The 144,179-nt window shown below is 38.5% G+C and overlaps 4 protein-coding genes and 2 long non-coding RNA genes across 10 annotated transcripts; 4 read left to right on the top strand and 2 right to left on the bottom strand.

Annotated features, from left to right (window-relative positions):
• The first annotated feature begins 6,945 nt into the window (after positions 1-6,945).
• On the top strand, positions 6,946-45,001 carry mxd4 (MAX dimerization protein 4). Of its 5 annotated transcripts, none has more exons than XM_082165686.1 (7): positions 6,946-7,214; positions 7,662-7,761; positions 9,555-9,584; positions 37,127-37,241; positions 40,388-40,547; positions 41,447-42,378; positions 42,433-45,001. In XM_082165686.1, the coding sequence occupies exons 1-6, from the start codon at positions 7,151-7,153 to the stop codon at positions 41,605-41,607; spliced, it is 630 nt and encodes a 209-aa protein (XP_082021812.1). In that variant the 5' UTR covers positions 6,946-7,150; the 3' UTR covers positions 41,608-42,378; positions 42,433-45,001. The 5 variants fall into 5 exon arrangements, with proteins under 5 accessions (XP_082021812.1, XP_082021811.1, XP_082021810.1 ...); XM_082165685.1 differs by having other exon boundaries at positions 41,447-42,364; XM_082165684.1 differs by having other exon boundaries at positions 41,447-42,356.
• On the bottom strand, positions 21,792-24,690 carry LOC309495831. The gene is made up of 2 exons (XR_014204835.1): positions 24,510-24,690; positions 21,792-24,026 (listed from the first exon to the last, which is right to left on the bottom strand). It is a non-coding gene; the product is annotated as an uncharacterized lncRNA (long non-coding RNA).
• Positions 45,002-45,894: 893 nt separating the features above from the next.
• ndufb6 (NADH:ubiquinone oxidoreductase subunit B) lies at positions 45,895-48,342 on the top strand. Its single transcript, XM_082165699.1, has 4 exons — positions 45,895-46,170; positions 46,328-46,420; positions 47,893-47,937; positions 48,173-48,342. Exons 1-4 carry the CDS (start codon positions 45,991-45,993, stop codon positions 48,242-48,244), a joined length of 390 nt encoding a protein of 129 aa, XP_082021825.1. The 5' UTR covers positions 45,895-45,990; the 3' UTR covers positions 48,245-48,342.
• Positions 48,343-48,848: 506 nt separating this feature from the next.
• toporsa (topoisomerase I binding, arginine/serine-rich a) lies at positions 48,849-64,883 on the top strand. The gene is made up of 10 exons (XM_082165299.1): positions 48,849-49,046; positions 49,175-49,241; positions 49,891-52,635; positions 54,959-55,045; positions 55,268-55,326; positions 55,443-55,610; positions 60,012-60,114; positions 60,196-60,435; positions 62,588-62,710; positions 62,855-64,883. The coding sequence occupies exons 3-10, from the start codon at positions 49,894-49,896 to the stop codon at positions 62,891-62,893; spliced, it is 3,561 nt and encodes a 1,186-aa protein (XP_082021425.1). The 5' UTR covers positions 48,849-49,046; positions 49,175-49,241; positions 49,891-49,893; the 3' UTR covers positions 62,894-64,883.
• cdkn2a/b (cyclin-dependent kinase inhibitor 2A/B (p15, inhibits CDK4)) lies at positions 64,271-67,049 on the bottom strand. Its single transcript, XM_082165700.1, has 2 exons — positions 66,699-67,049; positions 64,271-65,144 (listed from the first exon to the last, which is right to left on the bottom strand). The coding sequence occupies exons 1-2, from the start codon at positions 66,831-66,833 to the stop codon at positions 64,893-64,895; spliced, it is 387 nt and encodes a 128-aa protein (XP_082021826.1). The 5' UTR covers positions 66,834-67,049; the 3' UTR covers positions 64,271-64,892.
• Positions 67,050-69,059: 2,010 nt separating this feature from the next.
• On the top strand, positions 69,060-71,463 carry LOC309495966. Its single transcript, XR_014204912.1, has 5 exons — positions 69,060-70,029; positions 70,220-70,284; positions 70,377-70,435; positions 70,519-70,622; positions 70,817-71,463. It is a non-coding gene; the product is annotated as an uncharacterized lncRNA (long non-coding RNA).
• The last annotated feature ends 72,716 nt before the right edge of the window (positions 71,464-144,179 follow it).

Consider the following 144,179-nt stretch of genomic DNA (forward strand, 5'->3'; position numbering starts at 1 on the left):
AGCAATGGCAAACTAGGCGGAGTTTGACGAGTTTGTTTCTTTGGTAAACACAATTCAATGTTTGGAGTTGTGCACATTTTGATACCAGTGTGTTGTAGCCATAGACTGTAAAAAGAAAAGAAAAGTGCATGGGAGCCTATACTAAATTACTTACTTAAATTGCTTCAAACTTAAAATTTTAGGCCATAGTGTCTATATGTACATAGGTTTATATGTACATTTTAGCCGTAGGCTACTATATATTGCAGGATTTTATATATGACGCTTTCTGGACATCAAACATACTAACTGTGATTGATATTTCTATTTTTATAGTTTTTCTTTGCACGCATCCACACATTCTGTCTGATGTGATAAGTAAGTCACCTCTCTCTCTCTCTCTCTCTCTCTCTCTCTCTCTCTCTCTCTCTCTCTCTCTCCTTTGTGAGTAGCGATCTATGTGTTTTTCAAGTAAATACTGTTGAATACAAGAATGCATTGAAAATGAAAACTAAAGATTTAAAGATGTATTATAATGTGTTTAGACTTCTGCCTTCTACTAAATACAAGAGCCTTTACATTTCCAGAACACCACTAGATGTCGCTGTCACCACAATAGTGATGTTTCCACTACAAATTTCCCACCTTATTCCAGATGGAAAATGAACATCATGATATACACTGGTGTATGAATTGCTCTTTAATTGTGTTTTTAAAATATTGTGTTAACTGTATTGTTTAAAATTTTGTATTTTGTAACTGTTTTGTATTGTTGTATTTTTTTTTCTTCACACTTTTATTTTTAATTCATCATCAAAATCAGTTTGACCTTAGATCTCATGTTTGTTTGGTTAATCCTTTTTTATTTAAATTGTTTACCACATGCACCATTATTATAAATTATTTATTATAAATTAAAATGTATTATTAGAATTATTTTACATGAATTAATTTAGGTTATGCGTTTAATAGTGTGTGGAATGCTAATAAAAAAAAAATCATGGTATCAGTGATATGTTGCATATCAGAAACAGTTTTCTATTCACTTGCACTATTGATATAAATACGTCTGACTATAATTCAGTAGTTCAGCAAATGAGATGTCTGTCTATTTAAATGACTTAGCAATTGGCCCAATTTGAAGCAGACCTCTTCATTATGTAATTAACCTATATATTTATTTATTTATTTGAAAATGAAGATTTCTGAAGCATGATAATGAAGCATTATCAAAAGTTTGTGTGTGATTTTCCACTGCATTCAAACTTCATAGAATTAAAAAAAATATGGTTGTCTATAAGTTTATGTTCAAATTTATGTGCTGTCTTCTTTTTATTTTTTTGAGTCCATTAAGTTGACTCCACCCCCTATTTGGTGATGTGCACAGCTGCACTTGTGGGCTGCGGAAACACATACCCAGGCACGCAAAGACTGTGGGGCTCTAGCTCTCTTTTCATTCTCACTTGCAACAAGTGCTTGGATTGCAAAGACTGTAGGGCTCTAGCTCTCTTTTCATTCTCACTTGCAACAACTATGCTTGGAATTTTTTTTATTTAATTTTTTTTTGCTCTAATTTGTCAGCATTGAGTAAATTAATATTTACAAGCAGTATAGGACCATATTAGACTATGCCATCAGTCCCTTAATTGGCCCAGACTGGTTACATTGTATGGTTATACAATATAATATAATATAATATAATATAATATAATATAATATAATATAATATATAATGTGTGTGTATATATATATATATATATATATATATATAATACAAGAGTGTTGAATGTAGTATTCATAGTAATAGTCAAAAACAAACAATCAAGAAATTAAACTTTTTCTTTTTCTTTTGAAGTTTCACTTTTAAATGGCTTCTCATTTTGCAAATCACAGTTTGAGACCTATTACTGGACACCTTGCTCTCATCTATGCCTACACAGAACAAAAATACCCCCCTAACATTTCTTCGCATGGTTACAATACAATAACATACAGCAACCCTTTCGATTGACCTGGTTTCTGCAGAAATTAGTCATAAAAATGTCACAGCGACAGACAAAACAGTCTGCTTACATACCATACCACCACACAAACAGTGTGTTTTCGTGTTTTTATTGAACCCACTGGGTGAACAGTGCACGATGGAAAAAATTATGTGACGTTAAAAAGGCTAATGACTTCTCCAAAAGCTAAATGGAATCAGGACTCATCGTTCAATCAATGAGATTAGCCTACATATTGAAGGTGTTGGGCAGAGCCTGCACTGTACAACACATATTTTTAGTTTGCTATTTGCGGGAAGCATAGCCTTATGTTAACCATGTGTCAAAAACAAAAGAGTTCTTAGAACACATTCAGGGTTACAGTATCTTTAAAAGCCTCAATATTCATCAGTCCACAGTAAAACTAATAGTCTATAAATACAGAAAGTTCAGGACTGTTGCTTCTCTCTTTATGAGTGGGCGTCCTGCAAAGACGACTGCAAGAGCACAGTGCAGAATTTATGTGAAGACTTGCTAATATCTATGTTGGTTTACAAAAACACTAAACTCAGATGTGCTCCTACAGTAGTCACATTCAAATCCAGACTCAAAACACTTCTGTTTAGCTGTGCATTTACTGAATGAGCACTGTGCCACTGTTCGTCCGACTGATTACACTGTATTTTATCTCTGCATTCTCCTTTTGATTCTAAACTACTGTATTCTTCCTTTTGATTCTAAACTGAGCTCAAATGGCACTGATGTTTTGTGAAGGGTATTGTAGTAGTGGGGGAAACCCTGATGGTCCTGATGACCAAATTTGTGAACAAGTGCTCACCTTTCTGTGGTGGAGTTTGAGAGGGATTGACTCATAACGGTCAAGGGAACACTGTGGTGACTAGTACAGATTACTGGTCTGGATTGGTACAGATTACTAATCTGGTGGGCTCAGATAATCCACGGTATGTGAAAATCCACAGAAGAATACTGACCGTCATGGGGAAATCTCAGAGTCAAAATAAGATACACCAGTGTTTTGCCAGATGAGAAGTTTATTTACTATTTAAATTCATTTTACTCTAATTAATTTTATAACTGTATCATTTATCTCTTTTAAATCCTTTTATAACTGTTTTAATTTCCCCTGCTTTTATTTTGTGTCTTTTTTCTATGCAAAGCTCTATGAATTGCTATAGTGTGATTATTATAATTCCTTTCTATGTAAAGCTTTTGAATAACTGTTTGAATTTTCCTTGCTTTTATTTTGTGATTATTTTTATTCCTCTCTATGTAAAGCACTTTGAATTGCCATAGTGTATGAAATGTGCTATATAAATAAACTTGCCTTGCCTTGCCTTGCTTAAACAAGAAGAGTGTTTAGTGCAGGACACTAACTAACTAACTAACTAATAAATAAATAAACCTCATCCCAACTGTAAAATATGGTTGGAAGGCCATATAACTGTAATTACTACTATTATTATTATTATTATTATATTATGGTTTGGGGAGAATAAGCCATTTTCTAGGAGGCCATCTTAACCACCAATTGAAGCTCAACAGAATTTAGGTGATGTGATAGGACAACAACTCAAAGAAAAAGAGTCAATCAACAACATAATGGCTTCATCAAAAAAAAGTATGCCTTCAGGAGTGGCCCAGTCATGACCTCAACCTGACTGAGATGCTATGACCTCAACTATCTGAAAATCTGAAATGTCTAGATCAACATTTGGTCAATTTTGAAGTGAGAAAAGTATTTCTTGTTTTGAAGGGATATTTCACCCATAAATGAAAATTCTATAATAATTTGTTGTTACAAACCTCTTTCTACTGTGGATTACAAAAGATATTTAAAAAAAATATATATTTTTAGTCAACACAATAAAATTTGATGGGGTTCAAAATAACAATTTTGGGTTAACTATCCCTTAAACTGACAGAGATCTGTGTTTTGCTTGACAGAATATTAAAATAAATTAAAATAATATAAAATAAATTAAATGACTAATTGGTCAGTAGATTTATATCAGTATGTGGTACATTCAAAATAATGTTAGGCCACTCAATGTTAAAAATTAAGTAAAGCTTTATTCCAAACAGAGAGCTACCAAAGTGAGCGCTAAAACACATTTTATGAGTATTTATTCAGTAAAATCATACATATACACACTTATCACTGAACAAACACTTGCGAAATTGATTGGATAAACAAATGAACAGATCACCGTAAGGCCTCCTACTTTCTTTATGTATACTTCCAGTTCATCTTCATCCACCTTGGTCTTTCTTATCATCCCATGTTGTGATACACGTAAATAATCTTTCATTTGGAAACGTTTTATGACTCGTCAGTCGTCACAAAGCATAAACACCTTGCTTGACCTTGAAGTATTTTTAGTTGTTTTTCACAGCATTTGGCTACAGAGTGCAGATTAGACTTGAAACATGCAAGAGGGACAGAAAGAAACATACAATAATTTTCTCAAATTATTCACATACACACACACACACACACACACACACACACACACACACACACACACACACACACACACACACACACACACACACACACACACACACACACACACACACACACACACACACACACACATGTATATATGTAAAAATAAACAATATAAAATCAAAAAAGCTAAAACTTAAACATAAAGAACATATACTGTAAATGACACACCCTTCCTCAGTTCACACATCCTTCCTTCAGGAACAACCTACTGACTGTTCTCAGAACCGAGTGCTCATTCAAAAACAAAAACAAATCTTTAAATTAAAAAGTAACCGCTGTACCTCATGCAAAATTAACAACATTAATCATGTATAAGAAGTGGTAGTGATTGAATACACATTAGAAAATAATAATTCCCTTACAGTAACTGGCTGATTTGATTGCATTTTATTTTGGCATTTCACTGAAATGAAGAACACTCGGATAACAGATGACAAATGCAGGGCCGGATTAACCATATGGGCATTTGGGCACCATACAGGGCTGTATAATGGTTTTCAAGCATGGACGCGCTGACTAGTGTGTCCAGGGGAATTGCAATACCTGGAGTGAGACAATAATTATCTTATTTTATATTTTCCTGTCACCTCCTATTCAGCTCCTCCACATATCAGTGCTTATGTTTTCAACTTCACCTCTATGTGTTGTCTTATTTTCACACTCTCTCCTTTGCTGAGTTCAGAATCTCAAGCAGAATGTAGGTCAGCAGTCGGTGCCGAGTTACCAATTAGAAACAGCTGTGTTTTTTTGTCCACAGAGTGAGCGGAGGTCAGCGATTTCTGCTTTCGGTCTCATTCTTCTTCTCGTTGCTCTCTGGCTTCTTTCCCCTCTCTCATTTAACAGTCTAAAAAAATAAGGTGTTTAACTGTCTCTTTTCACTGGTCTATGATGATGATGATAACACCTCAGCTCAATATTTATACTCTTTCTTCCCTAAAGGAATATATTGTTAAAAGGAATAGGCCAGTTCAGCCAAAACGAATAATCTGTCATTATATGTTCAACCTCACGTCATTTCAAAACTGTAAGATTTTTTCCCCTTCACACACACACACACACACACACACACACACACACACACACACACACACACACACACACACACACACACACACACACACACACACACACACACACACACACACACACACACACACACACACACACACACACACACACACACACACACACACACACACACACACACACACACACACACACACACACACACAATAATAATAATAATAAAAAATGAAAAAACGGAATGAGGCATCTCTTTATACACACATAATAATAATAGCCTAATAAAAAATGAAAAAATGGAATGAGGCATCTCTTTATACACACATAATAATAATAATAAAAAATGAAAAAATGGAATGAGGCATCTCTTTATTCACTAAAACCCTATAACTTACCTTGGCAGAAATTACTGACTTATTATTTTGAGTCATATATTTGTAATGAAGCAGTTGATATGGTTCACAAAACCATAACCATGATTCTTTCATAAACAACATGAGCGTGAGTAAATAATGACAACATTTTCAGTTTTGGGTGAACTGCTTATTTAAAACAAAATAAAATAATTAAGTTTACTCATATTCCTCCTGTTGACAAATTTTAAAAGCCTTGAGAAATTAATAAAATACATGTGTTTTATGACTTGCAAATAAACATATGGTTTTGAAAACTGTTTCTTTGCAAATTCTGCTAAATGTCAACAAGAACACCAAGTTGTGATATTGTGTTTTATAGCATTATTGACACACACACACACACACACACACACACACACACACACACACACACACACACACACACACACACACACACACACACACATATATATTCTTATATTATAGCCTGTTTTGAATCTTAGGAAAGTAGCCACTTTGAAAGAAATAGTACACGGATGACCATTTCAGAGTCGACCGCGCCCTTGGCGTCATATCAGTGAGTATCATCCAACTTTGATGGTTTCATTTAATAAAACATATAAACTAATTTAGGCTACATCTTATTTTTAAAAGTGAATCAGCGAGCTCTACTAATACTTTAATGTGATAGTGCCTCAGTTAACGATCAGAAACTTTATTTTCAAAAACATTTCCTTTCGCTGAGTTCCTTCCAGAGACAACTTTGTCACTGCCAGCATAGTTCAGTAAACGAGGTTATTAGAAAACACGCCCAGTGTTTCATTTGGCCAACCAGCTGCTAGTCTAGGGTGCGTCAGTCCAATGAGCGATTTAGGGGTTGAGTCACACGTACTGTTGCTAGGGCATGGCTTTAACCTTGTTACTATCACTGACTAACCAATCAAATGACATTTCTCAATGTGTCAACATCTTTCCCGTGAACTTCACTCTTTGAAGTATTTGATTGGATACAAATGTTTTTAAGTTCCGCCTTTCACACTTTTCTGTTATCTGATTGGGCGAAGAAGCCATCAATCGAGCTCCAGATTTTAGTTTACGTGCAGTCTGCATTAATTTTTGTCGAGAGTCTCTACGACTCGGAATTGAACTGTTCATATCGAGCGTCATCACTTTTTTTTTGTTTATTTGTTTTGTTTTTGTTTCTTGCATTTGTTTTAAATTTGTTGTTATACAGTGTTAATGCGTTTTTGTATTGTTTTTATTTCTGTAAACACACCAGGATGGAACTTAATTCTCTTCTACTTCTTCTTGAGGCAGCAGAGTATTTGGAAAGAAGAGACAGAGGTATATAATATGGATGTCTGTGGGGTCAACTAAAACAATCCTCGTATTTGCAATTTTTCGTTGTTGGGGTCTAATGCCACTTATAAACCCTGCCAGCTGATCAAGTGTAACGTTAGTTTAATTCAAGCCCAAAAGGACGATAGCATCTTGTTACTGTGAGCTACTAAAGTCAATAAATAGTCCGTTTTCGGGATAAGATGACTTACATGTGTCATTCATCCCAATCTATGTTAAAATGTTGATCCGTTTTCATTTTCCGTCAAATGTAACCCGGGGGATGGGGTGTTTGCTTTACAGTAACGTTAAGTTAAGAGAAACACAATTCGTCATTTTAAACGGCTTGACGTGAAAACATATAAAGTGTCTAACTTTCTAACCGTCTAAATTGTTGTTCACTGAATCACACAAATCTGTATTTAATGCTGGTTTTGTTTACTTTCTCACTAGAAGCTGAACACGGTTATGCGTCTGTTTTGCCGTACGACAGCGACTTGTCCAGAAAGAAAACGAAATCTTCTCCCATTTCAAGAAAAAACCACAACAATAGGTAAATACAATACAAGGGCATTGCTATATTAATCGATGGATACATTCAAACTATGTTTATTCTACGTGTAATCGCCATTTTTGTTGATGGGCTTGGCTGTGTATAAACATTGCCACGCGTACAGCGTCAACTTTCTGCTGCTGCTTTCCCTTTTCCACTGCTGTCATCTCCCTTCTACTCAATCATTTTCATTTAAAAGCATATATTTAATTAACAAAAACTTTTTGTTTAAAAACTACTGCCAACGTCAGTACATTTTTAAGGATTTGTTATATATATATATATATATATATATATATATATATATATATATATATATATATATATATATATATATATATATATAGTAGCTTAAAACACTAAAGTTTACATGTTTAAAATAATTTGTCAACCATTTTTTGACCATGCATTCTTGCACACTGAAAACAAACAGTGACTTCAGAAGTAATGTTTTTCTCAGAAGTTGCAATTTTATTGACTTTATTAGATATGAGCATTAATGTGTCATAGACAGTGGGCTTGTAGTAGTGTAGATAAGGTGTGGTTATGGGTGTGGTGCATAGACTCAAGTCAGCTGCTGGAGAGTTGACCCCTGGATCTGTTTTGCTGCATTAGTCCCCTTTCCTTGCAATGTCAAAGCAAAACAGCAGGAGCCTAGTGTGCTGCCCTTCCCCCACATATGCACAGAGAGCACTGAAAAGGGGAAATCTATGGGATATCCAGGAAATGTGTGAATATTTTTAATTTGTACTTTTTACCAAAATGTACTTGCTATACTTTTCTAATTGATTTACAGATTACAAAAACATCTGATGTGTGGACTTTCAGTAGTATATTGTTAAATATTTTTTTCTCCCAACACCATGCATTCTGCGCTAGCCTGTATTTTAGTCACGGTAATGTTTTTATAATGAACATAGCTTATAGCATATTTTGCTATGCAGCCTCATACCTGTCATTTGCATTAATTTCATTATGCATACTCAGGGATACTTCCACATTAAGGGAGAGGTAAAATCATTATTTTTGCAGTCCCACATGATGATGCTAGTCGTGCAGAAAGTGCACACTGCAGCTTCGACATACAATAAACAACTGATGCTATGACCCATATATTTTCTTTCTATCTTGCATTGAGTATAATATCTCTGTTTTGTTTGTTTGTTTGGAGAACATGTAATTGCCCTATCGTACACCCCAGCATTCATACCCTGGACTAAAATAGCAATGCGTTGTAGCGTGCTGAATTTCCTCTGCGTCATTGAGTGCATGCTGTTGTGTGATATTGGCCTAATAGACACAGCAAGGGAATGCAAAATGATTGTGTTTTGTCTATAATATAGAATTCAGAGCATAACAGCATGTGGAGTGGGAAGGGGCCAGGGTGCATCAAAAGCATATAATTAATTTATTCATAGATTAATTTAAACTCAAAATGCGTTGCATTACCTTCTTTGGGTGCAATGATAATTTATTGAATATTTATGCAAAAAGGGCATTTTTGTTAATTTTCTCAATAGACAACATCTTGACCAAGTGCACATGTGTGCTAACAGACAAATGTCTGAGGACTTTGATGCTCCTTTTGGACCACATCATTTCATAAAGAACATCACCACTATTTCACACTGCTTTATTTTGCCACAGTAGATTGTAACAGCATCACTGTCATTATAAAAACATCCTATGGCAGTTGTTCAGAGCTACAGAGTTCTCCACTTCTGCCCCTTTTTTATATGCTTTGTTAAAGAGGTTTACATGCTCATCTATGTTTCTATTTATTCCCTGTTCAGGTCATCACACAATGAGCTGGAAAAACACAGGTAAGATCATATCTGATATCCTACAATTCATATGAACTGTCGTTTAAGAAATGCCTTTAAGAGGGCTTTAAGAGTTTTTATATGTAGGAACCATCAAAAGAGTGTGGGTTATAATTGTGGATAACATAATGGTTTACATATATCTTAGAAGCCACAAGCCAGTGTCTTGTAGTGATGAGCAGGGTTTGAAATGAACATTCGCTAATTCGCGAACATTAAAATCCAATTTGGCAGGTTATGGTTCATAAATGATGTTTGTTTCACTACACAGGAGCCAAAGGTGCCCTTTACTGTTTAACCTGCTGCATTCAGTGTGCCATCAATACACTGACTCAAAGGGCATGGGAATATCATATATTGGTGCATGATTTTCACTATCATTATCGGACGCCTTGGGAATGAGAACGGGTTGGCTTTTTTGAATGTATGTTATTGGAATAGAGGCTTTAATACTTTTGTGATGAAACAACTGATCACTTTATGAACTGACAGCCTGTCTACTAATCTTCAGGGTGTTTGCCATTAAACATTCATTTTGGAGTGATCTGTACTTGAGTTTAAAACAAAATAAACACGATTTCCTGCATTTCCCTTCAAGGGCACAAAAACACTGTTTGAAATTTCATCCCACAGGTATAAGATTCAGATTTCGATTTTATAATAAATATATTTAAATCTAAGCTGTCACTTTGAAAGGCAATTTTCTTAGTTAATTCTAGTAATTCTAGTAAGTATTTTTGTTACCAAATTCTGAATGGTTGGATAAAGTTGCCAAATTGGCTTGTGAGTGAAAAAGTTGATTTCAAACCCTGAAGATGAGGTGATAGTAAGAGAGAGATAGTGTTTGCTAAATAAGAGTTAAAATAAACTAATTACAATGTGACAGACAATTTTGTGCTGTTCGTGTTTGTTCCAGAGATCGGGTGTGTTTGTGTGAGAATTGTGTCCCTTGTGCTGATATCTTGGAGTTTGCCAGTCACATGCTTAAGTTTGAGGAATTGATTACTGCTGCTCTGTGAGAAATATGTTCAGTCATGTCCTTCCTCAGAATAGAGCTTCTGAACCATTGACAGCAGCACTAGTACCGGGGGGAAAAAACAGGAAAACCATATGGACAGGTTTATGACATTTTTAAAGGGCCATATAGAAATACAAAAGAGAAAAACATTCCAATGTCATGCAACTTCCTGTTCTGTATCTCTGTGTAATCCAATTTTGAGTTAATGCTCTAAAACAAGGGGACCCCTGGTCTGCTGCGGTACTGCAGGGGGTCTGCCAATTAATGTTTGATCACAAAAATATTTTTTTGTTAAACAAATTAAAACATGGGTAAAAACATCACAAAGTCAAATTTAAATATACGCACTCTGAAACAAAAGCAACAGGACCCTCAGTTGATACTGTAACAATATAATATTATTGGCGAAACACTCATTTTGAGAACGTGAAATGTTCCTATTTACAGTGTGTTTTTGCAGCCAGGAGAAATGTAGCCAATCACACGTTCTCTCTTGAACACAATGTCCAATCAGTGGTGTTGAAGTTAAAATCCACTCACCGCTCAAAAAACGCCGGAGTTTTTGTTCAGTGATGAGTTCTGCTTGCTCTCGTGAATCATCTCATTAACAAACAAATATACAATGTAAGAGATTCATTATGCAGTGTAGACAACTTAATTGATTTTAGTGGAACGTTGTGAGATCGCAAACTGAGTGACAGTTTTTTAATGATTGTAAAGTGAGCACTATTTCACGCTTTCGAGGCTACATCTATAATCCATTGGAAAAAAGGTATTGTTTTTCATGCTGCAAAGAGGACCGGTGGCCAAATACACACTGTAAAGTTTTGGAAGTGAGTGACATCTACCTATAAATGCAGGATTCACTCTCGAAATTGCAATTGCCATAGTGATACTAGCGCGTGATAAAAATATGGCATGTCAAAATAGATATGTGCAAAATACAGTTATGTCATTTTTAAATTCCATTCCATTATTTGTAAAATTAATGACTTGTAAATAGTCTTAAATGTCTCACTGTACATTGCTATTCTTGTTATGGTGGAACCGTTGCTACACATTACATCTGCACTTTACTAGAGAATCCTCACTAATTTCAGATGCTCAGTGCTTTTGATTCTTAATTGTCCATCACACAGTCAAATTAAAATGTGATATTTTAGTCAACTTTAAGCTAAAGTTCAGGTAAATGCTTATTTGTTCATCTGATTAATAAAAAAAAAAGTGTGACTGCAAATAAAATGTGAGACGCGGCTGAACGCATTGCCAGTTTAAAATGGTTTTATGACTTCACACACCTAAAGTGCGTGCACTGAAACCAGCTGTCACAGCGCTAAACTGAATTATCTTTATCGCCTTATTGCGTTTAAAATGTCAAAAACACACAAAGTTCACATAAACCGTTTATCTTAATTAATGTAAACATCTGAAAAAAAAATCATGTATGCCCTAGTGAAAAAAATAAAAACTTTACCAAAATGTATTTTTTAAATATTTAGTTATTTCATACTAAGTATACTACAAAACTAACATGTTTACTGACATTACACTACACAATAATAATAATAATAATCCTATGACAGTAATAGCCATATATTGTAAAACAAATGCACTGAAAAATAAATGAAACTTTCATAATTAGTTTTGCCTTAATTTCTATACTTGAAAGAGATAAACATGTAATCTTTTATTTTGGCAGAAACTGCCGTCAAGCTTTTATTTTGGCGGAAAACAAGTTTACAAAACTTGTCTCATTACAAATCTAGTGAAATACTGTAATTGTCAACTATGCAAATGTGAAAATAATGCGTAAATGGTGCCCATCAAGTTCCCAAATGCACGCTAAACTCAGCACATGCACAGATAGAATTCACCGCATTCATTCACTAGGACTAGCTCACACTACAGGATTTTAAGCCCAATTTAAGCCCGATTTGCAAGTTAACGAGCTCGCCGACAGGTCGGGCTGTAATCGCGTGCAAATCTGCGGGTGATCCGTGCTTGCCAATCTTTATGTGTGAAATACTAAACGACGCATCAAAAAACGCTTGCCGACGCCAGACAAATATCTAGCATGCTAAATATCTGGAGCTGTCGGACAACTCGATAGCCTGTGGTGTCACGTGTCGCGACGAGCATCAGCCAATGAGAGAGCAAGGCATAGGTTGAGGTCACCGAAAGAAAAACAGCTGCAGCACCAGCAATGGCTTCAAGAAAAGTTTGGACCCAAGAAATGGAGCAAAATTTAATTGAACTGTGGCTGGAGCATGAATGCCTATATGATGTTTCCAACAAGATGTAGCCTACCACAACCGAGCTGGCAGCTGCTTTTTCCTTATAAACATGTTTTACTCACCTCCAACTCTCTCAGTAGCACAGACATGGGTGGCGCTATAGGAGGAGCTAAGCAGGTGTTTCAGCACCCCCAAGAAAGACCAAAGCAGCCCAATAGCACCCCCAAAAATAATTTCTGAAAGCAATTCTATTCAGGCTGTATTCTATATAAAAAAAAAAGCCATGAAACGCATGGTGAAGAAAAAAGAAAAAGAAAACTTATCTTGTTATTTTGAGATATAAAGTCGTTATTTCGACAATGTGTTATTTCGACATGTCTCGTTATTTCGACATAATATCTCGTTATTTCGACATAACTCGTTATTTCAACATAATAAGGGGACATTCTAATTTGCATTAAGCCACATTAAGCATTCTTATAATGGTTTTCTATGGGAGAAAAATGCTTAACGTGTAATTAAACGCACTGCGTTCATATTCTGGGCTCATATTCATTTTTTTTTTTACATACTATAGCCTACTTTATTATGATTTTAGTATCATAATGATTAATAAATGCACTCACAGTTATCGGTGAACTTGATAAATGTTGCAGATATGTTTTACTATGCACAAACATTTGTTAGTGCCTTTCACAATAAGCCTTTCAACTTATATGTGCAAAATTCTGAATTAAATGAATGTGCAGCAATTTGTACAAATAGAGAGTATGTAGGCTTACTATACGTGTTGTAGCCATTAAATAAGCACATGTAGTTTCATATTTGTTAAAATATTATAATGTTATTTTTTTCCATCTATGTTGCATGAGTAACAGCATGAGTAAGATAGGATGCGCAATATATCGGGAGACATGGAGTGGATCAGACATGATTTTGACCACTTCATTAAAGGACAAGTTCGGTATTTTACACTTAAAGCCCTGTTTACAGATCGTATCTGATGAAATAGAACGGTTAAGATTAAAATTTGGACACATGCTGCTGTCCCGAGAATTTTAGGTTTATTTCGCTTCCCCCCCACCACCCCCACAATGGTTGTCTATATGCACTGGAAGATTCCGTCCTAAAAACACATTAAACTTTCGTTTACAAAGACGTGAAACTCACCGAGTGGTCAGGGGGTGTTCACTGATATGTTCCATCAAAAATCGCTGAAAAAGATGCATTCCAACAGGTTTTATCTTAGTTTTTGTCCAACTCCATTGACTTAATAGGACGTGCTGTGAGACCGCAGCACCTTTACGATATTACTCCGCCGCTTCTTCTTCTGCTTCTTCTGTGTATTCAATGAAATGCCCGTGGTTTGCTTGCAATTGGCAAAGGTGCATTATCGCCACCAACTGGGCTGGAGTGTCTATTATTCAAGCTCTCAACGGAAGAATCACGGGTGTGACGCGTTTGGCAAAATAGGTCCACAAAAGCGAAATAAACCTAAAATTCTCGGGACAGGAGCATGTGTCCAAATTTTAATCTTAACCGTTCTATTTCATCAGATACGATCTCTAAACAGGGCTTTAAGTGTAAAATACCGAACTTGTCCTTTAAGTTTTGTTTTGTAGAAAGCCTTTCTTTAAAGTGAATTTCGTTTTGTATAAATTTTATCTTAATTTTAATACATTTTTCATCAACCAATTGCCTGGATTTAATAAATAAGCAAATATAGCAGACAATATGTGACCCTGCCTGTGAAAACCCAGCTAAAGTCATTTTTTTTGTGATTCAATGTTTTCTACATAAAATCATCCTACACAATGTAAAGAACATTCTGTGAAAATATAACCTTGATATCTTTAATATTGACTGAGTAAAATTCGGGCTCAGAAAATCATATTTTTGAGAAATTCCAATTTAAAAATAGGTTATTTGTTAAAACTGCAACACATTTGATCCAAAGTTATCCTGCATATGTGCCATACAACACACTAAAGCTGAGATTCTCCCCTTTTTAGTGATATATGACACATCAGTGGAAAAATTCTTAAAGTTTTGTAAAACAGGTCTATTTATAATGATGTGCATGTCCAAAAAGCTAAAAGCATAAAATCATTGCAATGAATGGGGGTACCACAAGAGCTTGATCATAGCAACAATTACCATGTCAATTCAGTGGAATGATGTGTATACATTTATTAGAAAATGTAATATCAGTGAAATGTCAATAATATATCAATTAAATAACATAACATTTCTCATTCTCTGAAATTATCATTCTCTTACTGGCCCACGGTGTAACATTGAGTAAATCTGGAGTAAAAAATAAGTGCAAGTGACTTGGTATTTGAGCTAAAACTACCATGTTGAGTACAGTATTGTCCATCTCCAAATGACTCATCCTGAGTGACAGCAACTCTTCCTCCTTGAAAAATAAAGAACACTTTTCCCCATTGAAATACTTGCAGTTCCAAGAGAAACTGATTTTCAGTTTCACATCTGGACTTCCAGCAGTCGAAGCAAATTCTTCTTGCCGGTGTTCCCTCTTCATGTTCGCCAGACAAATAGCTTGGGGTTCAATCACCAAAACTGGCTTGTCCTCCTCATCATGTTGGTCACTGCCTGAAAAAGCAAAGATCATTTTTTTTTCAATTCAAAGCAAGATACCTAAAAACATGATTGCGTAACATGCAAGAATGGGAAGTGGGTTTAATTCCACATTTAAAATGGATAATGAAGCATTTTATATGAAAATATCAGAGAATATTTTTTCAGTTTAGTCAGACTGGATCTGATTTATTGAGGGGAGGGCATAGGAACAAGAAACAGCCTATAGGTGGTAAGCAGACTTCAATTCAGAGTGTAATGAAACAAATAAACATCATGCCATAAACGTAATTAATTTAAACTGACTCAATCCCAATCAACAAATGTAATAAACATTTAAATCCACTATTTTTGCATCACAGATATGTGTTAGCATTACACTGGACACTGACAGTATACATTTACATATTTAGCATAAAAAAATAATAACAAAAACTTACCGTCAAATTCCTCGTCAGTTTCGTCAAAGAATGTGTCCTGTTCATCATCACAATCATCCTCCAGAAAATAATCCGCAATAAAACCGGTTAAATCATAATTTGGGGCAATTCCACCGAGATTAATATCAAGCAAGCTGTTTAAGCAAGCAGCTATTTTCCGTTCCTGCTCATACTTCGGTGTCGCCGGTGAAGCCATGGCCATGTCAGATGTCAAAACAACGCATTAACGTTACCATCCAGCAAATAACACGTAGCCGGCCAAAAATGTCCTTAAAATAAGTTTAATATTATTGGCAGAATACTGAGCTACAAAACAAATAAGCAGTTCTTAAAATATTGGCTATGACAAGAAAAAAAAAATCACCACAGACATCTAAACCCGGCTTAAATCTCTCTGTTTTTTTTTTTCATTATGTTGACCTGATTACCGCTCGCGGATTGATATTAAAGTCTGTTTTTACTCTTTCTAATAGAAAAGAAACAGAAAAGAAGTTCCTGAACCGAATGATATACGAATCAGAAGTGTTGTTGCGCGAAATAAACCCAGAGACGATTGAAATCAATGTTTAGGAAGCCCACGTCCGTTGTTTTTTTTTTTTCGCAAAAGTATAACGTAATGTGTCAATAAAATCATTAATTTCAGTATTTATCATGTTATAAATGAAAATGTAAGTATTGCATCTCAAAACCATTGGTATAATCTATCATTTACAGCAATAAACACACATGGACTATTTTTGTCATTTTTATGGCTATGACTACTTTGACGCTCGTTAACTCATAATTCGATTCTGCGACTTTAGCCGGGGTTTCACAGGCAGGGTCACATATAATCATGACATGGAGGCGCCGGCGCGGTCATTTGCATTACACGTGAACTGGAGCGCATCTCATCCTAAATTAACCGAAACTCAGCGTATGCCTCTCAGACATGAGACATATACAGTGGGGAGAACAAGTATTTGATACACTGCCAATTTTGCAGGTTTTCCCACTTACAAAGCATGTAGAAGTCTGTAATTTTTCAGACAAAAATCCAGAAAATCACATTGTATGATTTTTAAAGGGATAGTTCACTTTGAAATAAAATGTTGGTATGTTTTAGCTTACCTCAAGGGCATCCAAGATGTAGGTGTCTTTTTTTCCGCAGTAGTTTCAATTTTGATATTTTTAGGTCAAACCTAATATATTATATATTATAGACTTTTACAAAACAGAGAAATATCTGACACTGAGCAGAAATATTTAACACACATAGTATAGCCTCATATAAATTGATATACTTCATACTTGATATGCAAGATTTGCAGTTGGCATTAAAATACTAGACTTACCCGAAGAGGAACACTGCAGCTGAATTTGAACTTTAGTCAAGAGTGTCAGAGGTTTTTTTTTTTTTTTTTTACCGATTATGCTCATCAGTGGTTGTAAATCAAGCAGGGACACTTTGTGTGTGCATTATATGTTGTGATTTCACCAGAACGAATAGATATGAGGCGCCGTCTAGGGCCTAAATCGAACTTCATTCACGCACACATAAAACGCTTGCATACACATATACTAAGTAGTCACACATACATGTATACTGCTCAATGCTCCAACTATATGAAATGCACAACGTCACATCTAAAGTCGCTCACGCACACACACACACACACACACACACACACACGCAAACTCTACACACACGAGATGCGCGGAACTCTCCGCGCACATACTCATCTGAGACGCGAGCAAACACACACACACAAACTCTCCGCGCACATACTCATCTGAGACGCGAGCACACACACACACACAAACTCGCGCACATACTCATCTGAGACGCGAGCACACACACACACACACACACAAACTCGCGCACATACTCATATAGACGGCGCCTCATAAAAAGATCGATCTCTGCAACGTATTGAAGCGTGCGTCCGAGTGAAGAAAGTGCGGTGTGCGCGAGCCACAAGAGAAAACACTGTATCCGCGCCACTGATCGCAGCGGCAACGAGCACTTTGATCACTTGATTTAAAAAACACAGTTCAGCGCTAGATCGTCTCTTATTTAACAAACGAACTAAATGAATGCTCTGCTGGTTAACTGGAGATGTTTTGTTATTGGATCATTCGTGCCGCGAGATGTTTTATAGGGGGCGGTGAAAAAAGTCAGGCACCGAAAGTTTCGTTCTTATTCGGTCTCGATACTACCGTTTACGTCGGAACCGGTTCCCTATTGGAACCGGGTTTCGGTACCCAACCCTATTCTTGACCAGGTTTGCACATACTGCAGCAGGGATTTTGGCCCACTCCTCCATACAGACCTTCTCCAGATCCTTCAGGTTTCGGGGCTGTCGCTGGGCAATACGGACTTTCAGCTCCCTCCAAAGATGTTCTATTGGGTTCAGGTCTGGAGACTGGCTAAGTCACTCCAGGACCTTGAGATGCTTCTTACGGAGCCACTCCTTAGTTGCCCTGGCTGTGTGTTTCGGGTTGTTGTCATGCTGGAAGACCCAGCCATGACCCATCTTCAATGCTCCTTACTGAGGGAAGGAGGTTGTTGGCCAAGATCTCGCGATACATGGCCCCATCCATCCTCCCCTCAATACGGTGCAGTCGTCCTGTCCCCTTTGCAGAAAAGCATCCCCAAAGAATGATGTTTCCACCTCCATGCTTCACGGTTGGGATAGTGTTATTGGGGTTGTACTCATCCTTCTTCCTCCAAACACGGCGAGTGGAGTTTAAACCAAAAAGCTCTATTTTTAGATTTAGATTCTGTCTCTCACAGTTGAAGTGTACCTATGATAAAAATTACAGACCTCTACATGCTTTGTAAGTAGGAAAACCTGCAAAATCGGCAGTGTATCAAATACTTGTTCTCCCCACTGTACCTATAGAAAGCTTTAAATGTCTTTAAACGAAACAATTCAAAACGAAAAGAAATAGGCTACTCTCTGATTATGTAATCCATTATGTGCATTTCTCTCTATAGGCACGTTCACTACGGAGATGGCGATCGTCAACTTCATCTTTGCAGCCGACACTGACTCAGAAAACACTAGTTTATTTATAAAAATCACATCTTATTTGTTGCACGCACACATATTATGTCGAAATAACAAGATATTATGTTGAAATAACATTATTAATAATAATAAATCTTTAAGAATATTTGATTGAATGCTGAATGTTGTGCTTGTTCAATTTAATACAATTAAAACTTTAATTGTGATAATTAAAATAATTGAATATTAAATATTGAGTGGCCAAGTTTGCTCATTTATTAATAGTATTAATATATATTATATAATTGCACAGCTCCCCCTGTCAGTGACCTAGCACCCCCTCAGCACCTTTTAAAAAAATTCTCTAGCGTCAATTCCTGCTGCCCGCATGTGCTTATCCATTCTTTCACCCATATTCTTTTTTGTTTTCGGGGTTCTGAACAGATCATTGTGCAAACAACTTGCACCGGCAATTTTGTCCCGGCGTACATTTTCAAATAGACAACTCCTGTTTTCGCATCATTTCCCATTCCACTTCTCGCGTGTGTTTTCGTGACAAAACGTGGTTTGGGGACTGGATAGAGTCGTTGGGTGACAGAGTTGTTGTCTGCTTGTGTAGTGTGGAATCCTCGGTTGCAGATCATTTACGTAGTGTCACGTAGTGTGAACACCATAACGACTTCAAGACTCCAGAGCAAGTCATGTAGTCTAAACAGCACAGCGATCTGCCGAAGTTTAAAGTTGTGTAGTGTGAACTAGGCATTTTGCAGCGCAGAAACTTTTCAATGTGTAATTAGCAGCATGAAAAATATATCATACAGAAAGCGAGCAAAGATCGCTGCCATTAGAATCACTGAAGCTGTCAATGAATCTCTTATTGATAACTTGTTTTTACTTTGGTTATAAAGGATTCTCGAGCGTGCAGAACTCGTGCTGAATAAAAAATCTGCCATTCTGAGCAGTGTTGAGTGGATTCTGACTAATTTAAACACACCTGATTGGCCATTGCGTTCACATGATCAAAAGACCTTAGACACTTCACAGAGTGCTTACACAAACACTCAAAATAGCGTTATAAAGGGGTCATATGATGCTATTTTAAAAGTTCATTATTATGTTGGCTTTGTCGGATCTACTATTTAAGCTTATTATTATTATTATTATTATTATTAGCAAAAATTAAAACAGTATATCCTTCTAGGGCTTTCAAGGTAGAACCACCAAACTCGTGTCAGACCTCAGACCTGTTCTGACTCGGGTTGTTATATCTTTTCTAGCTGATCCGACTGATGATTTTCGTTCATCAGACTTTCAATGAGGGGGTCAAAACTTTTGTACAATAAGACTTAAAGAATATTTAAGCTGTCTATCACTAGCAAAGCTTAAAGGGATAGTTCACCCAAAAATTTAAATCACCATTTACTCACCCTTGAGCCGTGAGATATCCGTCTACCTTATTAGCATTTTAGAGTGAAAAACTATTTAATGTTTTCTAGCCTCTGGAACAAGCTGTAGTGTGCACACACTATGGTGATTCATGCAAAACTCTTACAAAACTATAATCAGGCTTTGACCAGGATTCAGTGCTGCACTGATAATTAGTTGATGCTTCCCATTTCAGATGGGAAATGCATTTAGTGCTTGTTATTAAAGCTAGAGATGCACCGGTCAACCGGCCCTAAACCGGAACCAGCCGGTTTTACTCCAAACACACGATCGGTTTTTCATTTTATTTTGGCCAATCTCTATTCCGAGAAAATGCTGTATTGCTTTCATAAGAGCCACCTACTATCGGAGAGTGAATTTGCATTTTCATTCACCTACCACCCATTGATGAAAGGGGTAATGTGATCATGGTAATTTCATAGGTGAATAACCCCAAATATATACGTATAGTATTAACCCTCTGGGGTCGTCTGTCGCGCGGCACGACAAGCTCGCTTTTTTTCGTATTAGTGCAAAAGAGACTCATCATTCAATCAAGTGTTTTTTTTTTTTTTATACTCACAATAAAAACAAAGTTTTGTGCTTTTCGCCAAATAAAGAAAAATAAACATTCATTCAAACAGACATTACGTCGTCTTGCTACACTGAGAGGAATAATATTATCGTAATAATAATCCTGGGAAATTTACCTCAGAAGTGCTGGTTTAGTTTCACTTCGAGGAGCAACGGATCCAGCTGAGGATTGTGAATAGTAAGTTCTTTAATCTTAAGTGCTTTGTTCTAATTGCGGTGTGGACTAGTGTCTGTAAACCCCAAAAAGACTGTTTAAATATGAATCGTGTGTGTGTGTGTGTGTGTGTGTGAATGAATGAACTGCACAGATGCACGCTGTTGTTTACTACATATACATGTATACATATACATATATATGTATATATATGTGTATATATATATATATATATATATATATATATATATATATATATATATATATATATATATATATATATTTATTAGAGGTGGGCATAGATTAATTTTTTTAATCTAGATTAAAATGGCTCATTTGAATTCTGCCGAAGGCATTCAGAATATGTGTGCTACCCAAATAATGACTATAAAAGTAAGTCTTTGAGAACGGGTTTCTCAAGCCAGGTGGCGCATTAGACCAGGGGCTCATCTCCTGTTTCCAAAATGCATCACAAACTGCTTGAGAAAGCTGTTCTACTCATAGACTGTAAAAGGTTACTACTGTACTGTTACCGTCCGTAGGCAACATTAGGTAGGCCTATGTTATTATCAACTACTATAGGCTATCAATTAGGGATGGGCGATATGGCCTAAAATCTATATTGTGATATACAGTACATTGCAGCCTCTTGCGATAACGATATACAGTATTTTATAATAAAACCATTTCAGAACAGATTACACAGACCCATGCTAAACAACTGCTAAATGTTTGTTTTTTTAAAGGGTGTATGTAGTTTTGAGAACATATATTGTGCAAAACTGTAAGTATACAACATCATTTTGCAGATAAATAAAATTTAAGTACACTAGCTGCAGAGACTTAAGTAGGTCTAATGTTTATTATGGCTTGGAGCTTATGAAACCCCAAATTTAAAATTAGAATATTGTCTAACTGATGTCTTTTCAGTTAAAAAGAAACACAACAACGATTCTTAAAATCGAGATTATGTGCTACACCACTAAGATATATTGGAACGGGAATAATACGCGCGCGCTGGTATTCAGTGATATCATGTTTCGTTTTGAATTTGAGGTGGTAGAACGGATTAGTCGTGTGTTAACTTACCGAACTGTTACCCCACACACTCTGTATATAGTTTGCTGCTGCTCGTCTGACGGCTTAAACCCGAACCAAGTCCAAATAATGGATGTTGCACCGATCTTTTTCACCAGCTTTCACTTTCAGCCGTGTTTACTTAAGATGACGACGAATATGCGTTGCAGCCGGGTTTACCTCGAGGCCGCGGGTAGATTGCGTCATCATAGCTTGTGTAGTATAGAGCCATCTCCCAACCCAACTTGGAGAATAGATTAACGGCGATATTTTTTTTATCGCGCGATAAGAGTCTCGCGTTAACGCAGCACGTTAACGCCGATAACGGCCCACCACTAATATATATATATATATATACTGTACACATGTATACATATACATATATATGTATATGTATACATGAAACATGTACACATGAAACAAGACACATTCTTCCCCTGTCTGTTACAGAGAGCAGAGACAGAAGACACCCTCCACAATCTTACTTCATGTTTGCTCTTTCCTGTTTTTCTGCCTCCTCCAGTTGCTTCACTCTTCTGACTCATCAGGAGCTTGAGGTATACGAGGAGGTACAAAGGCTTGCTCTAAAATGTTCAGCATTTGAACAAGTCATTAGTTTAACAACAATTTGTCAGTGGAAGTTAGTATTGTCAGAAATGGTCTGCAATATAAAAATCTGCAATATTGATACACCGATACCAGTTGTGCGTTCTCTCTCTCTCTACTCTCTGACAGCGAATTGACAGTTTGACACACCCCCAACTCCTCTCACTCGTCTCATTTGTTCCGGTTGAAGTATTGGTGTTTAGGGCTGTCACTTTTGTGAAAAAATCCTGTGCGATTTTTGAGACATAAGTGTTCATTGAATCGATTGTAAAATCGATTTTCCATGTCTAAAGACGTTTCCATTTTAAACGTCAAATATTGGCAAATCTACGGACAACTAACAGGCATTAGGACGAACGTAAAGAGGCGTGGACAAGTCAGCAATATTTCTGATGATTTATTGGTGTGAAGTTTCGTGCACAATGACAAACAGAAGTGCAACATTCTCGAAAAACAATAAGCAGAGTGGACTGCCATAACATCAATGAAAAACATTTCTGCAGGCATCAACATGGCTGTGTTTACGATTAGAAATGTCAAACAAATTTGTAGACCATAGCCCGAATCTGTATCTGTATGCATGAGACTGTCTGAATACCGGCAGAATTAATTTTTGTAGTAAAAAGAGACACATTATGCAAAAGTATAATTTGCTGTCATGTGTGTTTGTCAGAGCCTGCAGTTGCTGTGTGACGCGCGTTCGCTGCGGGGGTATCGTGACGAGCTGGACGCGCTCTGAGAGAAGGCCGTTAAAATCGATTCCCTATTTTCGAAACCTGTGTTGGTTGTAGGGGTGGTTAATCTGTCTGATTTCCCGATTCGATTCGATTACGATTATTGAAGTCCCGATTCGATTACAGTCGATTTTCGATTATTAACGATTCTCGATTAGCGATTATTGATTTTCCATTTCACAACAGTAAACGAAAATACACTACAAAGTGATTGCAGTATTAAAAAAAGTCAGCTGCTGAATTACTTAACTCTTTTATTGAGTAACAACAACTCAAAGCACTTTCTGTGTCGTGTAGTTATAACTTCAGAATTATTTGTATGTAGCTTATGTTCTGTAGAACACAGAAATGAATACATCACATTGTTTTGTGACTCATCAAGTTGAACTAAACAATAACAAATAAATGAAAGGCTTATTTCCTTTAGGAAGTAGATCAGAACCAACATACTGTAGAAATTGGACAATTTTCTTCTAGAAAGACAAGGTGTTCAGGTGGAAGAAGACTGCAGGTTGCAGTCGAAACATGTCAAGGTAAATAAAAAGTTTTTTTCTCCACCTGAACACCTTGTCTTTCTAGAAGAAAATTGTCCAATTTAATCATTAAGAAGACAAAATGAACATTTTTGAACAACTTACTGTAGCTTCAATTAACATACAAAGCCACTCTTATACACAACTAAATAATAAAGAGTTATGACTTGAAATGTTTGCTGTATACTACAATCAAAAACAGCTTATACAAAAAAAGTGAATGAACATCTGCAGAGAGCACAGTCAAAATGTAACTTTTTGTGACTGAAATTGCACATATTGCAGTATACGTATAACAGATCGGTTTACACAGTGTACTGATGTGAAAACTAAACAATACAGAAAGCAGCTCTCATACAAAAATACTAAATAGGTAACAATGAAATTGCCAATTTTGCATACGTTAGCTTTTAACGAAGAAGGTGCCGTTCGAATTTGGCGCTCAGCCATCATGAGTCTTATGTATGTGCGCGTCGCGACTCTGTTATGTGCGCGTCTCTGTTGTGCACGCCAGACTGTCCGCGCACTGCACGTCCGCTTATAGTTCCGCCTTTTGCGTTCCGTCAACATTACGTTATTAGAAAAAATATATATATATATTTTTTTTTAGAAAATCGATTTTTTGACATTTGTGAATCGATTCAGAATCGTCCACGTCCGCATCGCGATGCATCGAAGAATCGATTTTTTCCCCCACCCCTAGTTGGTTGGTCCGATCGATTGTGCAATCGATTTTCGAACGTGAAGTGACAGCCCTATTGGTGTTAAAGGTCCTGAATTTTGGCTCAGGGTTGTGGTTATTGTGCATAATTTTACTCATTCCGGCATGTTTCATGCTCACAACAAAAGCATGCACAACACTAATCTAAAGAAGTGGTGTGCCCCCACATAAAGCCGCCTCTCAATCAGCTCGCAAGTAACAAATTTAGTTCGTTTTCCTGGCTTATTGTGCTTAAATGGTCAAATGCACACAAAATTATGTCAAAATGCTTGGTTTGGTGAATATTCAGATAAACAGTCTGGAATGGAACAGTTTTGGAATGTAAATAGTTGAGAAAGAAAACATGTTGTATAACAGTATATTGGATCTGTGCATAAGCTCTTAAAGTGACAGCAGCCTAATAAACCTGCTGAGACAGATTTGCATAAAAGACAAAGAGAAGGTCACTCTTTGCTCTTTACTGAATAACTTTTGTAACTTTAATTGTAAGCATTAATCAGTATTTCATTTTTACAACGAAGACTATCCAGTGTTATCTTATTTTATTTTATTTCTTTAGTATTTCTTACCCGAATACTACTGTTAAACCCACCTGAAAAACATAAAACCATATTTATTTCATGTTTTTTTATTCTATTGCATTTTATTTGTGATATTGTTTGAAATTAGCTTTTTTTGTTCATTACTAACTGTCTACTTGTCTTTTTTGTAAAGTTTCAAATAAAGCTTCCCTGTGCTGTGTGTAAGCTATTGCAACAAAATTATCCAAATTATCAAAAAAATTATGAGATAATAATAAAACTGTCTATAGCAGTATGGCAATTTTCCCCATGGTATGGGATATAGATATTTTAAGGTATCGTATCGAAGTTAGAAATTCCAGTAATCGTGACAACACTAGTGGAAGTCTCTTTTAATTAGCCTATACAGTGAAATGATACCCTACCAAAAGAGGAATTAAAATTGAAGTTTAGGTGTGCAATATCACAACATTAGATCATGAACTAAGTGTAAAATTACACCTAGGTGTAAAAAAATTACACCGTGGCATTAGGGGTGTAACGATACATCGATATGGATCGATGCATCGATATAACGTCTAACGATACGATGCATCGATTCCACACGTAAAATATCGATATACACCTTTATCTTGACACTCTCCACAGTCTCACGTAACATCCTTCCGCCAAAGCGCACATTTTCGTTTACTCACCAACCATACTGTCTGCCGGTGTGTCTTTATAACGTTAATCTCCTCATCTGAAATAGATGCCTGACAACAAGACTGACTGAACCCTAAACAAGTTTTTTCACAAAAGCCGGTATTGTCCACTGTCAAGGCATCGCGAGTTCATGTTTTACAGCGGAAAGAAACAGACAAGCAGTCGTCCCACCCATGTTGGTGAACACAACACGATAAGTCCGTTTTAGTGACTCAGCGCGCAGTATTCAGGTCAGATTTCACTTTGAAAAGACGCGCTGGCTAAGAGGAGTTTTGTCAAAGCTGACTAAAAGTGATCGAGGATGGATAATTTCAATGAACTTGATGAACCCGTGATATCTTCTTCGGGGCGTAAAAGGAAAATAAAAGCTGAAACATTTTCACGGAACCTTACTAAAGCAGCTCGTTTAGTGGTGAGGGAAAAGCTCACTGTATTGCGTGTACGTTATCACAACAACAACGTTTGTCAGGCGTCTATGTCCGCTGATTAACGTTACAAAGATTAACCGAGTGTTGTATTATTTATCATAGCAATTACTTGGTTTTGTTTGACTCAGAAAGATGAAATGTGAATGTATCTGCTCTGCTAAAAAAAAAACACACAAAAAAAACACAACTTTTTACATATTAAAGCATACTTTCAATTAACTTTAAATTAGTAATTTACCTGTATTTTTAAATAATTATTATTATTATTAATCAAAACAACCCAGCTGCAGTTTGATTGATATTACTTGGAGTGCACAATAATAATAAAAAACATGATTTATGAAAATGAACAAGAATGGAGTACTTGCAAATGATCTCTTCTGTTGTAAATGTCCCAATTGGGAGAGGGTGTGCAATTTTCAAAGAGTTTAATTAAATGTTCATGTTATATATTTTGGTTGCATAAAAACGTAACTGGTTGTGTGAACATAATATCTAAATATCGATTAATCGACCGATATAGCCCTGAATCGAATCGAATCGTAATCGTATCGCAGAATTTTTTGAGGTATCGGCAAATATCGTATCGCTGGCTGAGAGAATCGATATCGTATCGTATCGTGATGAACTGTCTGATTTACACCGCTCTACAGTAATTTGAAAGTGATTGCAGTACCAGTTTTGGCCACAATCTTACATACGGCTCCTTTAACTATGACTAATAGCCTACAATGTGTCACCAATGCAGCCTCAGATGCGTGCTAGTCAGAATGTGTAACTCCTGTTGTGGACGCGCACTTCCTGGAGCAACATGCTGAAACACGGAAACTGAACCCAATGAATTCACAACAATTTATTAAAACAGTGTTCTCATAATAATGTTATGTAATATGACAATCCCAATCATAGTTATTATTAGACGTACATTGCTGTTTGAGCTGCACACTGAATGAACACTGATAAACTGAAGAGCTTTGCTAGCGGGTTATTTAACTCAACGAAACGCATTATTTTATACAAAATAAATATAATATTACAAATTATATCTGCACAAAATTATACAAAAAGTATTCCCGTTGAACCACAATTAAGGTTGAACCACTGTAGTCACATGGACTATATTAACTATGTCTTTCCTACCTTTTTGGGCCTTCAAAGTGTTAATTAAATAGCCGTCAATGGAGTCCCCCTGAGCCATAGGATTTTATCAAAAATATCTTCATTTGTGTTTCGAAGATGAACAAAGGTCTTACGGGTTTGGAACAAATTGAGGGTGAGTAATTAAGGACAGAATAAAAAATTTTTGGGTGAACTATCCCTTTAATCAAATGCATCCTATATGAGATAAATCAGGGGTGCCCAATCCTGCTCCTGCCGATCGGCTGTCCTGCACAGTTCATCTCCAACCCTAATTAAACACACCTGCCTTTAATTTTCAAGTGATCCTGACTACCTTAATTGGTTGCTTCAGGTGTGTTTTGATTAGGGTTGGAGATGAACTGTGCAGGACAGTCAATCGGCAGGAGTAGGATTGGGCACCCCTGAGATAAATCATATATAGGCCTACACAAAATAAACACAATATTACAACTTAGGTTTGCACAAAACAAAAGGCTGCGAATGCTCATGCAAACTTATAGTCATGAAGGTCTAACTCTAGCCTTTTAACGTAAAATGGTCCCAATTCCAAACATAACTCTGGCGCGCTCGCTTGAGCAGCAGCAAGTTTTATTGATGAAATTATTATCGACAATTAATTGGTTGTCAAATAATCATCAGCATCTCTAATTAAAATGTCTTTACGATCTGCCTCCTTGAGAGATCATAGAATCTCAGTCGGAGTTTTGATGCCCCCGTCCCAACATACTGTACAGTGTGACGTAGATTAACATCACGTAGTGGTAGGGTTGGGCATACCGCTTGACATGGTTACAATCACGTGACTTTTGTAGTTCTTCGTCGTCACAAAAGTATTAAAGCTTTGCCCGTTTAAACTTTAAAAAGATTTTACTTGCACAATTTTTGGACATGTGCTTTTCTGGGGACACACACCGGGAATTCTATTTCACGTCGTTTTGCGCTTAAACTGTCAAATAAACAAAAGGTTTACATAAACAGTCGGATATGTCTTAAGTGAATGTAAACAGCTGAGATAAAATCAGATGTCTGTCAGTATATTGGATCCGTTCATGAGGTGACAGAAGCTAGTCTCGCATAGCTGACGGCAGACGGTCTGGACTCCATCGCAGCTTTAAAGGGGCATTTCACCCGTGGGAACTAAGGATGGGCATTTTTCAAAAATATTGTATTCGAATATTCGGGCTCATAAATGATGTTCAACAAATTTACTTTCTCAGTCAGGATCTTAGTGATCACTGCCTCATTGCCTGTGTCCGTAACAGGTCTGCAGTTAAAAGGCCTCCCCTCATCACTATTAAACGCTTTCTAAAGCACTTCAGTGAACAGGCCTTCCTAATAGATCTTGCCCAGGTACCCTGGAAGGACATTGACCTGATACCACATGTGGAGGATGCCTGGTTCTTCTTTAAAGATGCTTTCATTGCCATCCTGAACAAGCATGCTCCTTTAAAAAAGTTCAGAACAAAAAACAGATACAGCCCTTGGCTCTCTCCGGAACTGACCACCCTCAGCAAGTACAAAAACACTCTGTGGCGGACTGCATTAGCTTCAAATAATCCTCACGATCTGCAGCTTTATAAGAAAACCGGTATACACAGGCAGTTAGGGAAGCTAAGGCTAATTTTTATAAACATAAATTTGCTTTTTGCAGTGCTAATTCTAAAAAGTTCTGGGACACAGTTAAATCAATGGAGAACAAGAACACCACTGCCCAACTGCCTACTGCTTTAAAGCTAGGAGACACTGTTACCACCAACAAGTCCGCTATAATAGAGGGCTTCAATAAGCACTTTGCTATGGCAGACCATGTAGTCCATCCGGCTACCCCCACCCGGAATAACAACATAGCATCTACCTTTGTATCTGGTCCTAGCCCTCCACAATTCTCATTTGCCGAAATCCAAACCGAAGATGTCTTGAGAGAACTACAAAACCTCGACCCATACAAATCAGCTGGACTTGATAATCTGGACCCTCTCTTTCTGAAAATGTCTGCTAAAATTATTGCCTCTCCCATTACTAGTCTTTTTAACCTCTCCCTTGTTTCATCAGATATACAGAGATACCTAAAGACTGGAAAGTTGCTGCAGTTATCTCCCTCTTCAAAGGGGGTGACACTTCTGACCCAAACTGTTACAGACCCATCTCCATCTTGCCCTGCCTCTCAAAAGTCTTTGAAAGTCAAATTAATCAACAGATATTAGGCCATCTTGAGTTCAACCATAGCCTTTCTGATATGCAATCTGGGTTCCGAGCTGGTCATGTTTGTACCTCAGCGACCCTTAAGGTCCTAAACGACATCATAACAGCTATCGACCAAAGACAACATTGTGCTGCGGTCTTCATTGATTTGGCAAAGCTTTCGACTCGGTCAATCTCAGCATCCTTATTGGCAGACTCAAGGGCCTGGGTCTCTCAAATGAGTGCCTTGCCTGGTTTTCTAACTATTTCTCTGATAGATTTCAGTGTGTTAAGTCTGAGGGACTGCTGTCCCGGCCTCTGGCTGTCTCTATGAGGGTGCCTCAGGGTTCGATCATGGGCCGACGTTATTTCTGTTTACATTAATGACGTTGCTTTTGCTGCAGGCAACTCTCTTATCCATCTCTATGCAGACGACACCATTCTATACACATCAGGCCCTACATTGGAGAATGTGTTAGAAACCCTCCAAAAGAGCTTTGAAGACCTACAATTTGCCTTTCGTGACCTCCAATTGTCTTTAAACTCTGGTAAAACAAAGTGCATGATCTTCAACCGGTCACGCTATGCACCTTCCTGCCCAATAAACATCACTACCTTGGATGGGTCCAAGCTGGAATATGTGGAGAAATACAAATAGCCTACTTAGGGGTCTGGCTTAGACCCCTCGCTCTCCTTCCAGACACACATAAATCATCTCCAGTCCAAGATCAAGTCTAGGATTGTTTTTTTATTCCGTAACAAGGCGTCATTTACTTTTCCTGCAAGACATGCCCTGGTGAAAATGACCATTATTCCAATGCTTGACTTCAGTCATGTTGTCTATAGAACTGCTTCAAATTCCCTTCTCAAGAAATTAGATGTTGTTTATCATAGTGCCATTCGTTTTGTGTCTAATGCCCCATACAACACTCACCACTGTGTCCTCTACTCACTAGTTGGATGGCCTTCGTTACACACCCGACGCCTAAATCATTGGTATCATTTAATCTACAAGTGCTTATTAGGCAAAACACCATCTTACTTAAGCTCTTTAATATCTATAGCAGTACCTACACTCAACCTACGCTCAAGTAGATACATCTCCCTAGTCGCTACAAAAGCTTGTACGTAATTTGGCCGCCTCTCTTTCCAATTTTCTGCTGCAAATGATTGGAATAATTTACAAACATCTCTTAAACTCAAATCCATCGTTCCTATCACTACTTTTAAAGCATCTCTTTCAAAATTACTGACGGACCTCTGCACATGTTGACATTCTATGCCCTTTAATTGCCCTAGTACTTTAAACAAAGCTTTGACGCATCTTGCACATATCCAACTGAATAGCTGTCTTTGAAACAATTTGCACATTACCATGTTAGTTATGTTGCTTCATGTTATCTATCTATCCATATGCTATTCTGCTTGTATTGACATTTTATATATTTTAAAAATGTATCTTTCTAATTTTTTATTTTTGCACTTAACGTCCGGTGCCTTTCTAATTGAATCTGAATATTTTATATGTGTGACTGTATACTTGAATATTTGTACACTATGTGTAATTTTATGTTGCCTTGCACCTTTCGCCTTATCTTGGCCAGGTCGTGGTTGTAAATGAGACTTTGTTCTCAATCAATTTACCTGGTTAAATAAAGGTGAAATAAAAACTAAAATAAATAAAAATGTTTAACGAAAAATACGTTTTTTTAAAGTTTTTGTCACCATTTCTGAACAAGCTTACAATTAGGCAATATACACAACAAGCTTACAATATATGTTAAAGTTTTATTTTAGTTGAAAACATTAAACAATGTGTAAACAAAAATATATATATTGATCTAAGCGCGTGATCTACTGACAGTGCGCAAATTAAAGAACGCACGCAGCCGGATCATTTTGATAATGACCAACGCAATCTATCAAGAGCAGCGCAAATTAGCATCTGGTTTAAGACATGCTTTTTTTGGACATTAAATGGCGCAAATACCAGTAAATTGACTAGTGCAAACCTTACTAAACCACCTTACATGATAAGAATAATCATTAAATTCTCTCTTATAAATTTCGCAGAAGGGAAACTTCTACAAATGCATATATTACTGATTGTCTTTAGTAAATCATGACAAAAGAGGGTTTGCACTGGTGCAAGCTGTTAGTAAATCTGATCCTTAGTGTCATAAAAAAAATTAAAAAGCATAAGATAATACGCCATGTAATACTCCCTGCATTTATATAAAAAATGCAACATGTTACAACAATGCTGCTTTAATGTTTTTTTTTTGTTTTTTTTTATGATTATGTACATTTAAATTAACTAAATAACTTGCCCTTGGCCCTCTGGTTGAGAACCACAGCATTGTCACAAACAATGTCAATGTCAAAGTCAAAACAAAAATTACAAATAAATCTAAAACTAATCAATCTTTTAAAATAAATAGTTGGATGGTGGAACATCCTGGCCCTTCACTAGTCAGTAGCCTATATTTAAAGAGTGTAATCTCTGTTGGAATGGTCAGCGAAGATCTGTGTTGACACAGTAATCCAGTTCACTGAAGATATGCCTGAACCTGCAACTTTACTGTAGGCATTTGAAATGGAATTCATGCTGTGCCTGTACTTCATGTGTCACCCAGCATTCCTGTGTCATTTTCACATCTGCAGGTGGAACTTTTCTGAGCAGTTCGCTTTGTACAGTTGTACAGTACTTGGAATTGCATTAAATTGGTCTAATTTCAGTCATGTAAAAGTGCATTCATTTGTTATTGTTTTGAAGAAATTTAACGACATTCAACAATGACCTGAATGACCACAAATCTTCACGCACATGTAATCATGCGCATGGCTGGGAGGCAGTTAGAAAAACAAGGCTGATCTGTGAACACTGAAATACAGGTCATGAACACTGAAATACAGCTCACATACGCTACAGTTTACAGTGTCAAAGACAGGAAAGGTGGAGGGTTGTTTGTGGTGAATGCTGAGGGAACATTGTAAAAGCCACAATTGTAAGTTCTAAAGACTGATACACCAAAAGCAAAGCATTTATAACCAGTTTTAGCAATACTAATAAAAATAGTTAAACATAAATGGAGTCTATTTTACAAATTTATTGTTGGATTGCACACAATGACATTTAAGTTGTGACAAAATATTCAAAAATTGTAAATATTACAAAAATAATGACTTTTTTTTACTTTATTGTAATACAAATTATTACAAATATATAATAATATTTATTCCTTATCCTACCTAACATCACATTTTTCATTGCTACAGTCAAATTACACTTTCTTCACTGGGGGTTTAAACCTCCATCTTCTGTAAAGCTGCTTTGGAACATTATGCATTGTGAAAGGTGCTATACGAATAAAACTGATTTAACTTGTGCTGTTTGACCCAGAAATCAGATCACTGCACTGCACTCAGTGAGATAAGGTTTTCAGGAGTTGAAACCTTTTTGGGAATTTCAGTTAGGTACATTTATTTGCATGCAGGGTCTCACCATTATTCAGTGAAATTATACATGTGCACTATTGCTGTGCAAAACGAACAGTGCAGGAATAGAAAGAGAAGCTCAAGATACAGTGTCCTGTTAGTTTAGCTCATGGTAATCATTCACAGAGTCATTATAATGTGACTCCTGGCCTATTTCAAATAGCCTCTGTGTTAGCAGGCACACTATAGGCTATTTTTTTTGTTTACTCCAGTCCCCAGGCTTTCTTTAAGTGCTGTTGAGAGATTGTTCTAATCAATACACCAGTATGATTGCAAAAGAGTCTGGACTCATTTTTTTAGCAGCTGCTTGAGTGATACCAGTTGCTTGAATAAAACTGATTGAGAACAACAATAAGTCTAAATGCAAATCAACTTGGGCCAGAGGCAAACAGAATGTTCATCAATTTAGCATATCATTTCAAAGCTCTTTTCATAATTTTTTCTATCACAGTAGCTATAGTATTCTAAAACATGTGACCATTAGAAGACGGGCAAATAGTATTGCTTTAATGATAAATAAATATTATTTTTGTAACATTTTACGTTTTAGCTATCATATACACTCACTTATTAAAGTGATACTCCATCGTTTTTTCACATTAAACTATGTTATTCCCTTAACTAAGACGAGTTGATGCATACCTCTCTCGTCTCAGTGCGTGCACTCAATCGCTCTGGCGTGCGGCGACACTTTGATAGCACTTTGCTTAGCCTAGTTCATTCATTAGGAACCAAACAGAGATGAAGTTAGAAGCGACCAAACACCTCCACGTTTTCCCTATTTAAATACAGTTACACGAGTAGTTACACGACCAAGTATGGTGACAAAAAATAAAACGTGGCGCTTTTCTAAGCGGGTAAAAAGGATAACTATAATGTATGGCGGAATAGCACTTGGGACTCGGGAGCACTTCGACTCTGCGCAGCTCGTCTTAGTTAAGGGAATAACATAGTTTAATATGAAAAAACGGTGGCGTATCCCTTTAAGGACTTGATTGCTTTTTATTCCACAAACATTGCAAGGCATCAGCTCTTTGTTATAAGCCCACTTTAATGATAATGGAGGAGTGGCGAGGTTAGGTGTGCATTTGTCAAGTACACTGTACAGTCATTAATCAAGTTTCTCAGGTTGGGTTAGGTAAAGTCACAGAAATACATTATCCACTTCCTTTTCACATCACTCACATTTGTAAGCTAATGCTTTTTCACAGATGAAGGCCTACTTTTTGTGCATTTAAGCATTGGCTGTAACATTGTGTGTGGACAACACCACTCACTGTTTGTCCACTTATCTTGATATGGCATGAATTTACTTATTATATTTTATATTACTTATTACTTATTATATATATATATATATATATATATATATATATTTACATTTACATTTAGTCATTTAGCAGACGCCTTTGTCCAAAGCGACTTACAAATTAGGACTAAATTCAGCGAGTTATCATAAAGAGGCAAAAGCAACAACAACGCAAGAAGTGCTCAAAATACGAAGTTCAGGTATTATTCAGAGTAGCATAAGCCTGATAAGTGATGTTTCAAAGGGAAAGAAAACTTTTTTTTTCTTTTTTTTTTTTCTATAAGGTTAAGTGCTCACGGAAGAGATTGGTCTTCAGCTGTCTTTTGAATGTTGTCAGGGATTCTGCATTCCGGATGAGGGTGGGGAGAGCGTTCCACCAGCATGGAACTGTGAATGAGAATGTTCTGGAAAGTGATTTTGTGGCTTTCTGTGATGGAACCACGAGATATATATATGTGTGTGTGTGTGTATATATATATATATATATATATATATATATATATATATATATATATATATATACATATACATATACATATATACATATATATACATATACATATACATACAGGCCAAAAGTTTGGACACATTACTATTTTTAATGTTTTTGAAAGAAGTTTCTTCTACTCATCAAGCCTGCATTTATTTGACCAAAAATACAGAACATTTTTTAATATTGTGATGTATTATTACAATTTAAAATAATTGGTTTTTAATTTATTATACTTTAAATTATCATTTATTTCTGTGATGCAAAGCTGAATTTTCAGGATCATTACTCCAGTCTATCACATGATCCTTTAGAAATCATTCTAATATTCTGATTTATTATGAGTGTTGGACACAGTTCTGCTGCCTAAAATATATTTGATGAATAAAAGGTTAAAAAGAACTGCATTTATTCAAAATAAAAATATATTTTCTAATAATATAAATCTTCTTTACTATCACTTTTTTTTTTTAATCAATTTAACACATCCTTGCTGAATAAAAGTATTGATCATTTCAAAAAAAGAAGAAAAAAAATTACTGACCCCAAATTACTGACCAGTAGTGTATATTGTTGTTACAAAAGATTTCTATTTTTAAAACATTTGCTGCTTCTTCTTTTTTTATTTTTTTTATCAAAGTATCCTAAAAAAGTATCACAGGTTATGAAAAAATATTAAGCAGCAGAACTGTTTCCAACTTTGATAATGAATCATCATATTAGAATGATTTCTAAAGGATCATGTGATAGACTGGAGTAATGATCCTGAAAATTCAGCTTTGCATCACAGAAATAAATGATAATTTAAAGTATAATCAATTGAAAACCAATTATTTTAAATTGTAATAATATATCACAATATACATTTTTTTTCTGTATTTTTGATCAAATAAATGCAGGTTTGATGAGCAGAAGAAACTTCTTTCAAAAACATAAAAAAATAGTAATGTGTTCAAACTTTTGGCCTGTACTCGGCAGAGAGGAGCAGCGCTTTAATTCAGTTAAACACAGATATTATGTTGCTTCTCTAATTTTACATGCAAGTATAGCCGAAATCACAGCACATCATATTGTCTTTATCTTATGTGTATTTGATTTCATCAGACGACGGCTCGATTATCAGGATTTTTGTGCAGATTAACATCTTGGAAGGGAGAGCTGGTTATGTCTTAATGGGTCGCGTTTCAGTCACTATTTCATATTCATTCCGTTGTCTGAGTGACAACAGAAACAGTAAAATATACCAATGGAAACAGTTTTATTGAGAATTTAGCTTCATCAAAATGGACACAGAGAGAGACAAACTAATGTAATAATAAATAATAAATGTACATTTAGCATTTTCAGAAGAGCTGCCCTGTCATGCAATAATCTAAACATGTTTGTGTTAGTAAATTGCTCAGTGCAAAGAAAGAGAAGTAATGGGAACCTGGTATTTCTTTGTTCTTTCTACATGTGTTTAATAGACATGAACAAGTTCTTTGAAAAACATCTATGACCTTTGAAACATGTCTCGTCTTCATGCTCTGTTGACTATGGTTTCAATAATAAACACACATTTGCATAAAGCATCCATATTTATCCATGCCCATGTTGATTAGAGTATTACAAACTTGAAAAGTATTAATTTAAGGTACATTTAGAACAAATAAAAAATGTGCGATTAATCGCGAGTTAACTCATGACAATCATGCGATTAATCGCGATTAAATTTTTTAATCGATTGACAGCCCTAATATATATATATATATATATATAAAATATTAGTTTCACTTTTCTGGTTTGATGTTTGGTGGGAATAGACCTTTATACTGAATATTTTGTCCCCCTTAATTCTGACAGGTTTTCGGTCAACATAAATCCACACATAGGTTAAACAATGCATCGCAGTTGTATTACATGACATGTCTTAGTATCTGTGGAGCCCTGTGGAGTCTTTTTGTAGAGTCTTGGTTAATTTATATTTAAATTAATTATAGAAACCGCCCACTTGCATAAAGCTGCAATTTCAGTCTAGTTCCTCTGTCATCCCTGCATTCAAACCCGCAACCTTTGTGTTAGCAGCCCAAAGCAGCATCCTGAATCAGTCTAAATTTATCTCAGGCTAATAATCCTATAACCTGTTCTTTATTTGTTGCAGACGTGCCAAACTGCGATTGTACCTGGAGCAGTTGAAACAGCTTGTGCCTTTGGGTCCTGATAGCACCCGTCACACCACACTGAGCCTGCTCAAACGCGCCAAAATGCACATCAAGGTACAAACATATAAGCATCTTTCTGACTATATGTTTGTTTACACAGCAGTAAAGAGGTTAGAGCAGCTTAAAGCAGTTACAGTCAGAGGGGAAGTTAATCAGGAACTGGCTACAGGAAGTTTATGTCACTCTCAATGTTGTAACTCAGATAATCCACAGTTCCTAACGTGGTAGAGATGGTAATATACCTCAGCTTAACAATCTTATAATCATAGGATTTTTTTTTTTAGCATTTAAATATTTATGCATGTGATGCATCTGACAGTTCTCATGTGAATCACTGCATCATTATGTGAGGTAATTTCTGAATTAAGATTCATATTGATATTTTTGGGTGGTATAAAGTAAAAAATGTCAGGGTGATACAACTGTTCTGATATCATCAAGAAAGAAAAAAGCCTCATTAAAAGAATGACATTCTGTGTTGCCAAATCCCCCAATCAGAACATTTCTCTTGAATGGATATTTTTCATACCTGGTGTTTTACCTGGTGGCAATCCGCCCAACCTGGCAACACTGTCTGCAGCAGCAGCAGCCTCCCTCGGGTCCTAGTGCCCGCCCAGTAGGAAGTTTGATTTATTTAGGGGGGATTTGTAGATCTACTTGTTAGGTTAATAAAATGGAACATAAAATACACAAATACGATTTAGTCACTTCTGTTTCTCAATAAAGCAAGAAGGAATTGATGTCATACAATCACGAGTCTGATTTGATTTAATGGTCAGAAGCTATAGCCTACATGATAAATAATTGACACTTGTAAATTTATTAATCTGTAATATATTTTTTTCAAACAGATGATGAAAATAACTTGAATCCAAGGAGCTCTAAAAGAATTGTAGAATTTTTATCTGAGGCTAAAGGCAGCATCCTTCAACTGAAGTCACGCCACCCGCACTTCATGCGTTGATGACTCCATTGCTGTAGACCATCTACAAATGTTAAATCCACAAATGAAATATTTAGGTTACAACTGTATCTGTCTGAAAAAGATTTGTTTTATTGTTTTGTTATTTTCAAAGCTTTCAATGTACTCCTATTATAAAAAAGAAATTTATTAATATTTATTTAGCACTATCAAGTAACCTTTTGATAAGGAGACCTCAGAACTCTAAAACCTGAATAAAAAAAGATTACATTTTTTTTTTAATACTAAGGCTATTTTCAGACTGCAGGCAAAAGTGGCCCAACTCCATTTTTTTTGGTCACAAGTCATTAGCTGAAATATGTTTTTTTTTTTTTTTTATAACAGTGTAAACAGCTCAAACATGGAATTTTATCTTTTCGATTCTGATTTGGGCCACTTCCATATAGCCTATGATTCTAAATCAGACACAGGTCTGATGTTTTGCAATGCGACCTCAGTTCAAACAGTCATATCGGAATTCATGCAACTTTTAAGTCCCTCTAGAGTCTAGATCAACATTTATCACAATTCAGCGCTGATGGGAGTCAATCCAAAGATTTTACATACCCTTAATTCTTTGGTCACTCCGTGAATATGGTATACTGCAGTGAAGTTAGTCAGTGGAGGGATGGTGAGCTGTTATACTAATGTATTACAGTGACAGCTCTATACAAGCAAAACTTTAGGAAAAACTGTATGAGAAAAACATCTCATCCCCGTCTGTGTCCTCTTTATCGGCTGTGCACAGACTCGCTAGCTTCCACAGCTCATCACTGTACAAATTAACTTGTAAATGTCTATTTCAGCAACCTCTGTTTTCTTCTGTATAATTCTGTGCTGCGTGCCATCTTTGTTATTGTTCTTTTGCGCATGTGTGTGAGTTTGGGATTGTGAGCTGTTCAGACTCGAATCTGATATTGGCCACTTTTAAAAATAACGTGAACAGCCAAACAAAAGAAATAATAATTGGATTTGAGCAATAAATCAGAATTGAGCACTAAGGCTTGCTTTGTGAACGTAGCCTAACTAAAATTGAAAATAATTAATTTATAATTCCTAAACAGGAGAGAGGTGTTATGTCCATACAAAGAAAAAATATATATTTTTGTTCGTATTGGCTATCGCTAAAAATTGGTTAAAAAATATCGGCATATCGGATATTAGCAAAAATCCAATATCGTGCATCCCTATCAGTGTGACAATACAAATTGTTTTTTGTTGTTTTAATAGAAAAAACTTTGACATCATTTGAATTGAAATGAATTGTTTTAGCTTGAGAGAATTTTTTTTAACTTTTTCCAGTTTTCATAATGTAGAGAGTGTGTTAATTTATATAAAAACATTTTAAATCAGCAATCTAGGTGAGTAATTGAGTAAAATAAACAATGCGTGTGAGTTGACATTGTCTTGATTTGTGCTTGAAATCATGATCAGGAAACAAGATTGTAATTTTGAGCAAAATAATTGTAATTATCATTTAACCATGACTAAAATATGACAAGTGTTCAATTACTAAAAGTAGACTAAAATTCCCAGACTTTTAGTTAACCAAAACTTGACCCAACAAAAAACAGAATAGGATGACAATAAAAAATGGACAAAACAAAACAAAAAACACAAGGCTAAGACTGATGTATACATGTAGGGAAAAAAATATATTTGTGAATGAATAACTATTTTTAAACTTGAAATAATTATTAGGTTGTGTACAAGCACATGTTTTCTATGTGTACTAAAGCAGACGCAATTATTACTTATTGCTTGATGGTTAAACCACATGACCAACATATTAGAGTCATTCAATTGAACATTTCTTGAAAATCTAACTTTTCGAAGAACTCGATTTTTGTCTTTTATTTATTATGGACACACCTTTATGTCACTAACTCATTTAAATTTGTCTAATGAAAAAGGGCATTTAGCGTCAGTGGAATGAAATGTGTTTATCAAACTGTCACTGTGAAACAGAGACTAGACTAAGGCAACACGGTACTATGTCTCTGTTGGCCCTTTTGTTTCTTTCCTGTTTGTCACACAGTATTTCAGCTCACCCTGTCTGGTTTCCTGTCATGCACCATAGTCATGCACCAATCTGTTCATGTGATTGTTTCCCTTTTTAGCTCACACAAATTGTGGATTTCTTGCACTGTGCATGTTCAAGCTGACTAGTAGATACATGTCATGCAGTGTGGTGTTTCTGTGCTCTGTGGTTTGATCAGTGGAAACATATGCTCTGCAGAAGCTGGAGGAACAGGACAGGAAGGCTCTAAACATGAAGGAGCAACTGCAAAGAGAACATCGCTACCTCAAACGGCGTCTGGAGCAGCTCTCTGTACAGGGCTTAGAGCGCATTCGCACTGACAGCATGGGCTCCACCATCTCCACTGACTCTGAGCAAGGTACAGCACAGCTGAAATATCCCAATGTATGCTGAAATATATCCAATAAAACCTTTAAAAACAAAATTAAGTTCTACACTTACAGCAATTACACATACTGTTACATATGCTATTGTGTATATCGTATGTACTATACAGGCTGTATGGCATAGTTGATTCCAGATCATGTGACCTACATTAATATCTGTATTTTTTTATAATTTATAATATAACTTTTATAATTTTCTGTAAAAATTATACGATTAGCATTACAATTTAAGTGCAAGTTTAATTGATAAATGAACAAATTTCAGAATGCCTTTGAATGTTTTAATGTTCTTGCACTTCTATATATACACACACGTCATACATACATATATATGAGTTTAAATGTGATAGAAGTCGACTTACATTTTGTGTAAAATATGTAAATACATTTTGTAGTTAACACATTTAATTAAGCAAATAAGCAGAAATCAGATTTGGACTGCATTCAGCTGTAGTTTGTGTGCTTGTAAGTGCTGTTGATTACCACATAGTAATTTCAACTCTTCACACTTTAATATGTATAAACAAACATGAAGAGGGTTTACAGTAAATACATGTATTGTGGAACACCAGTAGGTAAGCGGGCAGCACTGCAAATAATAATAACAATAATGTTAAGCACACTATTTCACAAGTATTTGCTTCACAAGCAAATAATAATAACAATAATGTTAAGCACACTATTTCACAAGTATAACCATAACCCTTTTACACAAGTCAGCATTATTGTCTGTGGCAAGCTTCAGAATTTTATATTTGCCAACCAAAGACATTAGGTTTAATATAACACAGAATATTCCTTTATTCTTGGGATCTTTTGATTCATGTGTAAAAATCACTGTTGATGAGATTTAATTTCTATGTTTTCACAGATGTGGACATTGACATAGAGGGAATGGAGTTTACGCCAGGTGAGAATGATAGTGTGGACAGTGTTAGCGATGGTGAGGAGGACCACTACAGCCTGCAGAGCAGCTCCAGCGATGGAGGCCACCATTCACATTCCCACAGATTACAGGCTCACATCTGCTAGGCCGTATCAGACCGCTACAGTGTGTCACCTCCAACATACCCATCAGCCAGTCCCAGCTGGCAGGAAACACCTGGCTGACTTCCACTCATCACAAAACTCTCTTCCCTCTCAACCCTTTATATCAGACCCCCCCACCCCCCCACACGTGCCATGAATACACACAAACAAGCAATATGTGGTTTTAGTAAGAACATGCGGTGTGGTAATGCAGTTTTAACTTGTCTGTTCTGCTGCGGTGTGAAACTGGCTCTGTTCCAAAACGTAGTAACTGCCTTGCTGTCTATCATCTACGTAGGCAGTTCTGTCATGTAAGGCAGTATAGACTCCTTAGATTAATGGAAAGGGAGCAAAAGGCTAAAACTCCAGGGCACTTCTAGGAATCAATGGATTCTCTTTCAGATTCAAAATTTGAAGTTAAATTGACCTTGAAGTTTATTAATTGATTACTTTTTTGTGAAAGAAGATAGAATATTAATTTCTAATGGTTGACTACTAATGGAGCAAAGAAATGGTGCTCTCCAAATGAATCACTACAATGGTCTGTTGTTGATAGTTTTAGTAGTAAATTAACAGTAGTAAAATTAATAGTAAATTACGTGGCATTAAACTTGGAAAGCTATAGCTTTCTAATTCAGTAAAATTATTCTGGACCAAGCCTGAAAGAATTGAGAAGATGAGTGTTTTTTTTTTTTTTTTTTTTTTGTTGTGTGTGTGTGTGTGTGTGTGTGTGTGTGTGTGTGTGTGTGTGTGTGTGTGTGTGTGTGTGTGTGTGTGTGTGTGTGTGTGTGTGTGTGTGTGTGTGTGTGTGTGTGTGTGTGTGGCCAGCAATCAAACTGACAAGTCAAAACTGCATGACTGTACATGTGAAGGTGTAGAGATGGGGAAAAACAGTTGTCGAGGTGTTGGTACTATCAGAATATAATTATATTGATGCTTTTAGTCCCATATTTTTCCCTGTAACTTAATTGCAATAATTTTTGAAGCCTTTATTCTTCAGCAATTTATATGCAGTGCAGTGTGCAATATTCAGTATATAAAAGAAAGTTCTTTGTACTAGGAATTCCAACTCTTCAGACAGTCCCAGTCTTTAAAGCAGGTTAGACCAAAATAAATGAAAAAAAAAGAAAGAAATTACTTTTGAAAAAAGAAGCCAAAAACATACTGGTGATTTGAAGTGTAGTTTATATTTTCTGTAGTAGATTTTGTATTATATTTTCCTAAATAGTCCTTGATTAAAAACAAATAGAGGTATATATATATATATATATATATGACAAACATGAGGCCAGGATAATGTTTGGGAGAACTCTGGCATTTGTTCCTTATCTCCAACCGTCATACTGTGCCTTGACTGGTCGTATCCCTTTTCCTCCCGTCATCTCCTTGACACATCCCTCCAGCCCTGCTCGGATCCACTACCTACCAGCCACCCCGCAGCTTCCATCCTCAGAATAGACTCTTCTTTGGCCTTTGGCACAAGGTGACAAGAAACATTGGTTAGTCACCTCTGACCTCCATCTTTTAATTCCCCAAAAATGTGCTTTCCATTCTGCCATGCAACATCATCCACATCATCCACTGGTCATCTCCTCTTTTGGCAGCTCGTCTCACCCCATTGAAAAGCGTTATCTAATCAACTCTGCCCTTGAGGCTCTTTTCATTTCATTGTTTTATTTTTTTTAATTTTGTTAATAGCTGTCTTTTATTGTCCTTATGCCTAAGATGTGTTTTGTATTTCAAACAATGAAGTGGAAAACCTTGGGAGAAGAGCATTGGAATCAATCATTAATGGCAGCTCAAGTCCTCCCCACCCTCTCCCAATGGTAGTTCCTGTTTTAGTGTTAAAGTGTGCTTAAGGTGATGGTAGTATTTGATCCTTTGCCCATAAAAGCAAAGATACAGCAATATGATAATTTTGTTTGTAAAGGGGTGGAGACTGGGTGTATTTGGTAAGCAGCACTGTTTCAATACTATGGTGCATATTGTGACCAACTCATTGAGTTTATTTTTGTTTTTTTAATTGTTATTATTTTATCTCTCCATTCTCTGCAAACACTTAAAGGAGGGAGCATGTTTTTATTTTATTTCATTTTACTCTTTTATTTTATATCTTTTTGTAAAGCATTTTTTTTTTTTCATTGAAGAGTTTACATTTATGTCATGGATATATGCCTGACTGTTGTAGCAAAACTATGCTTTTTCAATGTGTTCCAGTATGTTGATCAAGTGAATTGTAAAAAAGAAAAAGCAAACTCTTGCACAGAATCTCCAACAACATGATTTGATCGAGAGTTCAAAGAATTGTGCATGAGATTTTTTTTTCAAATCTTTAAGAGATTGTAGCTTTCATTGGCATTATCTAAGAATCACGTCACATGGCAAATTATGTGAAATCAAGCTAAAGTCAGCTTCCAGGGTGGTGAAAGAAATACTTGTGACAGAGACAGGGCTATTCAGCGGCTGCAGGGTTTTTGAAAGCTTTAAAACACTAAAAAAAAAAAAGAGTGTATGTCAGCAGACAGGTACACATACAATTATGTGAAAAGAGCCAGGTGTCCAAGGATCTTAGATGTGTGTTCTATAACTCCCCAAAAAAAAAGAAAGAAAAAAAAGATGGCATGTTCTGATGATACTTTGCATTTGTTGGGCCTTGCAGATTGAGCTTTCTGCTGAGCATGTTTGATGATTGAGCTTACTTAAAGTCTGTGCGGCAGGAAAGCTAGATGGCATAGAGACAGGAGACTGGGAGTCAAGGCTACTTAAAGAACAGACCAGAATGACCAAGAAGAAAATATATAGCTATATATAATTCCTTTTACCTTTGTTATACACAAAAGCACTAGAAGAAAGAAAGAACTTCCATGAAAAAGATTCCTGCCATATATATTATATTAGATATAGACTTATTTTTCTAACCCCTCCCAATTTTGGGAGGCATCAGGTGTAATATCAGATTTATATCTTTATATGACTGTAGGTTTGTGACCCATATTTTCCCACTTTTTCTCTCTGCTTTTATTTGTTCATGAAGCAGTTTGTTGACCGGTCAGCATGAGTGGCGTAGCCCGCGGAACGCTTGCGTTTTAGCATGAGGAAAACTTGCGGAAAGACTGCGAAGGGAGGGTTCTGTGCTAGAGACCTGTGAACAAATTTCCTTTTAGAAAACAAGTAATATGCATTCAGATGTTGTATAATATTGTAAAGGTGGTTTTTTTCTCTCTCTTTGTGTGTGTGTGTGTGTGTGTGTGTGTGTGTGTGTGTGTGTGTGTGTGTGTGTGTGTGTCTGTGAGTACGTACACATATTTACCTGGTGCTGGCTATGTTTGAGCCCACACTCTTAAGGTATTATGTATTCTTGTATTGTAATATAAATAATTAAAATGTTTTATACATAGTGGGTCTACGGTCATTATTTGCAAATTGCAACAGCCATTGTGAAAATATAGGTTTGGAGTGTAGATCATACATTTTAGCCCTCATGTTCTGTGGACAAATCAAGTATCAATAAAACAAAATATATCCTTATGCACATGCAGTGTAGTTTCTGAAAGACAGCAGATAGGGGAAAAATATAGACAAATTGGACACTGGTCAAATGTTTCTAAAATTTTAACTAAATATTTGTAATTTATATGTCAGCAAAGATGCTTTTTGCACCCAGATAATGTAGTTCTACCAGTAGAGAGCTTAACACGGCCATGCTACTCAACAAAACATTGATTGACCTCTTGTCCTGTTTTTTATTTTGTTGTTTTTTATTTTAACAAAAAACAGCAACATACAAAACTCTCATAGGGGAAAGAATATACATGCGTATATACACATGACATGTTGCCAATACAAAAAAAAATTATTAACTAAGCAGAAAACAACAAAAAACAAACCAAAGAGGGGGAGCTAACGTTACTTGAAAATACCATAGACTGTAAAAAATACACAAGTCAAAGGCAAAAAGGCTAGAGAAAATAGTTTGAGCGGCACTACAAGCGACAGGGGGAGATTAATCAAAACAGTAGTTTCCTAGATATGTCACTACACATTTTTTCTTGCAATTTTAGTAGATTTGATCTTTTTCAGTGAGGTAAAAAACTATTTAAAATAATTTATAAACCAAACAAAGGAAGGCTTAGAGAACATCTGACATCTTGTCCTGTCGCAGGCAGTGAACAGGCAGTTATTTGGGTAACACACGACCTCGTGTGGTTATTGCTTTATTTTGCTTATCATCGTCACAGTGGTTATTTGACTCCAGATCAATAGGTGTCGCAGTGTAAAAGCCCGATGTTTATGCCGAGTGTTCTTGAGTTCGCTTTGCACTCTGGGAGGTTTGTCCTCTTTAGATGTCATTGTACATTCTACTTTGTAAAGTAATAGAAAATCAGTATGACTGGATCCACAGCGGATGAAAAGCTCCGCTTTGAGCAGTTAACAAAGCTTCGGCGGCAATGGCTTAAAGATCAGGAACTCAGTCCTCGAGAGCCTGTCACTGCACCCAAAACACCCGGCCGCATCGAGCGATTCTGGGGTGGATTTCTGGAGCCTAAGACACTCTGGAGACTTTACGTGAGTTTATGCCTTATATCATATGATCTATTTATCCAGAGAGTGAAAATGTATGTTGTGTATAAGTAACATGCATTGAAGTTTAACTGAGCATTTTAACGGCAGGATATTATTATAACATGCAATTTTGTCTTTTCTTTTTATACGGACGAACCAGACATTTAAAGCCTATAATGCCAGTGTTTTTGCTATCACGCGGATTCTGATCCCGGCCTGGGTCGTGCATTACTATATGAAGTACCATGTCGCTGTAAGTGCATGTTTATTATGGTCACACTGATTTCTTTGAACATAATTAATTAATTATTGTGTGTGTGTGTGTGTGTGTGTGTGTGTGTGTGTGTGTGTGTGTGTGTGTGGGTAAGGATGTACATTATTCGAGAAGTAGGAGTAAAAAAGGAGTAGCTGCTAACTTACATCACTTATTTTGGCTCGATACACTCACAAAATCAAAATAGATTTGAAGTACTTGTTTTTATTTATTTATTTATAATTTTTAACACTTTACAATAAGGTCTAATTTGTTAACAGTATATTTACTTCTAAGACATGATATGATAAACAGTTAACAAAAAGTATGGTTTATTAAATTGTTAAATTTGGTATTTCATCAGGCATGGGCTTGAATAGGCTTCAACTTATCCATGTACAGGGCAACGATGACACCAGAATAGTAATATTCATGACTCATGATAAAAATACAAAATTATGCTAGACACACACTCTGTCCCTGACTTCAAACATTTAAAGTCTTAAATTATTTATCTTATAAAATAATATATTGTATATGTAATTTTTTATCATAAATAATAAACATGGAAGCTCAAATGTGCAGGGGGTTTCCAGAGTTTGATCATTAATTACTCACCCTCAAGTTCTTCCAAACCTGTATGAATTTCTCTCTTTTGCTGAACACAAAATAATATATTTTGAAGAATTTTAGTAACCAAACAGTTGATGGACCCCATTGATATCTATTTCACAGTATGGGAAAAAAAATTATATGGAAGTCAATGGGGTCCCATCAACTCTTTGGTTTCCAATATTTTTCAAAATATCTTCTTTTGTGTTGAGCAGAAGAAAGAAAATCATGCAGGTTGATGTATGAGTTTAACTGCTGTTTTGTTTTGATTGTATTTATTCAACTCGGTTTTTGCCATGAAGTTGCTGACGTGGCATTAAAAAGCTATACTACTTCTACACAAATACCAGATAATATACTGGAAGCTCCATCCATAATCAAACACACCTGAAAATTCTAACCAAAGTTTTCAGTTACTTAAAAATTACAGGCAGGTGTCAGTTTGATTAAGGATGAAGCTAAACTCTGCAGGACATAATTGCCCATCCCTAAACTTAATACTTCAACAAATCAAACAGGTATAAAACATAACATACTGAAAGAAGTATCTTGAACATTCACTTAAAAAAAGAACATGCTAGCTAACGTTATCGATCAAATCAATGATTTCAGATGTATCTATTTACTGTAACCTACCTCATCAGTGATGTATCAGAAAATTTGTTTGACAATCTGGGTTTATCATATTTGATACTAAATTACCTGAAATAAATTGACTGAAATATTACCATAGATAAAATGACAGATAAAATAACACTAAATATCTTTGTGTTTTGGTTGATCATTATCATGTTAAAATTTATATGTTTAAATTTAAAAAAAATTAAACTCAAATAGAATGATATTTCTTGTTTCCACAGAAAAAGCCATATGGAATTGTTGAGCTAAAACCCAGACTGTTTCCTGTAAGTATATTTGGTCCAAGCAGTATTATCACACATTTTTACATTACATAAATTACATTTATTCAGTTAGCAGCCTCTTTTATCCAAAGCGACTTATAATTTAAAGCATATACAAAGGAAGGAATAGTAAAGTAATCAGTAAGATGTTTTGTAAATTAACATTCAAGTAATCATTCATATTGATGTTTCTAAATGTCCTCATACACATCTTTCTTTGTGCATGTATGTTTTTCAGGGAGACACCATTTTGGAAACAGGAGAAGTTGTCCCAGATCTTCCTGAAGCAGAGAGTCATGGTCATCATTAAAGATGCCCGTTTATATTCAGTATAAACATCCTGTTTGCACTGGTTGTAAAATTAACATGTTTGAGTGTATACTATGTCAATAAAATTGATTATACAGATTCTGTGTGCTTTTCCTGTGCTTTCAAGTGACAGTAACACACCCCTTTGGGTAGATTACTCCTGAATATAAATATTCTGGTTTTGAGTAAAAATTTATTTTGATCATTAAAATTTAGGCTATTTAATCTGATTCTATTATCTGTATTATAACAGTCAAGAGAACATTCTTTAACAACACAAGGAGTCTTAGACATTTGTTATTGCATGATATTTTTTAGGGAGAAAATGTCAAATAAAACAGATTTTCCTAAATAGTAGTGAAAAACTTAAGTTTTTTTAATCAATTAGAATATAAAACACTCTGTCGTTGCTATTTAGTTAACAATTATCTAGTGTTTTTGTGAGTGTTTTAGTATTTTGAAATTATGAAATTAAAAACATTAACGCGTCAAATTTAGCTTACTTTGGACGTCTTTCTTGCGCTTGGGTGATATGCTTTTATTTTGAAGTGAGAAACAGGAAGTTCTGAAAGTGACTGCATTTCACTTCCGAGATGTTCTTGTTTTTTACGTCATTATCAACATTGCTTATGAAGATCTAGACCGACTGAGAGAAGTTGGGTCATTTTTGGTTCTTAGTAAGCGATTTTTATATTTACAGTAAAGGTGTAGCAATAAAATCCGTCAGATGATGTATTTCAGACTTTTTGAATATCGTGTAACGTTAGTGATCTTTGAACTGGCACTGCTTTGTTAGGCATTAAGTAAGTTAACGTAACGTTACATTATTTTCAGTTTAACGTTACATGTTTTTGTGGATTCTGTAATGCATTACAATTATTAAACACTACAAGTCATAATGCTCCTTTTTTGTTTCGGATACTTAAGCAAGATGCTTCCAGTGGAATCCAGATGATCTAAGTAACTTACTCCGAAAGTTTCAACAAATACAAGGAAGAGTAAGTAAAACATATTTTTTAAAATACATAATTTTTAAGGGGATATATTAGTTCTACATTATTCGGTTCTAGTACTTAGATTTATTATAGAAATGTATTTACTGCGATTAACACAAAAGCTAGTATGACACTGCATAGTTTTGTTTATATGCTGCAAGGTAACTTAGGCTATTTTGTAATGCAGCAAAGTTCAAATATTTTGTTGTATCTATCAACAAGTAGGTTACTATTACTAAGAAGAAAAAATTGTAATGTGAGTCATGATCACAGAAATACTAATATATTAGTTGGCTATTTATTGGTATGTAGCCTAGTCATATTTACTCATAGAATATTTCGTAATAATGTGACATACAAAAGTTTTCTAATATTAAGCAGTGAAGCTGTTTTGTTTTAAAAAAAATCTGAGGAATAATAGAACAGTATGCTATACTACCTAAAAAGGTTTTCTTTTAGGGAATTTCAGGACAGTATCACTTTGACATTTTTGGCCTTGTACTCCTTAAAATATCTAAATAAGTTCCAATTCATTCTTTTTCTTTTAATTTATAATGTTATTTAAACTTTCTAAACATTCACATTTAGACAAATGTAGCGAATGCTGAGAACAGTACAAGTAGCCTAATAATTCAAATGTTTCTTCCATCAGATAATGGCATCACCACAAATGAAGGAGCGCCCATCAGGTTTTGTGTTAAACACAATATCAAAAGCAGCATCTCCAGAATCAAAGTGCCCAATCTGCCTGGATCACTTTAAAAACATATCATATCTTGATGTGTGCCTACATAAGTTTTGCTTCTGCTGCATTCATGAGTGGTCAAAGAACAAAGCAGAATGCCCTTTATGCAAGCAGCCATTTAATTCAATCTATCACACCATTAAATCTGAAGATAACTACAAGAGATTTGACCTGCGACCAACTGAGAATGGCTCATTTGGCAACATGGCAGGGCAAAGATTCAGGTATCGCACCACACTTACCGGTGACCGCAGACCAGCAACGAGGAGAACGTCTCCTCCACCTGACCATGGTGTCATATTTGAGGGCCTGAGAGGATCTCTTCCACAGCGGCACAACAGAGATCTCCATAGCATGATAAGGAGGCTGGCAGTAAGGCAAAGAAGAGAGAGTGAAGGCAGGTCTGTACAAAGTCTTCATGAACAAGAAGTGATTAAATTCAGACGAGCCTTGTACAGAAGAGGTGTGCGAGTCCAAAGCGTGCAGGATGGTGGCCGTACCAGGGAGACCTCCGCAGAGTTCTTTAAAAGAAATCCTGCTTGTCTCCACAGGCTTGTACCTTGGTTGAGACGAGAGCTGACTGTTCTGTACGGTACCCATGGTTCCCTTGTCAATATAGTGCAGCACATCATCATGACTCTGATCACTCGACAAAACTTGGACGACCAGACTGTTCTACATGAGCTTCGGCCCTTCTTGCTGTCCCACACTGAGCACTTCCTGCATGAGTTTCTCAGCTTTGCTCAATCCCCGTTCAACATGGAGGCATATGACCAGCGTGCTGTTTATGACTTGCCTCGGCCCTCCGGACAGAGTAGCAGTTCAGAAACATCTGTGATTGCCATCTCTGAAGATGAAAGTGATTCTTTAGTGTCAGGAGCCCAGGATTATGCCACTCCTAGGGTGACTTTAAGCCAAACAGCATGGGATGATGAGACCCCGGGGCCATCCTACACTTCAGAGCTATCTCAGGTATTACCTTTCCATGTGAGGGACTCAGATTCTGATAGTAGTGTTGGGGAAGCAGTAGTGTCTGTTGCTGCAGTGCCACATCAGGACCGTCCAGGAAATACTGCCACTATTGCAGTGGAAGAAGAGGACTCCTCTGCCAGTGATGAAGACTGTGTTATTATCAGCTATGTTAAGCCAGTGGCAGAAAGGACACCAGAACTGGTCCAGCTTTCTTCTGACTCTGAACATTCTGAGCAGAATGAAGAGCCGCAAAACCCTCAAGCACCCCAACACATTCGTTTTACTTCAGAGTCGGATTTGTCACCCATTGTAACTCAGAGACCCTCAAGGAGGCCAACAAGGTCCTCTCGCTCACCTGATGACACCTCTACACATCTTAGAAAAGAAGATAAATATGGTAAAAGGAATCATGAAAGGGAGTTGTCAGGATCTAGAGAAGGATCCTCACACAGCAACAGGACACACTCTTCCTCTTGTAGCAGGAAGCACCCATTGTCTAAAGAGAGCAAGCATAACCGGAACCAAGGAAAGGACACAAGTCGCCACACCTCTAGTTATTGGCATTCATATAGCCATTATAGTCAGCAAGGCAGTGAGAGGAGTTGTTATACAGAGACATGCTCATCCTACACCAGCTACTACAGAAGTGTTTATAATCGCCCTCATTCTCTATCACACAGCAGAAGGCGAAGCATGGATCGTGAGGACAGAAGTAGCTCAAGGAGCACTTCTAGAATCAAGTCCGGCTCCTCCAGCGGTCAGGAAAGAAGACACTCAAGGAGTAATTCCAAAATCAACTCTTCGAATCGTCGGCACAGAAGTCATTATGAGAGCCATTCTAGAATCAACTCCTCCAACCGTAAGGACAGAAGTCGCTCAAGGAGCAGTTCTAGAATCAAGTCCAGTTCCTCCAACTGTCAGGACAGAAATCACTCTAGAAGCAGTTCTAGATACAACTTCTCCAATCGTGAGGTCAAAAGTCGCTCAAGGAGCAATTCTCGAATCAACTCCTCCAACCGTCAGGAAAGAAGTCGCTCAAGGAGCAATTCTCGAATCAACTCCTCCAACCGTCAGGAAAGAAGTCGCTCAAGGAGCAATTCTCGAATCAACTCCTCCAACCGTCAGGAAAGAAGTCGCTCAAGGAGCAATTCTAGAATCAACTCCAACTCCTCACATCAGACATCACTACATGGTGAATATGGCAGGAAAAGGAAGTACAAAACAAAGCATTATGAGGAACCCTCAAGGAAGAGTCCTAGTAAATTTTTCACAGATTCTGCTGAAGATGGTGCAAAAAAGAGAAACAAGAAGCATCACAAAAGGTGCAAGAGGAAAAGTAAGAGTCCAAGCGTAGATGACAAATCTGAGGGTAACAGTAGGAAACATCACAAGAAGAAGAAAAAGAAACATAAGAAGAAGAGCAAGAGACATAATAGTGAGAGGAGGGTGGTAAAGCACAGCCCTGTTCTCATTACAATTAATAGTGACAGTGACAATGCTGACTCCAGTGAACCCTCAACCAGTAATATCTGTGCAGCTAGCTCCACTTTTACAACAGCAAACAGTTCTACAAAAACTGAAACTCAGCCGCTCAAGTCCAGTTTCCTAGACATGGAGCAACAGTCAACTGCTGGAACTGAATATAGTTCAGTGGGTGATGCAGGGAATCACCTTAAGACTGATTAACGCAAATGCCTTCGTGATTTTATATGTTCAATTTAACTGTAATTGAACTCCTCAATTTGTGACGAATAAAGATTTGCAAATGACTTCTTGAAATGCCCACATGTATTTTCAGTGTTGCAAAATCCATTTTTGTTTGCTGAGGCATTTCATTTTGTATTGTGTACACATCACATTATTTTTTTTTATTACATTACATTATTTAATTTACGAGTTATGATGGCATTTTATTGGAATAAATCATGCACCATATTCTCTAAGACATTGTATGGATTATAGTGTAACAAAAAACAAAACAAAAATAAGTTTCAGTGCTTAAATTACATCCCATAACACAAAGTCTAATAGTAGCGTTGTCTTCATCGTTAAAATGTAGTTGTTTTATGGTTATTTTCTCTTGGATCCACTCTTGTGGGGTTCGAGATTATTTCATTACTTGGGTTTAGTTGAAGCACAGTAGGCGGCGCTACTGCGCTTGTTTTGCTTGCGCAGCGCCATAAAACAAGCAAGAACAAGTAGGAAGCTGATGTTATAGTTTATTGTTGCACGTGGAAGCATAGAAGAAAATGGCATCGGACAGTCACATAAAGGTAAATTGAATATTATCATGAAATATGACACGTGAGTTATGTATGAAAATAGTTTAGGGGAGTGGTACTGCAGTGTTTTCACGTCAACACTCGAAAGAACCAAATGTTGCATTACTTGGCTTCTGAAATGAACATTAACTTTATAATAATATCTCTGTGTTGTTTTAATCGTTAGAATAGAGCACTTCTCTTTCCTTCCAATGTCAGCAGCCCGTTTCGCTCTTTAGAGCATTATGAAAACCTAATATGACAACATGCTTTACGGTTAAACAGTTTTGTTTCCTGGTTCATGATAGAGAGACCAACGAGAGTGTTCCCTTTTTTTCTTTTTTTTTTTTTTTTTTTGGCATTGACATAAATTTTTTATTTCGCAAAGTTTGCTACTTCAGTACTTGTATATTTTCCCCCCACGTTTCCATGGTATACTGTAAAACAAATGTAAGCAGTTAATAAGTTTCAAATGGGCAAAACCATTTAATATATGCAAAGAGTCAATATTTACAGTGTTGACCCTTTTTCTTCATAACCTCTGCCATTTTCTCAGAAAGGCCCGGTTCTTGCCAGCTATAAAAGGGTGGGCTGGCAGATATGCTGGGTGGGCAAATGTGGGGAAATTTGTTTGGAAAATGTATTTATTCATTAGATATTACTTGGGTGCACATGTTATTGTTTGTGGGTCAGTAAATCAAGCCAGTGACTAAACTGTCAGTTTCACATTGTTTCTCTTAATAGTGTGAAAATAATCTGTTGTTTAAATTATTTTCAGAAAGCAATCAAAGAACGCTCCCTTTATAATCACTAGAGCTTTCATTCATACAGCACAGGTTTATCAGTGTTCTGGACTCTCACCAAAACTCCCATTATAATCAGTGATGCTGTCTACACTGCACAATGAATCTCTTATTTACATAGTGTTTGCACTGTTAGTTATGATGAAAGCATTCGTGAGTGCAGAAATCGAGTTGTGTTGACGAGATCACTGCATTTAATGCGCTCAACAGACATGTCTGTCATCGGCTACATTGCTCATAGTCATCGCTAAAACCTTTCATGCAACGGGAGTAGATCTAAATATTATGCTATCAACACTTTTCACAATTTGTTTATCTCGACAGCTGTAATAGTAAAAACGTAGTAAAGTTTTTGAGAGATTTCCACATGTAATACTTATTTCATATTCAAAGATGTTAGTCAATCATAGCAGTGGGCATTTACATTAAAGTCTCACAGTGGACACGCCCCTTCCAATAGGGCATTCAAATCAGAAGGCAAAAATCATGGTAGATCGGGCCCGTTTATTTCTAAATTATGATATTTTTTGACAATGTAAAAATCATACTAACGTTTTAAGTTCACAAACATAAAAAAAATGCATTCCATGACCCCTTTAATTAGAAATAGAAAAAGCCACCGCTCATCCGTCAATAAAGTCTTGTAGTGAGGTGCTGCTAAACTAAATCATCATGGAAAGTTGTAAAAATACAGCAGCCGCACACTCAAACACTGTGCAAGATCAATTTATTTGCAAGCTTTCGGTCTTACGACCTTCTTCAGGCAGGAAGAAGGTCGTAAGACCGAAAGCTTCCAAATAAATTGATCTTGCACAGTGTTTGAGTGTGCGGCTGCTGTATTTTTTAAATTTTCCATGACCCCTTTAATTGAAACAAACAACTGCAGACACCATCCCACCTTTAGATATGTCTATAATACAGCATCTCATGTTCTTATAGATAGGAATAATTGGTGGATCTGGTCTTGATGATCCAGATATCCTGGAAGGAAGAACAGAACGATATGTTGTCACACCATTTGGAAAGGTGAGTGTCTCTGCATCGTGTCTGCTGTGTTTTCTAACATGCGTGTTTATAAGAGAGCATATTTGGAATGAATATATCCATTTGCTTGAAATGAGCTGAGAAGTTGATAAAATCACAAATTATTTGGATTTTGCTTCTAAATCATGTGGTAACCATAGTATATCACAGATAGGCCGAGCCAGGTTTATTTATTGACACTCATTTCCTCCTCTCGTTTGACAGCCATCTGATGCGCTAATTTTGGGCAAAATAAAGAATGTTGAATGTGTCCTTCTTGCAAGGTGATTACACTGGCATGTATATACAATACATTTGCTTTGACTTTTACTTAATGCCTGCTGGTTTTATATTTACGAAGGACAAAAGTCTAATCTAGAACTCTCCCCCCCCCCACAAGGCATGGGAGACAACACACCATCATGCCCACCCATGTAAATTACCAGGCCAATATTTGGGCATTGAAGGAAGAGGGCTGCACTCACCTGCTAGTCACCACAGCATGCGGTTCTCTCAGAGAGGACATCCAGCCTGGGGACATTGTTTTGATTGACCAGTTTATTGATAGGTAAGTATTCATTTGTCTAAAATAATTTGACATTACACTTTTAATTTCACCCTCACTTAAAATAATATTTTAAAGACAATAGAGGTGGAGGAAATACAAAGCTACTAAACAATACTGAATGAAGCAAACACTGAGACATCCTTTGACCTTTGTTGAAGGTACTAGAGTCGACTCCCATACTAGAGCTGTTCAAAGTCAAGGAATCGACTCCTCATCCAGACACAATATTAAAACTGATATCGCTAAACAAATTTAAGATAAATTATTATGCTTTTTTTTACACTAATGCCATGGATAGTTCCTATAGTGCTGGTTTAGACCCTACTCTGAAGTAGGAACTAAATTAGTTCCTCCAAAAGGAGTTCCTAGAACTAAAATCGCTCCTAGTTCCTGTGGTGCGAACATGCCAAAATGCGGGTACTTCCGCCAATCATTCTAGGAACTATGAAAGGGTTCCTCCGGTGCGAAAGCACCTTTAGTCATATGGATAATCACGTTATTTCGACAGGTTCTGTACAGGTTAACAGTACAGATAACTTTAGCAACATCTGAATATTGTATTCTTCTGTATAATTCTGTATTCTATTGTATTGTATTGTTCTTTACTCTATAAGTCATTATCTTTGACGCACTCTGTCCCATATACATAAGAAAGTTTGGTAAGGGTCACTGGTGTGTCATAGGAGTCAAAGACACTTCTCATCTGGAACATTTTGAACTTTTCTGGAGACTCTTCCTTTGGCATGGTCACATGTGTCTCATAATAATAATAATAAACAAACCCTGCAAACACAATTGGTTAAAACACAGGCTAGCTATATCTTTTCCCTTCAAGGCTGAGTTTTGTCAGAACATGAACACTACGGTCCACACATGTGCACAGAGCACTGATATAAACTTTTGTACATGTTTCACTCTCATAGTTAAAATATAGTGGCCAATGGTGCAATAAATCCTAAAAAGAATTACACGCCAAGTATGCATAGCCTATGTGTTAATGGATTCATGTCGTGTGTTATTGACATTCATGACCTTAGAAACAGTTGTCTAGATGAGAACTAGATGAGAAGAGCAGAATAAAATGAATTGGTTCAAACTGACAATTCTTGATTTTGTTGTATGAGCAAATTAATTACATATCTATTCTCTGCCAAGCCAGGTTAAATAAGTAAAGACAATTAATGCATTCCTGACATGTGTCAGACCCTCAGTCACCTATCAGAAACCAAATACAGATGTTGCCTGTAACACAAATACCAGAATAGATATACTGGTAACTGTGATCGTACCGCTAGCTCTGTTTGGCAATCTTTCTCTTTTTTTTTTTTTTTTTTTTTCCCTATTACATATTTTATTAATTATCATTAATTAGGTATCATTCGAAAGCCTACACCTTTTCATCCTGTGGCCAGTGTCAGGTTTCATATTACAAAATTTACTGCGCTATTTTACAATCAAAACGAACATAACCTTAACAAAGTCTTAAACTAATCTTAACAAAACACATCATCTGAAACTCAAGGTTTAATATTTGGTGATTGCATTGTGAAAGAACAAAGAAGTGATATTTTGACACAGATGTATTCATTTGTGACAGGAGAACACATCAAACAAAATCTCTCCTAAAAATCTCTTGGGAACTTACATTTTTTATATCAACTTCACATTTGGAACAACTTGGTTTGACATATGGCTTTGATTTTAAAGCCTTTTTAGAAAAAAATTTATTTGGTAAATATATATTTAATATAAAATAAAATAAATGTTGTAGTACAGTACATTTGCTTTACAATAAATAATTTTTATAGAGACCAACCTTAGGTCTGTATTCCAAAGCATTCATGAATTACAACCAAGTTTGGATAGTGCATTTTCACATCTTTACTTAAAGGGGGTTGACAGTATTGTGATTGTGTGCCACGAGTGTGTACACAACCACCCAATGATAAAAATCCACCCACTCTTCTTTTTTTAATCCCCATAAATCATAAGCAGTGTCTCAGAACAAGCCATTTGTGGATTGTAGCTTTTGTGTCACAAATGCTTAGGCCCCGCCCACGACTGCTGACAGACTCTGCTCTATTAGCATAGACCCCGCCCTGAGTGAGCTGTACACAGTCTGCCATGTTTATCTCCTCACCAGAGTATTTAGCATTCAAGTAAGACATTTGTGTATTAAAGCTACTAAAGTATTCAATCAAGAGCAGTGAGTGATTTTCTGTTTTTCTTTTGTTGTTTGATTCATATTAACAGCATATATAGCAGTAGGTACTGTATATTATGCTGCTTTCACTTTAATATACAAATCTAATATACACATGCAATTTATTTACTTGCTGTTTACGTTAACAGACATAACCGACTGTGTTTATGTGAACTTTTTGTACTTTTGACATAACCTTCTGTTTATTTGGCAGTTTAAGCACAGTACCATAGACATAATAAATACATAGACTCCCTATTGGCCGCTGGATCGTACGTCAATGGCGCCGCCATATTGCGAAGGGCAACTTTCCCATAACTCATTACGGGAATTGCGAAAAATGCCTGCTTCGTGTGCTGCTTGGGGCTGTACAAATTGGCGCACAACTGAAAACAGGTCGGGGAATTACCTTTCACAAGTAAGACTGAACAATTGTTTCTGGTTTTATTTGGTCATTACATAATTAGTAATAGTAATAGTAACGTTAGTTGGCCACCGGAGTCAGTCAGACTAAAATAGCTTCCGATAAATAAATGATTGTGTGACAGTGACAGGATGTCCATTTTAGACATGCGCCCACTGCGTAGTAAGCCATACTCAGGGTATTTTTATTTTTTTAACAAATAATTAATTATAACGTAGGACAATAGTATTTAATAGTGCATTGAATTTTGCCACAGGCTTGTATAAAATTATACAATGATCCAGTGGGAAAATTAAACCATTCATTTTTACATCTTATGTTTTCAATTCATTTTTAGTTAAAGTTTAGATTTTTTTGTTTTTTGTCATTTTAATTCTTTTTGTCTATATTTTTGTTTTACATAGCACTAATATGTGTGTGTTTTTTTTAAATTTATATATATATATATATATATATACACACACACACATATTAGTGCTGTCAAATCGATTAATAGCGAATTATTATTATTATTATTATTATATTATACCACTTGCGATTATCAATCTATTATAGTTATGCTGTTAAATGATTGTACTATTCACTAGTCACTATTTAACTTACTATTTTTTATTGTCTATATTCTGTAATTGATATTTCATATTGTATTGCTATTATTAGTATTATACATAAACTATATGCTATTATCAATATATTATTATTATTATTATTATATTATTGTACTTATGATATTATATAATTATACTATTCATTTTATTTACTATTTTATTTGCTGTATACTGTTTGTTTATTTGATGGACTTTACACTAAACTATTTACTATTACTTCTCATTTTATCTTATATTTACTATTTGCATTGCCCTGTAGTTGTACCATATCATATATATTACTATAAAGGATCCATCAGTTATCTTTGTTATTGTATATTAGGAGTATCTATCTGTAAATATCTATCATTTTAGTGCTATAAAAATACAGAAAGCAGCCTGCCGGTGTGATTTGTTGACCTATTTGCCGATTTGTGTCATTTTCTCAATTCTAAGCACAAGAAAAGCTAAAAGCTAAATCGGGTTGAAGACAGAAAATGCTTTTTCCACAAAAAGAAAACTTTATTTCATTTATTGTGAAAATTAAATTATATCTCAGTATGGGGGTCTTCACAGTTCTTATACAAGAATAAAAAGCCGAGTACATAACAAGCCTGAGCTTTGACAATTCCTTATTAAAAAAAATATTTTATAAGTCTAACTATCGAGATTTTAAATAACTAGAGATGAACCACTGAAATGGGTTGATAAATGTAAACGTTATTTGTTTTTATCCAGAAAAACCACAGCTCATTTGTTTACAGCGGAGTCTTGCCCTCAGCAATGTGGCGGACGCGTTGACGTATCGCAGCAACGTTCCAAAGCAGCCAATGGGGCGTCTATGTATTTATTATGTGCATGAGCAATACCACGTGAGAGAGAACTTAGTTTAATACTCATGGGACCCGTCGACTGACGTCCAGCTTTCTGTGCGCATGCTTTAGATGTGGGTGCTCAGAAAACCTTTAAAACGCATACAGATAATAAACTTTCATAATGATGAAGAACATGTCACACGAGCGTGAGCGTGACCGCAATAGAGATGATAATCAAAACCAAACAGATGTTGTTTTTTGCAACTGTCTTTATTGTTCCTCACAACACACCTTGTCAGTTTGATGCATATTCTTTTTCATGTCCTTTTCTTAATTCCATGCCAAAATGTCCCACACCACCTTGAAATCAAGGACAACAAAACGTGTTCAGACATTCTATGACGGGCAGCCCACCAGCCCCCCAGGTGTGTGTCACATCCCTATGGCTGAACCTTTCTGCAGCAAGACTAGAGAGGTTAGTGACATTTCCCAGCTCTCTGTCCTTATTGTTCATCTTATCTTATTCTCTTTAACTTTTGCTTACCTCCTATTGTAGGTTCTCCTGGAGGTTGCCCAGGCACTTGGTGTGAAGTGTCATACTCGAGGGACAATGGTGACCATAGAGGGTCCTCGTTTCTCTTCTCGGGCAGAGAGCCTAATGTTCAGACAGTGGGGTGCTGATGTCATTAACATGTCCACAGTACCGGAGGTGGTTCTTGCCAAGGAGGCCGGGCTGTGCTACGCTAGTATTGCAATGGCAACTGATTATGACTGCTGGAAAGAGCACGAAGAGGCGGTGAGCAGATAGAAGCCTCTGTCTGTGTCTGTGTGTATTTGTGTGTGTGTAGTAGTAGTAGTAGTAGTAGTAGTAGTAGTATTGCAATGGCAACTGATTATGACTGCTGGAAAGAGCACGAAGAGGCGGTGAGCAGATAGAAGCCTCTGTCTGTGTCTGTGTGTATTTGTGTGAGTAGTAGTAGTAGTAGTAGTAGTAGTAGTGCAATGGCAACTGATTATGACTGCTGGAAAGAGCACGAAGAGGCGGTGAGCAGATAGAAGCCTCTGTCTGTGTCTGTGTGTATTTGTGTGAGTAGTAGTAGTAGTAGTAGTAGTAGTACAATGGCAACTGATTATGACTGCTGGAAAGAGCACGAAGAGGCGGTGAGCAGATAGAAGCATCTGTCTGTGTGTAGTAGTAGTAGTAGTAGTAGTAGTAGTAGTAGTAGTAGTAGTCTTTATTGTCACTTAGTCACAAGTACCAGCGAAATTAGCCATCAACCTGATGTGTGTGGTGGTGTGTGTGTGTGTACCTGCTTAACCATATTCATATTTTTCGGGACATCCAGGAGCTCAATTCTATTGGTGGTGTTGGACTGTTTATTTTATATTGTTTGTAAAACAATATATAAATAAAGTAAATTATTTTTTAATTGTAAAAATGTTGTAAGTTTTCTGTCAGCAGACCCCAGTTTGAAAACCCCTGGGTATAGCATTTATAATAATTAGCTGTAAATTCAAAACCATAAAAGTCTTTAGAATGACCCCATTTAGATAAGTAAACTTCATTTGAATCAGTTGAGTTCAAGCCATTATTCCCTATGAGCTGTGCACACGCACAGCTGCACGTTTCTGATTTTCTTCCCACACAGACCAAACAGATTCTGTGCAGGAGGCAGACTTATAAATGTGTGTGGGGGGAAAAAGTGTAAAATTTCTTCTATGTGAATGGACAGTCCATTTTGATTTCAGTCTGGAAGACACAAACCCTGGTATTTCATTGGTTCCTATGTTTGTGGCAAATACTCACTCTAGAAACGTTTATTTTTTTTTTTTTTTATTAATCCGTTTTTTCAATACTGGTCTGCTGCTTCTCTACAATTTAATTAGAGTGCCATAAATAGAAGCATTTGTCTCTTGCTTACACATGCCACATAAAAGCCCTTCATATTAAAAAAAGTTGTTATGGTTAATTTTCATTGTAACTAGACCATGTGAGTTTTAACAGCGACAGTGTGTATATAATCTTTTGATGCCATGTCAGAGAAAGGCCATAATAAAGGGCAAATGTGCTGCTATTGTGTTCATTCAAAGTTGTTTGTATCCTATTGGTTTAGAAGGATTGTTAAAGGATATTCCTTTTTAAGTCAATAAACTCTCCACAGATTATAGTTTCCGATAGCCGGACAACCGGTTAGGCTTGTAGTTTGAAGCAATGTTTACTTCCCCTTGCAGTTCAGAGTCCTCCTTCCGAGTTCCTGCTGCTGACCTCCAGTTTTCACGCCCCACTTCTCCACATCCTTCCGTCCCTGTCCTGTATTCTCATTCTCTCTCTGACTCATGCACAGACAATCATTTTGCTGCCAGATCAACACATTTTGCTGCCAGCCAATTAGTCAGTTCCTCTAAAGGAAAACATTGGTGATGAAAAACAGTCTACAGTTCAGTTTTCTTTCTTGATCACATGAATTTTTCTTGTTGCTGTCTTAATTCAGTAGTTTAACTATAGATCCTGTCGTAGTCCCCTGTTTGAATGCACAATGTAGCTGTAGACAACTATGACTTACAAAGTCAGGCATTAGAGACAATAGACCATTTGTTGCTTGAGCATAAAACTTGTAAAAGGTTATACATGACTCATGGCAACCTTATCTGCATTATCTGAGTGGCCACGGGCAAACGTGAGACTCATAGAGACTTAACAGTGCGATATATGTTATGTGGATTTAAAAATATATATATATTTGTTTGTTTGTAGAGGTAACATACAGTTTTGAGAATAAATGTCTGGATGCATTGCACCTTCATATCTTATCAGTTAATGATTCTCTGTTGCTTGCTGGTCCATTAATAGCCTTTTTTTTTTGTACCATTATTTTTGTTTTTCCTATATATTTTTATAAACCTGCATGTACCAAACTTAGCTCCCTTTTTTAATTTTTTTATTCTAGGTGTGTGTGGACAATGTTCTAAAAACCATGAAGGAGAACGCAAACAAAGCTAGCAGCATCCTGCTCACAGCAATCCCACAGATCAGCCAGATGGACTGGGAGAGCACAATAAATGCACAAAAAGTGAGTTTAAAGCTCTTGAAATTAAGTAAAGTACTGTTTTATTTTATCTTATTTTAATATATGTAATTATATAATAGATATTTTTTTCTGACATGTATGAAACTTTCCATGTCATAATTTGTCTTCCTTTCTGTTGTTGTCCAGTTGATGTCACAGTCTTCAGTAATGTTGCCCAAACATTAAAGTACTCTGCCATCAAGGAGCCATGAAGATGTGGTGTCCACAAATGCAAACATGTATCTGTTAACCAGTGTGACATTCTTACCGCTATATTAACCTAAATAAAAAAATACATAAAAGGGGTTTGTTTGTCAGCCACACTGACATGAATGTGCATTTACCACTCTTTAAAATACAGTATTATGTTGTTGTTGTTTTTGTTTTGTTATTTGTTTTTTAAACAATTAAGACATAATGCATGGAAGCATTGGTAGAGGGAATGGACAGAATCTTTTGATTTTTGATTCGTTTTTTCAGTGCCTTTTAAATGTAGTAAATATAGTAGTAGTGTATTTGGTTGTTTATAAATACATTTCTCTCATAACCACAAATAAGTGTATGCATTTTTCCCCCTATTATATTATTATTCATTTTGCTACATTTCAATGAGCAGTGCTGAAACTTCTCCATTTTTAGTCAGCAGTGCATTTATTTTTTCCAGACTTTTGTAAAGAACAGATGTCTATTTGTAAAAAAAAAAGTTAAACTGGTTGCTTGTCAGAAAAAAAAAAAAACTTGTTCTGCAGTGTTTTTCCCTCAAGCAATCTTAACAGAAATATGTTCATTGTTTTTAAAATAATATTTCTGCTTTCAAAATGGAGGCCTTCCTAATCTGACTTTGACTACAGTTTCTGAACATATTCTGTTTTTCTGTTCTTTCCATGAGATTAGATCAGCTTGCCAATACCTTGCAGAAATAATTGTACAAATAGAGATAGAGATAAGCTCCCAAGTTAATAGGTAATTCTACAAATAACCAGACATTTTTGGTACTTTAAAAGTTAATTCTCTTTTATGTTATTTATTTATTATTTAGTTTTCTACATTTAGTTCTCTAACCTGTACAAAGTGCCAGTATCTGTATTCCACACAGGTTATTTGCAGCCAGGAGATAAAATGTAGGCAAATCAATAATGTCTGCAATCAAAATGATATCAATAATAACAAACATTCCTTTCAGCACAAGCTAAATGTTTCTTTGGACTCTACAAACCCCAGTAAAACAGTGTATGCTTTATAAAGAACAAAACAAAGAATTTAAGCTTCATAGAACACAAGATGCAAAGAGTGCTACTAGGGTATAAAGTCAGTAGACTATCTCAGTGCTCTTTGGATGTGGTAGGCTATAGTTCAACTTGCAAAAAAAAAAAAAAAAAAAACCCTTGGTCCAAGCCACCCGAGATTGTAGAAAAAACATAAAAACCTTTTATTCATGGCTATAACCTTTCATTCATGGCTATAACATTTTAAAAACATTCACATAGTCTATGTAAAGGCTAAAAGGCTTTTAATATTTTTGTTCTACATTCTCAAGTGCATTGGTCTCGTTTTTTTAAAAAAATAATTGAAGCTTGCATGTTGAGTAGCCCTATTTATAGTTTAAGTTTGTTCATAAAATATAATAAATCAAACGAAAAAATCTTTACAACAAAAGAGAACTGACGAAACGGCTCACCAAAATGTAAATCTCGCGCTATTATTGCATTGTGAGCATAGGCTGCTCAAAACGGACGACTTGATTTCATTATATTTCATCGATTTTATTCCATAGCCACATCATTCATCACCATGCCTAAGTTAAAAACAAATATTTTGTATAGTCTAGTAAATAATTTGTATCATTACGCCGTGTCTACAGTTTTTAGTAGGCTAACATTATCGTTAATGCTTCAGACTGAAGGTTGGGTTTCTTTCATTAGTTTATACCAAACATAATGCGGAGATGCTACTGTATGCCTATTCAAACATGGAGAACAAAAAATTATCAAAGAAAACATCAAATATAACCTATAGGCCTATTTAAAATGTTTAGCCTAAACTGCAGCCCATCCACAGACAGTAGCCTAATAAATCACAATTTGAGTGCATTAACTAACTGCGCTCATTCCTTTACTTTTTTAAATACAGGCCTGTCATTTGTTAAAAATAGGCTATGTAAAAAAATTTAAATAAACTTTAGCGTTTAAAAACGACTAAGAAATTCAACCACGTCCACATGGTCAGCCTGCCGTGCCACATCCACAGGTCGTAAATTGCAGTGATCTGTTGCATTGGGATCAGCGTTAAAAAGGATTAAAAGCCGCACAGTGTCTATGAATCCGGCTCTGGCAGCATCGTGCAGAGGAGTGCTTCCTGTCCCGGGATCAGGCAGATTAGGATCCGCTCCATGTTTCAGCAACAGGTGAGCCAAAGATGTGTTACCCATCATCATCACCTGCGAAAAACGTGAAATGTTTTCGCTTTCAGAAAAAAACAAACTACTGTTTGGCATAAATAACTGTTCCATTTAAAAGAAACACGTCGGCTGCAATTTCTACTCTTGCATTATTTTAATCATTAAGGAACAGATTTTTTCGTGCAGTAAGAACATTGTAGGCTAATTGTAGGTTATTCAAATTTTTTGCAGCAATAATCAAATCATTCACGGGCAGTAGGCTATATTTAATGCAACGACTCATAACATTCTCATGTTTTTATTAGTCTTTAGTAGGCTATTGTTTATCAGTTAAGTGCGTATGAGTATGCACACTTGTGATATTAAACATCTTTCGTTAAAAGATTAAAAGCTTTATAGGCTACCAATAAGCCTGGCACTTCAAGTAATACGATGGTTTTACAATTTCTGCATTTTTGCTGACTGTTCATTTTAAGTTTAAGAAACTATAAGCCGACATTGTTTTACTTTGTAGGCACTTTATTTGACCCCTCCAGCTTTTTTTATTTTTATCCTGTACAGAATGAATTGCAACATGGAATGAGCTGTAACACCAATCAGTTGAACCGACTAGAAATTAGCAACGAAATTATAGCTTGTACGTGACCAAATTGTTTAGAAAAAATGCTTTTAACGTCTGGTTTAAAATGTTTGCAGTTTGTGAGGGGTGGTGAATTGTGATGGGGGCTATTTATTTTGAAGATGCTAATAAAACTGGACATTAAATCCATGGCAGAATGTAAACGTCCAGGTTTTCTATTAGATTTACAACCCATCCTGGTGGTAGTCGTAGGCTAAGAACAGCATTTTTTTTAACATAATTTACACAGTTTAGGAATAGGATTTTTTTTTTTTTTTTTTTTTTTTTACTCAAGTAGGATAAGTAGATTTAAGAATACTAAAATGTGACATCGAGACACTTTTTTGTTCTTTGAAGCACATGATTTTATATCGTCGTTTTATCCAGTTGCTAAAAATCTACCTTAACTATCTTACATTCAAGACAAATAAAACAGCAAAGGGTTTTTTTTTTTTTTTTTTATCTTCAAAAAAAAAAAAAAAAAAAAAAAGGCCATTTACTGGTGCAATGTTAAAATATAAAGTGAAATAGGCTGTTAGTGCTACCTACCTCTACAATACACTATTAAGATAGTATTAATATATTCTTTAGACTATACAAAAAAAAATTCATCAATGACATTATTAAAAGTCATTAGAATGACAATAGGCCATAGGCTATTATAAATAGGCTAAGGCAAAAAATGTTCCAGTTAGTCTATGTAATGATAAATAGGCTTTTTTAATAGGCTACATAAATAAATAATAAGATTAATTTAATTAATTAATTAAAATTAAATCCTGTAGCCTATTAAACCACCTGCGAGAAATAATTAAGTGAAACCCTAAAGTGATATTCATTTTGTGAAATAGTTTGACCTTTCGTACATTTAAATGCCTTTCTGTTGTATGTAGCCTAATAACTAATATTGTGTATAAGCAGTCCGTCTGATGTAGGCTTTATTATTATTAGGACATAATAAAGACGTTGCCTACCTGTATAGGCGTTCTTCCGAATTTATTAACGTTGTTGACATTCACTCTGTTAGAAAGTAAAAACTGAACACGGCAAGTGTTTCCAGTGGCGGCTGCTTTGGTTAGTTCATCCTCGGCATGCATCCTCTTCATCATCAGTCCAATGAAGAATTTCACTCTGACAGGTAAAAGCAATGAGGACGATATACGAAAATAATCACTGCATTTCAATCTTCCCTGTCACAGACATAAAATGTTCCCCTGCGCTGCGTAAATGAGTTGAATCAGCTCCTTCATAAGCTGTTGTGCCTAATAATTATTACACGTAGGGAGAATTTGTTCGGACTTGCCTCTTATCAACGTCACGGCAAACCGAAAGCGTGCTGCAGTCTGTATGTACTGCGCAGGCGCACTCAAACAGCTGATCCAGGAAGACTTGGAGCTACAATGACACGATAAAGCAGTAAGAGAGTCTGTTAATGTTTTAAAAAACTGGTATTAAATAAATTAAAACAGAACAATCGCGAGAACGAGTTTTCTTTTTCGATGTCCACAATCGTAATTATAAAAACACATTCACGTAGGCCAATAGTCGAATTTTGGAAGTCAAAGCGGGAGGTTATAGCCTACCCAAGAAAAAACTAAATAATTCAAAGTAGCCTTGTTGCTATAAAGATACGCAATGTTATAACTAATAGGCTAATTATGACTCCCTCAGCATCCCACATTACTTTAGATTTAACAATGTTTTGGTCACCGTATTATTTACACTGCTATTTACATAGGCTATAGCCTGTTTAATTATAGTCATTATTTTGTCAGTACACTATGGAACGCCTATACACACAACATTAATAAATCATAGGCTACATTTATGTTACACTTTTCTCTTTTTTTTTTCTCAAGTATTTGATTAGCTGCACACATACAGTGTCTAGAAAGGAAGGGGAATTCCAGGGATGTAGGCTGCTGCAATTATTCTTCTGACACTGACAGTATTTAGTTCTAGGCTACTTTCCGTTTTATAGTGATATTTGTTCAGAATCTTTAAAAATGTAGACTGTAGCAATATGTTTGGATGTGTGTCAGTGAGAGTAGTACAATTAGTAGCAAATTAATTACATAAACTGTCCTTTCTTTCCAACGGTCTTGATCATGTAGTTCACAACTAAAATAAAAGCTTTACATTCAGAACTGCAACAGTTTTAACTTGTATGGAAGATGGAAGAAGAGGCCCCTTTAAGAACAATGTGTATTTCCTTTTAAACTGTAACATTTAGTATGCAGGATGATGGAAATAAATAGAAACATTTGCATATTTAGTTGTCAGCATAAAAAGTTATTCAAAGAGAGGACAAGAAGCCATAGCTAAAATTTTACAGGATGTGAAAATGACTTGATATTATTCTTATTTTAACATCATTCTTATGCTTCTGTGCCAATTTTTTACTCTGCAGATCTAAAATCCCCCATTAACAAAAAGACACAAAAAAACTTTGATATTCAAAATGATACAATGTCACATATTAGTATTTCCCAAAGACACAAAATTAGATCAGTTAACCTCTAAACAGTTTTTACGGACTAGGCCTAATCTTATAAATGTTCATAATTAGATGAACATTTGTAATTAAGAAGAGCATCGCCATTCATTGTATTGAGATAAAATTTCGTGCCATCTGTGGTCAAGAGAAAAAAATCTTGCCCCGTCAGGCATCATACCAAATTGCAGTTTTGCATTATGGGGAGCGTGCTTTAAAAAAAAAAAAAATTTTTTTTATATAAAACCAACCAAAAAAGATTTAATATTCAGAATGTTTTGTTCATGATTAAAGTGTTTCTGACATTTTAGTTAAGGTGAGACAAGTATTTTTCATAATTCATAAAACAAATTATGAAAGTTTCGTGTCAATATAATGATATTTCCCGCATTTGGTGGTATGTGCAGAGTCTGTTACAATCAGACACACAATTATTCATTATATTTAATGAATGATCCAGCAAACCCCCTCGCCCAACAAACTATGTGTTAGAATTCTGTGAACTACCCCCAAACTGCAACTAACACCCAGGCAGAACAATAGCTAACACTCTGGTCACAATAGCAAAAAAATTTTTTTAACAAAATTGGAATTGTGTATTTGTAAATTTTCCTATTGAAACACACATTGCCCATAAAAAAAAAAGACTCTTTCATTAATTCATAGGCAAACATTCTATTAATGACCATGCATATTTCCAGGACATTATGTGTATGATTATTACTGTCTTTGTATAGTGTCTTTTGTATTGTATAGGCCTACTGTTTTATGCATGCTTTATGATTGAACCATTAGTTAATGTAACCTCTTTTATACCATACACTGTTAGACTTTTCTGTAATTTCTACAGTTATTTACTTTAAATCCCCCAGTATTATACTGCTATTTCTCTTTACAGTAAATAACTGTGATTCCAATTGCATCATGGGAATTTTCTGTGACGTCTAACACCACATACAGAGACTTACTGTATTTTTTAAATGTGCTGTATACTACTGTATTTGACGTAACTGCCTCTCTGGCTGGCACCATTCCACCGTGCTTTTTATTTCCTAATTTTTGCCTTACACCACGTGTCTACAACGCTATAATAGCCAGAGGCTGTCTATATTGGACACATTGAAGCGACCGGACCTTTAAATGCAAACCTGTTTATCCCTTGTAAGAACTAGTGCGAGCGCTTGGACTCGTATCGGACTACGTCTGAAATATAACGGCCGCGGCGCATCACTACACTGTCTGGGATTTGTCGTGTCGCGTCAGACAGACATCCAGTGTAGGTAATGGGGTCTGTCTTTTGTTGGATCGCGACGTTCGTGTCTGGCCCGGGGAAGAGACGGAATTCACTTCACCGAGAGAGAGATCAGCAAGCAAGGTAAAAAAAAAAAAAAAAAAAAAACATTTTGTGTATGTTGACAGGATTGTGCCCAGTTTAACGTATGTTATAACGTTAACGTTAGCCAAACGTTACTCGTCGTCAACATGGCGGTAACGAACTTTACCATGGTAAACTGAGCTAACGTTTCATTTTACACACTTTGTTAGATTATTGAATTGTCGAGTTAAAATATGCCAACGAGCAACGCGTTTACATTAACAATAAATGTGAATAAACTAATGTGAAATTCTGTTTATATCTTAATGTTGGCCTACTGATGAGAACCTTTATAGTTTTAGCATTAGTTTGCAAACTATACCATATTATAGTTTTTTTTTTTTTTATGGAATTTAATATTTACTTCCATTTTTGTGTTTAAAGGCAACTGCAACAAAGCGCCAATTCGCGCCAGTGACTTAGCAAGATTCCAGAGGTAGGCCAGCCCATTTGTGATATATTTTGAGATAAGTTTGCTGAAATGATTAGCATACACTATGTGAAAATTGCTTTTGAGCCACTGGTGCAGACTAGGTAGCTAACAATATCTTATAAAATCTCTATAAAATTGGCTAACTTTATATCAAATAAGTGACCTTTGCATTATGTCTAACTTTATTACACAGCAAATGAACCAATCAGAAGATGGACCATTGTCTTTGTTCAGTCTCACCAGATTAAATGTATCCAGGTAAGCACTGCAGTAAAACTCTCACTAAGACCAAATCTAGCATTCTAAACAACTTAAGTTTATATTTTTGCATTATTTTTATATTTTATTAGCCAGCGACTCTACCATTGCAGTTCCACCTGACTAGGAAGGTCCTAATATCAGCGCACAGGTGGGTTAACTACTGTAGGAAGGAGAACGATCATCACACAGTGATTTCTTGCATGTATCTTACTGTGTATTTGTCTCAAACAGGTACTCCTTCACTGCAGACAAGCTGAAATGGGCTAAAATCATCTATTTCAGTCGTTCAACTTCTTTCTATGCATCTCAGCATTTTTGGACAGAATTTAGGATTTGTAAGTATTAAAATTTAATCTGGCATAATTTAATTTAGTTCTTTTGTATGCTATTTATTGACAAAAGCTGTTTACAAATATATATTCTTAAGTTTTTGTGAAAATAATAATAAAAATTAACAAAAAAGGAGGTTAAAAATAATGTGACACTAATATTCTCTCTCTCTCTCTCTCTCTCTCTCTCTCTCATATAGTTTTGGAACCGGGATCTCCTCTGAAGGACTGAGTACATTTGTGTTTGTGGACACATGCAGACCAGGGAACACTCTGATGTTGTCAATCAAGTTCTGAACAGGAACCAATCTTTGGAGAAGTTCATTTATTCACAAAGGTGGACAAAAACATTGTGTTGGCTTTTTAAAGATTATTTTGATGACTTTTACTCCTATGCTGAAGAAAAGATGGAGTAGACAGTCAGACATTGATAATAATAATAAATGTTTCTTGAGCATCAAAGAGACTTCTTTCAAAAACATTACGCCACTTAAATACTTCTTTTGGCCACCAGTGTACATGAATCCAACACATTTTGGGAAATAAGTGAAATTATTTTTAAGGTGGGGTTATGTATCTTGTATTGTGAAAAGAACTGTGTTTTGTCCTGTTTTGGACATTTCCTTTTTGAATGCTTAATGTATTTATATTCTGCAGTTTTATGAATGTAATGGTTGATATTTCATTATAATACTTGTATAAGCTAAACAACCAATGACTCTACATTCATTTAGTCAAATGCTAATGTTTTGTTAATGATTTTATGTATGTTTTCAAAAATGTTTGCAGTGAAGGACAGCACATAATGTGTTAATTTAACACGTTTACACATCTTTGTGCTAACCTCTCTGACATATTTACTTTGTTAAAATCATTAACACAATGAATGAGTTAAAATTAACACAAAAAATGTTGTCTCTAAACTTACCCATTAATGTGTAAAAATTTCACACATCATTTCCAGCATTGGCATGTTTATTTTGTGATATATATGAAATGTTTTAAATAAAAATTTTTTATTTTGTGATAACTTTGTCTAATTGGTTTGTATGAAAGTAGTACTTATGTAGGATAAAAATAAAATTAATCATATATCAAAATTATCAAATCTAATTTATATTTAGTACAAATAAAAATAATTACAGTAGTGTACTGATTAGCTTAGTTTTTACAGTAATGCACTGTACTGATTAGCTTCGTTTTTACAGTAATGCACTGTATTACACAAAACTGAAATACGGTTTGGTACTGTAACTCTTAATTACAGTAACTTACTGGCAACAGTGTTGCCAGTAAGTTACTGTAAAAAACCCTTGAAAAGTCTAACAGTGTACTTCCTATCAAAATAATCCTCATTTAATGCCCTACACATTGGTGTACATCACCTCCTCATATCATGCATTGCATTCTTGTTATATTAATTCAGAGTTTGAAGGGACACAAACTGCCAGCCCACTCTAATATGCAAAATACCATGCTCAAAGACAAAGTCATAAACAGTCCCTTGAAAGTTTGAGTTACCACTGGCTCACTGACCCCATGGAAGAGTGACCTCCACAGAAGTTAAAGGCCACTTTTCCAGTGACCTCCCTCTTCTTATCCTCTCTTCTGGTTGCTGTTCGTGTGGGACCTCACCAGGCCTCAAACCATCAAGCCAAGACTCTCCCAACAGTAACAGAGTCAGACTAACATCAACGAAGTCTCGACACCCTTCACTCAACCCGGAAGAATTGAACTGCTGAACCATCAAGACTTTCTCCTGAAAGTGCATATCCGGACGCTCGTTCAGGCATTGCAAGTATCGTACAATTAACTAACTAAGCAGAGGTTTAGTATAAGTGGTAGACGCCTTGTTAACAAGGTGCTTTAAACTAAGAAACTGATAGTTCTGTTCAGATGGTTAAATAATTATTTTCCATAGCTTCATTCTGGTTCCAGTTTCATTTCTCGTTCACTGTCCATTTTACCCATCCCATGTATGCGTGATTATGTGTTGTGTTTTTTGTAGATTGTTTATGTGTTCGTGATTTAGTTCAATTCACTTTTGTGCACATCCCCTCCAGTTTTGATTCTGTTTCCTGGTTGTAAATCAACATCACTTTAACAATGCGATCACAGCTACATGCTAACAAAGAGTTATTTTTCAATGACCATGCAAAAATCCTTTCTGAGAGTTGATAGACGATCAATATTGTTTGCTGGACGAACAGATTAATTGATTGTAATTCAGTTACATCAAATTAATTCTATTAACCTATCCAAATATTTATAATTTATCATAACAAGTTATAATTAATTGTTAATGTTTCCCTTTTGAGCTAATTTGCATATTAGCACATGTCTGAAAATTACTTTTATCCTTAAAGTTCTCATACACTAAAATTAAATGGGATAGAAATATCACTCTTCTGAACTGCTGTGTGATTTTCTTCTTGGTAAACATATAGTATAAATGTTTTATAAATTAGTAAAGGTTCACTCAGTAATTTTGTCCTCTTTAATCTCACACAGAAATGTATTGTTCATTACAACATTTTAGGTTATTGAACACTTGTGGCTTGTGGAATAGATGGTACCTGTAAAGGAGAATCTTATTTTTGTTGTTGTTATTTATTTTATTTATTTATTTGGTTACACTTTATTTTAAGGCATCCCTGCTACAGTGTAATTATACATTTAGGCACTGAGTAATATTAATTAACAACATGTACTGTTAGGGTTACAAGGTTTGGTTTAAGGTTAGTTTTAAGTAGTTATGCATAATTTACTATTACTAAGGTAAGTACATGTAACAAGGACACAGCAAAATAAAGTGTTACCCTTTTTTTTCTTTTGTGTAATTGTGAATCTGCACTGCTTGGTGTCAGTGTCCAAGTTCAAGAACACTGGCCCATTGAACAGGAGGTCCAAGAGATTTGCTGGTATGTCTCCAATAATACTTGCTGATGGATGTAATAACAACTCTACTAACTAACAAAATCTAGCAGCCAAAAGCATATTTCTACATTCAAAAATATTGGTATTCTGACAAATAACTGTATGCAAGCAACATTTAAACATTTACATTTCATTATATTAAAGTAGGTGGTTTATAGTGCCTGATTCTTAATTTGTACACTGTTAGACTTTTCAAGGGTTTTTTACAGTAACTTACTGGCAACACTGTTGCCAGTAAGTTACTGTAATTAAGAGTTACAGTACCAAACCGTATTTCAGTTTTGTGTAATACAGTGCATTACTGTAAAAACGAAGCTAATCAGTACAGTGCATTACTGTAAAAACTAAGCTAATCAGTACACTACTGTAATTATTTTTATTTGTACTAAATATAAATTAGATTTGATAATTTTGATATATGATTAATTTTATTTTTATCCTACATAAGTACTACTTTCATACAAACCAATTAGACAAAGTTATCACAAAATAAAATTTTTTTATTTAAAACATTTCATATATATCACAAAATAAACATGCCAATGCTGGAAATGATGTGTGAAATTTTTACACATTAATGGGTAAGTTTAGAGACAACATTTTTTGTGTTAATTTTAACTCATTCATTGTGTTAATGATTTTAACAAAGTAAATATGTCAGAGAGGTTAGCACAAAGATGTGTAAACGTGTTAAATTAACACATTATGTGCTGTCCTTCACTGCAAACATTTTTGAAAACATACATAAAATCATTAACAAAACATTAGCATTTGACTAAATGAATGTAGAGTCATTGGTTGTTTAGCTTATACAAGTATTATAATGAAATATCAACCATTACATTCATAAAACTGCAGAATATAAATACATTAAGCATTCAAAAAGGAAATGTCCAAAACAGGACAAAACACAGTTCTTTTCACAATACAAGATACATAACCCCACCTTAAAAATAATTTCACTTATTTCCCAAAATGTGTTGGATTCATGTACACTGGTGGCCAAAAGAAGTATTTAAGTGGCGTAATGTTTTTGAAAGAAGTCTCTTTGATGCTCAAGAAACATTTATTAGGGGTTCAAGCATGAAATGCTGAAACCCTATTGTAATTGTGCTGATTTTTATTATTATTATTATTCTTCTGCCGTAAAACGCATCGTGCAGCCCAAACCGTAAGTGCTAGAGACTTGAAACTTTGCCAGAAGGTAGTACAAAAATCGAGGAGAGGTTCAGAGAGTATGATCCCGATTGGCCCATAGGTGGCGCTATAGTGCAAAAAACAAAAAAAAATCACGTTTTTGCTTAAATCTCCTTAACCCTTTGTCACAGACTCAAGTGTCTTATATCACTGTAATCCTTGTCTCAAGACGGACAAAATGTATATCTTCAATTTCATTTCCGGTATGCAAATTTTTCCGCCATTTTGAATTTTGTCCAAAACCTACTTTTGTGAACTAGTAGAGGGTTTTTTTGGCCAATCGGAACCAAACCAGTGCAGAAATGTTCTCTGGAGTCTGATTATCAATAATTATCGAAAAAAAGTTGAAATTTCGATCCACGGTTGCTAAGGGGCGTCAAAACGTTCGCAGGAGGCGGAGCCAGTTTACTAAAATGGTTATAATTCATGAACGAAATTAGATATTTTCACCAAACTCGGAACACATGTGTATGAGTTCAATCTGGGGTCACAGTAAAAAAATTGCGACGATTGAACACTAGGTGGCGTTATAACATGAAAAATACATGAAAAGGGCTATAACCACCTGACCGTTAGTCCAATTGACTTGAAAATTGGCATGCAGTCTCTTGGTCCAGGGTGCCATGTATATCTATGAGGACATTGGCGTATCTAAAAAAACATGGCCGCCATCGGCCAATGAAGTTGAGCACCTATTAGACAAGGTTAACGGAGGCCGATCGGAACAAAACTCGATGGGCATGTTCAACTCATGGCCCTAGAGGTCTGTAAGAATTTTGAAAGAAATCGGCCACTAGTTGGCGCTAACGAGTTTTATGGCTCTGTAATCACGTGGTGTTAAACTTATTGTCACATTATGCCTATCATTTGATAGATCTGCTCATGCTGAACAACTTTGCCTCAAGAACCACTACTGTCAATCAAACCGTTCATTAAATATTCGCAAACATGTTAAAAACCTACTTTTGCGAACTAGTCCCTGGTTTTTCGCCCAATCAGAACCAGACCAGTCTAGGACAATTCCCTGGACTCTCTAGATCAATAATTATCGAAAAAAAGTTGAAATTTTGCATTTGGATGGCTGTAATGGGGTCATTTAGAAAATGGGCGTGGCAGAATACACTAAAAAGCCTATAAATCCTAAATGAAAACTCAGAACTTCACAAAAATTGATGAGCATATGTGACATAACAAGCTAAAGAAGCATGGAAATTTATATGGAGATCGGACCATAGGTGGCGCTATAACTGTCAAAAAGCTTTAAAACCATATATTTCCTATAACCTATATATATATCATATAATGTTTATAAAATAATGTTAAAAACCAGTGCAGTACAAATCTCTGGACTCTATAGATCAATAATTATCAGAAAAAGTATAAAAAATAACAGTTAAAAAAGAAAATGAATAACATTGGCATATTAAGCCAATAAGTGGTATTTTACTGCCCCCTGCTGCCATTTCATCATACTACTTCCTAATATTGTTATATCATTCATATTTAGACTTTATAAAATCATTATTTTAACATTTACAATCACATTTTGTCAAAACTCATCTATTGGAGTATTATTATTGACAATTGTGTCACACTGTCTGTCTGAGATATGGAAATTGAAAACGAAAGTAAAACGGCATTTAGGCCACGCCCCCCCAGTACAAATTCATTCATAACTCGAAAACGGAAAGTCGTTGCGCGCTCAAATTTTGATGGTAAGGTCCTCTCCGGGCTCTTGATCGAAACGTGTCATCGCGGGCCTCGGGAGCGCGCCCCCCACGAATCGCAAATTCGTGGGACCCCCGATTTTGAACGGCCGAAACTCCCGACCCAGACCACCCCGAACCTTGTGTGAGAGCTCGTTGGAAAGGGCCAGTTCTTGGCTAGCTTCGATTCAAATGTGGTGTAATTTGCCCTGGGCATTCCAGAGATAAAAGCCCCAATAGATATGCCTTTGAACGGTCATATTTCCGGGCTCCAATCGCCCAAAAACACCGCGATGGTCTCATTCAACAGGGCTCCTCAAGAACTATCTATGCTCTGAATTTCAGAATTTTTCGCCTTCTGGTTCCCGAGATATAAGTGAAAAACCAAATTCCCATTCATTCATTCAAACACTTCAACTGTAAGATGGAGGCTGTAATTCCACTGTTGTCAACTAGAGGGAGCAGCAGTATTAGACATAGTATTAATCTTTTTATCAGCTTTCAGCTTTGGTCAACAAACAAATGGTTAAAGCTATTTTTTTTTTGACTGATAATATAGATCACAATGAAATATATGAAATGGTTAGACCATTAAAATATTTTTTTCACAATAACACATCCTAAAGACATTGAAAACATATTTGTATATGTGTGTGTGTGTGTGTGTGTAAGCATGCATTATTGAGTTAACATGGAACACACTTATATTACAATAACTATTATAACACAATCATATTTTGTCAGTGTTTATCACTTCATTTGCACTGACACTTCACATAATTGCTAGTATTTATACCCCCCAAATTTGCATTTTCCAGTCCATGTTCTAGGCCAGGCAGTGTTAATGTAGACCTGCACAGCCGAATCAGCAGAAGATCTGCAGGTATTGTGAAGAAGCAAGCAAGGACAATAGTGAAAATGGCAGATCATGGATATAAATGTTATGTCTGAGGCTGTGCTGCGGATTTGAGAACTTTTCATTCCTTTCCCACAAAAGAGAACTGTCAACAGGCATGGTTGATGTTTACAACAGGATACCTCACCATTTTAATTCAAAGCTGTTAGTTTGCTCTTAACGGAGGCCGATCAGAACGAAACTCGGTGGGCATGTTCGACTCGTGGCCCTAGAGGTCTGTAAGAATTTTGAAAAATCAGCCACTAGTTGACGCTAACAGGTTTTACGGCTATGTAATCACGTGATGCATATCATTTGATAGATCTCCTCATACAGAACAACTTTGCCTCAAGAACTACTGCTGTCAATCAATTTGTTCATTAAATACTTGCGATTATGTTAAAAACCTACTTTTGCGAACTAGTCCTAGGTTTTTCGCCCGATCGGAAATATACCAGTGCAGTACAATTCTCTGGAAGCTCTAGATTATTAATTATATAAAAAACTTTAACTTTACCCATTGGGTAGCCATAACAGGATCATTTAGAAAATGGGTATGGCAAAAAACACTCAAAAGCCTGTAAATCCTAAACAAAAACTCAGACAACTCACTAAACTGCCTTATGTGCTTAAAGACCCTAAATGCTTGAACCCCGCTAAATGCTGCTTGCAGCTTTAATTATTATTATCAATGTCTGACTGTCTACTCCATCTTTTCTTCAGCATAGGAGTAAAAGTCATCAAAATAATCTTTAAAAAGCCAACACAATGTTTTTGTCCACCTTTGTGAATAAATGAACTTCTCCAAAGATTGGTTCCTGTTCAGAACTTGATTGACAACATCAGAGTGTTCCCTGGTCTGCATGCGTGCCCACAAACACAAATGTACTCAGTCCTTCAGAGGAGATCCCGGTTCCAAAACTATATGAGAGAGAGAGAGAGAGAGAGAGAGAGAGAGAGAGAGAGAGAGAGAATATTAGTGTCACATTATTTTTAACCTCCTTTTTTGTTAATTTTTATTATTATTTTCACAAAAACTTAAGAATATATATTTGTAAACAGCTTTTGTCAATAAATAGCATACAAAAGAACTAAATTAAATTATGCCAGATTAAATTTTAATACTTACAAATCCTAAATTCTGTCCAAAAATGCTGAGATGCATAGAAAGAAGTTGAACGACTGAAATAGATGATTTTAGCCCATTTCAGCTTGTCTGCAGTGAAGGAGTACCTGTTTGAGACAAATACACAGTAAGATACATGCAAGAAATCACTGTGTGATGATCGTTCTCCTTCCTACAGTAGTTAACCCACCTGTGCGCTGATATTAGGACCTTCCTAGTCAGGTGGAACTGCAATGGTAGAGTCGCTGGCTAATAAAATATAAAAATAATGCAAAAATATAAACTTAAGTTGTTTAGAATGCTAGATTTGGTCTTAGTGAGAGTTTTACTGCAGTGCTTACCTGGATACATTTAATCTGGTGAGACTGAACAAAGACAATGGTCCATCTTCTGATTGGTTCATTTGCTGTGTAATAAAGTTAGACATAATGCAAAGGTCACTTATTTGATATAAAGTTAGCCAATTTTATAGAGATTTTATAAGATATTGTTAGCTACCTAGTCTGCACCAGTGGCTCAAAAGCAATTCTCACATAGTGTATGCTAATCATTTCAGCAAACTTATCTCAAAATATATCACAAATGGGCTGGCCTACCTCTGGAATCTTGCTAAGTCACTGGCGCGAATTGGCGCTTTGTTGCAGTTGCCTTTAAACACAAAAATGGAAGTAAATATTAAATTCCATAAAAAAAAAAAAACTATAATATGGTATAGTTTGCAAACTAATGCTAAAACTATAAAGGTTCTCATCAGTAGGCCAACATTAAGATATAAACAGAATTTCACATTAGTTTATTCACATTTATTGTTAATGTAAACGCGTTGCTCGTTGGCATATTTTAACTCGACAATTCAATAATCTAACAAAGTGTGTAAAATGAAACGTTAGCTCAGTTTACCATGGTAAAGTTCGTTACCGCCATGTTGACGACGAGTAACGTTTGGCAAACGTTAACGTTATAACATACGTTAAACTGGGCACAATCCTGTCAACATACACAAAATGTTTTTTTTTTTTTTTTTTTTTTACCTTGCTTGCTGATCTCTCTCTCGGTGAAGTGAATTCCGTCTCTTCCCCGGGCCAGACACGAACGTCGCGATCCAACAAAAGACAGACCCCATTACCTACACTGGATGTCTGTCTGACGCGACACGACAAATCCCAGACAGTGTAGTGATGCGCCGCGGCCGTTATATTTCAGACGTAGTCCGATACGAGTCCAAGCGCTCGCACTAGTTCTTACAAGGGATAAACAGGTTTGCATTTAAAGGTCCGGTCGCTTCAATGTGTCCAATATAGACAGCCTCTGGCTATTATAGCGTTGTAGACACGTGGTGTAAGGCAAAAATTAGGAAATAAAAAGCACGGTGGAATGGTGCCAGCCAGAGAGGCAGTTACGTCAAATACAGTAGTATACAGCACATTTAAAAAATACAGTAAGTCTCTGTATGTGGTGTTAGACGTCACAGAAAATTCCCATGATGCAATTGGAATCACAGTTATTTACTGTAAAGAGAAATAGCAGTATAATACTGGGGGATTTAAAGTAAATAACTGTAGAAATTACAGAAAAGTCTAACAGTGTAGGACTCTTAAATGTTTTAAATATTGCCCCTTTCTGCTGATTTTCACGTCACAGCTCAGCTTTCTGAATGGCTTGAGGGTGTGCACATTCTTGGTTGTGACATAGAGCTTTTTTGGCTGGTGTTTGTGCCAATGATCAGGCACAGTCAGGCCTCTTTCGACACTGACCATTCTTTGAAATGGCCATGCACTGCCTTATTCTAACACATGCAGATACATACAAACCCACAAATAAACATGATGTTGCTTTAGAACAATGGCGTATTTGTGAGCATTTGAGAAGCAGCACTAGGCCATATCCAGTGAGAGTTACCGAGAATTTTGAGAAAGATGGAAAGTGATTCAGTCACATGCACACTGCCTAACGGTCTGTGAACAAAGCGTTCAGACACAGCCCTCACAGCCATCTACTGTAGAATACAATACAGGGAATAGTCATGAAGCTAAAACATTTCTGACATACATCAGCATCATGACAGAATTAGTTTGTATTGATATATGATTTGATCATATATCATATATAACATTTGAACATATGATTTTGTACATACATTTTTATTTTAGATTTTTTATTTTATTTAATTTTTTACCTATGGCATCAATTTTCTCTAAGCATGTGCGTGACTGCATTTAAGTTTTAATTTTGTGAGACCGCACAAGCCCCTTCCCCGCTTTGACATCCCTTGTCTACAAACTCAAGCAAATTCAGTGCAAATTCAATCCACATCATACAATTGTAATCGCAGTCTAAATGCATTAGTTACACTTTTGAGCTGCATTAAACAATGAATCAAACAATTTAAAATGCAACTCTTTTATTAAATTAAGTATAAGAAATCTTTTTATTTTATTTTAAAAACATATTAATGTGACAAAACAAGCACATCCACTGTAGTCACTTGGACTATTTTAACGATGTCTTTAATAACTTTTCTGGGCCGGCAAGTTTCGATCCCATAGAAGCCTATGGAGGAGTAAGCCAGCTCTCAGATTTCATCAAAAATATCTTAATTTGTGTTCCAAAGATGAACGAAAGCCTTACGGGTTTGGAACAACATGAGGTGAGTACTGACAGAATTTTCATTTTTAGGTGAACTATCCTTTTAACAAATGAAATGATTAGTGTGTCACAGTGGCTGCAAAACAACTGTTTGACCTTGAATTGTTTAAAAACTGTCTCAATGTGTTTTTCAATTAGAAGGAAGGAAATGAATGGTTTTATAATTAAGATCAATCAAAAGACAATAGAGACAGTTATTGATTTTAAATATTTAGGGGTTATTTAAGATTCTCAATTGAAATTCGATGTGCATGTAAAGAGGCTGTGTAGAACAATCAGAACAAACCTTAATTGTTTTTATTTGATTAGGCCCTATATATCTCTCCCTAAAAGCAGCCAAGTTATGCATGCAATGGTCTTCTCACATTTATCTTATTGTGTAACTGTCTGCAGTCAGGTTTCTCAAATGACTGTGAAACCAGTTAGATGTTTATATAAACAAACACTAAACATTTTGGACAAGAAACCAATTAGATGGCATCATTGTAATATTTTACAAAAATATAGTTTGCTTAGTTTTAAAAAAATTATAAATCTGTCTCTGTCACAGTGTCTGTTTGTGTATCACTGGTGTCCACTAGAGGTCCTCGTCTCCACGGTGTCATCCTGTTCATGAACTGCATTCAATCCCTGTATGTACCAATCACTGTTCATTGCACTCAGCTGTTCCCCGTCATCATTGTACCCAGCTGTTCCCTGTTATTCATTGTTAGTTCTTGTTATATATACCCTGCCAGTCTAGTGTTTGTCACGGATTCCTTGTCTTATATTACGCCACTGCCGTGCCTGTTTGTGTTCTTGTTTCTTGGATTGATTATTTGGATTTTGACCTCTGCCTGGAAGACTACGATTTTGGATTTACCCTAATAAACCTTTACTGCACTTGGATCTAGTGGTGGGCAGATCGAGGCTTCGTGAAGCAATGAAACAGTTGAAGCAAATGTTCCATATTGTTTCGAGGCTTCGAATCAATCCGACACCCGTCTCAACGGTGACACCTAGTGGTCACTTGCAGGTGTTGATCTGAAATAACCTTGACGAGCCATTAAAATAATGTGGTGTTTTTTTATTATTGTATTTTTCTAATATGTGAAGCTTGTAACCTGTAGGCTCCTCACTGTGCATAATGTTATTTTGGTCCTGCAAAATTAATATTAATAAAAGAAATCAAGCCACAATGTCTCACTTTTTTTGAGATTTTTATTAAAAAATATTAATTTCTCTGCAGTGGATGGACTTAGCCTACTTCTTTTTTTACAGTTAATTTCTCCAGCCTTTGAAAAAATCCTCTCACAAGGGACACTTGTTGCTGAGGTGCAAATATATTTTTTAGCAAGGACATACAAATGAGGAAAGATTACTGCTCTCTCTTTCCAGTAAGTTAGTGGATCATGAGTTCTGGGCAATTCACAAATTTCAAATTCTCCTCAAATGGCGCGTCATGGATGATGTATTGTTGCAGTAGGCTAGCAGCCGATCACAATACACACATCTCATATTTATTTGGGGTTTCTAAATGGAAATGCTCCCACACCACAGATGTACGGCATCTCTTCTGGGGAGCCTCCATTTTATCTATCTATCCAAATCTATCTATATGAATCTATCTATGTATCTATAATCTATCTATGTATCTAGATATGTAGCCTACCTATGTATAGATATAATATGTATCTGTATCTATCTATAATCTATCTATGTATTTATATATCTATTATCTATCTATTAATCTAGCTGTCTATATATATTTATATCTATGTATCTATTAATGTGTCACTATATGTATACTCTGTCTGTCTCTAGCCTATCAGTCAATGTGTTGTGTAAATTTAAATGTAGGCCTAAGCCTAAATAGCCTATATAATCAAATCGCACTATGTCACTATATCACCAAAAATCCGCTATCTCAAAATCAAACTCCTCTTACAAAAACCCACGAGGTCAATATGCGTTGATTTAACTTTTATACAGATGTGCGATTGTGTGGTCTGTTCCCGACCGTGTCAATCAAACGCTGATTCGGCGGACCACACCTGATGAAACACTTAGTGAAACACTTCGAGGCTTCGTTTGGCCATAGTCACGTGACATGGGTGTTTTGAATCACGCTTCGGATCAGTGTTTCGAAACATCTGCGCTTCGGGATCTCGCAAAGCTTCGGAACGACTGTTTCGCGTCAGCCATCCCTACTTGGATCTTTCCTTTTCCCGTTCCTTTGTGTGTGGATCGTGACAGTCTCGAAAAAATGTTTTTTAAATGTGTAAATAATCTTGCTCCAGATAGCATATGCCAATTAATATCAAAACAGAGCAGTAAGGGGGTCACTACAAGAGGTGCAACTAATCAGAATTGCACAGTACCGAAAAGGAAAACTAAATTTTCACAATCCACATTTTCAGTTCAGGGTATAGCCTACTGCTTTGGAACAGCCTACAAGTTGAACTGAAAATGCAAACAGAGTTGAACATTTTTCAAAGAAATCTAAAAAAGCTTTCTTTTTTTTCTTAGTTTTTTCTTTTTTCTTTTTGTGGTTATTGTTTTATTGTTGTAAAAAAAGAAGAAAAAAAGCCTACCCAGGGACTGGGGATGCAAATTAACTTTTGGCTAGAAGCATGCGAGCATTGGCTGCTGGAAATGTTAGCAATGTTTCTGCATTGTCCCTGCTAAATAAAGTAATACATAAATCAATTCCTAGAAATATTGTTTTTTCAGTTTCCTAAGTTGTAGTTCGAGGGTGGATCTGCTGAATGACTTCAGACAACATTTGAGCACGAAGATTCTGCATGATCTGGTTACAGACAGGCTTCTGAGGCAGCATATTGTTCTAATGATCTACAACAAATTAGAGATAGCTTTGGTAATAACTAAGCAAATATTTAAATTAAAAAAATTAATAAAATAAAAACACTCATTAGAACTGACCTTCAATCACAACAGAATATTTTTTTTTAGCTCAACTGTTAAAGAATTGAAATCACAGAATTGTGTGATATCATAGGTAGCGAACGAAACATATACTGCCTTAAAAAAAAAAAAAATCGATCAGATGAAGGTGGCTGAGGATGTGCCTGACTGCTTTCCTATTTCTGCATGCTGCCTGTAATCCAGTCTGGGATGCATCTGAAAGGGCCTGCAGACCTCCTGCTCTTCTAAACACCGTGAAAGCGAATTTAAGAGCTACTTAAAGAGTCAATAACTACTCTAAGGCTGACTCTGAGGGTTCAAATGGAGCCTCGACCTTCCAGGACCTCAGAAAAGTCCCAAGAAGGAACTTGCTGCCTGGAACTGTGAAAATGGAGACACCAAGGGATGGATTCTCACAGGAGCTCTAACAGAAGGTACCTAGATCCTAGAACCAGACTCGGGCTGGCCAAATCAGAGCCACTAATGATAGATGGGCTCGGTCTTGGCGAACCCTCACTAGAACTTCCAGGAGCAAAGCTATTAGAGGAAAGGCGTACAGATGAAGCCACATCTGTAACCTGTCGTCTAGCCCCAACGGAGCTGTAGGTGTGAGGGCAAATCATAGGAGACAATTAGGTAGACTCCTCAGACCAATTCCTCTTGGCTATACCTCTGCCATATGGACTCCATCACCTGTGGGTGGAGTCGCCATTCCCCAGGCCTCAGCCCCTGCCTCAACAGGATGCCTGCTCCCAGATTTGCATGCTCTGGAACATTTGAGAAACCATTTTTAAGGCTCTATGAGTCATAAGGAGAGGGTTATATGACTCATAGAAATTTTTTCTCAAATGTTTTTAATGCCTTAGCCTAGCCTGATGCTGCCCATAACGGCAGGATCGACTCCACACATGCAGGAGATAAACATGCCTGCATCATGGTCTAATTCCATGCTTAACCTAGAAAAGTGGTACCCTGACTTGAAGATACCCTTGCGAAAAAGAGGTTTATTCAAGTGTTCTATTAGTATACTTCTTTTAAACTAAAAATAAGAATTTCAGTCTACATTTTATATACTTCTCAAAAATATAGTTTATGTACTTCTCAGGCATATACTTAAAATTACACTTAAGTGTACTTGACTTATACTGAGAGAAAAATCCAAGTATATTTGGCCTGTAGTTGTACTCAATCTTTTGATCGAGATATACTTAAAAGTATAATTAAGTATTCAAAGTATACTAGGCTTGTAGTTGTGTTAACTCTTTTTGATTGAGTAGCCAATTAAATATACTTTTTTTTTACATAGTTTTTCATACACAGTCTTATGAAACTTACATTGTTTGAAAATATTGATTAGAATATTGATATAAAACAGATATGTTTCTAATTCTGCGTATCTGAATTTTTTGTGTAGGCTAGTCCTCTGGTGTATAGGAATTTGCTCTAATTCTACTTTTCCCCACCGTTGACTGAATTTTCCAGCTATCCATTTCACTGTTTTACAGTAGGGGCCGCTATGACACATCTTCTTGTACAGAATCTCCGGATCAAAAGACAGGAGAAGAAGAAGCTGAAACAAGTGATAGAAGATTGCTCACTCAAATGGAAAATAACGTGATCATCAAACATTAAACAGCGTGTAAATCAAAACTGCCTTAATATTACCAAATGAAATGAACCGTAACCCATGAAAAGAAAACGACTGTGAAGCTTTGGGGGTGTTGGACTCGATCTACTCCATCTGTGTTTTGATCATCGTTCTGAATCTGATCAAGGCGTAGTCTTTGACAAAAAAATTATTTTCTCAACTTTTTTGTTTAAAATGTTGCCTTTCTTTATGAAACTTACCGACATTCAAGTGTTGATTAAAAAAGGATGAAAAATGTTTTTCAAATTAAAGTACAGTTAAAGGTATTTTTCAAGTATATATATAAAAAAAATCTACATTTGAACATAGTAGTATACTGCAAGTGCAAAAATAATATATAAATAGTAAACTATAAGTATAATATTATGTATATATATGGGGAAGTATACTTCTTTTTCGTAAGGGATAGCACATTTATCTTGAGGTGCAGCCTCCTATGTACTTCATACTGTATGGGTAAGAACGACACCTTAATGCCAAGCCACCAACTCCTCTGACTGGGCTAGGATCAGCCGGTCAATGTAATTCAGTACATGGATACCCTGGGGTTGCAAAGGAGCCAGAGCTTTGTGAAGGTGATAAGGCTAGGTCAAGAGGAAGAACCCAATACTAGTATGTTTCGTTCTCGTAAGCAAACCTGTATGAACTTCTTGTTGTAAAGTGGGATGGGGAAGTATTGATTTGTTTGGTGCCCTGAAACTGGCACCAAACTGGGGACTGGTTGGGATGGGATGCCCATGACTAGAGAGGCCTACTGCCCTAACAACATTACATGTCCTGATGCCCTCTGAAGAGGGAGACAGGTGCCATTTTGATTGCTAAACTTTTTAAATATTAATGTTCCTACAGAAGCAGCAAAACATGTTAGCAAGCAAGCAGTGCACGATAAACTTGAAGAAATGGGGATTCAGAACAATCGCTTGACTATTAATCTGAAGGCTGTGAAGGCTGTTAATACGGACAAAGAGATGAGACCTGTCTGGTCACACACAAAATCAGTCACGCAACTGAGTTCGCCTCGTAGAAAGAATGACAAGCGAGCTTGTTTTTTTTTTGCCAGGATCCAAGTCACTTGATTTCTGAATGTCGGGCTTGGAAACAGAAAACTGCTGCTTCACAGCCTAAAAGTTACGAGTGCGTATCAGCCATCTTTACTGGATGGATGGCACAGTGTCTCATTCGCCTGACGCAGTGGGTAGGTCGGTGAAGATTTTGAGAGACACTGGGTCAGTCCAGTCACTGATTTGTGAAAAATCATTACAGTCTTTGACCATTTACTCTGGCACCAATATCTTAGTGTGAGGTATTGGCATGGGATGTCTTAGTTTACAATTACATGACTTGTACCTCACGTCAGACTTGGTCACCGGTAGGGTTGGGTACCGAAACCTGGTTCCAATAGGGAACTGGTTCCGACGTAAACGGTAGTATCGAGACCGAATAAGAACGCAACTTCCGGTGCCTGATTTCGGTGCCTGACTTTTTTCACCGCCCCCTATAAAACATCTCGCGCCACAAATGATCCAATAACAAAACATCTAAACAACATTAAATTATCAAAGTGCTCGTTGCCGCTGCGATCAGTGGCGTGGATACAGTGTTTTCTCTTGTGGCTCTCGCACACCGCACTTTCTTCACTCGGACGTGCGCTTCAATACGTTGCAGAGATCTATCTATTTATGAGGCGTCGACGTCTATATGAGTATGTGTGCGGAGAGTTTGTGTGTGCGTGCCTGAGTCTCAGATGAGTATGTGCGCGAGTTTGTGTGTGTGTGTGTGTGTGTGTGTGTGTGTGTGTGTGTGTGTGTGTGTTTGCGTGCTCGCGTCTCAAATGAGTATGTGCTCGAGTTTGTGTGTGTGTGTGTGTGTGTGTGTGTGTGTGTGTGTGCTCGTGTCTCAGATGAGTATGTGCGCGAGTTTGTGTGTGTGTGTGTGTGTGTGTGTGTGCTCGCGGAGAGTTCCGTGTGTCTCGTGTGTGTAGAGTTTATGTGTGTGTGTGCGTGAGCGACTTTAGATGTGACGTTGTGCATTTCATATAGTTGGAGCATTCAGCAGTATGTGTGACTACTTAGTATGTGTATGCAAGCGTTTTATGTGTGCGTGAATGGTAAGCCCTAGACGGCGCCTCATATCTATTCGTTATGGTGAAATCACAAAATATAGCTTAATGCACACAAAGTGTCCCTGCTTGATATACAACCACTGATGAGCATAATCGGTTTAAAAAAAACAACAACAAACAAACAAACAAAAAACTACGAATGCGGATTAGAACCCAAAACCTCTGACACTCTTGACTAAAGTTCAAGTTCAGCTGCAGTGTTCCTCTTCGGGTAAGTCTAGTATTTTAATGCCAACTGCAAATCTTGCATATCAAGTATGAAGTATATCAAGTATATTCATATGAGGCTATACTATGTGTGTTAAATATTTCTGCTCAGTGTCAGATATTTCTCTGTTTTGTAAAAGTCTATAATATATATATATATATATATATATATATATATATATATATATATATATATATATAAATAATATGAGAAGACAACATTTTGATCTTAACTTAAGTGTTTTCGGCTACATCAGTAGCCTTTTAAACGGCACAATTTTTAATTTAATCAGAAATCAGAAAATCTTTTTCAGAAAACACACACAGGTATTATTTTTTTGATAAAGTGTGTGCGGTTTCATTTTCTTAAGTACCGGTTTAAGAACCGTTTAAGCACCGGAACCGTTTGAAAAATACCGAGTAGGTACTGGTATCGGATAAAACCCAACCAATACCCAACCCTAGTCAGCATACTATCTAGATCCCATTGTAAATGAATGGGACGCTAACTATAATTTTGGCTTTAATAAGATTATCTAAAAAAATAGGCAAGAATAAACCTGGTGTCCTCCTTGATTCCTATTCTTTCTGACAACAAAGCACTTGAATGCGATGAGCTGGTAATCACGAATTAAGAAGTGGGAAGTGGGAAGTAGGAAGTTTCCGATAGCACATGAAGGCAGCATTATCTCGAACCTCCGGGGAATCACCCGTAAAAAAAGAAAAAAAAGAAAGAAAAGCAGAACAGAGGAGAGTCTACTTGCAAAAAGAGAACGAGATAGAGCGCGTAATAAAACTGAGGGATTTGAAATGTAGTAAACGTGAAGCGGAGATGGCATTTTTATTACTCAGCAGGTTAGCAAGGTATTTTATTGAACGGATAAATTGCCATGTGTAGTTCTCTAACAGAGTATACTGTAAAGCATTGTCTTCTGTGAAGAGTCATTAGCCTACATTATGGTTGTTGGTAGTTTAAGGATGATCTAAGTAGTAGGGGGATAGAGTCAACAGTGTCGGTGTACAGAAATTAATTACAGATTTAATTACATTTTTCTAAGTACAATGTAAAAATAACATATAGGCTGTGTAGACAATAATTTTACATTTGGAATACAAACAGAAACAAAAACAGAAACAAAAAACAAAACTATTTACAGACAGCATAGAAGGTGGGCAGTTGAAGTAAAGGTCAGATGCAAAAGACTAATGGTACCTAAGGAAACATAATGACTGTAAATATGATACAGTGCAATAAGTGTACTGTATCAAATTATTAATTTGAATGTTAGTACATAGTAGTTAAAGACACTTAGTGTAAGTAGTGTACATTGCCCATGCTGGGATCCATGACTGCCAAATGGGCTGTGTGGCCTGAAGATGTTGAACGCTGTTCTTTAAATCTATTTAAAATGGCTTTGACCACTGGTCAAAAAGTTGATCTGCCCACCTGGAAAAAGTGGCCCACACATCATGCCCAAAGAATCTGTAAGCCCTAGATCAGATTTAAACCCAGTGAATCATAAAAGGCAGTATGTGTCTTTTTTGTCTTATGCAAATATTTGATATTCTTTGTAATTTTCTTTTATTTGGTCCATTCCTCGTCATACTCTTACCAGATTGTCCAGTCAATCACTGCACCTTGCACATAGTCAGCTGATTTTTTAAATATAAAATGTCTGTCAAATAAGCAAATCTCTAGCATGACGTCAGAATATTAGTCTGATACTGCTCGATTGGACTGTGATTAAGGGGCGTGTTTTAACCGAACCAGGAAAGAAAATGCCTCTGCACTCAATTGGATAGACCTACAACCAATCAGAGCAACGGAGTAGTGAGTTATGTTCTTCATTAATTTTTCCAATCGACAAATGCCTTGATCGTGGTTCTCTTTTCCTCTCTAAAAAATTAATGCGCTGTCGATATCTACTATAACTAGGGTGACCATACGTCCTGTTTAACCAGGACATATCTGGCCAGGATTTCGAGATCGCCCAAAATGCCCGGGATTCGGCTTTTGCTTTCTACAGTCACCATTCATTATGTTTACATTATTACGTTATTTGACACTGACACGTACGTGCCAGCTTTGCAGGTCATGCATTCTGATTCACACGGATCCCGATCGAGACGAAAACACAGGAATTTTCTTAGCAATGCTAGAACGCACATCAACCGATCACTTGTTTAGCGTTCATGTAAACACTACATTCAGATTAACCAATCGGAAGTAATTCAGTACTACTGAATCAAAAGGTGTACATGTAAACAAAATGAATGGCGACGAGAAAGCAAAAGCCGAATCGCGGATATTTTGGGCGATCTCGAAATCCCGGCCGGACATGACCTGGAATATGGTCACCCTACTATAACAGAATCTACACTGAATCTACACATCTCAATTCTCCAGAGGCAGTCATCTTTGTTGTAAACGAATTCAACCCAAGCGCTCTTTGGTGACATGGATGATTATTACTGTTGATCATCTGTCCATCATCGTATAAAGCCCGCCCTGACAATTTTATTGGTCCGAACAGCTCTGATTCGAGCAAAGTTGCTCCACAACGGATCAAGTCCAGACCGAACTTCCCGACCTCAAATGTTGTGGGCGGGGCTAAGTTCGACTGGCATCCATGCTAGCAAATCTCTCTATCCCCTGGTTATTGCAATCAGTATGGGTGCAGTGGTACTAAACTGGCCACTAGATGGCAGGCCATCAATAAAGATGACATAGGTAGAGTGACCTTACTCTGCACCTGTCTTATTATGCATTAGCTTGTAATATTAACACTTTCCAGCTCTAGTGTCAGGTGAATGGTCTCAGCTTTCTTCCATTCCTCCTCTCTGGCCAGCTTCAATCAATTAGGATGTGGTGAGCTTTCATCTGCATAAATCAAGTTTGGGGTCAGATTTAAGATTTTTTAAAAATTATTATAATTTTTTATAATTGATCAAAACAAATATAATTACACATAAAAATAAACGTTTTCTATTTTAATATAATGTAAAATATAATTTATTCCCGTGACGGCAAAGCTGAATTTTCAGCATCATTACTCCAGTCTTCAGTGTCACACGATCCTTCAGAAATTATTCTAATTTGCTGAATTGCTGTTCCTTTATTATTTTACATTTATTATTATTATTATTATTAACGTTGAAAACTGTTTTTGCTGCTTAACATTTTTGTGGAAACAATACTTTTCAAACATTTGTGGTAAGATTAAAAAAGAGAGAGAAATTAATCCTTTTATTCATCAAGGATGCAATAAATTGATCAAAAGTGACAGTGAAGACATTTATAAGGTTACAAAAGATTTCTATTTAATAAATGCTTTAATTTTTTTAAAATAAATAAATGTATTAAATGCAAATAAATGCTGTTCATTGAACCTTCTATTCATCAAAGAATCCTGAAAAAAAGTATAACCATTTCCACAAAAAAATTTAAGCAGCACAGCATTGATGATAATAATAATAAAATGTTTCTTGAGCATCAAATCAGCATGTTTGAATGATTTCTGAAGAATCATGTGACACTGTGAGACATTTTGCCAACATGTTCAAATATATTAAAAACAGAAAACAGGTTGTAATAATTGTTTTACGATTTATTATAATATTTCACTGTATTACTGTTTTTTACTGTCATTTTTGATTAAATGAAGAAGGCCTTGGTGAGCATAAGAGACTTCTTTCAAAAACATTAAACAATTGTAATGTTTCAAAACTTTACTGTAAATATATTGCCTCGCAATGCTACTGTCACAATCTCCAGTCACCAGCTCAGTCTCCAGTCTAGCGCTTTTAACAATATAAACTGTTTCAAGCAGCTTTACAGTGATAATAGGAAATTAAAGTAACAGAGATTGTTTTGGCTTCACAGCAGCTCTAGAATAAAGTTATTGTCCAGCTAAAGTTAGTTTTGATTGATTCACTTCTGTTGCAAAGATAATTAGTTAAGTGTCTCTTTAGTCTTGTCGTTATCTTCCATTTTAAAAACAAGCTGGCTATTATTCGCTTGATTTGGTCATGGGCCTACGCTACAATACGTTTAGAGCGGCCGCTACTGGATGAGATGGCAAACAATAAAATAAAAGGCAAACGGTCTAATCATAGACTGTAAAAAATGCGCAAAACATGGCACTTTAAAAACCGGATAATTTATATATAATGGATTATAATGGATTAATGCATAATCGAATATCTAATAAAAAGTGACAGCCCTAGTGCCTGGTGGCCCGAGAACGCAAACCTTGAAATAGGTTCCAAGGTACAAGCCTTGATTTTTTTTTATTATTATTTTTTGTATATCTGCGCAAGCTTTAAAAACGCAAACCTGTGAAAACGCTGACGGCGTGCACGCGTATTACGTGTTTAGTCTATTCAGGTATTCGCGTTTGAATATATATGTGCGCAGGCGTGTAGTCCTTCTTTACAAATTGACCTCAACAAATTACTTGTCTGGCCTTAAAAAAATTATTATACAGAATTATTTATCGCTTCCGCGTAGCCATGTGAACCAAAACTATTTTGACAACGTTTTATCTGTACAGAGATAAAGGGAAGGAAAGGAGGCTTTCACAGGGGAGAGACTAGTTGACACATAAGGACTGCGTTGTCGTCGTGTCCAGGTCGCTGGTCCTTCATCAGATCTGGATACGGCCTGGATCCGGCGGACTGCGGTAAACCTCGGGATAAACAGAGAGACTAATATTAGCGTAGACGCCATTCTTCTTATGATGTACTGTAACGAGTACATTAGGATTTAAGGGTAGTGTTCCTGGTTCCGGCTGACCAAATAAATGCAGCCTAACATTGAATTATAGAAGTCTATAATGTACACACCTAGCACGCACCTCAGCCTTAGATCTTGTCTGGCATCGAATCAAGTGTTTTTGCACTGGGCACAGTACCCTAAGTGTTCTTCAGAAAAGCATAAAAAAATGTGCCTGACTTCACTTACTGTACCTCTAGACTTACCTCTACCCTGCTGGGCTTCTGGACAGACAGTAAGGTGGTAATTAAGAAATAGGTTCATTCAAATGTCTTCAGTCTCTTGAAAAGGATATGTTTAGCAGAATTTACAGACTAACATACAATGAAAAAATGAAAGTGAACGGATAGTGGAACTTAGTTTACATGACATAAGGGGCAGGTAAATCTGAAATTCATGATAACAACAAAGAATAACATTCTCCAACAAAGAAAAGACAACACTCTGATAGTCACAACAGTTTCTGCAAGTGGATAATAGACACCATTGAAGAAATATTTGGAAAATGTGTGTAAACTTTGTGGTAAGAATCACTATATTCTTACTACAATAGGGGCTTTTGCACCGGAGGAGCATTTTATTTACTTTTACATTTAGTCATTTAGCAGGCGCTTTTATCCAAAGCGACTTACAGATTAGGACTAAATTAAGCGAGTCATCATGAAGAGGCAAGAACAACGCAAGTAGTGCTCAAAAAACAAAGTTCAGGCATTATTCAGAGTAGCATAGACCCGACAAGTGAGGTTTTAGAGGGAAGGGGAAGGAATCTTTTTATTTTTTTATTTTTTTTTATTTTTTTCCATAAGGTTAAGTGCTCACGGAAGAGATGGGTTTTCAGCTGTCTTTTGAATGTTGTCAGGGATTCTGCATTCCGGATGAGGGTGGGGAGAGCGTTCCACCAGCTTGGAACTGTGAATGAGAATGTTCTGGAAAGTGATTTTGTGGCTTTCTGTGATGGAACCACGAGACGTCGATCTTTGACCGATCGTAGGCTTCTGGTAGGGATGTAGACCCGTAGGATTGAGTGAAAGTAGGAAGGAGCTGAGCCTGTGATAGATCTGTAAGCAAGCGTCAATGCCTTGAACTTGATGCGAGCAGCGAGAGGTAGCCAGTGCAGAGAGATGAACAGAGGAGTGACGTGGGCCCTCTTGGGCTCGTTGAAGACAAGACGAGCTGCAGCATTCTGAATCATTTGTAGAGGTTTGATTGCACATGATGGAAGTCCGGCCAAAATAGCATTGCAGTAGTCAAGCCTAGAAATGACCAGGGCCTGGACGAGAAGTTGTGTTGCATGCTCAGTTAGGAAAGGCCTGATCTTCCTGATGTTGTGCAGTGCAAACCTGCATGATCGAGCTGTCTTTGAAATGTGATCTGTGAAGGTCAGCTGGTCATCAAACGTTACTCCAAGATTTCTGACCGACCTTGATGGGGTGATTGATGATGATTCTAGCTGGATAGTGAAGTCGTGCTGTAGAGACGGATTGGCAGGGAGGATGAGAAGCTCAGTCTTTGCCAGGTTGAGCTGCAGGTGATGTTCCTTCATCCATGTCGAGATGTCCGCCAGACAGCTTGAGATCCGTGCAGCTACTGTGGGATCATCTGGTTGAAATGAGAGGAAGAGCTGTGTGTCATCAGCATAGCAGTGGTATGAGAAACCATGTGCCTGTATGATGTGTCCCAGTGATGTGGTGTAGATGGAGAAGAGGAGGGGACCAAGAACTGAACCCTGGGGAACCCCTGTGGTCAGTTGATGTGCTTTGGATACCTCGCCTCTCCATGCGACCCTGAAGGACCTACCTGTGAGATAGCCCTCGAACCAGCGGAGGGAAGTTCCTGTGATGCCCAGTGATGAGAGGCTGGACATAAGGATCTGATGATTCACAGTGTCAAAGGCAGCAGACAGATCCAGGAGAATGAGGACTGAAGATTTGGAAGCAGCTTTTGCGATCCGTAGGGCTTCAGTGACCGACAGTAATGCAGTCTCAGTTGAATGCCCTTTCTTGAAGCCAGATTGGTTGACATCCAGCTGGTTGTTTTGAGACAAGAAGGATGTTACTTGGTTGAAAACAGCTCTTTCAAGTGTTTTCGCAATGAATGGTAGGAGAGAGATAGGTCTGTAATTCTCTACAGATGATGTGTTTAGTGTTGGTTTTTTAAGCAGTGGAGTATCCCGAGCCTGTTTGAATGCTGTAGGGAAAGTGCCAGTATGTAGGGATGAGTTGATGATGTGTGTGAGTGCTGGTAGAAGTGTGGGAGAGATGGCTTGTAGAAGGTGTGAGGGGATGGGGTCTAGAGGGCAGGTTGTAGGATGACTGGAGAGGAGAAGTGTAGATACTTCTTCCTCGGATAGCAGAGAAAAGGAGGACAGAGGGATATTGGCTGTGGAAGTGGTCAGTCTGGGTTCCTGTGTGTGTGGAGCTGAGAACTGACTGCTGATAGTTGTTGTTTTGTTGGTGAAGAAGTTCGCAAAATCGTCAGCAGTTAAGGAGGAGGTGGGTGGTGGTGGAGGTGGACAGAGGAGAGAGTTGAATGTCTTGAAGAGTGATCGTATGTTGGAGGAGCTGTTGATCTTGTTGTGGAAGTATGAAGATTTTGCAGCATGAATATCAACAGAAAAGGAAGAGAGGAGAGATTTATACATACTCAGGTCAGATGTGTCTTTTGATTTGCGCCATTTCCTCTCCGCTGCCCTGAGTTCAGTCCGGTGTTCACGAAGAACCTCAGATAACCAGGGGTTGGAGGGAGTACGCGTGCTGGCCAGGAGGAGAGAGGGCAGATATTGTCTAGGGAAGAAGTTAAGATGGAGCATAAGGTATCCGTTGCGTTATTTACATCCAGAGATGAGAACTATGAGGGTGGGGGAAGAGAAGATGACACGGCAGAAGAAAGATGGGAGGGAGAAAGTGAGCGCAGGTTTCGCCTGAATGTGACTGGTGGTGGGGTTGGTGGTGCGGGGGTAGAGAGTTGTAGACTGAAAGTAATGAGGAAATGATCTGAAACATGGAGAGGTGTCACCAAAATGTTGTCTGTGATGCAGTTGCGTGTGTAAACCAGGTCCAGTTGGTTGCCTGATTTGTGAGTACCTGTGGTGATGAGTCATTTGAGATCGAAAGAGGCTAGGAGAGAGATGAAGTCTGTTGCTTGCGGCTTTTCGAGATGAATGTTGAAGTCACCAAAGACTAGAAGTGGGGTGCCATCCTCAGGAAAAGAGGACAGCAGCACATCCAGCTCCTCTACGAAAGTACCCAGCTGACCTGGGGGGCGATAAATGACTACAATATGGATCTTATTGGGAGTTGTAAGTGTGATAGCATGATATTCAAATGAGTTGTTGTTGCATAGAGAAGAGAGCGTTGAGTATTTCCAATTGTTAGAGAGGAGAAGCCCTGTACCCCCACCCCTCCCAGACTGGCGAGGGGAGTGAGAGAAGGAGAAATTGCTAGAGAGAGCAGCGGGGGTTGCTGAGTCTTCTGGACGAATCCAGGTCTCAGTCAAGCCCATGATACTAAGAGTAGAGAGAGATGCAAAGGCTGGAATAAAGTCAGCTTTATTGACAGCTGACTGACAATTCCATAGACCCACGGAAAGAGAGAGAGGTGTGTGTGAGGATGAGAGAATGGGACGCAGATTAGCAGTATTGAGCTGCCTTTTGCGTGTGTTGAAAGGGCGGTGCCGAGAGATAACAGGAATGTATTGAAAGCACATGTTGAGTAAGGTGAAAAATAAGATAAAAAGTGGGAAGGGAAAGGGAAAAGGAGATACTTAAGTGCCTTTCTGGTGTCCTTGCTCGGTGGAGTCGCGCAGGTAGAGTCGATGGTCTTTACCCGAGTCGGTCTTCACACCAGGAGGCTGAAATTCTAGTTATTTCCTAGAACTATTGGCGGAAGTTCACGTCTTTTGACGCGTTCGCACCGCATCGATCTGCTCATCTAGCGACACTGGACATCAACCACACGGCATACGCTAATACCTTTTCATATACTGTCTACCTTCTATGTATAACGGTTCTATTTAATAACATATTAGACAGGAATGTTACACAGATCGTAAACTAATGAACACGGAAAATACGAGCACTGTAAGCTCAGGCTCTGGTGTTCTCAGCGCCATCAAAATAAAAGTCACAGCAACAAGCGCAGCTTACGTCACTTCAGAGAGGAGAAGCAGAGAGAAGCAGTGGAACTTGTACTCTCTTAAAAATAAAGGTTCCAAAAGGTTATATAGAAGAACCATTTTGGGTTCCCAAAATAACTTTTCATTGAACAGTTTTTACAAGAACCATATTTAAAGAACATTTGATTAATCTACAGAACCTTTTGTCCACTATACAGAACCTTCTGTGCAATGGAAAGTTTCTATGGATGTTAAAGGTTCTTATTAGAGGCGTAGATGCTAATATTTTAAGAGTGTAAGGCTGCTATTGTTTTAGTTACAGACAATATCTGACGGCTATCAAAATACCAATGCCAGTGTTTTGGAAATCTGAGGCCATATTCACGAAACATCTTAACCCTTTCACACGTACGATCACACTGGTGTGATCAGTCTAGGCTGGCCCCTGGAGCGTACGATCACACCGGTGTGATTAGAACTGACTGTGCATCACGTGATCAACTGCTAAATTCAAATGTGCTTTCGCGCGTTGGCTGGCGCTGAGTCAGAGACAGGCGCGCTCAGAGGAGCTGTCATATATCACAACTTTTCAGTGTTTTCAACCACATAATGTTTATTTTAGGTTTCAGACATATAAATTCACATAAGTACTAAAAAAACAATACATTTAGAGTTCGTAAAATACACACTGATGTCTATGGAAGAGGCAAAAATAATCCTTTCCATTATAATTAGACACGTTTTATTCATATCAGATACACATTGTGCAAGTAACTTTAAAGTTTACTCTATTCTTCTCCCAGTTCACCAGCCACTTACTTTTATGTATTTTGGGAGAAGTGGATGAATTCACGTGTTGTAAATCCAACAGATCTGATTCTCTGAACTGCGTCTGCGGCACAAACTAACATGGCGGCGCCCATCGCACATACAGCTCAACTAACGCGATCATTATAAAGGTGTTTAAACAACAAAACACTTCCACTTGAATATATTTGACAATCGGAATATCAGATATTTCATGCCATAGCTAACAAATTTGTGAATATTTTTTATAAAAAAGGAAAAATTACATAAAAGCAGATCATCATTCATTCAGCGCTGTTGTTGCTGCGGTGTGTCATAAGCAATGACACAAAGCACGTTCTAAATAACGGTCGCCTTGAAAAACTCAAGCTGGGGGGTCAGCCAGAATATTTTAAACTTATGTGTGAAAGGGTTAAAGGCACTATGCAGTTTCCGTTTTTCTCAAACAGCAACCCCTAGAGTCGCTGTGGAGTACTTGTATGTAACGTTACTGTCGTAAATACCACTCACGCAGAGCCGTCGTTTTCTTTTCCTTGACTCTTCCGACCACGCTTTCTTTGTTTTCTTCGTTGACTCTGCCATGATTCACGTCTGAAATGCGTGCTAATGTCTTCCATAGAGGCTGCTTCATATGTTGTTGATGTATGTGATGTATGTGACATTGTGCCGTAAAGCAAGTCGTGATTCTCACGAGATTTGTTGGGGTGCCACCTCTCAAACCTGCATTGCTGGTTTTGCCAGCGCTGCCCCTCCTTGCTTTGCTATCGGGATGATTCGCCCTATTACGAGTTGTTTACCATCGAAATGATTTCGAAGCTGTTATATTAAGGTACAAATCTTGCATAGTGTGCCTTTAAGGCTAAAAGTGTCACGATCCATCACACGGGAAACAGAGAGAAGATCCAAAAGCAGTATAATTTATTAAGGGAAATCCATTACATCATAATCCAGTCCAGGCAGGGGTCAAAACCAAAGAAGCAATCCAAAACATAAAACAATCCAAAAACAGGCAACAAGGCAGAACACGGAAGTGGTGTGATAAAAGACAAGGACTCCGTGACAAACACTGAAACAGACAGGGTATATATACACAAGTGCTGACAAGGTGACGAGAAACAGCTGAAAGACGATGAACAATCAGTGACAGACAGGATCATGGGAATTGTAGTGAAAATTTATAGGCACCGTGAAAACTGAGGACCTCTAGTGTTTAACCCAGGGAACCACCAGACACTGTGACATAACCCCCCCTCTACGGAACGGCTACCAGACGCTCCACGACAGAAAACAAAACTCGACAAAAGTCCAGGAGGAAGGTGGAACTGTGGGGGATTAGGGGGAGGGACGGAGGGCCAGGACCATGGGAAGGAATGGACACAGGGGATGACAGTTCATCGGGCGGCCTGGGCGGAGAAGACCCTTCAGGCGACCAGGGCGAAACAGATAGTCCATCGGGCGGTCTGGGCGGAGACGACCCTTCAGGTGGCCAGGGTAGAGCAGGTAGTCCATCGGGCGGCCAGGGCGGAGACTTCCCCTCGAGCGACCACGGCGAAGACGACCCTTCGGGAGACGACGGCGGAGACGACCCTTCGGGCGGCCAGGGCGGAGACGACCCCTCGGGTGGGGTCAGACACCACCGGCTCAGGAACAGATACCACCGGCTCAGGAACAGACACCACCGGCTCAGCGGCGGCCATCTTGTCTGAAGACACAGGCTCGGCAGGCGTGACATGAACAGGCTCTGCGGCAGCCATCTTGTCCGAAGACACAGGCTCGGCAGGCGTGACATGAACAGGCTCGGCGGTGGCCATCTTGTCCGAAGACACAGGCTCGGCAGGCGTGACATGAACAGGCTCGGCGGTGGCCATCTTGTCCGAAGACACAGGCTCGGCAGGCGTGACGTGAACAGGCTCGGCGGCGGCCACCTTGTCGGAAGACACAGGCTCGGCAGACGTGACGTGACGTGAACACTCTCGGCGGCGGCCATCTTGTCCGAAGACTCAGGCTCGGCAGGCGTGACGTGAACAGGCTCGGTGGCGGCCATCTTGTCCGAAGACACAGGCTCAGCAGACGTGCTGTGCTTCCTCCACGCATGCAGTACCGCCACTGCATAAAAGAGGAAGACTGCTCTCTTGGCCATGGCAGGACTGATGGTGGACGGCTCCAAGACGATCTCAGGGATGACAGCGAGCGGCTCGGAGGGGACGGCCTCCGGGACGACAGCGGGCTGCTCGAGGACGATCTCCAGGTCCTTGGGGAGACTGGAGGTCTTCCTCCTCCGCCGTCTTTGATGGCGATGTGCAGGCTCTGGGCTGGACGGAAACCGCGGCGAACAGAACTCTGAGCTGGGCGGAATCAGCGGCGGATGGAGCTCTGGGCTGGACATCACCAGGGTTGAAGAGGGGCCAAAGTGGAGAATGGTGTCGGGATTCCTCTCGACCACCTCCTCCACTGCGGCCTCCACGGGTCCCGCGAAAAATGACTTGGCGGGTTCCCTTAAAACAATCCCTCCTCTCCCGCTCGGTGGCTGGGAAAGAGAAGTTAGTGTACATACCGCTGGATCTTGTATTTGACGGAGTCCTTCTGTCACGATCCATCACACGGGAAACAGAGAGAAGATCCAAAAGCAGTATAATTTATTAAGGGAAATCCATTACATCATAATCCAGTCCAGGCAGGGGTCAAAACCAAAGAAGCAATCCAAAACATAAAACAATCCAAAAACAGGCAACAAGGCAGAACACGGAAGTGGTGTGATAAAAGACAAGGACTCCGTGACAAACACTGAAACAGACAGGGTATATATACACAAGTGCTGACAAGGTGACGAGAAACAGCTGAAAGACGATGAACAATCAGTGACAGACAGGATCATGGGAATTGTAGTGAAAATGCATAGGCACCGTGAAAACTGAGGACCTCTAGTGTTTAACCCAGGGAACCACCAGACACTGTGACAAAAAGTAGCTCCTAACTTGGCGATTTAGGAGAAACTCTTAAAAATAATTAGTGTGTCAATCCTAATTTTAGGACTCCTACATTTTTGCTCTAAGAATATTTCACAAAGGATTTTGGCGTTAAAACCAGCTCCTAAATCTGTGAAAAGTAGGGAGTAGGGAGACTTCTAAGTCACTAAGACCAAATCACAAAGAATCCTAAAATGGCTGTTGCCCGCAATCCGCCTCGGAATGTAAACATTTTAGAAACATTTGATGATATTGTGACAGTGCAGTAAACTATACGGCCATGTTTACGTTTACTTTCACTTTCACTTTTAACGGAAAGGGTGGAGTGAGTGATTATTGGCGGGGGGGAAATGGAGGTGAGGCTTATTTAATAAGGTGGATGGAGGACACGTCACCGGGGTATGTTTCGATTCGTGAGAAGGAGAGTAAAGTAAATGGTTACCATGTGGAGTGGAAGACGGCGTTTGTTGAACTGAGGCTTCCTGCGCACGCTGTCTGATGCGACGTGGAGTTTGACAATTCCATAGCGACGCACCTTAAAAGACCGGCTGTTGTTGGTGAGCGGTTCACTCTCAAACGAGTCCAAGGCCGTTAAACTTCCTTCCTGGAGCCAGGCGAGGTCCAACTACACTCTCCAGTTTGTGATTCCGTCCGCCAAAATTGTTTGGCGTGAATATGGACGCACGAATCTGCCAGTGTTGACGCCCAGCTAGAGTGTGACCAGTATGACCTGGGATTTCGTTTACAGCGTTTATGTGATTGTGTGAACACTGATTTTGAACTGTGAAATTTGCCTGTCACGTTAAGAACTATATCTGCCTATTTATTTATTTATTTACTGTTTGTTTGGTTGTTTTTCGAAATAAGTTCTTTTTTTATATAATGTTTATGGACATTATGTAATAAATTCCCGTTAAATTGAAACTTGTTTTGAAATATTTGTTTTTTGTGTGTAACCAGTGGTTTTCTATGCTATCCTGGGTTGTTTGATTTTTTGTCAGTTTTAGAAAACTGTCTGGCGCCCGAATTTTCGTTAAAAAAATTATAATTTAAGTTGAGGGCTGTCACCACCACTGTTACAATATTAAGCTTTATTCGTGAGGGTATTATGACGGTTGTAGAGCCAAATAAAAAAATAAAAAAATAATAGAAACAACCCAATAACACCGGAGATCAAGGTTTTGACAACTCTAAGCTACCTGGCCACAGGGAAAATGCAGCTATGTCGCACAGACAAACTATGTATATCTCAGCCATCCGTCAATAGAATATTGTATCAAACAATAAAGGCTCTCTCTCAACCCGACAATTAATACGGCTTGATATTTGCCAACTACAAAGAAACAAAGCCCCCTTCATGGCCATTGCTGGACTAGTGTAGTTGGTGCTATAGATGGGACACATGTCCAAATCATTGCACCATCACAAGATGAACACGCATTTGTAAACAGAAAAAAATTTCATAGCATTAACACACAGGTGGTTTTTGATGCCAGCTACAATATTCTGGACATTGTCGTCATGTGGCCAGCCACAATACATGGCTCCTGGATCCTACAGGAGAGTGGCCTGAGGCTGCTGTTTGAGGGGCATCATGTCCCAGCTGAATGTCGCTCGGTGGGGGACAGTGGCTATCCCTGCAGGACATGGCTCCTTAATGCCTTACATCCACCACAATTAAATTACAACAGGTAAGCTCACATAATGCTTGCATTCTTTTTGAAATTATAGTTATATTGGTCACACAAACACCTTAATTAAATAAAAAGTATTGAAAAAAAAGTTACACTTAAACTGTATTGCACCTTTCAATATGTATTCACAGTCTCATTCAAGACGTTATACGTTTTAGGGAACGTATACACAACAATGATGTACTAAAAAGTTTTTCCTTTGTGTCTCTCGCGTACAGACAACAACGATCCCCATTCACACATCAGTGAAAACGTCAAAAACGCTGTGTTATGCTCGCTAGGCCAATAGTTGGTGACATTGTCAACTTGAAAATCAACCTATCACCTGTGGCAGTTGTTTGATGCTTGAATTCTGCAATCTCTGCCCTTGCCTGAGACTGCAAACAATACCAGCTCTTTTCACAGTCATCTTTGATTCTGGACAGAAGTGGGAAAGCTACATTTATTTGCACACATATATTTTGGTTTCGGAATTTATCTCAACTCCAAATTTCCCTTTAATTATGTCCTTCCTTTCGTGCACAGTACAAGTTGGGCGAGAAGTAACAGATGTTCATGCGTCCAGTTTGGTTTTCTTTTTTCTCGTTTGCATGTCTTACTATGAGCCATGATTATTCTAGTCTGTTAATTAAAAGGCTGTTTACGAGATGCACACATAAGAGGATGACAATTACCTGAACATAGACTTGTTTAATTAGTGACACCAAGCCCATACAAATATTTTCTTGAATATAGCAACATTATACCTCATTCTAAATTTTTTCTATACTAAATCACTGACTGATACATAAGCACATGGAATGAGGAATAGAAAAATCAGCTACTACCACCCGAGTAAATGTGTAAAGACGTAGGTTGCACTGAACAAACTGTAACAGCTGAAGCTACGCAGAGCCAGTGTTGTAGGTCAACCGCAAGAAGTATAAATCAGCCATAAGAAGGCTGATTGGCACACTTGTTTTTGCCTTTTTTCCCCACATCACATATTTTAATTATCACTTGAAAGCTTAAACACTCAAAAACATTTATGTTCAGCTCTATACTCAAAAATGGGGGGGGGGGGGGAGTTCTCAGGTTAAATTCTAATTGTAAATAAATACTAATAAATGCTGCGTTCACGCCATGATGTAATAAATAAAAATGTAAATTACGAGATGACATCTATAATCTTCTACTCTGAGCGGTTCACGTGTCAAGTGTCACATGGTACAAGTCGGAGCTCTCCGAAAATTCCAATAAACAAGTTACTGTTTACAAGTCCTATCTAAAAGTCCTGCAAGGACGTGAACGCTTTTTAATAAAACCTTTGATTTTAATAACCTATTAGTAAATGTTGAAATTAAAATTAACTAAGATTAATAAATGCTGAAGAAGTATTGCTCATTCTTAGTTCATGTTAACTAAGGTAGTTAACTAAGTAAGGGATAATGTAGTGCGAGGCGGTTGTTATAACGAATACAACCCCGACAGGCTGATCAGGACCCCGACGCGAAGCAGATTATGGCTACCTACCAAATAAATCAATAATTCGACCCAAAATATTGATTTAAAAAGGGAGTTTATTGGGGTTTTTTTTTTACAAAATTAAAAACTATTGTATTGCTTCTGCTAAAGAAAATAGTCCGTTCCGTCTCTATGGTTAGAACCGTGCGTCCATAGCAACATTCTGTTTTTCATGGGAGCCTGGTTATCCTTAGCAGCGGTCTGTTATCAAGAAATAACAGACCGCATTCTACATTAGAATTCAACCAAGCCATGTAATAATGCTAACTAATGAACCTTATTGTAAAGTGTTACCGATTAAATTATAGATGTAAAGAGACATGTGTCTATGCATTCATGCTTGTGCATTTATCTCTGTGTATTTTAGGTTTCATATGCAGCATATTGCTCAAGCATGACCGTTTCTGTTGTTTTTGTTTGCATGAGCTGTTCTTCCTTTGGTATGTGTGTATGTTTGTGGCAGTCATTTTTGCTGGTAGTAAGGTTAAAGCGAAAGCAATAAGAGCGGTGTGTGTGTGTGGGGGGGGGGGGGGGGGCTTGGCTCTTGTGGAAGTGTCAGCTGCTGCGTTCATTGACAGTGTCAATGCACCCTGCGCCCCGGGAGCGCCGGCAGGCTCGCAAAGACAGACAGCATGAATTAATCCCAGGAGAATGTGCGTGACAGTTTGACAGTGCTGTGAATTGAAAAGGAGGAGGCGCTAGGAATTGGGAGGCAACAGCATTTGTCAAATCATAATTAAATGATGAATCACTGTTGTGTTCTTCAGGACCCAAAACCCCTCTCTGAGATATATCATATAATAAAGAAAATAAAGCACAAAGTACATCATAAAGAATTAGGGATTTTTGTGTAGAACAGCATTATTTTTTTATTTTTCCTCATCTACTAGTTGGAAAACAGAAACATTATACAATAAAATATCAGTTTGTTGAATGCTCATTTCATGTAGCAATTTGGCAGGCGAAGCCAAAGAGCTGATTAAATCGGACGACACCGTAGGTCCGGGAGGTAAAGGCGGAACCATAGTGACAGTGGAGTCAAGGTGGAACCAGGGTGCCGGGGGACTGAGGCAGAGCCCGAGGAGCCTGACAGAGCCGAAGGGGTGGAGGGATGAAGCACAGCTGAAGGCACGGAAGTCTATGGTGCAGGCAGAGTGACGACTGACCAAGACAGAGCCAGAGGGATGAGGGAGCCTGGTGTAGCCGTGAGGACGACAGTTCCTGGTGGAGCAGAGGGAGGAAGGAGCCACAGTGGAGCCATCTGGTCGATGGGCTGAGGTGGAGAGATACAGTAGACTTGGAGCTGGGCGGGACCAGTGGAGACGCAGGAGACTTGGAGCTGGGCAGGACCAGTGGAGACGCAGGAGACTTGGAGCTGGGCGGGACCAGAGGCAACAGGAGACTTTGGGGAAGCATATCTTCCAATCCAATGATGAAGAAACCTGGCACAGATCACCATCAGCAGTGGGAGTATGGGCATGGCTCCACTCCAAGTTCTTGTACTCCACTAAAATGTCCACCTCCGATGGACATTGGTGCCAGCTCATACACCTGGCCAGACTCACTGTGAGATACGGGCTCCGGTACAAAGATGGCCTCAGTAGTCTCTGGCTCTGCCCTCGTGGCAGGCTCGGCCTTACGGTCTGCGGTGACCTCAGGCTCTTGATCTGTGGTTGGTGTGGCTGAAGTCCGGCTGGGCTCTGAGTTTGGAGTGGGGCTGGCGTTGGCCTCATCTGTGAGCCTGATAGTGAACGGAGAGTTATAATTCGGCGACAACCATTGGACTGCTCACTGAGGCTAGTGTGGACAAATACACAGAGTGAGCAGTCTGGATAGCGGGTGAGGCATGGCAGATCTAAAAAGTCACTTGTGTGGTCCTCGAGGGAGTGCTCTCCTTGCTCCAGCAAAAGGAGGCGCACGGCAGGTAAATCCATAATTTAAAGCATAATCAAATCTAGGTCTAGTGTTCTGTTACGAGTTAGCTGTAGCTGTAATCCAAGGTAGAATGCAAGAAGATGATTAAACTGACTTTTAATGAATGTCAGGGAAAACAAAGCACTACACACTAACGTTAACACTAGACAAGGGACTAAGGAAAACTCAGGGCTTAAATACACAAGGAGGTTAATCAAGAGAACTAGAGACAGGCGCATAACATAATCAGTAACCATAGAAACAAACAAGGATCGGGAACACCGGTAAACAGGAACAGAACAGAACCTAACCTAACCAAAACAAAAATAAACTAACATACTTGTGATACGTCAATGAGTGCAATACTATTAATAAGAAGGCCAGAAGTAGACTTCTGCAGGATAGTAACAGAAATAAAGTAAATTTTTTATTCAGAAAAAGCATGCACTATATGTTTTGAAAATTAAATATTTATATTAATAGGCAAATAACGTGTTAAATGTTAAAACTGAAAAAATGACTAATTGTAAATAATCTGTCTCCTTATAAAAAAGTATCTGTATGTTGGTGCACTGATTACTGGAAACGCCTGAGCCTTATTAAGAAGAATGTAAAAGTAGCCTACCTGTGCAAGTAGTCCATAGAATATCCGAAAAGTTCTTTCAGCCAGTATAATCACTTTTGAAGTCCTTGATCAGTTCACAAAACTAAAACTATAACTTTACATCACTTATGCAATCATTTTGACATACGTGTGAATTAAATTGTAAATACAAAATGACATGAATTTATGCATTTTAATGTTTTTGAGAGACAAAAGCCTTCCAAAGAAATATATGGTTAAATTACTCACTGGCAACATTTACATGCAAACCTTTTTGATGAATCCGAACGTTGTACATTAACGATAAATAATGTGATGGGGTTGATGTGCGCGTTCATATGTCATAAGCTTGTCAGATTGGAATTTTTTTGACATGCGCACACTACACAAATATACAGAGTTTCCTGCTGTTTGTGCATACTATTCTCCTACATTGCTTCTTTTCTCGTAGGCCTATGCCTTGCTGTATACATATGCTTGCTGTATACACATGCTTGCTGTATACACATACATATAAATACTGTATTTATATAACAATAAAAAACGCCCCTTTCCTGATGGTGCGTTGTCCTGCTCAACTTCACAGACAATGAGTTGTAGGATAATTTTAGAATAACACTAGTCATTTATGACATTTTATTAAACAAGATCTGCAGCTTGTTCCATGCGTCATGCATCATTACGCCATTGCTACATCATTGCACATGTGCAGTCCTTTCAGTGTCGGTTTTCAATCAGATCAAGAGTTTACTGGCTACGTTTACATGCACAACTTTTGTTTCAATCGGACTAAATTCATTCTGAATGATGAATCCGAACGTAGTGTTTACAATGAACGCTAAACGTGATTGGGTTGATGTGTGCATTTATATGTCACAAGCTTCAATTTGGAATAGATTTTTTGACGTGCACACTGCACGAATTCCTGCTGTTTGCTCATAATAATAATAATAATAACTAGAATGTACATTTCCTGAAGAAAATGTGAAGTGGTGCTTGCAGTGGCAAAACTCGCCACTGGGCCGATGCTAACACAATTAACATGTTGTGATACCATGATATACCACGTTTTAGCATTATTTACCACGATTTACCATGTTTCTAAGATGATTTACTACGATTTACCACATTCCAGCATGATTTACTATGATTAACATGTTGTTAAAATGATGCTAGCATGATTAGCATGTTGTTAACATGATTAGCATGTTGGTGGCATGATGCTAACATGATTAGCATGTTGCTAGCATGCTTTTAACAAGATGTTAGCATGATTAGCATTTTGCTAGCATTATGCTAGCTTGATTAACATGTTGTTAGCATGATGCTAACTTGAATAGCATTTTGCTAGCATGATGCTAGCTTAATTAGCATATTGGTAGCATGATGCTAACATGATTAGCATGTTGCTAACATGATGCTAGCTTGATTAACAATAATGCTAGCTTGATTAGAATGTTGGTAGCTTGATGCTAACATGATTAGCATGTTGCTAGCATGTTTTTAGCTAGATTCTAACATGATTAGCATGTTGTTAGCATTATGCTAGCTTGGTTAGCATGTTGCTAGCATGATGCTAGCTTGATTAGCATGTTGCTAGCTTGATTAGCATGTTGCTAACATAATGCTAGCATTATTAGCATGTTGCTAGCTTGATTAGCATGATGCTAGCATGATGCTAGCTTGATTAGCATGTTGCTAACATTATGCTTGCTTGAATAGCATTTTGCTAGCATGATGCTTGCTTGATTATCATGTTGCTAGCATGATGCTAGCTTGATTAGCATGTTGCTAGCATGATGCTAGCTTGATTAGCATGTAGCTAGCATGATCCTAGCTTGATTAGCATGTAGCTAGCATGATGCTAGCTTGATTAGCATGTTGGTAGCATAATGCTAGCATTTTTAGCATGTTGCTAGCTTGATTAGCATTTTTCTAGCATGATGCTAGCTTGATTAGCATGTTGTTAGCATTATGCTTGCTTGAATAGCATTTTGCTAGCATGTTGCTAGCTTGATTAACATTTTTCGCTAGCATGATGCTAGCTTGATTAGCATGTTGCTAGCATTATGCTAGCTTGATTAGCATGATGCTAGCTTGATTAGCATGTTGGTAGCATAATGCTAGCATGATTAGCATGATGCTAGCATGATGCTAGCTTGATTAGCATGTTGCTAGCATGATGCTAGCATGATTAGTATGTTGCTAGCATGTTTTTAGCAAGATGCTGTTGCCAGGTGGTTGCTAGGGTTTTCTGGGTGGTTGCTATGGTGTTGCTAAGCAGTTGCTAAGGTATTCTGGGTGGTTGCTAGGCGGTTGCTAGGGTATTATTGGTGGTTGCTAGGGCTTTGCTAGGTGGTTGCTATGGTGTTGCTAGGCAGTTGCTAGGGTGTTCTGGGTGGATGCTAGGCCTTTTTATAGAGTTCTTAAAATCTTTAATAACGGGGCCGTATAGACAAGCATGGAGCGATATTGCAAGGCTACGAGTGTGATATTGCTTTAAAAAAAAACTAATTTAAATAAATGTTTTTTATTGGTTTAGGGTGGTTGCTAGGGAGCTCTTAGTGGTTGCTAGGGTGCTGTAACTGGTTGCTAGGGTGTGGCTATGAAGATTTTAGGCCATTACTTATTGGCTGCTTGATAATAAATCCTCTGAGGGAGAGAGAGAGGGAGAGAAACGCAGGGGTGTCAGGCCCTTTGGAGTGGTGTGTGTGAAAACGGCAGTTGGGATTCAAATGTTTTTAGAACTCCCCATGTAAAGTCAATGGGACTTTTTTGGCCGCTTTTTCGTCCGCTGTGCGAACATCGTACACCCGATCGCTTAGAAAAGTCATAGCACACCTCTCCTCAATGAGCCGGTCGATTTGACACCTCAATCAGGGGTCTTTGACAAACGGTGCGGGGCAAGTTACGCGCTAAACTTTGTCCAGAATAATAATAAGAATAAGAATAATAAGTATGAGTGACAATAACACTAGTGTTGCTTTGAAAAAGCACCACTAATAATAATACATTTATTTTTTATAGCGCTTTTCTAGACATTCAAAGACGCTTTACAGTTAATTGGTTTACATTGAAAAAACAAAAACAAACAAGGTATATAGACAGGGTTACATAGATAGCACAAGAAATGAAAACACATAGGTACAAGGACAAGCAGAGGCAAAGCAAGAGAGGAGGCGATGAAAGGGATGAAGATAAAGAACTGGTAAAGTCTGTTAACAGGAAAAAGCAAGCTCAAAGAGGTGAGTTTTGAGGGCCTGTTTGAAGGATGTTAAGGTGCTTGACTATTTGATGTGGTCGGGGAGGGCGTTCCAGAGGGTAGGTGCAGCAGCTGAGAAGGCTCTGTCTCCCCAGGTCCGGCGCTTAGTTCTGATGGTCTTGAGTGTGTCAGCACCAACGGACCTGAGGAGGCGGGCGTGAGTGTGTTAGTGTGAGTGACTGTTAGTAGGATGGAGAGGTATGGAGGGGCAAGGTTGTTAAGTGCTTTGTATGTGAAGATAAGTATTTTGAAGTTGATCCTGTGTTTAACTGGGAGCCAATGGAGGTTGTAGAGGACAGGGGTGATATGATCACGGCGGCGGGTGGAGGTGAGAAGGCGGGCAGCTGAGTTCTGTACATATTGAAGTTTATCGATGATTTTGTTTGGTTGTCCGTAAAGAATACTGTTGCAATAGTCCAATCTGGAGGTGATAAGGGCATGGATGAGTGTTTTAGCTGCAATGGTAGACATGCGGTACAAAGGAGAGGGTAGGATCGAAGATGGTTCCAAGGTTGCGGATGCAGGTGGAAGTGGTGACATTGGAGCCATCAATGTTGAGGGAAAAGGTCTGGGCATGTCGGGTGAGGGAGTTAGGACCAATTATGAGAATCTCTGATTTATTGCAGTTGAGTTGGAGAAAGTTTTCTTGCAACCATGATTTAATGTCAGTGAGGCAGGTTGTAAGGGTTGAGTGGGTGGAGGATGTGATGGTCTTTGAGGAGATAGAGTTGGGTGTCATCAGCATAGCAGTGTAAGTGGAGGCCATGTTGGCGGAGGATCTGTCCAAGGGGGAGCATGTACAGGATGAAGAGGAGGGGGCCAAGAACTGAACCCTGGGAGACACCATGAGTGACTGGAGTGGTTGAAGACGTGCAGTTGTTTATAGAGATATAATGGTGTCTGTCAGAAAGATAGGAGGTAAACCAGGTTCATTAAAACTATTCTCTTACATTGGTTCTTTATTTGTTTTAAAGAGCCCCTATTATGCTATTTTAAAGTTTCCTAATGTTGTTGTGGAGTCTCCTACAACATGTTTATATGCATCAAAGGTAAAAAAAAACAAAAAAACTGTTTAATTTATATTTGCACATCATCACATTTTCAATGATTCTCAAACGACTCGTGATTGGCCTACCGTGTACAGCGCATCGTACACAAAAACGCCCATTGCCATAACAACATCAGCTGTCCTGAGGCTTCCTACACCATAAACTAAAGACAGAAACGAACAATGACGTCGATTTTACCATATCAATGCGAGCGCGAGTCCGATGATGAAACACTGGAAGAACTAGTTATTCAACCTGAACCTCCATCACAAGGACGACTCGAGCAGGACTCAGTGTTTCTCAGTGATACACTACTCAGTTTGAGGTACATTATGAGATGTTGCAACTGTAAATCCTCACCATCAGCATTAACAAGTGCATGTCCATCAACAAACCGATTATTTTACTTATACTAATAAGTAATTAGGTAAAAAAAAAGAAGGTATTTTTCTAATATATTGCGGTGAATACGTGTGGAAACTGTATCAATAACAGTGCATGTATGCAATGTATACATTAGCCGAGCTCTATAGCGTGATCTGATGTAACATAAACGTTGGTAAAACAAATATTACCTCAAAGTGGTGAGAATGACAGAAAATCTGCATTAATACACAGTTATATATAATAGTGGTCCACAACTGATTAGCATAAGTATTTCAGTAAGACAGTGATAATGTGAGTTAGCCAGCAGGAGACCTACACAATATAAAACTCAAAACTAAGTTTTTTGAACACCATCTTTCAAAAGTTAAAAACGGTTTGCGAATCCTACATTGAACTCCGAGATTTGAGAAGCAGTCGTCAGTAAAATAAAGGGAACACAGCAAAAGTTTAGGATTATACTGCTGTGATATCGTGGTAAAGATGAATTTTAACCACTAATTCTTCACATGCTCCTCCTTGGGCAGTGAAAAAATAAATAAAAAACTGGCTTTACCTTCACATTATAGAGCACAGCACCATCTTCTCGACATGATGCTATCCAGTATCCACAGGAATCAGCTGTTGGTTTGAGGTTCAAATTTTCCCTGGTGTCTGCGTGCAATAAGTGGGCAGGCAATATACTAATATTTCGTCTTTGAATGAGAATCCGAAACAAGGACTTTGGTGGGACGTTGTCCTGCTCCATTTCACTGACGCTGAGTGAAAGAAGAATTGAAGGGACACTCATTTATATGACACTTCATACAACAGGAAGAACAGCTTGTTCCAGCTTGTTCGTCAAACGTCATTACACTATTTCAACGTTATTGCACATGCGCAGTCCTTTCAGTTTCGGTTTTCAATCCGATCAAGTGTTTACATGTTCTCTCGATCGGATTAGAAATGGAATAAACCAACCCTTTCAATCCGATCGAAATTTCATTCGGATCGAGCTCTATCGGATCTATTAAGGTGTTTACATTAAGGTTTTTCAGATTGATTGAGCCATCAATCCGATTACTAATGGATTATTTGGTTGCATGTAAACATATAGCCACTGAGTGATAAATAAAAAATAATAATTAAAGGAGTTGATTGAGGAGGAGACAAGCATACCACCATATAAATAGAAAAAGTTTATATTGCACAGTAATGTTTTTGACATTTCTGACTTCTTAAAAGTAAAATGATTTCTGTAAATCCAGTGGTCAAATGCTGTGTCGCCTCTCTATTTTTTGGTTGTTGTTTTTATTACTGCCAACAAATTATGAATAATTTATAACCATTAAATAATATAATATGTAATCAGGTAATCTTTAAAGAAGTAACAAGTATTTACAAGTACTTAATTTTAGGACTCTGATTACATAATCCATATGTAATCAGTTACTTCCAGCACTGCTTATACAGTATATATATTTATACTGTACCATTCAAAAGTGTGGGGTCAGTAAGATGTTTTTCTTTGAAAGAAATAAATACTTTTATTTAACAAAGCTGCATTAACCTGATCAAAAATGAACATAGAACCTGACATAGAACATAGAATCAAACAATCCTGAAAAATGCATTATGGCTTTCTCAAAATATTAAGCAGCACAACATTTGACTAAAATTGCACAATATTGATAACAATAAGAAATACTTATTGAGCACCAAATCAGCATATTAAAATGATTTAGTAAGAATCATCTGACACTGAAGACTGAAGCAATGGTTGCTAACATTTCAGTTTTGCTATCACAGGAATAAATTATAGTTTTAAATATATTAGAATAGAAAACGTTTAAATTGTATAATAATAATAATAATAATAATATTTCACAATAGTACTGATTTTACTATATTTGTTAACAAATAAATGCAGCCTCGGTTAGGATAAGAGACTATTTAAAAACATTTTAAAAATCTTACTGACTCCAAACATTCAAACAATGTTCTTGCTTCCCCCCATAAGAGTTTACTGTCCTTTGCTAAATGCTTTGGTATCAGAGAGGTGTTTCATCAAATGTGACCCTGGACCACAAAACCAGTCACATGGGTAAATTTTTTGAAATATTTATACCATTATGAAAGCTGAATAAATAAGCTTTCCATTGATGTATGGTTTGTTAGGATAGGACAATATTTGTCCGAGATACAACTATTTGAAAATCTGGAAACTAAGGGTGCAAAAACCGACCACAAAACATTGAGAAAATCGCCTTTAAAGTTGTCAATTTATGTTCGCGATTGTGCTGCATTCACTCACAAAAATAAAACAAAAATAAATGTTTTATATATTTACGTTAGGAAATTTACAAAAGGTCTTCATGAACATGATCTAATAGCTTAATAGCCTAATGGTTTTTGGCATTAAAGAAAAATCAATAATTTTGACCCATACAATGTATTGTTGGCTATTGACACAAATATACCCGTGCGACTTGTGACTGGTTTTGTGATCCAGGGTCACAAATTATAAAATATAATTTCATTAAACTCTTTATACATTTGATCCCATCTACGAGGAATCAAATTATTCACAAAACTACCAGGCCTCCATATAGTCAACCATAGTTTTCCATAATTGAAGCTACATAATGCAAATAGAATATATATATTTGAGAGAAAATGGTTGCGCGAGAGAGCTAAGGGAGGTAGATGGAGAGAGGTAAAGCCAGTGCAGACGTGTTGTCATTTTCTGTGCAAGGAAATGGACGATGTGTGCGTGAATGTAGAGGGGTGGGGGTACTGTTAAGTGTTCTCAGTGTGGAGTCAAGCCTCCTCCGCAGATTGCTGTCTTGTTCTCACCTCTCGTTGTCCCTTTGAAGTAATTACTCTTTCACCTGGACAAGCTAATCAGTGAAGGCGTGCCCTGCATCAGCACCCACAGGCTCAGTGCCTTCCAACAAACAACATATATATGCGATTTAACACACATATCAGTAATATCAGATATCAGTAAACAAATGTATTGTATACATACCGTATTGTATTTTTCCTCCAAGTGCTTAATTTATATAGGTAAATCAATGATTCATTCAATGCTTTATCCATGATAATGTATAATAAAGGTATGACTAATTAGGTATGACTAATAAAACATTTCTACCAGAAAATAGGCAAAATAATGTAAAAAGCATAGCCTACATTTTTTAACAGCCCAGCAAGCAATGTTATATAAAGTTCTTTAGCGAAGGGGGCCGTAGCTCGCAATCCGAGGGTACAGAATCTACATTTCCTGCCTGAAGATGAAGGCAGGGGCGCAGCCGACACCTGGGAGATATGGGAAGGGACCATCCTGATGGTGGTGGGGAGGATGGAGGGGGAAGGTACCATCCTGGTGGTGGTGAGGAGGATGGAGGTGAATCTAGGCGTCAGCATTAAGGGTGTCAAAATTAATCGTTTCTACGATGCATCGCGATGTGACGAGGACGATTCGGTATCGGTTCAGTAATAGACCATAACCGATTATAATGTACTGATGCTTTTCTGATGTCATTTGTCGCGTACGTGCTTTGTCGTGGTAGCATACAATGGCAGAGGGAGGTGAGATGCGAGTGCGAGAAAATAAAAAATACTCCAACTACTTTAAAAGCCTACATCTGGGCACATTTCGGCTTTTATGAACAACCTGGTAAGCACGACCTGCAGAAGACACACGCTGTGTACGCTTATGTCACGCACAAATAGAATATGCAGGAGGTAATACCACTAACTTGATAAACCACATTAGCCATTTTCACCCCGAGCTGTTAACGCCTGGCAGAGTCTGACTGCTTTAGAGTAAGCAGATGAGCTCCAACGTCACCCGAATCCGCAGCCAAAAATAAATCATCCACCCGCCCCAATAATTTTCTCTGATTTAAGTATCCGCACCCGATGGTCAAATTACAATTATTCTATGTTGTTACGCGTGATTATAAATGGATGATCGTCACCTTCAACAGCAGATTCGGCGACGGTTGATGCGCGCATCTTTAATGGGAACATAATACACTGATTAATGAGCGCTGCTTTTAAATGAGCATTTCTTTAAAACAAAATTTATTTGACAGATTTTCCTTTTCTTAATGGCATAAACAAGCTCTACTCCCTTGAAACTTAAACTGGAATGTCACTGTTTCTGTCACTGCGACTTCCAGAACAGGCGAGCACACGCACACACACGCAAGCACATATTACGTTTGAAGTAAAATTTAAAATTGAGGATGCGGTGCATCGTGATATCGAATTGAACTGAATCGATGACATGATAATCGTAATCGAACCGAACCGTGAGACCAGTGTCGGTTCACACCTTTAGTCAGCATCTATGAACTCAGACATGTGTAAGTACCGATCTTTTATACTACTTTTTTTAGTATTAGAACACGATTGGATAGATGAGAAGGTAATAAGTATGGGAGGCCGTATGGGACGAAACACATTGAAATACTTGTGCGTTCACATTAGACTTGCACAGACATGTGAAACACAGACGAAACACATTGAAACACTTGCGAAACACATTGAAACACTTGCGAAACACATTGAAACACTTGCGCAGACATGTGAAACACTTGCACGTACAAACATATATTTGCGCATATATATGAAACTACGATGTTGCATTGCTGCCACACATATTATTTTTCCACTCAATTTGATTATGTCGTAATAACGAGATGTTACGTCGTTTTATTACATCTTTTCTCGTAATAATGAGATGTTATTTTAAAACAATATATTTTCTTAATATATATTTTTCAAATTAATTGATCCTTATTAGGCCTAGAAAATATATATGCGCAAATATATGTTTGTACGCGCAAGTGTTTCAGGTGTCTGTCCAAGTGTTTCAATGCGTTTCGCAAGTGTTTCAATGTGTTTCGCAAGTGTTTCAATGCGTGCGTTTCGCAAGTGTTTCAATGCGTTTCGCCAGTGTTTCAATGCATTTCGCAAGTGTTTCAATGTGTTTTGCAAGTGTTTCAATGCGTTTCGCAAGTGTTTCAATGAGTTTCGACCCATCCGGCCTCCCATAAATAAGTGACATAACAATTGAGTCTTCCCGGCAGAACTTACGCTAAAGCTTTCATTTCTTGCATCATAAAAATCACTGGTGCTTTTCTGTTGCTAACCTTCAATGCAGAGGACAAATGAATAGAAATAAACATGTTTTGTGTGTGGACACACACACACACACACACACGCACGCACGCACGCAGACACGCACACACGCAAACGCACACGCACACACACACACAGCCCTGTCAGGGGGCTGTGTGGTTAATCTTTATGCACTCTGTGACCTCCTCACTGCCAACCCTGCTAAATATATTATTCCCGTGGGGCTTTCAGTGCTGCTTGGTGTCAGAAATCAATATGTATGAGCCGTGTAGATGGGAATTTCTAATAGATCTCCACGGCCCTGCGCTACTCTTCAATATCTGCCTCGGACTATTAGTGCCGGCTCAGTGGCAGTGAAATAACCGAGATAATCTGTTAAGTTCCACTCTTAAGGTGGAACTGCTTTAACAGGTTTTACTGGGGGTTTTTTTCATCAGAAATTACTAAAAAGCCATATTCTTCATAGGTATGGTAGGTCATTTTTAATTTTAGAGTTATAAATGAAGTGAATTTTCAGGTGCTGTTTTTAAACACTGTTGTTTATGTATTGCTATACATAAAACAAATTTGTACAATTATGTTTAGTATTCATGAGTCTATCACATTTGAATGGAAAGGTATAAGTTAATTTTTTTTTCTATTCGTGAGTGGTTATACCTACAGTATAGGCCTACTTGCTGTTTTTGTGTATCAAGATGTGTATGTTTGTATGCATGCATGTGTGTGTGTGTTCTTTTTGGTGTTGTCAGGAAGGGATATGGGTCATAGTGCTAATTGATCATTTCCTAATGTGATGATTTGCTGCAGCACTTAACTGCAGTGCATGGCTTCTTTACTGGAAAAAAAGACATCGAGCTTCAAGCGGCAGGAGACTGAATGGGGGAGGGGAAGATTTGAATGGAAGAAAGAGACGGAAGAGAGGGGAAGACTGACTCAGACAGCGTGAGGTCTCAGGGGAGAGAGAGACGCTGAAATTATTTCATGGTCATGGTGGCTTTTTCTCCCTCTCCCATCTCACATGCAGGACCAGCAAATATAATCTACAGCCATATATCTGCTGTCTTTTGCACAAAGGTGATCTCCTTAATGTTGTCTGCTACTGGCCATAGCTGCAGACAGGGAAACTCACTATCCATCACCTGTAATTAAATTAGATTATAGGTACAATCTGGCTAAAAGTCCCTTTAAGGAAAACCTGCCGTCCCAAAATGTATAAATATAGATTTGAGTTTTTTTCTATTATTGAATAATAATAGTAAATGAATGAATGAATGAATGAATGCGTGTCTTCATGGCACCTGGGAAGATGTTTTGATATAGTGAAGCTATATACAGTAAGGGCAAAAGTGATCAATTTGTATTTGCATGCATTAACCTCTATGTATTTATTGATTGATTGATTGATTGAAGTTGCATATTTAAGAAAACACTTCAGTTCAAAATAACCACTTCAGCAGGTGGACCATTTCTTATTAAATCACTTTTGGCACTTCATTATGTCTCGTATTCTACAGTAATTCCATTTTCCTGTTTTAAATAAATTGAACTGTGTATATCTTCAAGTCATTCTATATGTGACCCTGGATCACAAAACCAGTCATAAGTCGCACAGGTATATTTGTGGCAATAGCCAACAATACATTATATGGGTCAAAATTATCCATTTTTCTTTTATGCCAAAAATCATTAGGATATTAAGTAAAGATCATATTCCATGAGGATATTTTGTAAATTTCCTACTGTAAATATATAAAACATGTTTTTTTGTGAGTGAATGCAGTGAATCGTGAACATAAATGCACAACTTTAAAGGTGATTTTCTCAATGTTTTGATTTTTTTGCACCTTCAGATTCCAGATTTTCAAATGGTTGTATCTCGGCCAAATATTGTCATATTCTAACAAACCACACATCAATTGAAAGCTTATTTATCCAGCTTTCATATGATGTATGAATCTCAATTTCATAAAATGTAACCATTTGACTGGTTTTGTGGTCCAGGGTCACATATTTTAGGGTACATTACATATATGTTACATATTTTTTACAACATTTAAGCTGAATATTATTTATATATGATGACTAGATGTGTTCACTATCTGTCTAGCAATGTGTTTATGCTGACATATGCATATAACGGTTCTCTTACGAGAGGTTCTCTCGTATTGCGTAAGTTGCTTACGCTACGGGTAAAGTTGTCTTTTCTCGAGATCTGAAGCCAAAAATTATCCTTAATTTTGTATTTATTGTCAACGCAGTGCGGCAGACAGCAGACCATAGCAGGCTGTACGAGCGTGCTCATTGGCTGTCCTGCGGCAACTGCAGCAGCCTACCAGTGAGCCCTGCGTGACGTCGCGCCCTCCACGCGCCTGGCCCGCCTGAATGGGTGTGGCTAGCGTGTATAAAAGAGGGGCTCACAGGCTGGAATTCAGATTTTCATGTCTTCAGCGAAGCTCTTCGCATTGCTGGATCTTGAGAGCCGCCGCCGTTGAAACAAGCGACCAGCAAGCCTAGGAAGCGTCTGAGGAAGCTGGCCGTGTTCGCCGCCTTCAGCCTCCGTGCCTGCTACGCCATTCGGCGACATATCCTTTCTCTGCTGTGTGTGTTCGCCTTTGCGTCACACACTTTCTCTCTCCTAAAAGAGCACGAGGCGTTTTTCTAAAAATACCTCGTCTTTCCTGCGGCTCGTGCCGCTCAGCAACAGAGACCGCCACGTCATCTGCGCTCTCTGCCTGGGCCGCTAGCACGCCGCCACCGCACTCCCAGAGTGCGAAGAGCTCTCAATGTCGACCCTGCGGGCTCGACTTGAAGCTTCAACGCAAGCTGTCACTCCGCCTGTCCCTGCGGGGCCGCGCAGAAATAAGCACCGCCCCCAGAGACCACTGGAGGCCGTTGCGGCAACAAGAAGATCGCCGGATCCGTTCCCTCGAGCTTCTCTCTCCCCCCCTCCCGGCCGCGCAGCCGCCGGCACTCGCCCGCGCCGCCGCCACTTCAGGGGATGAGGCAGAGGAGCTGGACGAGGACGCCGCCGCTGAAAGCTCCCCTCTGTTCGAGCCGCGCAAACGGCGCCGCTCACAAGGGATATGTCAGAAAGCGGGCGGCCACGGGATAGCTTCCTTTACGTTACAAGAAAGCTACCCCGCGCCCCGTTCACGCGCGTCACTCTGGTAACATCAATATTGCAGTAAACGAGCCTGTTATAAATACATGCGCGCCTGCAAACAAACGCCGTCACGACGAGCAATGTTCAGCACCCCGCGTGCCTCACTCACCGGCGAAAGGAGTAAGAGAGTGTTCTGAGTCCCGCTGAGGCCGGACCAACCTCCAATTCTCGCATATTTCTCAGTCCCCTCTAAGTTCAGGTTACTGGAAATACGAATATTGCAGTGAACGAGCCTGTTTTAATACACGCGCGCCTGCAAAATGAACGCCGACACAAAACGTGACGCTCTTTATGCTCGCGCTTACTGAAAGCTTATGTGTTCTCCCCCTGTGGCACAGTGGCAGAACACTAAGTTTTCGCGCCAGAGACCCGTGTTCGAATCCGGGCTCTGACAGCAAATAAAACTTATGCTGTTCATTTCGAGCTCGCGGCCAGCTTTCTAACTTCAGAAAGCGAACCCGCCTCTAAAATGCCTCACTCACTGGCGGAAGTAGGAAGAGAAGTGTTTTGAGTCCCGCTGAGGCCGGACCAACCTCCAATCTCCAATTCTCACACATTTCCCAGCCCCCCTCTAAGTTCAGGTGGCTGGAAATACTAATATTGCAGTAAACGAGCCTGTTTTAACACACGCACGCCTGCAAAACGAACGCTGACACAAAACATGACGCTCTTTTATATGCTCGCGCTTACTGCATGCTTACGTGAACTCCCCCTGTGGCAGAGTGGTAGAACACTAAGCTTTCGCGCCAGAGACCCGTGTTCGAATCTGGGCTCTGACAGCATATACAAATTATGTTTTTGTGAGCATATGAGCCGCCAAAGCATTTCGCTCCGTCAGTCCCCTGAAAAGGCGACTGCAGATGTGTATTTTGCAGCCAACAAGCGCGTTGTACAACCCGCTCTCCTGCACCCAAATACCGTCTTCACGGCACCCCAGAGAAATCTCATAGGAGTACAATTCTGATGATCCGGCTCACGCCGCATGTGTTTCAAGTGTAGAAAATGTGCCCACGTTCTGTGCTCACCCCTACACACAAGCACTATAAACTCCGTGTCTCTATCAGAGCCCACTCTCATAAAGCGGACAAAAGCCGCTCGAGTATTGAATGTAGGTCACGTGTCCACAGCCCCGTGCCCACGCCTACCCACTGCCCGCTCTGTTACACGGCCCCTCACCGGTCACTCGCTGTGTGTAAGTCCTATGCCCGCCCCTAGCGCTCACACATACTGACAAACACTGCACCCCCGGCGCCGCTTTCGCGCGCCGTCCCTCGCACAATATGTTCCCCGTCCAAAGCCACCGGGACAATGTGTGTAAAACGGCCAGCCATCTCTGTATGCGAGCTGCCGTATTCGAGCACCAAGAGCGCGCGCGCCACGCCCGCACCTCCGAATCAGGTTCCCGAGCCCGTGCATCACAGCTATCGGAACCCGGAGGTCATTCTGCCCTTAGCTGTACTAATATTGCAGTAAACGAGCCTGTTTTAACACACGCTCGCCTGCAAACCGAACGCTGACACACAACAGGACGCTCTTTTATATGCTCGCGTTTACTGGATGCTTATGTGTTCTCCCCCTGTGGCACAGTGGCAGAACACTAGGCTCTTGCTCCAGAGACCCGTGTTCGTATCCGGGCTCTGACAGCAAATAAATATAATGTTTTTATGAGCATATGAGCCGTCAAAGCATTTCGCTCTGTCAATCCCCTAAAAGGCGACTGCAGATGCGTATTTTGGTACATCGCATGCCCTGAGAGTTCAGGGTATGCGAATTTTGAACTATCTGGACGATTGGCTGATTCTAGCACAGTCAGAGGAAGAACTGATCTCTCACAGAACTGATCTCTACACCTGGAAAGCTTGGGTCGCATGGTCAACTGGACCAAGAGCTCATTACTGCCCAGTCAGTCAACCCCTTTTCTGGGCTTGGAACTGGATTCTGTGGCAATGACGGCCCGGCTGTCGATATAGCGTGCGCGCCGTATCTAGCGCCTGGCCGCGTCTTTCCAGCTGGGCAGCACCGCACCCCTGAAAACGTTTCAGAGGATGCTGGGTTATATGGCGTCAGCTGCAGCAATGCTTCAGCTGGGTCTATTACATATGCGCCCCCTACAACGCTGGTTGAACGCCCGTGTGCCTCGCCGAGCCTGGGCGCCCGGCGGCATTCGAATCAGAGTGACTCAGAGCTGCGTCTCAGCGCTGAGACCCTGGTTAGCGGCCGACTGGTACCAGCAGGGAGTGATAAGGGGAGCCGTCTCACACCGCAAAGTTATCTCGACGGATGCATCCAACTCAGGTTGGGGCGCTCTGTTCGAGGGCAAACCGGTCTTTGGCCTGTGGTCAGACCAGGAAAAATGCCACCACATAAACTGTTTGGAGATGATAGCGGTCGAGAACGCGCTCAGGCACTTCCTCCCACATATACGGGATCACCACGTGCTAGTCCGTTCGGACAACATGTCTGTGGTGTCCTATGTGAACCGACAGGGCGGTGTCAGGTCCAGAAATCTCTGCAATCTGACGAAACGCTTTCTAGTGTGGGCTCACCACGCGCTGCGCTCGCTGAGAGCCACGCACGTGCCTGGCCACCCGAATGTCAGTCCAGACAGACTGTCCAGGAACAACATTCCCCTGGGAGAATGGTCCCTGCACCCTCAGACAGTCCAGCTACTGTGGCACCTGTTCGGCAGGGCGGAAGTCGACCTAATTGCGTCAAAAGACAACGCTCATTGCCCGAGGTTTTTCTCAAGAGCGAGGACGCGCTGGCCCAAACCTGGCCCAGCCGCCCGCTGTATGCTTTCCCCCCGATCTCTCTGTTACCACAGGTAATAAAGAGGATCAGGGAAACGCGCCACTCGGTGCTCCTCATAGCCCCACGATGGGAGAACCAAATTTGGTACCCAGAGCTAGTGAGGCTGTCGCACTCACCCCCCTGGCCGATCCCGGTCAAGAGAGATCTCCTCTCTCAGGCCGGCGGATCGATATGGCATCCCCACCCAGAGAGCTGGTCTCTGCACGCGTGGGTAATCAACGGATACCCGTTGAATTGTCAGAAGGGGTCATAAACACGATCACGCAGTCTAGAGCCCCTTCCACGAGAAGACTCTACGCATCTAAATGGTCAGTGTTCACTAAATGGTGCACCACTAGGAGCCTGGATCCACGCACATGCGGGGTTTCGTGGGTGCTCTCCTTCCTACAAGAGCTGTTGGACAAGGGCAGGTCCCCCTCCACGCTCAAAGTATATGTTCCGGCTATCGCAGCGTTTGCTGAGACGACGCGCAGCCATGCAATAGGAAGAAATGAGCTCATTATCTGCTTCCTTAGGGGAGCCAGGAGGATGAACCCCCCGCGGCCCCCCTCGGTTCCTATCTGGGATCTTTCTTTGGTCTTGGAGAGCCTGAAAGCTTTTCCCTTTGAACCATTAGATTCCGTGGATTTGAAATGCCTTTCGCTTAAAACCGTTTTTCTGATAGCTCTGGCATCAGTAAAACGCATGGGGGATTTACACGCGCTGTCCGTCAGCCCTGCGTGTCTCAAGTTCGGACCTAATGACTCATCCTCAGACCGAGACATGGTTACGTCCCAAAAGCGATTGGCACTCCCTTTAGGGCGCAGATCATCTCCCTGTCGGCTCTGCCTGCATCCGACAGTGATGATAGTGATAACCTCCTATGCCCCGTCAGGGCGCTGAGAGTGTACATCACACGCTCCGCCGCCTTCAGGCGTTCTGAGCAGCTTTTCGTTTCGTTTGGTGGGCGCACCAAGGGTCTCGCCGCCTCGAAACAGAGTCTGTCCAGATGGATAGTGGACTCAATCGCAACTGCATATGCGTCCAAACACCTGCAGTGCCCTATGGGCATCAGAGCCCATTCCACCAGAGGCATGGCCTCTTCGTGGGCTTGGTCTAGCGGGATTTCTATTCACGACATATGTATGGCGGCAGGCTGGGCCTCCCCCTCCACATTCGTGAGATTTTATAATCTGGAAGTCCCCGCCTTGCAGGCTAAGCTGTTATCTGTCTAAGCGGGATGTATGTTCTGCCCATTTATTATGCGCAGACTACTCCCTGTGAATTACTAGCTTTTCTGGTAAGCTGCAATAGGGATAAAAGTCATTTTATACAGACCGGTGGTTCCGCTCTGTATTTTTCCCCATCATGCGCTGATGTATTAGTGCGGGCCAGCGTTGCTGGCCGCCTAGTCTTCACTTGTGGCGTTAGGGCTTACACTTTTCATACATGGACCGGCGAGGCCGCTCTATATATTTTCCCTGTGATGTGCTTGTGTACTGTGCTGGCCCGCGTTGCGTTGCCATTCAGGCGGGCCAGGCGCGTGGAGGGCGCGCGAAGCGCCCTCATTGGGCGTGACGTCACACAGGGCTCACTGGTAGGCTGCTGCAGTTGCCGCAGGACAGCCAATGAGCACGCTCGTACAGCCTGCTATGGTCTGCTGTCTGCCGCACTGCTTTGACAATAAATACAAAATTAAGGATAATTTTTGGCTTCAGATCTCGAGAAAAGACAACTTTACCCGTAGCGTAAGCAACTTACGCAATACTCGTTCCCTCTTCTAGAGAGAACCGAGGTTACGTTAGGTAACCGAGTACGTTTGTCTCATATATATTGAGTTGGCTTGTGCGTTTACTTTTCACACTTCAGAAATGTGAAGTTATTTTTGGTAAAGGAGCAAAGTGAGAATTGGTGCTCCCTGGTTTTTGCAGTGCATTGTGGGATTTTATTGGAAGCAAACGTTCCAGGGATTTTTTTTCCAAGGATTTTGCGATTGAAACAGCCCTTAAAATGACTCCCTGATCAGTGCCCGACTACTGAACTAGGGAGCTGATTGAGATGCACCCAATGGTGGGTACTGTAACGAGTTAGCTCAAAGGGGAAATATTAATAATAACTCATAACTTCATTATGAATATTTCGGTCAATTAAGTGGATTAACCTGATGTAGCTAAATTAATATTACAATCAATTAATCAGTTCGTCCAACAAACTCTTTTTATTATTTATTTATTCTAAGAAAAGGGTATTTTCATGGCCACAGAAAAAATATTATTTCTTAGCACGTCCAGCGATCGTAAAATTTACTTTGTTGTAAGTAGAGAATCAAAACCAAATACGTATCGTGCACAAGTTTTATTAACTAAATCACAAACATAACTTAACTAAACACATACATGCATAGGTAAAATGGTGAGTGACAGAATGAAGCCAGAAGCAAGAAATGGAACTATGGAAAAGATCCATTTAACTATGAAAAGAACCATCAGCTTATCATTTTCAGAGCACCTCATTAAATGTATACTTGCATGGCCTTTGCAGCGGAAACATTTCGATGGTTCCATGAGTCTCAATTGATTTCTTCGCTGTTGAATGAAGAAAAGTTGGCGAACTTGATTGGTTTGTTTGACTCTGTTCTGGTTGAAGGTTTTCTCTCTCTCCATGAGCACATGGCTGAGCACATGCAGATTGTGGCCTGCCGGTCACGCAGGCAACCAAGGAGTGAGGAAGTCGGAAGAGTTGGTGGTTGCCCATTCAGTGATGGTAAAGTTGCAGTTTTCTTCTGAGTTGAATTGAAGAAAATACAGTGTGACTCTGTTGGGAGAGTGAAGGCGTAGCAGGCTGTGGCAATGGGCCCCGGTGAGACATCAACCCAAAGATGCAAAAGCAGCAGTAGAGGCCAGAAGAAGAAAGGGTAACACTTTATAATAACTGCACGCTATTAATCATTAGTTAAGCATTAGTAAACAGTTAATTCATCATTTATAAAGCATTAATATACATTAATAAGCAGTTTATAAATACAGTTATAAATGCTGTATTCTTGATTTATAAGCATGTCTATAATGTGTTTAATAATTGTATTTTCTTAATTTATTAATGATCACTTTATCATTTTTAAATGAAGTATTGCATTATTTACAAACCGGTTATTTAGGAGTTGTCAGTGGCTAATAAGATCACTTAGAAAGTGTAAGTAAATGTAGTAGATTCAGGTAGTTATAAAGCATTTAGTAGTGGTCAGTTAACTATGTTTGTGAGCTAATCTAAAGTGAGGACTAGTTATGCTTTGTAAAGCATTTATAAAGGAGATTTAAAGACTCAGTTTTCTTCTAAACAGAAAAAGTAAACAAATACAACACAGCGATACAGAACATAAAAATATTAACAGCCTTTAAATCTTCTTTATAAACTCTTTACAAAGCATAACTAGTCCTCACTTTAGATTAGCTCACAAACATAGTGAACTGACCACTACTAAATGCTTTATAACTACCCGAATTAACCCTGAATTACAGTAGAAATACATGTTAATAAACCATTTATTAACACACTAAGTAACTATTACTATATGTCTGAATAATAATATGTATTTAAACAGTTTATTAATAATTTACTTACACTTTCTAAGTGATCTTATGAACCACTGACAACTCCTAAATAACCGGTTTGTAAATAATGAAATACTTCATTTAGAAATGATAAATTGATCATTAATTAAGTATGAAAACACAATTATTAAACACATTATAGATATGCTTATAAATTAAGAATACTGCATTTATAACTGTATTTATAAACTGCTTGTTAATGTCTATTAATGCTTTATAAATGATGAATTAACTGTTTACTAATGCTTAACTAATGATTAATAGCGTGCAGTTATTATAAAGTGTTACCGAAGAGAGTGAAGACACTGTGAATTTGTCTCTAATAAAGCCTGAGAAAAGCCCCACCTCTCCAGATTTGCTTGACCAATGAGAAGGGTGACATTTTCAAGCGGGAAAATTCCTCTGTGGTTGATTTTTGAATCTTTGTTTTAAGCATGCTCATTTGCATGTGCAGCTGGATTGGTTTCTGATGAAGAAACTAAGAAAGATTCTTGTAATACTAATATGTTGCGCAGCTATCGACATATCATGTACACAATCATTTCGATCTTCAAAGTACCAATTTATAGAGACCAAACATAGTATAGGTGAGGTTACATTGACCGTTGGTTCTATCATAAAATACACAGTATCAAAAAAAAATTATAGAATTAAAAGACACTACACAAGACAGTAAATCATTCACACAATTTTCTGGGATGCATGTTAATTTATAGATCAGTTTGTCTATAAATGAATGCAGCAAAGTCTGTTTTAAGGTCTGTTTCTGTCTTCCCTATGGTTTCTGTCTTGACCACATGACTACATTTTTAACAGCAATAAAACCATCTTATCTGATGGTAGTCATGGTGAGTTTTAAAGATTATTTGTTAAGTATAACAAATAATTGTGTCTGATTTGTCTCAGTTTTTACAGTACATTGTTGTGGTTTGTGTTGGAAAGGCGGAGCTAGTCAAGCAGGGTTGTGCAACATATGGCAGTCTCTGAGGTGGTTCCAGCCTAGTTCTAGGGGGGAAAGAACACCAGCAGAGACGACAGAGCGGACTCTGTCAAGGGAAAGACATGGGCTCGTCCGCAGAGGAGCTGGACCTTGGAAGAATACACATATGGGGTCGCCGCAGGGACCACTATATATGGACACCCAGCCTAGCACAGGTTCCACAATGCATACGAGTGTAGGCCTGGCGTCAGACGCTCCACAGCATCTGACTGCCGCAGGGATGACAGAGGAACTCAACAGGTTTAGTCATTTCTGGGGAAAACTACTGGAGCAAATAGACGCACGTATCCGGCCCAGTGGGCGGGAGTGGCGTTCCAAGACGACACTAAGAACGGGTCCTTTGCGCTACTGACCACTGGAGGAGAGTACCGGCTTTACACGAAGGCTATAGAATCTAGCGAACGTTTTGGGTATCGCCCACCCCGCAGCTCTACATATATCTGTCAGCAAGGCGCCTTGAGCCAGCGCCCAGGAGGAAGCAACACTTCTAGTTGAGTGTGCTTGCAACCCGAACGGACAAGGCACATCTTGGGATTGGTACGCCAAGACAATAGCATCCACCATTCCAGTGGGCTAACCTCTGCTTGGAGACAGCCTTTCCCTTCTGACAGCCTCCGTAACAGACGAAGAGCTGGTCTGAGGTCCTAAAGCTTTGCGTTCTGTCCACATAAAACCGCAAGGAGCGGATGGGACAGAGAAAAGCCAGGGCTGGGTCTACCTCCTCCGAAAGCAGCGCTTGCAGGTTAACTATCTGGTCCCTGAAGGGAGTGGTAGGAACCTTGGGCACGTATCCAGGCCAGGGTCTCAGGACAACATGAGAGTTGGTCGGCCTGAATTCTAGGCATGATTCGTCGACTGAAAATGCTTGCAGGTCCCCTACCCTTTTGTTGGAAGCCAGAGCAGTCAGGAGCACTGTCTTCAGTGACAGGATCTTTACCTCTGACTGCTGCTGGTGACTGCAATGGTTCGAAGGGAGGTCTCTGCTGTGCGCTGAGCACCAGAGACAGGTCCCAAGAGGGTATAGATGGAGGGCGAGGCGGATTTAATCTCCTTGTCCCCCTCAGGAACCTGACAATCAGGTCATGCTTCCCCAAAGACTTACCATTAACTGCATCATGATGTCCGGCAATAGCGGCAACATGCACTTTGAGGGTGGAGGGAGACAGCCTTCGCTCCAACCCATCTTGCAGGAAGGAGAGCACGACTCTGATCGGACATCTTCGAGGGTCTTGCCAGTGGGAAGAATACCACTCAAATGAACAGGTTCCACTTCAGTGTATAGAGGCGCCTTGTTGAGGGGGCTCTAGCGGAAGTGATGGTGTCTATCACCGCCTGGGGTGGATCACCTAGAACCTCCGCGTCCTGTCCAGCGACCAGACATGGAGTTTCCAGAGGTCTGGACGTGGGTGCCATAGGGTGCCCCGTCTCTGAGAAAGTAGGTGCTTCTTCAGAGGAATGGGCCAGGGAGGGGCTCTCCTGGTTGGGCCAGTACGACGCAACTAACAAGACCTGCTCCTCGTCCTCCCTGACTTTGCACAGTGTCTATGCGAGACGACTCACTGGGGGAAACGCATACTTGCGTAAGCCCCGGGGCCAGCTGTGCGCCAGTGCATGCGTGCCGAGGGTCCCCTCGGTTAGGGAGTAAAACAACTGGCAATGGGTCGAGTCCGGAGAGGCAAACAGATCTACCTGTGCGGCTCCTAAGAAGTCCCATATCAGCTGGACCGCCTGGGGATGGAGACGCCACTCTCCCGGAAGCGTAGGCTGTCGTGAGAGCTCGTCGGTCCTTTGAGCCAGAGCTTGGCCATTGTTCTTGGATAAAGAGGATCTATCAGCCCTAAAATGCAACCAGAAGGGGTAAATGCATATGGTGAAAGACCTCAGCGTCATGTTCACCTATCCCGAGGACTACGATCTAACAGCCACATGACAGATCAGTCAGCCAATGATGCCTCCTGCGGCAGTGGAGTCAAAGAGAGTTTGTTCATCAGATGTCGCCAGGATTCCTCCCTCCCCATCTGACAGAGTGTCTAGTCCTGTGAGTAAGTATTCATGGAACGTATTGGATGAGTGGTCGTTGGCTGCTATAGACAGAGAGCATTCCAATGAAAGAGAGAGCCTGACAAGGCTGCCCACCTGCCTTATGCTTATGACAGCTACCAGCCAAGGAGACTTAGGTATCTGACACCTGTGCACAGAAATGCCACCTTGTATCCAGATTAGTGAGAAAGCACCTACCTTGGTCCTGCACTGATTATTCCAGACTTCATCACAGGGGATCCTATTGAGTTCAGACTAAAAATTGCTCTTGAGAACCTGCGCTCTTCCGCTATCAACTATTGATGGATCATCTGAGATTAGATGAAGATGAAGACACATTTTTTATCATCCTGGTGCTGTGTATAACCTCCTGGACTTTTACGAATGGTTACAGTATGAAGCATGGTGTTCAGAGTAGTGAGAATCAAATGTCTGACCATCGGCGGAGGATAGAGCAGAAGCCAGATCGAGGAAGAGCAGTGAATCCTGCTGTGTTCAGCTACCATACTTCATGGATCGGACGAGGGCCTGCCAAACTACCTACCGGACCAGCTCCGATACTACTAGCGAGTTCAGGAATCCTCAAAGTGCAGACAAAAGCTGTCCGTCTGTAATGTGACAAAAATGACCATTATCTCAGTCAGTGTGCTACCTTTAAGGCGAGACACTACAGGTGAATAGGGTAAAATTTTTAACTAGCAGATATCACCATGAAACTTTCCCAGTTAATTACCTACCTTAAGATGAGAAAAAATATTAAAAAGTATTTTCTGTAATTTAATGTTTAAATATGCAAATTAGGCAATATCTAATTAAATATGCGCTAATTTGTATATATTTTTAAAAAACGAAATCTAAGTATTGGATGAAGCCAGGTTAAAAATTATTTTTTCATTGTGTTCACATATTAGATGGGAAAAAAATTACAGAATGATTTATGGATATCTACTTTTGTTATCCTGTAAATCAGAATGTACTGTCAATAGCCTTAAATAAATTATTTTCGCCATGTTTTTTGGAATAAAATGTTATGTATATCAGGCTAGGAATAATATATTTACAAATCCCTCTGTAAATGTCGTCATAATATAACTAGGTACAAGACTGGAAAGTTTGGTGTATAAAACGGGCTTTAAAGATTTATCATCAGCCAATGAGATTGCGCATTCAGCCCTTTTACTTTCACGATTGGTTGCTGATAAAAAGGAAATGACAATATTTGGATCTGACAGCATTGTACAGTGAAGAGAGAGTTTTCCAGCGGTGCCTGTGATGACAGAGAGCAGACAGAGGTCGCGGATCGGCGAGATGATTTACAACGACAACTTTTGTTGAATTTATGCGAAATCTACTGACGCAAACAGACAAAGTGTAGTAAAATAAAGACCTAAATGTGTATTTCGGACTTTTTTTCACCACAGTCTGAAAGAAGACATGTTATTGAAGACAAATATCCAAAAATCTCAAAATTGACCAGTAAAAAACCCCCGATGCTTTTGCCTGCCGTGTCTCGCCTTAAGTCCTTCAACAAACAGCAGATCACAGATTGGCTAAGCACACACCAAGCAGCTAAGTGTACCCTCAAGAAGCCATGTAGTATGTGCAAAGGCAGGCACCTGCAAATTGTTTCATGAAGTGAACTCCAAACCAGTGACTGAAGGTTCTTGTCTAGTTACAAAGTGTCACTTGAGCCATAGTCTCGGTCCATATTTCACTCGTAACTCGGCCACAGAAGATCTTCAGAATCTCAGCTGTCTTTACTGCTGAACGTCTTGGTCTAGCAGACCATTCCTACTATCTGAGTATCCTGGAGAAGTATCAGCACCTTAAGAACATTACCCTGCAGTCTTTCGTGGGAATATGTCCACTACTGCTTATTGGAGCTAACATTAATCACCTCATTACTCCCATATCCCCTGTTCGGCTGGGCCCCTCTGGAGGACTTGCAGCTTTTCAGACAAGGCTCAGATGGACATTGCAGGGACCGGTAAGACTCTTGCAAGATCAGCTTTCATCACAACAGTGCTTCTTTCTGTCTGTCACCCCTGTTGAATTAGAGTTGAAGAGGGATGTCGAAATGCTGTGGCAGATTGATGCCGTACCTTACTGCTGCTAGAAGCAAGTTACTCTATCCAAGGAGGATCAAGAGTCTCTCGGAGGCCAAGGCTACCTGGATCGGGGTAAATGGATCTCCTCCCTCCTGGCTATCCTTCTGCGGTTCAGGGAGCATTGTGTGGCCATAAGTGGGGATGTATTCAGGCTGTTTCATCAGGTCCTGCTTCTGCCTAAAGCCTGGTTCACACGGGACGATTTTAAAATTGTCGGCCGATTTTCCAAACCTGAGAGACCCCACACACGGCGATAAAAAAATCACGGGTCTAATAGTTTTGGTCGTACAGTGTGTGGTGCACAGCCACACGGCAAAATCAACACACAAACCGATTTGACTCCCGAGCATTCCCAGGATCAGACGGGAAATCTCGCAAAATCCCTCGAGATCAAACGTGACTTCAGAGTAAACAATCATGGTGGACGAAGAGGATGCAGTGGCGATAGTTTGTAGTTTGTTTTTAACCGGAAAAAAAACATTATCAAAAGAAAAGGCGATGATCTCCGACATCCACCGGACTTTCTGGTGAGCCATGCCGCCGGCTGTTTTGATTTTGTTTCCCGTTGCTTCCTCGCCGCCTCGTCACCTCGCTTTCTGATTGGCTACACGCCACAGTCCACAGGCTGCGCGCTCGTTTGTCCCCGGGGGACACCACACACGAGGAGAAATCGGGCCAAATAAATCCAACATGTTGGATATCCCCGATTTGAGATCGGAGCGGTCCCGACGTCCTCCCGAGCAGATGAGAGCAGTCTTAACACACCACACACGGCAGGAATATCTGATCAGATTATTTTACGATAATCGGAGCATCCTTAAGATTGTCGGAAGGGGTGAATCGGGGCTAAAATCTGCCTAATTATCCTGCCGTGTGAACCAGGCTTAAGAAAGACCTACATTTCCAATGGTGTGATCTTCGCCAAAATGACCCTGAATACTTAAAATCCTTCCCTTCGGGACCACGTGCAGCCCCTGCAGCGCAACCTTCGCCCTTCAGCGACATGTGGCATTGCACAGTACTCCGGAGGAGGATGTAAGATTCACAGTGGACAGATGCTTCCATGTAGACAATGGTATACAAAGCCTACCTGCAGTTCAAGAAGAGCGACAATTAGTGGATAAGTTACGGGCCCTCTTTTCCTCTGGTGGTTTCTACATCTGGCAGTGGGCCAGCAATGTGATGGAAGTTGTTAGTCACCTAGTTCCAGAAGTCAGGTCCACGAAAATGGAGTTGTGGCTCTCTCAAGACAAAGCCAACGCACAAGAGTCAACCTTGGGCCTGAGCTGGCACTGCAAACGTTGTAACAGTTCTAGGTTGAATTCACTATTTCTAGTGCTTTTGCACTACACTAGGGGGCGATGTACTCAGTTCCGAGGGGGGAGGATGCGGATATAAGTTAAAGGGGAGGTGACAAAAAACATGGATGTGAGCTGTAGCTCAAGGTATTCATCTGTGGTTTGGTTTTTGAGGAGAAATAGTCATTTTCTTTGCTACTCATTTAAGCCTTATGTTCTAATTGAGCACATGCTAAATAAGTCTTGAGACAAATTTCTCTATTGGACTGTTTTATGCTAAGTTCGACCGCTTAATGCGCGTGGGAATTATCAATGGATTATTGACTGAGTTTGTCGTCTTCAAACTGCTTAAACCTCTGGACCTTCCTGTGGATGTTTATTGACTGAAATCATCTTGCCATCATTGACTTTGAGAACGCTGGACTTGTGACAAGCTGCATTGGAAACTCAGGGTTTTCTATCATACAAACAATTGAACTGATATGTAAATAGGGTATGTGTTTGCGTGGAGGGTGAATATGTTTGATGTTACTTGTTTGGCTCTTAAATATAATCACTGCAAAATCTCAATGGATGGTACCCTTACGAAAAATAAGTTTATTCAGGTGTTCTATTAGTACACTTCTTTTAAACTAAAAATAAGAAAGTATACTTTCAGTCTACATTTTATATACTTTATGTACTTCTCAGAAATATACTTAAAATTACACAGTACTTGACTTATACTGAGAGAAAAGTCCAAGTATATTTGGCCTGTACTTGTACTCAATCTTTTGATCGAGATATACTTATCTTGAATAAATATACTCTTGTACTCTTTTCATCGAGTATCCTATTAAATATACTTTTTTTTTTACATCGTTTTTCAAATACAGTCTTATGAAACTTACATTGTTTGAAAATATTGATTAGAATATTGATATAAAACAGGTATGTATAATTCTGCATATCTGAATTTTTGTGTAGGCTACTCCACTGGTAGTGTACATAGGAATTTACTTCAATCCTACTTTACTCTTTCCCCACCATTGACAGAATTTTCTAGCTATCCATGTTTTCACTGTTATACGGTAGGGGGGCGCTATGACACATCTTCTAGTACAGAATCTCTGGATCAAAACACAGGAGAAGAAGAACTTGAAACAAGTGATAGAAGATTGCTCACTCAAATGTAAAATAACTTGATCATCAAACATTAAACAGCATGTAAATCAAAATGTTTAATTAAAATTACCAATATGTTACCTTAAAGGTATAGCGGAGGATCTTTCCAAATTTTAGATAAGACCCGCCCTCTCCACTTTTTGAAAAGTTTGATTGATTCACCAGAATGATTGACAATTAGGAGGACCAATAGTTTAGACTACCCACCAGGAAGTAAAACATCCTCCGCTATACCTTTAAAGGCAGGGTAGGTAGGATTTTTCAAAAAAAAAACTTTCCAAATTTGTTTAAACTGTCTTTATATACCAATACATAATTAAAATGTAAGTACTCTGAAAAAGAGAGTATAAAAATCAAGTGTCTGTAGACCTCTCACGACTGTTGTAAACACAGCTAATTATTTCCATTCACTCCACCCCCTCCCTTCTGAGCTCCTTCCAAAGCCACGCCCCCAAAACACATGAACGCGCGACGCCAAACGCTCAGGCTCAGCTGGAAGACGCATTTATTTACTTACTTATTTATTTACCTGAGACGAGTGGAGAGGAAGGAGCGCGCAGTGCATGCAGTGACATCATGTCAGAATCACATGTAATAAAATACCTAACTTTATCACTATAAATATAAACAAATAAGATGGCTTTTAGTGCTCACTATCAAGCTAGCATATCGATACTGGTAAAGTTTAAAATATATTTTGTTTGATTCGGTAATGAGCTATATTTATAGGTAACGAGCTATATTTATAAGGCAAAGCTAAAAACAGGTTGCATTGATACACCTTTTTCCATTACCATCAGTTACACTGTGATGAAGGTGAATTTCATGTAAGATTCATAACATATACAGTGTTTTGCATGTAAGAGTTTCCATGATGAAAACATTGTTGACTCTGATGAGGACTACACTCCGGAGACAAGTACCGCATCGTCGGTTCGAGGACAGGTCCAGGGTCGAGGGAGAAGCAGAGGAAGTCGTTCAAGAGTGCGGGCAACCAGGGTTTTGTTCATTGCCTTTTCTAGAACTGTCTTTCTTTTTTTGCCTTGTTTGCCTTCGCTGACTGCATATGCAGGTGCTTTGAATTTTGAATGCTCTTTCTCTGCCATAATTTTACTCTTCGTAGGTTCTGCGCCTCTCTTGCACTCCTCAAATCAAACGGGTGCGCGCGCATATGGGCAGATCTTGTAGCAACAGTGGTGGTAGCCATGGTTGCGAGAGAGAGTGACAGTCGCCCAAACCAATCAATTGTTTCGTCCCGAATGGAAATAATGAGCTGTGTTTATTGCAGATTAAAAGGTCTACAGTCACTCGATTTTTATACTCTCCTTTTCAGAGCACTTACATTTTAATTATGTATTGGTATATAAAGACAGTTTAAACAAATTTGAAAACATTTGTGTCAATGTAACAGATATCTTCCTTTCTGTTCAGCAAAAGAAAGAAATTCATACAGGTTTGAAACAACATGAGGGTGAGTATATGATGACAGAATTTTCATTTTTCGGTGGAGTATCCCTTTAAGTCATCTCATATCCCGATAACGATATACATATCACGATATAGTACCTTTTCTGTAAATTCAATCAATTAATAGTTTATATATATATTTACCACATGGAAAATACTTTATTTAGTACATAAAAACTAAAAGAATAGTTGATATATATATTGAGTATATATTAAGTATATACTCCAAAAATTGACTCATTCATATGTGATTATTTTTCTCCCTTTATTTAGAACTTCTGGGCAAATGTTTGATTAAGAATGTAGAAATATAAAATATGAATGAAATATAAAACAGTTTTCAAAAACAAATGATTACAGGCCCAACATAAAATATTGATATATAAAATGGCAAATGTAAACATTGTACTTTCAAGTTTAAAATGTAGCAGCAATCAGGGCTCCGAATCTGTTCAATGAACGAAAACAAACAACATAAATTTTGACAGGAACAAAACCAGAAACGGAAACAAAATTTAATTTAATCGTTCTGAACAGACACACTTATTTGAAATGGCCATTAACCGGTTATTAACGTTATTTTATCATTCTGTTAAATATAATTTGGCAGTCAACCAATCACAAATTCAAATACTACATACTCTGCAAATGTGATATTGACGCATAGCCAATATCAACGTGAGTGAAATGCCCGTGCTCAGCTGTCAAGTCATCATAGGTAAGTCACAATGGCAATGCGCTGGAATTAGTTTTCCCGAGGATATACTGTAAGCCTATATGTCACCAAATGTCAAACAATTAGGCCTACATTTCAGTGAAAATGAATAGCAGATAATATGCAACTTTTTGTTTTTTGAAACCAGCGAACATTGCAGGATAGTGTAGAACATTGATTCACACAACGTCACATCACGCACTTAAAGCGCTTCTGTGAACGGAGGAAACAGAATAAAATATATTAATATATAGGCCTATATGCAAAATATAGGCTATCTCACTTAAATAATTACAGATCAACAAAACAAAAGGAAAAACTTTGCTGACCTAGGTTCATGCAACGGGGTCCAAAGTTCATGGAAAGGAAACAGAGACAGCAGAAAACGGCATTGTGCTTGTTTTCTGTATTTTACAAAATGCTGTGATTTCTGTGATTGTGCCGATGCCTCACACACACACACGTTCTGGCATTGCTAACTTGACATCGTAGCATGTTCAACGTTGCGGGGTGAGGAAGAGCTTTCTCTCTGTGTCTTCTCAGCATTCGTTTGCGGATTACTACTTCCTTCTGGTTGTTTTGTAGTGCTTTACCATTCCTTTGTAGCCTGGCAAGCCAGACGTACATCAAGATGTTTAGTCTGGCAACTCACCACAGACACGGTCAATCTGATGGGTGGGATAAACGGCTGTCTTTCAAATTCCCTCTGCACACAATAGGACAGCGCTTCAACCAACCAGAGCGTTTTCCCAACAGCGGAGCTAACGTTAGTTGATAGATTCAACTTTTAAATCTGGCCGACAAAACTACGAACACATCTTCCTTTTTTTAAGAATGACTTAAGTGCCGTTCTTTTCTCAAAGAAAAACTTAACTCCAAGTCCTCCAGAGTTGCGGCCAAAGCCGATTCGAAAGACCGCTGTTCTCCATCCGCAGCAGCCGTCATTCTTTGTTTTCAAGTGGCAGGAACCGTCGCAACTCTGTCGTCATATGTTAAGCCCGCCCCCGCCTACACTATACACGACGTGATTGGCCTGACCCAATTTAGGTTTTTGCAGCAAAAAGGTCTATTGAGAGTTGCTAGACCCACCCTGGCTGCAAAATAATTTTGCTGCCGCTAGGGTGCGTCTAGATTTCTAGGCTAATTCCTTTGTGGAGTATAACTTTTTCACGTTTTTCTTTTTTACTCACCCTGGAGGACATTAAAGTGAATTTCGTTTTGTATAAATTGTATCTTAATTTTTATCAATTTTTCATCAACCAATTGCCTGGTGTAAGAAAAAATGAAGTGGACGTCGAAGATCTCAAAAATGAAGTGTATTACAGCATAGTAGTGGCAAGGTACACGAAGCACCTTGGATTCAGCGGAGTCAAGTCAAGTCAAGTCAAGTTTATTTGTATAGCGCTTTTCACAATACAGATTGTATCAAAGCAGCTTCACAGTATTAAAAAATAATACAAGGAGTCATACAGAATGAATCTCATCTTCTCAGCTCAAACATTTATCCTCTATTTCGTTTGTCTTCCCCCTCTTACGTGTAAATGAAGCTCTGTTTTTAAGTGTAATTTAAGAATAACAGATTCGTCTTCCCTCTCAGTATGAGGCTGAAACTCTGTCTTAAATGTAAATTGAGGATCTTTCCTCTGTGCCCACATCTTTGATGTTCTGTGAAATCAGAACAGCAAAAGGTTAAGGTGATAAGATCTATCTGTAGTGGTCACATCTTTGATCTTCTGTTAAAATAGAACGGGTTAAATGTTAAGGTGACAAGCTATTTGAAGTCCCTGTAATCAAGATGGTTATTGGTTGCCCTCTGTGATACTATTTACATATTACTGAGATTGGATGTAATTGTCTCTATATGATAATTAAGCTCTTTTAAGTGAAGGAACATTTTGATATATATATATATATTGGAGTGGAAGTTGTTGGGAACAGACCATAATTTCTTATACTGGATTTAATGAATAAGAAGCAAATATAACAGACAATATAATCATGGAGGCGCCCGTGCGGTCTCTTGCATTGCACGTTAACTGGAGCGCATCTCATCCTAACTTAACGAAACTCAGTGTATGCCTCACACAGACATGAGAAATACATCAAATACACAAAGCTTGAAATGTCTTTAAACGAAATAATTCAAAACGAAAAAAGAAAAAGGCTACTCTCTGATTATGTAATCCATTATGTGCATTTCTCTCTATAGGCGCGTTCACTACGGATAGCCTATGGCGATCGTCAACTTCATCTTTGCAGCCGACACTGTCAGAAAACACTAGTTTATTAATAAAAATCATGTACGCGTCACCGGATTTACAAATGTACATCTTGCTTGTTGCACGCACACATATTATGTCGAAATAACGAGATATTATGTTGAAGTAACATTATTATTAATAATAATAGCCTACATCTTTTAATAATAATTCATAATTCATAATAATTTAATAATCATAATTTAATATTAAATATTTAGTGGCCAAGTTTTGCGCAGCTCCCCCTGTCAATGATCTAGCACCCCCTCAGCACATGCGTTAAAAATTCTTTGGCGCCGCCCCTGCAGAGAAGCTACGTAGGCAGTGTAATTTTTTTTTTTTTCGTTACCTCCAACCCCCGTTTTGAGTCGCCGGATCCACCGGATTAATGCAATTCCACTAATGCCAACATCATTTTCGAGTCTATTTAAAAGAATGTTGTGGTCAATAGTATCAAATGCAGCACTAAGATCGAGTAACATTAAGAGAGAGATACAACCACGATCGGATGATAAGAGCAAATAATTTGTAACTCTAATGAGAGCAGTCTCAGTACTATGGTACGTTCTAAATCCTAACTGAAAATCCTCACAGATATCATTTCTTTCTAAAAAGGAACATAGTTGTGAGGATACCGCCTTTTCTAGTATCTTTGACAGAAAAGGTAGATTCGAGATCGGCCTGTAATTGACTAATTCTGTACGATCAAGTTGCGTTTTTTTTAACAAGTGGTTTAATTATAGCCAGCTTAAAAGTTTTTGGGACGTATCCTAATGACAAAGATGAATTAATGATATTAAGAAGAGGATCTATGACCTCTGGAAGCATCTCTTTCAGTAGCTTAGTCGGTATAGGGTCTAACATACATGTTGTCGATTTAGATGATTTAACGAGTTTAACGAATTCTTCCTCTTCTATAGCAATGAATGAATCAAAATTTTCCTTAGGGACACTACAATGCACTGCCTGATGCGATACTTTAGTAGACGGTTGCATAGATATAATTTTCTCCCTGATATTATCAATCTTATAAGTGAAGAAGTTCATAAAGTCATTACTGCTGTGCTGCTTGGAAACTTCTGGGCTTGAAGCTTTATTTTTCGTTAGTTTAGCCACTGTTTCAAATAAATACCTAGGGTTTTGTTTATTTTATTCGAATAGGGTTGAAAAATAAGCAGATCTAGCAGCTTTTAAGGCCTCTCTGTATGCAATCGAGCTCTCTTTCCATGAAATGCGAAATACCTCTAGTTTTGTTTTCTTCCAGTTGCGCTCCATTTTTCTGGCTGCTCTCTTAAGGGCCCGAGTGTGCTCGTTGTACCACGGCATTGGACTATTTTCTTTAATCTTCTTTAAGCGCAATGGAGCAACTGTGTCTAAAGTGCTGGAAAAGACAGAGTTAAAAGTTTATGTCGCAATATCGAGTTCTTCTAAGCTATCTGGAATGATGAAACTGATCAGGAAGATTATTAATAAAGCAATCTTTAGTGGCAGAAGTGATAGGTCTAACATATTCGTAAAACGGAGTCGGCTTTGCAGCCTTGGCTAAATAAAGTTTACACAAGACCAGATAATGATCTGAGATGTCCTCGCTCTGCTGCAGAATTTCAACGGCATCAAGATTGATTCCGTGTGATAATATTAGATCTAGGGTATGATTACGACAATGATTAGGTCCTGACACATGTTTTCTAACTCCAATAGAGTTAAGAATGTATTTAAATGCCAGTCCCAATGCATATTTTTCGTTATCTACATGTATATTAAAATCACCAACAATTATGACTTTATCTACTTTATCTATGACTTTACAGTAGCCAGCACAAATCTCAAACATGATTTATCATTTACACTATATATTGTTATATTAAGCACCAACACTTCTTAGTAATTCTAAAAATATTACTATAAATTACAGCAACACCTCCCCCTTTGCCTTTCAGACGAGGTTCATGTTTATAACAGTAATCTTGCGGGGTGATCTCATTTAAAGTAATGTAATCGTTTGGTTTCAGCCAGGTTTCTGTCAAACACAGCACATCTAGATTATAGTCTGTAATCATATCATTAACAATAAGTGCTTTTGAAGTAAGAGATCTAATATTCAGCAGCCCAAGCTTTATCATTTGCTCATTTGTATTATATCTGTTTTTTATTTGTTGAACATCAATACAATTTTTACCCTTAGATGGGTTTGGAAGTTTTTTTGTATGTCCTAATTCGGGGAACAGACACAGTCTCTATATGACGATATCTAGGTGAAAGAGGCTCTATGTGATGGGATTAATCTGACCTTGGTGACGTGAGACAGCTAGCAGATGTCGGTTCAGCCAGTCTGTCTGCTTCCTGACCTGAGCCCCAGATTGTCATGTTTGAGCTCTAAGACTATGTGCCATATTACTAGAGAGAAGAGCAGCACCATCCCAGGAGGGATGAATGCCATCTCTTTTCAACAGGTCAGGTCTGCCCCAAAAACTTTTCCAATTGTCTATGAATTCTATATTATTTTGCGGACACCACTTAGACAACCAGCCATTGAGTGAGGACAATCTACTAAGTATCTCATTACTCCTGCGAACAGAAAGGGGGCCAGAGCAAATTACAGTGCCTGACATTGTACTTGCGAGTTCACACACCTCTTTAACATTAATTTTGTTGATCTCCGACTGCCGGAGTCGAACATAATTTGTGCCGACGTGAATAATAATCTTAGAGAATTTTCAATTAGCATTAGCCAGCACTTTAAAATTTGCTTTGATGTCAGGCGCTCTGGCTCCCGGCAAACATGTGACTATGGTGGCTGGTGTCTCTATTTTCACGTTCCGTGTAATAGAATCGCTAATAACTAGGGCACATTCAACAGGATTCACAGTGGGTGTTTCACTGAGAGGGGAGAATCTATTTGAAGTTGTAATCGGAACGGAAGAGCGGGGTTTTGTCCCGCGACTACAGCGTCTCACCGTCACCCAGTTGCCCTGCTGCACAGGCTCTACTTCAGCCGGAACCGAACAATGTAAAGAGTTCACTAAGCTAGTCGCATCCAAAGCAGTATCTAAAACCCTTGCACTCTTATAATTAACCTTGATTAAAGCTTGGATGCGTGTCTCTAGTTCTGAAATCTTCCCCGTCAGCTTTACTATCTCCCTGCATTTATCACATGTAAATACTGTACTGACAGAGAAGGATATGCTAAACATGTTGCATGAGGTGCAAGTAACAATAAGAGGAGAAGATGACATGACTTACCATGTTTGTTGACTGATCCTACTCACCTAAGTTGTTTGATGGACTTGTAAAAGGCACGAGTGCGCGAGAGAAAAATAAATAAATAAATAAAGGGCGCACAGATGGCACGCTAACAGGCTAGCAAATTACTAGCGTGTTGTGCTAGCAATAACGATTTAGATTGAAGCTAGAAATGTCAGGTTAATGTGTGATGTTGAGTAATAATAATAATAATAATAATAATTTGTTACATTTATATAGCGCTTTTTCTGAGACCTCAAAGCGCTTTACATAGAAGGGGGGAATCTGCTCAACCACCACCAATGTGCAGCATCCACTTGGATGATGCGACGGCAGCCATATTGCGCCAGATCGCCCACCACAAGCCAATCAGTATATGGGGATGATTAGGAGGCCATGATGGACAGAGGCCACTGGGCAAATTTGGCCAGGATGCCGGGGTTACACCCCTACTCTTTTTCGAAGGACATCCTGGGATTTTTAATGACCACAGAGAGTCAGGACCTCGGTTTAACGTCTCATCCGAAGGACGGTGCTCTTTTGGCAGTATAGTGTCCCCGTCACTATACTGGGGCGTTAGGACCCACACAGACCACAGGGTGAGCGCCCCCTGCTGGCCTCACTAACACCTCTTCCAGCAGCAACCTGGTTTTCTCAGGAGGTCTCCCATCCAGGTACTAACCAGGCTCAGCCCTGCTTAGCTTCAGTGGGCAACCAGTCTTGGGTTACAGGGTGATATGGCTGCTGGCGATATGCTGGCGAGTAAGTTATATTTAGCAGTATAAACAACAAGGAATGATAGTAAATAATGACAGAAAAGATATTCAAAACAGAAAGATATACGAAGCTTTCAGACGCACACCAACGCAACAGCTGCAGCAGGTGAGGCCAGCTCACCCTCCGATGCTGCAATCGGCGTCCTGTCCTCTGGTGGAGCCCCGGGTGAAACGGCCAGTCCACCCATTACGGATGGACCAGCACGCTCCACGGGGGACTCCACCGGCTGTGGTGGAGCCTACAGGGAATGGTTCCCGGGCGAGACATCCAACACTATCCTTCTGTCACCCACCCCACGTGGCACCTGAAGGCGGGGCGTGGTAATGGGGACTCGCGCTTCGCGGACGAAGGCGAGTCTCGACCTCAACACAGCGACAGTCATATTCCCGGCAATGAGAACATGAACTGTCCACAAAAGCTGCTTCAGCGTGCTGTAAGCCCAAACACATGATGCAACAATTGTGACGTTACAGAGAGACAGGGAACGAATACATCCAGAAACGCACGGGCGGAATGACATCTTTTTTTTTCTTTTTTTTCTTCTTCTTATTTTCTTTTTTTTGAAAAAGATGCAAACGCACCCGTGTTGCTCTTTTAGGAAATGGGACCGTCACCAGTGCCGGAGCACACAGGGAATGACCGCAGCAACACTGAATCAGTGAATTGAAACAGTGAAGCACTCACTTCTCACCCTCTTACCAACCGTCAAACACACAAACAAATAGAAATTTGTTGCTGTTAAAACAGCAGTTGAGAGCTCAAGAAGCTCGCGATCACCGCTGCACTCACGCTGTAGAAACACCAACACTGGGAGGTCTTCCCGCCAGAACACGACACACTCGCTTGCTGTGTGAACAGTAGTAACTCAGAGACATCCGATCGGCTCCGAAGCGAAAGGCAACTGGTGCGTGTGTCCACTTCCGTGTTTATACCTGCGCCTAGGGCTGCACGATTATGACAAAAATCATAATTGCCGATTATTCCCTTGAAATTGTAATTGCTATTATTAATTACGATTATCACAATTTACATTGAATATATATATATATATATATATATATATATATAATAGATAGATAGATAGATAGATAGACATATTATTATACATGTTTACTTAAAAATTGTGAACACACACACTGTCCCCCTTTACTTAACATACACATAAATTGTAAGAATATGACTAATAGTAAAGACTACTAAGAAATAAACATTAGGTATAGATGCTAAAGCTATTAAATAGCAGTCCCAAACTAGCTTTTGTTAATACAATGTTGGTATGAGCCACCACAGTCATTTAAAAGTATAAAAAATAACACAAAGTGAAAATAAAGTGGCATTTTGGGGTTAATATTGAAAGGACAGTTACCATGGTGAATACACAATATTAACAAGAACTGTTAATGAAACATGGAAACTGCTCCTGGTGAATAGAATGAAAATCATACCTGCATGCAAATCCTTCTCAGCTAACACACGACATACCAGTAACGTGATTTATTGGTATTTTACTTTTATTTCGTGACTTATTAATTTACAACGTAACAACGTTGCATGCTCGTAGTTTCCTTTGCACTTTATACACAGCGCGCGCCGCCGCATTTGCGCGTGCAATTGAAGAGTGTGCGCTACGAACACAGTAGCCTATAATGGCTGACATGACAGGAACTTCCATTTTTCTGAGGTGAAAGACTTTTTATTTCAGCGTACACATACGTTGCTGCCTGGTAGTTCCTATTGTGCTGGGTTTTCTGAAGTAGTCTAGTTGTGATTCCCCTCTTATAACATGCTCTAAATGCGAGCAGAGTGGATTTTATTTATTTATTTTTTTTATCGCGGCTTTGAACGATTACGTAATCGTGGCATCCATAATCGTAATCGCGATTAGAAATTCGATTAATTGTGCAGCCCTACCTGCGCCTATCATTAAATACGAAGAAGACAGGCTCCCGAAGCATGATCCCCATTCAGTCGATGTCGACTACGTTTGACGTTCTCGACTGAAAGGGAACCCATGATAACCTAACCGTGCGGCTTTTATCCAATGTCTCTCACCATATCAGAGTGCCTCGGAGTGCAGCCCTCCCTTCCTCTCCTCCTGGTGGAGTCTCTTAAGTGATTTAATCACGTCAGGAAATGGGGAACCTGACGGGGACTGCAAAGTGACCGCAAACTTCTCCTCCCAGGTTTCGGGCACCAATGTAACAGGTCTGCACAAATGAGTAGAAAGCAGGGTTGGCTCAAGGTGGATTCGGGTCCTCTTTATTGTCTCCACACTTGTGAGAACTCAAAACAGAAAACAAAAACACTAGCGCCACATGCGCTTCTTATAGACAATCAC

This window comes from Leuciscus leuciscus, assembly GCF_965113295.1.
Source record: "Leuciscus leuciscus genome assembly, chromosome: 3".
NCBI classification, from domain to species: domain Eukaryota; kingdom Metazoa; phylum Chordata; class Actinopteri; order Cypriniformes; family Leuciscidae; genus Leuciscus; species Leuciscus leuciscus.

Bases quoted from the DNA above. Each gene is read 5' to 3' on its own strand.
- mxd4 (XM_082165686.1), top strand. From the start codon at position 7,151: ATGGAACTTAATTCTCTTCTACTTCTTCTTGAGGCAGCAGAGTATTTG. The intron at 9,585-37,126 runs GTAAGATCATAT...TATTTGTTGCAG, and splicing joins AATGAGCTGGAAAAACACAG to ACGTGCCAAACTGCGATTGT. The intron at 40,548-41,446 runs GTACAGCACAGC...ATGTTTTCACAG, and splicing joins CTCCACTGACTCTGAGCAAG to ATGTGGACATTGACATAGAG.
- ndufb6 (XM_082165699.1), top strand. From the start codon at position 45,991: ATGACTGGATCCACAGCGGATGAAAAGCTCCGCTTTGAGCAGTTAACA. The intron at 46,171-46,327 runs GTGAGTTTATGC...CGGACGAACCAG, and splicing joins AGACACTCTGGAGACTTTAC to ACATTTAAAGCCTATAATGC. The intron at 46,421-47,892 runs GTAAGTGCATGT...TTGTTTCCACAG, and splicing joins ATATGAAGTACCATGTCGCT to AAAAAGCCATATGGAATTGT.
- toporsa (XM_082165299.1), top strand. From the start codon at position 49,894: ATGGCATCACCACAAATGAAGGAGCGCCCATCAGGTTTTGTGTTAAAC. The intron at 55,327-55,442 runs GTGATTACACTG...CCCCCCCACAAG, and splicing joins GAATGTGTCCTTCTTGCAAG to GCATGGGAGACAACACACCA. The intron at 60,115-60,195 runs GTTAGTGACATT...CTCCTATTGTAG, and splicing joins TCTGCAGCAAGACTAGAGAG to GTTCTCCTGGAGGTTGCCCA.
- cdkn2a/b (XM_082165700.1), bottom strand. From the start codon at position 66,833: ATGATGAAGAGGATGCATGCCGAGGATGAACTAACCAAAGCAGCCGCC. The intron at 65,145-66,698 runs GTAGGCAACGTC...CGTTTTTCGCAG, and splicing joins TCGGAAGAACGCCTATACAG to GTGATGATGATGGGTAACAC.